At 35.8% G+C, this 123,345-nt stretch overlaps 6 protein-coding genes, 2 long non-coding RNA genes, 1 other non-coding gene and 1 pseudogene across 13 annotated transcripts; 4 read left to right on the forward strand and 6 right to left on the reverse strand.

Moving 5' to 3' along the window:
- Positions 1-3,735: 3,735 nt before the first annotated feature.
- On the forward strand, positions 3,736-6,307 carry LOC146954901 (uncharacterized). Its single transcript, XR_015007197.1, has 2 exons — positions 3,736-4,346; positions 6,110-6,307. It is a non-coding gene; the product is annotated as an uncharacterized LOC146954901 (long non-coding RNA).
- Positions 6,308-11,883: 5,576 nt separating this feature from the next.
- On the reverse strand, positions 11,884-18,149 carry LOC146954902 (uncharacterized; annotated as a pseudogene).
- A 1,119-nt stretch (positions 18,150-19,268) lies between these two features.
- LOC146954903 (uncharacterized) lies at positions 19,269-23,085 on the reverse strand. The gene is made up of 9 exons (XM_085746796.1): positions 23,059-23,085; positions 21,009-21,276; positions 20,793-20,889; positions 20,566-20,687; positions 20,389-20,473; positions 20,019-20,306; positions 19,852-19,927; positions 19,526-19,669; positions 19,269-19,448 (listed from the first exon to the last, which is right to left on the reverse strand). The coding sequence occupies exons 1-9, from the start codon at positions 23,083-23,085 to the stop codon at positions 19,269-19,271; spliced, it is 1,287 nt and encodes a 428-aa protein (XP_085602922.1).
- A 2,877-nt stretch (positions 23,086-25,962) lies between these two features.
- Positions 25,963-26,069, reverse strand: LOC146954904 (small nucleolar RNA R71). Its single transcript, XR_015025260.1, has one exon. It is a non-coding gene; the product is annotated as a small nucleolar RNA R71 (small nucleolar RNA).
- Positions 26,070-36,677: 10,608 nt separating this feature from the next.
- LOC146954905 (uncharacterized) lies at positions 36,678-38,379 on the forward strand. The gene is made up of 2 exons (XM_085746802.1): positions 36,678-38,270; positions 38,359-38,379. The coding sequence occupies exons 1-2, from the start codon at positions 36,678-36,680 to the stop codon at positions 38,377-38,379; spliced, it is 1,614 nt and encodes a 537-aa protein (XP_085602928.1).
- An 8,928-nt stretch (positions 38,380-47,307) lies between these two features.
- LOC146954906 (uncharacterized) lies at positions 47,308-48,539 on the reverse strand. The gene is made up of 3 exons (XR_015007274.1): positions 48,308-48,539; positions 47,879-47,956; positions 47,308-47,595 (listed from the first exon to the last, which is right to left on the reverse strand). It is a non-coding gene; the product is annotated as an uncharacterized LOC146954906 (long non-coding RNA).
- A 5,198-nt stretch (positions 48,540-53,737) lies between these two features.
- Positions 53,738-54,673, reverse strand: LOC146954907 (uncharacterized). Its single transcript, XM_085746811.1, has 4 exons — positions 54,650-54,673; positions 54,319-54,507; positions 54,093-54,230; positions 53,738-53,994 (listed from the first exon to the last, which is right to left on the reverse strand). The coding sequence occupies exons 1-4, from the start codon at positions 54,671-54,673 to the stop codon at positions 53,767-53,769; spliced, it is 579 nt and encodes a 192-aa protein (XP_085602937.1). The 3' UTR covers positions 53,738-53,766.
- Positions 54,674-55,683: 1,010 nt separating this feature from the next.
- LOC146954908 (uncharacterized) lies at positions 55,684-56,401 on the reverse strand. Its single transcript, XM_085746819.1, has 3 exons — positions 56,252-56,401; positions 55,892-56,159; positions 55,684-55,787 (listed from the first exon to the last, which is right to left on the reverse strand). Exons 1-3 carry the CDS (start codon positions 56,399-56,401, stop codon positions 55,684-55,686), a joined length of 522 nt encoding a protein of 173 aa, XP_085602945.1.
- Positions 56,402-58,639: 2,238 nt separating this feature from the next.
- LOC146954909 (structural maintenance of chromosomes protein 3-like) lies at positions 58,640-79,200 on the forward strand. Of its 5 annotated transcripts, none has more exons than XM_085719030.1 (30): positions 58,640-58,947; positions 59,121-59,157; positions 59,542-59,617; positions 60,680-60,718; positions 60,851-60,918; positions 61,029-61,100; positions 63,019-63,098; positions 63,232-63,310; positions 63,414-63,531; positions 63,630-63,805; positions 65,140-65,385; positions 65,480-65,601; positions 65,851-65,995; positions 67,595-67,767; positions 67,881-67,980; positions 68,372-68,508; positions 68,723-68,924; positions 70,834-70,921; positions 71,006-71,155; positions 71,945-72,096; positions 72,217-72,408; positions 72,488-72,671; positions 72,767-72,837; positions 72,908-73,059; positions 73,747-73,915; positions 74,335-74,481; positions 75,865-75,960; positions 76,314-76,488; positions 77,116-77,307; positions 78,663-79,200. In XM_085719030.1, exons 1-29 carry the CDS (start codon positions 58,898-58,900, stop codon positions 77,304-77,306), a joined length of 3,687 nt encoding a protein of 1,228 aa, XP_085575156.1. In that variant the 5' UTR covers positions 58,640-58,897; the 3' UTR covers position 77,307; positions 78,663-79,200. The 5 variants fall into 5 exon arrangements, with proteins under 5 accessions (XP_085575156.1, XP_085575181.1, XP_085575179.1 ...); XM_085719055.1 differs by having other exon boundaries at positions 58,640-58,940; XM_085719053.1 differs by having other exon boundaries at positions 58,640-58,694.
- Positions 79,201-81,446: 2,246 nt separating this feature from the next.
- On the forward strand, positions 81,447-84,040 carry LOC146954910 (monocopper oxidase-like protein SKU5). Its single transcript, XM_085746827.1, has 5 exons — positions 81,447-81,575; positions 81,746-81,855; positions 82,316-82,553; positions 82,671-82,809; positions 83,365-84,040. The coding sequence occupies exons 1-5, from the start codon at positions 81,447-81,449 to the stop codon at positions 83,742-83,744; spliced, it is 996 nt and encodes a 331-aa protein (XP_085602953.1). The 3' UTR covers positions 83,745-84,040.
- Positions 84,041-123,345: the final 39,305 nt, after the last annotated feature.

Raw genomic sequence — 123,345 nt, forward strand, 5'->3', positions numbered from 1 at the left:
TGTATGGATAATTAAGGTTGCATATAGTATGATTATGAAAAATTGAGTTGTATTTATGTTGTACAAACACATTTGTTGTATAATAAATTATTCATTCGAAGTTTTAATTGTTGTATATTTTAATGTATCCAGTACTAATATTAACGCACGTGTCAGCCTTTCTAGATACGTCTGGTATGGGTGTTACAATTGGTATCAGAGCAGGTCGATTCAGACCGTGCCTTGGGTCATTAAATTACAACTGAGGAAGTGGGACCATTGGGTTCCAGGTAAATGTTCTAGTTGTTGTTGTTAGTTGAGCCTGATCAACTCAATTTAGCATTCAACGATTAGAATAGATGCATGAGAGCTGAATAGGACCCAGGAGGAACGAAGTATGTGATGAAGTAGTTTGATCGTGCCAAAAGGTGGCCGGTGAACTAATCAAGTAGAAGTGTGAATCCTCCGGGAATGTAAGACATGTTAAGAAGGAACGTTCCAACAATATTGGGTAAGATGTTATTGATACTTCGTGTACCCATAAGTGAAGAAGTTGGATATATATCTAAGCATGACCGAAGATTTCGGTAAGAGTGGTTGTTGGAACGGGTTTATGATATTTTGGAATGTCAGTATAAGGTTACAAGATAGTTGGAAGTCGACGTATGTTGACGGAGTCATCAGGCTCTCAGGAAGGGTATTATATGGATGAAGTTAAGGACATGTATGTTTGGAAGTTGCGTAAGTGGCAGCGCAATGAGGTAAGTTATTCGTAGTGGAGAAAGATTTATGTTGTTAGAAGTAAGGCATTGATTTCCGATGTGCCAAGAATTGTATCAGAAAAAGGTTGATGTTGCCATGCAAATGTTATAGAATATTTCACGGTGATAGGAATGAATGATGTGCATTGTATGCTTGAGAAAAAGAATTTCATGTAAAGAATGTTTTCTGAAAAATAGAGTTGGAGAAGCTCACAAATAGCAAGCCTGGGACGAGATTTTCTGTTTTCTATCAATACGTTCCAATGGTTTGCAATGATTATTGGGGAGGTGTCTTCACAAAAAAATCTTTTATATGACGAAAATAATTTATGACATCAAGTAACGAATGCATATCATATCCTAAGTTTTTCAAGGAAAAGACATGGGCAACCATCAACGAAATCGATACGATTTAAGGTAGCTTTGGAGGTTAATGTGTCGAGTCAAGAACAAGCCAAGACCAAGAGTATAGATGTTCCGGCATTTAAAAGGAAAGTCACAAATGTATATGCATGAGGTATGAAGTAAGAAGTTAAAGCAGTGCAAAGTTATGAGAAATCAAAAGTTTCTCGGATTTTGAGGAATTGTGATGTATTTTTCGAGTCTATGTTTTGCTTAATAGACTTGCTAAGGCTCGATATGATGTCGAATCATAAAGTTTAAATAAATTTTAGAAAGATTTACGTGTATGGGTGATGGAAGTTGACATTTTGAAAATTCATGAGATTTTCTAGGAACCGGTTTGCTACGAAACTCGTAGAGCGAGCTAGACTCATTCAAAATCTAGATTTGATGACGCGTATGTGTTATCAACTCGTTCTATGATTTTAGAGTAACAACCGGGGCCTAAACTCAATATTTATGTATAATGTAGAAAATTATCAACGTCAATGACCCGTGCGCTAGTTTACGAAGTTTTCTTTAAATGAAAAATCAACGAGCAAGCAATGGTATTATTAAGCAAAAGGTAGTATGAGAGAATGCGAAGGTACAAGGTTAGATGTTTAAGAAAGGATATGTTCAAGTACAAGACGAGGTTGTCAGAGGAATTTGAGTTACTCGGAAACAAGTTCAAGTATGCTATGTTTAACCTTTCAGGTAAATCCAACTAGTAAGAACGTAAGGTTTACCCCCGAGTCAAGTATTATGAGCATAAGACAAATTATCGTGAGTTTGAATTTACAAGACAAGTGTAAGGTTGTGATGTTGGTTACAACATGGAAGATCTTGAGAACAGTTCAAGAAGTTAGTATTCAAGTGGTAATTAGGAATATGAAGTCTCAATTGCTCTAACGGATTAGAGTAATTATTTAAGCCAACCGGTGGGAATCAAAGTAGCGTCATGGGAGCTAATTGTTAAACACGAAACACGTGAGTTTTAGTGTGTATGAAGCTTCGTGAAGAATTTTCGGTTGGTAAGGCAAGTTTATCAGAAGCATCATAAGACAAGTGAAGAGTTCTTGATGTGATAAGTAAGTATGGATGTTTATATAAATAGCATTGGCTAAGGTAAAAGTTTTAAGTATGTGTCATCATTTAAGTAAGATGAAAATGATAAGAATTGCCCTATGTAAATTGGTCAGGATGCACAAAAGATGATAATGTGGAGAATCAAGTTTAGTGTTCCGAAGAAGAGGAATAAGTTTATGTTAAGAGGTCCAAGGATTTCCTATGGATATGTAAGCGATATGGCAAGTATGGATATCGGTTGAACAAGGGAAGAATTTATCTTCGAAGTTACGCATGTTATCATAAGAGAGAAGCAACTTTTGAGTGATGTGTAAAGAGATTCATACTCATGTTTGCAATACTTGTTGAGTGAAAACGATACTTGTTAGGACCTGTCAAGTCATGATTTTATAACTTCTAAAGCTAATATTGGTATTATGGAACTTGGGAACGATGTCTTTATTTAAACTCATAGAATTATATATTTTTGAAACTGATGAGATACGTCGTAAGTGAACTCACTTAAGACGTACAAAACTTCAGAACCAACTTGTCGTGGACAAGTTTTGGGCGAGTTGTTAAATCTTTTTCCAAAAATATCGAAACTCGTCCAGTGGTTCCTTTATACAATCAGTTTTGGAAATGATAAAATCTTTTTAGTCATGTATAAATTCGTTCCAAGAACCTGAATACCAAAGTTTAAGAAAATTTCTTTAAGCAAGATGCTAGAACACGTATCGTTATCATTTAACAAGTAGTGGCAATTCAAATTATGCACACATTATGGAAACGACAATGTTCGTATGAAGCCAATATCATGTAGGATACACAGAAGTGTATTAAGAGTATACGATGTATGTGCAAGTGGATGTGCTGGTAAGTTTCAAGAGTATGTGAACCATGATGTTAATTAATAGATTGTCAGATGAAGTGGTGAGTTGATTTCACTTTTTCATGTCAAGCTATATAAGTTACCCCCTTAGTACGGGTGATAAGATACAATAAGATTGCAATGAGATCGAAGATTTCCTAAGACTCAGAAAGGGATAAGTGATTCGGGAAATTGTCTTTTGAGTAATGTACGTAAGAGGAATAAGTCGCAAAGTGCGGTAAGGAAGATTATGAATGTATGAAAAGATATTTTAATGTTGCAAGTAAGCACTGCAGGGCAAACCTGGTTTCCGGTAGGATTCTAGTTAAAAAGGCAAATCCTGAGTGTTCATGCTTATGATGAGATACCGTTATGAATGGTTTATGTTAAGCGGGTAAGTTATGAGTTCGAGGCAATAAGTCTTTGTATAACAAGGAAAGTTCCAAGTCATGATGTGTTAAGTTAACTCTAAATTTTGAGAGATATTAAGGCCAAGAAGGTTATGTTCAGTTGCATGTGGGTTAAGAGACAAGATGAGGACAGGTTACGACGAACCCTTGAATATGTATGAATATGGTTTAGACCATAGATGGAAATTTTGTCATGATGATTGGTAGTCAATATCTAAATTTCGAGGACGAAATTTTTAAGGGGGGTGGAATGTAACATCCCGCTCTTTACCTAATGGAATTTTGATCTGACAAACGTATCAGAGGACTGATGTTCATGGAAAGTAAGTATAATGGAAATATGTATTATGTTATGTTGGCTTAAACCAAGTTAAGTATCAGTGTCGGAATTAACACGCTTGGAGCGAGGGCAATTTAGTAATTGCACGTTTAAGAGATATTTATTTGATTTTGGCTCAAAATATCTCACTTTCCACTCTTCTTTCTCTCTCTAGGTTTTGGCAAGAAATTCTTCTCCTCCTTCTCTCCTCTTTCACGCCTTCCTCTTTTCTCCTTGCCATCCAAGAATTTGATTCCATCATTATTCATACTTGAGCAAGGCTTCTTCAAGATCATAGTGAAGTATGGAAGCTTGGGTTGGATGGTTACCACTACTCTTTCTTTTCACCAAGAGAGCCTCAAGAGGTTAGGGTTTTGGTTGTGTTGGAAGTATAAGCATGAATTATGCCTGGTGTGGTTCTTCATGATCAAGAAACTAGGAGAAAGATGGAAGAAGTGGGATTGATGAGCTAAAGCCATGGATTTGTGTTGAACCAAGAGCTAGAGTTTTGGATTGTTTGAGCTTGGGACTTGATGATGTTACAAGAATCTTGTTAGGTGAGTTCCATAGATAGATTACTTGCCTTTGGGTTTGTTTAATCTTGTGAAGAAATAATGATTTATGTTAGTTTAGTTTTTATGAAACTTTAGTACCCTAAACCAATCCTAGTTGATTATATGTTAAAATTGCCATGAGTTATGTTTAAATAAGTCTATACAAGTTGTTGGATGTATTTGGTGCATTACAGGGTCAAGTTAGACGAGTTTTGGGTCGAAAATGGCGAAAACCCGTAGCCGGAAACATCGAAAACGCAAAATTCGCAGCGCTGCGCCTGTACAAGGGCGCTAGGCGCCCACACACAGGGAGCTAGCGCTAGGCGCCCTACTCCTGGCGCCAGGCGCCCCAGACAGGACAACGTTCGCGTTGTTCTGCGTTCGGGTGCTTGGGGGCAGTCGTGTGGGGGTCCGTAGCGATCGTTTCGAAGTGTTCTTTCACTGTTTTCACTTATCTTTCTACTGGAACAAGTTTGGCTTTATCAAAACATAGAATTTATAAACGGCTTGAAACTTGGGTTTATGGCATTTGCGGTCTTTAGTAATTATTGAAACTTTGCACACATCGTCAATTGATCCTTGCATCATTAATCGTGGCAATCTTAGCATGTATTACAAGGATGGCTCAAGAAAGTTTAAGCATGATGGGGTAGTGATGAATTAAGTAAGGGAATAACTAGAGCCTCGACATAGTAGTCGAGAACTAGTATGTTTAGCAAGAATCCTAGATTGCCAAGACGCGAATGATAATCTCTTCGCACATGAGCAAGAATAAGTTAGCAAGTATGTTAAGCCATGGATTGATTAGTTGATCTCTCCACCATGAATAAGTATGTACAGGTATGAACATTTACCGCTAATCGGATCGATTAAGGTTCCAAGGTAAACATGTATGCATGATTAGGTTTAACCTATACGAACGACAAGACTATGACTAATAAGTGTAGGTGACATGTCTCTTGATATCCACGTCAGGGGGATACAAGGGGTTCTCATTATGAGAACGATTTAAGCCGTAAGGGACCCGCATGTCACTGAGTAACAAGACGTAGGTGCTCGTGTCTCTTGTTATCCACGCCAGGGGGATACGGGAGGTTCTCGACCTAAGGGGAACGGTTTAAGCCGCAAGGGACCCACACGACACCGAGGGAGTCCGATGTACGTACATCGGTCATGTATGGGATTGATCTCGGGGTTACTCCACCCGGGACTATCCGTAAAATGAATCCAGATTATAATTGTTTGTTCAACGCTAACATAATTGAATGAACTTAGATATGTTTATGATTATGATTATGATTATGATTATGATTATGTTCACGAATGACAGCATGTATGATTAAGATTAGTATAAGAGCATGTGATGCTATAAGGCAAGTTCAAGTTAAGTATAGAACAAGTAAAGAACATGATACCGATGACGATCTTAGGTTTCCCTTAATCGTCCGGTTTAGAATCGTGCCATGATTATGATATGTTTAGGCCTTGATACGTAGATCGTATTCTTGGCAATGCGGTTCTAGGTTCCCCTTCGACCGCCATGACACGTATAGGATGAGAAGCCTATAACAAGTGAGATATGATTATGACGGCTCTAGTATGCACTACCGTCTAAGTATGCAAGTCCCCACACACGTATAATCAACCGTCAGGTTGTAATGTAGACACGTGGTGACCGTAGGTTTCCCCTTGAGGTTGCCTATAGCCTAGGATTTAGGGGAACTCACTGAGACATTATGTCTCATCCCAATCCTTATTTGTTTTAGATAAACAGGTTGGATTAGCAAGCTAGTAGCCGGATGGATATTGCGACAAGTGTTCGTTTGTTCCGCTGCAGGATGTATGGATAATCAAGGTTGCATATAGTATGATTATGAAAAATTGAGTTGTATTTATGTTGTACAAACACATTTGTTGTATAATAAATTATTCATTCGAAGTTTTAATTGTTGTATATTTTAATGTATCCAGTACTAATATTAACGCACGTGCCAGACTTTCTAGATACGTCTGGTATGGGTGTTACACATACCATAGGCTAATAATTATGCATTTAATAGTAACAGAGCTAGAACCAGGTTCAACTTGATTGATACCAATAAAAGAGGACGCCATCGTTCCAAACGAAAATAATTAGAGGAGCCTAAACCTTGGGTTATATATCTTGAAAACATAAATATAATAAAATAACACATATAATCAAACAACACATCGCAAAAATATTAAACAGTTTAAACCTGCAAAACTGTTGTCCAATCAAATCCAATCCAATCTCTGTAATGATAGCTAATTTCACCCTACAATCCACCCTTTAAAACATAGGGGACACGATTTCCAATTTTTCACTTCATCGTAACATAAATAAAAATAAAAATATAGTACCAATACGTTGTTTAACAATATTATATATAGTGCTAATACATTGATCAATAATGAATATCTACTAAAAAAAATCAATTCTAAGTTTTCACAAATAATCAAATATAAATAACAAGATTAATTTGTTTTTCAGTATAAAACAATTAAAAACTATTAAGCTCCGCCTTTCAACGTAAATAGGCAAGGATAGACATTGTATATTTTGCCAAGTTAAAACAAACCCACCTATAACACACAAAAGAAAAACTTATGCTTTCCTTCTACTCTAAATAGTTATATTAAATTTTTTAAAATGTCTACGAAGTTACAACGGTAAAAATATCCTTAAAAACTACCTTCATTAACAAATATATTAAATTTAACACACGTTAGTATATATTCCTACAACAAGGACCAAATCAAGTATTACCAATTAGAACTAATGCAAGACACAATGGCCTTTTTTGATAAAAAAAAAAATACTTCTTTGCAAAATTCCACTTTATAATTTCTAAACAAAATCAATGATACATAAGCTAACAATAGTTTAATTTGAAAGCTAATCTAAACAACCAACAAACACTTGAGCATCCATGAAACATGATACATTACAACCCTCAAGCAAAATAAGCAAATAACATCAACAAAATACTGTAAATAACCCATATTCAAATCATATTCAAACCAACCTTTGATTGGTCAAAGACCTAAATTACATCAAAATATATTCAAAATTATGTCCTGGATTTTCTGCCAAATATTCCACGGCTATGAATATTCCTGTCAAAAACAAAATAATAAAAAAGAATATATCAATTTTTTATAATCAATGACAAACAATATAGCCAATAAATTAATAAAGATACATGAAAAAACAAATAAACAAAACCTTGGACCCATCATGTTTCCTTTAAAATGCGAACGGCCAAGTAGTCTGGTGGATAATTAACCAAAAAGAGAAGTTTGTCACCAGGCATTAAATCAACTTGGTCAACGTACTCTTTCCAACCTTCATATAAAGTTATCCTAAATTTATTATTAGCTTTTCTTCGGAGAGGACATGAATAATGTTTTTCACAGTCACTATCGTACAGAAGGACACACTCCCTTTCATACAAAAAGGAACTCTTGGCAACATTCACAGGGACGTTCTACGTGAAAAATATCAAAATTATAAGAAAAAACAAAAAGCAAAAACCAGAGAAAAATCTAAACTATAAATACCAAAACTTTAATCACCAAATCATTTTTCCCAATTATAACAGAACTGGTGACAATCTTTGTCCAACTTGTTGCCCTCAGGTACGCATCAGAGCTAATTATTTGGATAACCTTTTCAGATTCCGATAGATCATCCACAGAAAGAGATCCATCAAGACCAATTAGAACATGTTGAAAATCATTCAAAAGTTCAACATGGTAAGTCCTGCATAAACCAAAAAAAATTCAATAAACTCTATAAATAACAAAATAAGTCAGAAAACCAGGAAAAATAAAAGGCTACCTTCCAGCCATAGACGCCATGGAAAACATAAACAATCACCGCGAGGCAAATTCTCCTTGAAGAAAGAAAACCTCGCATATACACTTTAGGTCTATAAGCACAAAAAATGGAAGAGGTATTTATATTTAAATATCCCTCCCAATAAGTAACCCAGCATGCCACGTGAAAGAGAAAATGGCAAACGAAACAACTGCCAATCAAAAAAAATTATAATAAACATTAACAATTAAAAATATGTAAAAATTCACTAAAAAAAATAAAATTTCAACCTTTAAATTTTTCAATCTTATACCTTTTTGAGGGAATCTTTCACATTATACCCGCATGCGCACACAAATCGTATTTTTCACATCTTGAAAAAGAATTTTTGGGAAGTTTTCACCAAATTAAACATACCAAAAAACTAAAGATGAAATTCACACATGAAAAGTCAAAGTTTTAAAAAGAGAGCAAAGGACTATTTCTTCAAAACTTTTATTTTTTTGGTACAACATTTCTTCAAAGCATTATCATAGAAACAAACAATCTTTTAAAAATAATTATTATAAATCACTTAAATACAACAGATTTTATAATCCATATTTACTGCAAATATAAATCCACTTTCCAATTCCTGAACAAACAAATCCATACATTAACGTCCAAAATCATTTAATTTGAATTCCATGACAAGAAAATACCAAACACTAATGTCAGATATGAATTAACTAAGAATTACATTTCCTCAAAAAAAATTATTAAGCATTATATCAAAACTACAAAGCCAAACTCTATTACCAAAATGTAACACCCAAAATTAAGCTAGAATGGATAAAATTCTATGATAATATATGACATTAAATTTTTAAAATATATCAATATATTGATACTATAAGAAAATATATTAATATCGCGACATTAATACAAATTCATTCACCAATACCATAAATTTTTTTTTTGAGAGACATAAAATATATTAAATACCTTCACACCTATACTAATCAAAAGAAATCCCTTTCGAACAAATTTATTCCAAAAATCAAACCTTTTGAAGAAAAAAAATCATTCCAGAAAAATTTCATACTAGTTTAAATAAGTTAAATGTTAATTTGCACAACAGCTCGTAAGCAAACGACCTGAACATCAAAATTCTCAACATGAGGTACAATATTCTTAAGAACTTAATCCAAAGATCCTAAACACAACACGAAATAATAACTATTATAATTCATAAGCTAACTTAAAATACAACATCAACAAGGACAAGATGATTATACAAATCAAACAGAACAAAATATTCAAAAGGATCATAACAAGTCTTTGATCAAAGCACAACTATATACAAAACATCAAACGATCCTCCGATAATAAACATACTTCAATCACACAGGGTGTTGCCGGAGAATTTTAACCTCCACGAATTCAACCGCATACATGCATTTCAATATGAGCCTATCATTGACCTTCAACTCGTTGTCACGAACAAATTTACGCCAGCCTTTATAGATATACTTATCCTCAACACCTCTGGTACCAGTTTTAATGGGGCAAACATATGTATTGTCTTGACCAACATCATAGAGGATAATCACACGTTGATCCGGATGCATCACCTCCCTCACATACCTTTTAGGAAGATGCTGGAGATAAAAAAAACTTAAATTTAAGGGCAACAATCAAAGAGTACATCAAAACAAAACCAAAAGAACCTCAGTCAAAGCGATATCATTCATGTATCAAAACATGATACTTTCAACTATTACTTACCCGAAAATTTCTGGCCATAGCAACGCTCTCTGTGACCTTAATTTCCCAATGATAAAGAACAACTTGCTCATCCTCAGTATCTTCGTCAATCCAATGAACGCTGTTCTGCGCAACCCTTCCATGTCGTCGAAACCTTTACGACACATTTAGACAAAGGAGAAAAATACAAACATTTCCTATCTGATTATTGAATATTCTTAATGAAAGTAGACGATAGAAAACTAAACATTACCATACCAAAACAGAATAAGCCAGATAAAAACAGAATACCTTCTCGAAGAAAATGCCATGGCTGAAAGATACTTACAGATCGAAATCCGATACAGACGAAAGCAAGTTATATAAAAATTATATTAAAGGAAAAAGCTACAATCTATATAACACAAGAAATCTAAAACAAAGTCAAGGGTCAAATAATAAAATACCACAAAAATAACACAAACTATATAAATATAAATATGTATATATATATATATATATATATACATACATATATATATATATATACATATATATCAATAGCAGCACTAACATAGCCTGGCCACCACAACAATATTTTGTTCCTTTTTTTTCATGGAATATCCATAATTTCATAAAACCTAGAATAAAAAACCTAGTCCATAAACTTCTCTCCATTGATAACGTGTACAGCTGTAAATATAGTCTAAATAGATATAAGACAGATCTTTTTTTTTTATAAATAAAACTCAGTGAATAATTTTTAAATAATCAGATAAATTTTCAAATATAAAAATAAAATACATTAAAAACAAAAAAACAAAAAAAAAAACTCAACCAAACGATTTTACATGATACCCTCCTATTTTAATCAACAAGTGAAGAAAAATAAAAATAAAAATACATAAATAATGATTGACGGACATCAAATCAAACCTAATCGAATCTATCTAATAATAACACATCTACAATGTCACCACCAATTGTCTATATTTTCAAGAGGATATCTAATCTAATCTAGCTACAATACTCAAAATATATCTACCTATAAAAACAGAGTCCACATGCCTTGTCAATGTGCGAAATGAAAGTACAAGATAGGAAATGACTTGAGCCTGCACAATGCCATAGATTATCGATACACCCATAGAAAAATGATAGACATGACCCTCATAGAAAACTGAAAAGAATCTTCTTTTCCTATGTCCCTCAAACAGAAAAATGATAGACATGACCCTAGTTGAAATTTTACAATTCAATTGAAACAGTTTTAAATCTACTCCGGCGAAACAACAAAATTTTTTAATTACTTTTTTAAATGTTTAACGTTAGCCCTGCAATCTTTAACAATTACTTGTATATTCCACAGAGGCATATCTACTTGAAGGTATCAAATCGTTGATATTAATAGTCTTTTAATCGAAAACAAATATAACTTTCTTAGTCGAACACTAATCCTCATTATCCTGTACATTCCTTTTTTTTATCCAAATTAAAAAAATATAAAAAAACAAATTAAATAATTCAAACAAAGTACATTAAAATATAAAAAATACACGAAACAATTTTTTTTTATGATGTTAACACAATCCTTTATCAAAATAAAGAAAAAAGCAAATCATCCCTTGCTCCACACAGCAATGAACAATAAAAATACAAATTAAATCAAAAATTAACCCTTCTTCCCCAAACAAGAGGCCAATTAACAGGTACACGGGTGATAAAAAAATATTACTCCAATGAGATAATTGAGCGAAATTCCTTTCAAAGATTCGGTACCCCTTGCAAATCGCAGAACAGTAAATATATTAATTTTTTTCAGAAGGAAATATACATATTGATTTATTAAGCAACTTTAAACCAATACACAAATCAAGCCACACAATGGACCATAGACACACACATGATCAGCGGTAATTCAGCACAAGAATAATTCTAAATAAAACTTCAACAAGAACTTCTCAAAATAAAAAGTCAAATCTTCTGGAACACTTCAGGATATACAACATTTTGTGTAATCGATGACTCATTGCCATCATCACTACAGTTAATCAAAACCTTCAGTCCAGCTCTAGTCTTAACACGAGATAAAGCAACATACAATTGACCATGAGAAAAAACTGATTTAGGTAAACAGAGCCCAACATTCGATAATGTTTGACCCTGACTCTTGTTTATGGTCATGGCAAAATACAAGGTAAGTGGAAATTGACGCCTCCGAAACGTTCTTGAATTAATTGATTCAGATGGAATCAAATTCATTCTATGTATAATAGCCTTTTCCCCAGCATTAGGACCAGTAGCCACATGAGCAACAATGATATTTTTCCCGAGATGATCAACAATCAATCTAGTTTCATTACACAATCCAATTGAAATATCAACATTTCGCATCAGCGTCACTGGAACTCCTTTTTTAAAATTAAGCACGTGATTTGGCATTCCAGAACATTTAATATCATTTAGAAATTCAACTGTTACCCACCTCTGATCAATCTCAACGTCTTCATCAGACGGACAAACAGAATCACAACTAAGATATTGTTTTCCTTCACCTGGTATCAAAGACAATACATAATCATTTACCTCTTCAACAATTTCCAGAGTTGGAGCAAGAATAGCTTTATCCTCAAAATATATTCTATTGCCAATCTCTTCTAGTTAATTTGGATAAACAACATCGACAATATCACCAATATGATTTGATGAGGTTTGAATAGCAATATCATCTGGAATAGAAACTTCAGAATAACCATCATCAGAACTACCAACCAGTCCATCACCAATCTTTAATATCCATTCAGCAAACTGCCTCACTGATTCAATATCGGTTGAATCACCACAACACTTAAGCCTCATGTTTTGAGTTAATTTCAACACTCTACAATTTTGCCACAACTTAGATGAATTAAACGTAGCATTAACAATATTACCTCTGTTGCCTCTAGGAACAACAGGTAGAATTTGACGAAAATCACCTCAAAATACAATGGTCTTACCACCAAAAGGTAATCCAACATATTCTACACCGTGTGGATCAACATCGTCAGGTCTCATTATATCCTGCAGAGTCCTATCAAATGCTTCAAAGGCGAATCTATGCATCATCGGTGCCTCATCCCATATTATAAGTCTAGCATGATGCAATAACTGTGCCTTATAACTTCCTCGGTTGATCAAACAACAGGACTCTTCGGACAATCAACAGACTGACCAACATCACTATCAACAGACTGAACAATTGAATTGTAAGCATGAAGCTGTTCTTCATTAAGATTCTTATAGTGTTCCTCATACAGCGACAACATCTTTTGTTTATCATAGGACAACTCATTTAGGATTAGAATATTTTCAAACAAATCACCAGCATAATCAGGAATCTTTGGCATGCAATCAAAATCACTCAATCTTTTCCCATTGGGACGCACCAATTTATCAATCTCCACCAACGTCAACACCTTTAAATTTTCAACAGTCATCGTAAAATCTAAAATTTAAATACATGCAAAATAAGTCGGATACAAATTAAATGTCCAGTAAAATAAAAATCATGGACAATACCTGACCTAACACATTAAAAAAAAAATCAAGCAAAGGTAACACTAATAATATGAGATAACAACAAAATATAAACATAACAAGTATATAAGATACCCACAACATGGTACAAAATATAAACATAACAAGCAAGATAAGATACCCACAACATGGTTAACAAAGGAAGAACGGAAAAAACAAACCTGGATTGTGCAAATCACAACGTCTTTGATAAAGAATACCATCTGATAAAGTCTCCCAAGTTTCCTCCCAAACCCTCAAGGGATCACTCATTGAGTTCCATAAAAGAAAACTAACAAATGCTCGACGTAATGCAAAACCAGAACCCAACAAAGCAATCTCATTTATTCCATCTATAAATTCTCGATCATCTCCCACTAAACCCAATGCAGCACAAGCCTCACGAAAAGTAAAATACTGATGACCACCAACCTTTTTTAAATCAGAATAACTAGTGCAACCAACCTGAACATTAAGCAACAATCTCATGTAAAACAACTCTTTGCAACTCGGAGGGATAAAACTCAAACGTCCAACAGAATTTCCCCTTTGACGTAACTTCCATTCTCGAAGACTTGAATCATAAACAAAGGTAGAGGGAAAATTGACATAGGTTAAGGAACGACCTTGTTCATATTTCTTATTAGCCTCCATCCAAGCAAGGAACATTTTGTTCTTATTTTTCACCCTACCATAAACACCATTTAAGTTTTCCCCATCATTAAAAACAACTGATTGTTGACTAGAAAGATGAAAAGTCAATCCTTGAACAGGAGGATACCTTCGATGAATATCAAAACCAAATATCCTCTAAATTGATTCCGACGGAGATAAATAACGACAGTCATAGTACTGCTGTATCTCATCAACACACTCTAAGTCTCTATTCCTAAACTTCGCAGTGACCCTATCAACACCTTTATTGATATATTTGAACAAGTATTTAATGCAATCTGATTTATTGCAATACTCTATGTTAATATGAGCCTGATACTTCATTATCAGCAAAGGATTATATGGCACAACACTTCGATTATCCAACACTATGTTTTTTTTTTCAAAACAGTAGCACCAGTGTCTCTTCTTCTATAAACAGGATAACCACGATCATCAAAAGAAGTAGAAGAGGTAAATTTTTTTGGGTAATACTTTGAACAACAACGATTTACCATACACGGACAGCTTTTCATTCTATCACCACACGGACCATGTATCATAAAATTAGTAACAACTGAGTATAACTTTGGAAAAGAATCCTTATCTGGCAATTCAGCACAAATAACTGAATCTATTTTTCAGGAGAATTCATCTTATCTCTAGGATGTAACCACAACAAAATATGAGCATGTGGTAGACCACGCTTTTGAAACTCAATAGTGTACATACCTATCAAAATACAAATAAAAAGTAAGTAGCACATCAAAGTTATGGAGTATATCCAACACCGCATAAATAACAACAATATGACACTAAAAAGAATTATTAGGACACTAAATTCTTCTAAATTAATCAACTTACTTGCAACAGTTTTTCCAAAGAATTCTCCTTTCTTAAAATCATCCATCATTTCATCAAGCTTCAGTTGAAAAACCCTGCAACTTATATCAGGTCTATAATTTGCAGTATTTCCAGACCTTGCCAAATGATTTTGAATCTCTAACCATTTCGGATTGCATGTTACTGTTAAAAACAAATCAGGGTATCCACATTTTTTACAAACAGCCATGGCATCTTGACAGTTATTAAACATGTACCTCTTCCCACCAGTAAAAGAAGAATGTAGAACAATGCGTGAACCGATCGAGGAACCATCAGCCTCACCATCACCAACAGCCTCTTCAATTGAATTTAGAAAATAAGCACGTATCGACCCTTGATTATGACGAACATATGAAAGCCTCTGATTTTCAACCATAGAGTAGACATCTACAATAAATTGATGAAAAAGCCTCCTCCCTTTAAACAGTAACGAATCCTCAACCACTCTCTCCATCAACCTTAAGGCTGCAAACTCTCGAAGCGACACATACAAACGTTTCTTCGTTGTTTCACTTGTTGTCAATCTATTAAGTGGTATCTTTTCTTGATATTGATCCTCACCTTCAGGAAAAAACAAGGGGTATTGCAAAGGAATAAATTTAGCATGAGTTTCATGAATCCTTCGCAAAACACCATTTTTGTGAACAATAATGTCTCTGCCATCTTCAGAAGTATCAAAGTCTCCAACAATTAAAGTTGTCACCTCATCAACCGATGGAGTGTTGTAAATTCGAGGATCAAAATCTCTATTCCTAAACAAACGAAGCCTAACGGGAATATTTTGATTTGTTTGAATAAAATCCCTGGCCATTCTAAAACTCTTAACAAGTTCATTACTCTCATCAAGCATCTTCATTAAATCACCAACCAAAGACGAATCCAAAGAATCTGATGAAGTACCAGAACTGAAAAATAAATAAATACACATTAATATTTCGCAATTTTCAATTATAATTATCTAAAATTAAAAGAAAAGAGGGAAACAATCTCCTTAATAATCAACATTCACCAACTTAAGCAACACAAAACAAGGCAAAAATTTCAAAACATTAGTTACCTAAAATGAGATAGACGATTAGAAACCTCGTTTTCAGTATCATAAATGTATAACTGTGCAAACTTGGGCGTCGAACCTTCGGCTGACAATAAACTTCCAATACGATGATAATTCTGTCTAGATAAGACAAAATTTGGAGGACCACGACCACCATGTCCTTGAGATTGAATTACACCTCCAATAGAGGTGAACGAAAACATGTTATTGTAAGATCTTAAGTTATAAAGAAAATGGTGTCCCCTAGAATCAATGCCTCTGAACAAATCCGAGAGTGACTCTGGAGATTCCTTATAAAAGGTATACTAGCGTTACCTTTCATACAACACAAAGAACGGTTCTTCAACTAAAGCTTTATTGGACCTTTCTCCAAACCAAACCAATGCTTGACATTTCGAACAAACAACATTCATCTCTCCAATGTCAAGCACATCTAGAAATAAAAAATGAACTCTTTAGAAATGACACATACATCAAATAACAATAATAAAAACAATTAGTTTGGAATGTACACCTACCACAAACCTCTGCAGCATAGAATACTGCAAACAACGAGTGATCGACAATGACATTTGAACAACCTCCAAGCAAACTCGTTGTTCCACCTAAGAACATATACAAGAAAAGTACATAATGCATACCTCCAATTTAAAACTCTTGTAGATTACCAATCTAGTCTATAATATGCTTCTAACAGTAAAATACCTGAACTATCAACTCCATCAATTTGTTCATCTGAAACAACACGACAACAATAAAACACTTATCGATCAATAGTAAGAAGAACAATCTATAGTAAGAACAACAATAAAAACAGTTAAAGTGCAATCAAAAAGGAACATGACAATAACCATTTAGTCTTTGGTAAAATGGAGAAACAACACTTAATCATTAGATATAAATTTCAAGGTAATTATCATGATTTTTAAAGCAAATGAAACGATAGATAAAAAAAACATTAGGGAAGAAATAAGACTAAAACATCTCTGATAGAAGTTGTACACCTGCGCTTGACATTTAGTTTTTCTCTTCGTTCACCTCTACAAATTTTTTTGTACAAAGACCTGGCATCAGCATAAGCCATGCAAACCAAGGTAAACCAAAGATCGTCGAGGAAGAGAACGTGACTGAACATACTATATACATCATCCTGCAGGCACAACACTAAAAAATATTGAATCCCAAGTCTAGTCACTTCTAACTCTTTAACAGGGCCCCCTGATCTAGTTTTACATGAAAAGTACCTATAATTTTACAATTTCAAAGCAAACGTTTTCTTTTAAAATATTAACAAACACATAGTATTAAATTATTATAAAAAATCCAACCGATCATGAATTTCGATGAAGGTTAAATACGGTAAATATGAAAACCCACCAAAAAATATAAAATATATATTTTCTACATGACTTAAATACCCCTGAATATATGCGTTTTTAATATATCAAACAAACAATCACAGTTGTTTACCTAGACTATCTTTCCTTCCTTGAATCTTCTGCTGTCATCCAAACAACGTCTCATGTCCTCCATTTTCTCCTTCCTCTCACACAAACTCGATCTTTAAACAAACAGAGTTAAAGTACAAACGAAACAACACTATAAATAAAGGACACAAGCAAGAGGTGAATGAGAAACAACAACCATTTACACTACATCCAAAGATTTTAAAAGAACAAATGGAAATCAGCAGAAACATCTTCAGCAAGGAGGCAAAGGGAGGATTTATCACATGTCACATCCAGACCAAGGTTAGAAGTATTATGTAGCAAATTATTTAAACTAATCAATATTGAGTCACAAAACATAATCATATTTACAGTTGCTAGACACCTAAACCGCTTTCTTTGTGCAGAAATATGGAGAAGTTTCGAAACAATTTCTACATGATTTTGCTAACGAAGTACAAGATAAATGGACACTACTGGCGCCAAATGGTGAAATCCATGAAGTTAACCTACATAAGGACATCAATCCACTTAGATTGACAAATGGCTGGACAACTATCAGAGACATCCACGCTTTGCAAGGAAACCAAAAAATTGTATTTCATTACCTTGGTGATAAGCACTTTAAGATCTTTTTCCATGGCGAACTATCAAATGAAATCAACTCCCCACTTGGCACACACACTGCCCCAGATTCCAACCAGGAGAGACTTCTTTTGAGACAACACTGACAGAATATAGTTTAAAAAAATCACAACTGGTAGAACATAACTTTCTTACAATCTCTTTATTTTTTAGAGAACTTATCTATAAATTTATCTGTGAATTTTCACAAAACATCTATGATATTGTGCAGACCTTGAACAAAGAATTTGGGGATTTTATTAGAACTGAAGAATACAAGAATATTTCATTAATTGGCCCCAATGGAAACAATTGGAAGTGTATAATAAACAAGAGCGATCGAAAGTCCACAAGAACAAAATTTGGTGCGTCGTGGAGGAATTTCTGCAGAGACAACAACTTTGTCAGCGGCCAAAAGTTAAAATTTGTGTTCATTAACTATTGCAAAAATAGTCAAGCAAATGTATCCGTCGTTGAAGGGTGAAAACCTGAACCAATGCCTTCCGAAATACTATCAAAACCTTTCGAAGTTTATTTTCTGTATTTTATGCCTATGTACAAGATTAAAATATCATTAAAATATTGTTTTCCGTTCATTTGGTTTTTTGGCATTTAGTCCATCCCTGTGGTTATTTTGCTACGCTGGCTCTGTCTGCAGCTGGTCTTTTTGTTTTGTTTGCTAGTTCGTTTGTTCCTTTGTAGCAACTTTGCATTTCTGGTGCGTGATATTTTATATATATTCCGATTCAAAAAAAAAACCATGTCTATCGAAAGAACCTTTTTTTTTTTTGAGAGCATCAAAGGAACTTGCTAAACAAAAGAGTGTCTGCGATTGAACGAAAGTTTTAAAAAGACATGATAAACTTCACATATACCTCTAGTTAAAAGAGACAATATCCTTTTTCAAACAAACTATAGCAGAATATTTGTCACCGATATTGGTCAAAATTACATCTCAATTAAATTAAAGATACAAACAAGTTAGACCAACAACTCTAGATATTTTTAATTTTTACACAATTTAAAATGAGAAGTTAAAAGCAATACAAAAAAATCAACACGATGAAGCAAAATTGATCAAAGATCCATGAATTTGATATATTTTACATAGAACTCAACACGATCATCAAAGAACTTCATGGGAAAGATAATTTCCTCTTAGCACCCTTCACAAAATCCTTCACCAAATCCGAAGAAACATCATAGAGTTCAGTACTGATAAAGTTGGTGTCAAATTGATTAACCCTTGCATGTTCCAATGAAGTTTTCGAACTCTCACATTCTGACCGAGGAGAAAAATACGGGCGAAACATGCACTGCAAAGATTAACAATACACACTAAACACCAAGCAAAAATACCAAATCACCACATACTTATACAAACGAACATTACCTTGACTGGAGTATAATTGTAGCCTTGCAAAATGAAATTTTCCATGAACTTGTCAGAACCACCTAATATACGACCCTTGAATGAAACACACGAATTTCTTCCAAAGGTAGAAGAAACATGCACACAAAAAACAAACTTCCGTCCCTACAAATTTTCTAGGTCAAAACGTTGCATAACTGATTTAAACCTCTGCAATAGATGAAAATCAACAAACAATGTTACAAGAACACCAAAAAATTGTTAAAGACAACCAATATATTAGAAGCGTAGAACCAACAACCAAAAAATCAATATAAGAAACCCTCAACATAAATGTTACAATTCACAGCAAGAATAACATCCTCAAACAAATTAAAATTAGCAAAAGTCAATCCATCATTGACAACAATTTCAGCCCTCAACCTAAAACAAACACAGCCATATTGTCAAACAATAAAAAAAAGAAAAACAAATATCGCCATCAAAATTCAAAGACTGAAAATACAGTATTTACCTTGGAACAACATGGAAAATGCTCCGAGAACAAAGACAACACCAATATAACCCATTCTTCAAAGACATAATCCGATTACATTGACAAATAGGATACCACCACACCTCTTTCTCAAAAACCTCATGTACTACAGCGATTACAGCAAAAGGACCATCGTTGGGTAAAACACTCAAATCAATCAAAGCCTTCCTAGGATAATACTTTGCACAAGCATCATTTTTATAACCATCACATGCCATACTGGGTGAAAATATGGAATTGTTTATATCTTTGATGTCAAACGATAATCTACAATAAAAATGACATAGAAATAAATGATAAATTAATTTTTCAAAAATGTACAAAATACAATAACCAATTTAATAATCACCTCTGTCTAAGTTGAACAAACTCTGCAATATCAGCATTAATCAATATTCTAGTAACTTGATTAACACCTTGGACCATTGCAATGCCTAAAAAATCAGCACAAAGGCAACATGTCAGACAAACAACTACCACAAACTGTAGTTTTTAAATCTTATATCAGAAAATAAATTCAGTATACCAGGAGCCTTGGACATCTTAACAAACTGCAGCACTACAATGGGGAGTCCCTCACAAGAAGAACGCATCAAAGATTCAAACTCTTCAGCATGATCTCCAACAAGTAAACATTGAACTTTGTCACTAAGTCAACCAAACAAAAAATCAAGTTACATTACAATTTTTTAAATACCTAAAATGAACTTTGCCCATTTAACCAGACAACATTAAACAAAGCCAAGTATGTACCTCTCATCAGACAACTCAAACAGATACATTTTCCTTGGACATCCATCCACCATATAATCTCTTTCCATGGACAAAGCAGTTATGATGCCAGAAACATCTAGATATCAATTTTAAACACAAGCATTCACCCATAATCAGCGTAATCAAACAAATTCTACATAAAAAGATCAAAAAAATAAAAGAAATAACCCATTACCAATGCAAATCAAAACCCACCAACCAAAAAGGGATAGTCACGATCAAGCTGCGCAACAACACCAGAACTGACCAAACGTAAACCATACTTAGGAATAGAAAAACCATCGGCAATCGTAACGTTGGTCCTCGGATGAAACAGCAACTTAAAGGGATGATGAGTACACAAAACCATTCCATTGTTAGGAACAACGGAGAAGTAGCCAATCCTATACGTCTCACCTTCCAAAAGCTTATCCTTAAACAAATATAATAAACCATTCCCTATAATTCCCTGTATCTGATCCCCCTTCACGAAAAAAAACAAAAACAAACATAATCAAAATTCAGTAAACAACTAAGAAGACAAGTACATAAATAATTAAATAAAGATATGATAATGAAATTAACTTACATATTCATCAACAAATATGATCTCAATTGAATTATTGATTGGAGAATTTTTTTGAACCACGAACAGACCAAATCCTTACAACCCTAACTTTAATATCCCAATTAGTTCGACCAGATTTGATACTAACTATGGAATCATATAAATTCACCATTGAAAGATACCACACCAAAGAAATAAATGAGCAGTTATCGTTTGCTGAGCAAATTGGCGATACCTATAAACCAATTTATAAACCAATTTAAATTACCACACTCTATTAGATATCTAGCTTTGTTAGCAAAACCCATAAAATAATAATAAAACAAAATAAACAAATAAAACAACAGCAGATAAAATGAACATCATTCAATCTAGTCTAGCTAAATGTAGATCACTTTAATCTAGTCTACCTTCACACATAACCAAGACTGAACATCCAGTATACATTACTCAATATATGTTTTAATATTGCATCGAAAATGTTCAAATCAAAGGACAGCCAATGTAGATCAAAACGGCGTCCATCCACTTGATGAGTAGATGCATATCACTTGGTCCAAAATAGCCTAATCCGAAATTAAAAATACTAAATAGATGTACTTAGTTAGTTAATAGCAATGATTCAATTTTAAGCGGGCCACTCCCTATTAAAATTATTCTCCAATAATAAGATATCCAAAAAGCCACAATAACAAATGTAACTAAAAATTACAACGATTAGTTAACACGTTTGGTCAATATCCACTTCAAAACAAAGATTGATGACTCGATAACCTTTTTGTTAAATTATATTTACACCTTGGACATATTGCATAGAAAATAACCCTATGTACTTCAAAAAATTTAAAATAATTTGCAATAGATTCAAACATATTTAAGATAAAAATTTATAATAATTTGTGTTAGATTAAAACATACTCAATTAATTTATTATAAAGTTTTACTAATTTGTTAAGAAAAATGTTAAATGCAACAAATACCATATTCACGAAAATAAAACAAAAACGAACCACCGCATGGTATGAGAGAAACCTTGCAGCCGCGAAGCTGCATGAAAATCATATCTCGCGATATGTGCAAAAAAAAAACATTCCCAAACCAATTTTTATTTTTTGACCAAATTCATTACATGTTATTTAATTTTTTAATTCGAAGTTCCATTAAAGACAACTATACTTACACCGCAACATGATGAAAAATAAAACAATTCTTTAAATCAAAGTTAACCAATAGGCATAAACAAAATACGTACACAAGAAACCAAAAACCAAACCCCGAAATCAATTAAATAAAAAAATGACATCAACAACACGTTTTGACATTCAACCAAAATGACAATCAAGATACCTACACTTTCAAAGATACTATGCCACTGTTTTAAAAAATTCAGGGATAAGCAACGGAAATCCTTAAATTAATTCCACCAAAATAACAAAAGGCTGACATATAATTCAACAAACAAAGAAATATGAAACATATACATAGATATTATTTATATCAAAGCACTGCTACACAACAAGACATTCATATATCAAAGATTACACACGTTTTTAACATAGCAGAGTCAAAAACTATTCAACCAATCAAGAGAAACGAAATAAAAACATAGAATTTATTCATATCAAAGTGCTGCTATTATACAGCAATAATATTATACACATGTATAACATCTTACAATTCTTTAAAACTGCCACTTACATGCCAATGGAAAAGGAACCAACCCATATTTGTAATTCCTATTCCAAAGCCATATTAATTCAAAAGACATGTGCCGCGATAAATCAATGAGAAGAACAAGCAAGCATGTTACACAAGTTAAGTACATAATAATAGATAAATTACATAAAGCTTATATATCATATGAAATGAAGAAGCTTATTTTTCTTTCCAAGTGGACGTCCAGCATCCTCATCCAAGAAACACAACTTTCTTTTTGCATTCTTGACACCATAGCAAGTTTCCTCAAAACCAACAAGACCAAGAAATGACTCTTTGGAATGATCCTCCACCACTTCAACACCAACGTCATCTTTTAGATGTCCTTCCACCTCACCAGCACCCTTACACAACAAAGAGAATTTGCCCTTCTCAAACTTAGAGTCATGGAGCGTCTTTGAAACTTTACCAGACAAAGACAACCATTCTTTTGGATGATCTCCCATCTCATCAGCATCAATGCCATATTTGATAACTCTCGGTCCAACTGCACCCAAACCAGTTTCTTTTGGGGAAAGAGACTGGAAAAAAAATATTAAATCACAAAAGGATAAAACCTATCTAAACGCAGCTTCATTCACAAATTTAAAAATGCAAAATAAATACCTTGATCAAAGTAAATGGATAAAACCTCTCAAAGAAATAATCAACAACATGAGATTCAATCTCCATTGCCAAGACTCTAAAGCAATTTTTCTCAACCTCACCAAGCACAGCATCCCTTTCAACCTTAAACAACATAGCATCACCGACTCGTATCTTCACGTCATTAGGATACAAAGAAGAACTTTCCTCCTAAAACATAAAAATTATATTTAAATTTTACCATCTCAGACAACCCATTTAACTTGATAAAAATTAAACAATCGAGCGTAAACAAAATTTACCATCTTAAACAAAACATCGCAAGACTCAGCAGCTACAGTTTTGACCAAATCATCATACAAAACAAAGACAGCACAACCGGTATCATCTTCTACATCAAGCTTAATGATGACACCTTGTCATTACGTAATTTTATATGTATTTTCATCACAAAAAGGAGTTCACAGAAGACTTATGCAGCAAAAAGAGCAGAAAAACTGAAGGAAACGCAAAGAAATAAAACGTGTCACGATTTGGTACAAACGTGACACGATTTGGGAAGCACAAGAAGCCTTGTTTCGACATTAGGAAAACGTGTCACGATTGGTAAAACGTGACACGATTTGGTGAAACCCTAATTCAGTTTCTTGCTCCAGAAGGTAAAAACGTGTCACGATTCACTTAAAACGTGACACGATTTGGGCGATATTCTGTGCCTATTTATGCTGAAGTCTATTCCAAAAACAGGGGTTACGAATTCTAGAGAGCCAAGTGCGATTTTACAACTACAAGGAGGACCAGGAGGACGATTTCTTCATCTTCCAACCACTTTGTGTATGTTTTATTACCTCTAATGATTATGTTATTTGTAAACATTATTATGAGTAGCTAAATCCATTAGAGGTTAGGTCTGAGATGATTCGTTGTAACCCTAATTGAGATATTATGTTGTGAAACTCTATTTATTGTGAATGATATTCTAGTCTTTATTCAATTCAATTGTTCTTAATGCTTTTTATATCCTGATCAAATATAAATATGATTTTGTGAGAATGAATGACTACTGACCATAGCTTTCTACTTAGACCTATTGAATTGTTCTAATAAACATGGTTAGTCTAGGAATGGATAATCGTTTATTAGTGATGTTAGGTTAACGTGCTTTAAACCTTCAAAGATTATTAGACCACCTAAGGGATTAGGGGCTGTAGTTTAAGGAGAGGGTCCTAACTCAAGGGATTGATTAGGACTATTTTGTTAACTATCGTGGGATTAGAAGATCATTCATACGAATAGGTGCAACATAACAATTAGGGGAACATAGATGATTCGAAAGACCTAAACTCATCTCTCTCTTATTCTTGAAAACCAATTTATTTTTAGCAATTATTTTTTATGCAATCAAACCAATCTACTGCCTAGTGGCAAATCAAAATAACCTTTATACATCCTAAAATACAACGTAGTTGAATTATTGAGATTAAAAACAGTCCTCGTGGGAACGATATTTTTACTACTTCGATAGTATTTGGTGCACTTGCCAAACGTCTATCAAGTTTTTGGCGCCGTTGCCGGGGACTGTTGAATTATTTCAACAAGGCAATTACGTTATAGTTTAGGGTTTTTGCAATTTAATTTTCTGTTTTTAATTTTTATTTTTCTGTTTTCATATTCACTTGATTACTTTGCGTTGTGCAGTGCTACTAAGGTATTTTGCTGTTTATGCGAGGTAAACAGAGCTCTGACGACCTAGAGTACGATCCGGAGATTGAAAGAACTGCTAGAGCACTTCGGAAAGCTGTCCGATCGCAAAGGTTAGCTCAATCCGTTCCACCGGGTGTTCGAGAACAAGTACCGGAGCAACTCTCAAGTGAATCTGAAACAATCTCTTCTCCTAAATCTGCAACTATGGAAGGAGAAGGAGTTGTACCACCAAGACCTAAGCTTGGAGACTACGGGTTAGCCACTCATCGCGGTCAACTGACCCACACTTTTCAACCAGCTAACCCCGTAGCGTTCGACATCAAGACAACTGTCCTCAATGGTTTGAGGGACAAGCAATTCGATGGGACTGAAGCTATGAGTCCTCATGAACACTTGAGCCGTTTTGCTGAAACCTGTGAGTTTTGTGTGCAACCAGCCACCGTGACTGAAGCACAAAAGAAGCTAAGGCTATTTCCTTTCACCTTGACGGGAAGAGCAAAAGATTGGTTGCTAACAATTCCAAACGGGACTGTCCAAACATGGGAAGAGTTAGAGCTGAAGTTCTTGGAGAAATACTTCCCTATGTCTAAGTATTGGGACAAGAAGATGGAGATCTCTAACTTCAAGCAAGGAGAAGGTGAATCATTGTATGATGCTTGGGAGCGATTCAACTTACTTCTTAAGAGATGCCCTAATCACGAGTTCACCGAGAAGCAATACCTCCAAATCTTCACTGAGGGGGTAACACCAAACACTAGAATGTTCTTAGATGCTTCCGCGGGAGGTAGTCTCAAGAGCAAAACTGATCATGAAGTCCAAGCTTTGATAGAAAACATGGCTGGAAATGAGTATCGTGCTGAAGCTAAGAAGAAGGAAAGAGGAGTGTTTGGTGTGAGTGAACAAACTGCTATCCTTGCTAACCAAGCAGCTATGAACAAACAAATTGAAGCTCTAACTAAGGAGTTTCAAGGGTTCACTTTGGCTCATAAACAACAACAAGTAGCTGCAATCAAGTGCGACTTATGTGGTGAAGAACATCCCAACGGTGAATGCGTTCCGGAAGGATCAAGTGAAGAAGCTAACTTCATGGGAGGTTATCAAAGGCAGAATCAATACTACAATTCAGGCATTAATAAGCATCCAAATCTAAGCTACTCAAATAACAATGCTTTAAATTCTCAAATGCTTACTCCTCCTCAACAACAACAAAGGAAGCCATCAGCTCTTGAAGAAACTATGATGAATTTCATGAAGATGACTCAAGGCAACTTTGAAGAGATGAAGAAGAGTCAAGAAGCTGAAAGAAAGAACAATGAAGCTTCTAGGAAGATGCTTGAAACTCAACTGGGGCAATTAGCTAAGCAATTGGCTGAACAAAGTAAAGGAGGATTCTCAGGTAACACTAAAGATAACCCTAAGAATGAGTCTTGTAATGCTATTGAATTAAGGAGCAAAAAGGTTTTGACTCCTTTAGTTCCAAAAGCTCCAAAGAAGGTTGATGAAGTAGTTGAGGTGGAGGAGAACGATGTAGTTGAAGAAAATGATGAGGATGTAGTTGAAAATGAAAAGAAGAAAAAAATAGAGGGAGATAAAAGTGAGAAATTGATAGATGAAGACTCAATCTTGAGGAAGTCAAAGAGTCAAATCTTGAAAGATGGAGACAAGCCACAAATTATTCCATCATATGTGAAGCTTCCTTACCCTCATCTAGAGAAGAAGAAAAAGAAGGAGGAAGGACAATTCAAGAAGTTCATGCAACTTGTCTCACAACTTCAAGTAAATATCCCTTTCAGTGAGGCTCTTGATCAAATGCCGTTGTATGCTAAGTTCATGAAAGACTTGTTAACCAAAAGAAGGAAGCCTAAGGATGATGAGAACATAGCACTTTCTGAGAATTGTAGTGCTATTCTTCAAAAGAAGCTGCCACCTAAGCTGAAGGATCCTGGTGCTTTTACTATCCCTTGTTCAATTGGACCGGTAGACATTGGAAGAGCTTTATGTGACTTGGGAGCAAGTATAAATCTGATGCCTCTTTCAATGATGAAGAAGCTTAAGTGTGGGGAACCAAAACCAACAAGAATGACCATTACTTTAGCTGATCGGTCAATCTCTTATCCTTTCGGTATACTTGAAGATGTGCTAGTCAAAGTTAATGATCTTGTGTTTCCAGCAGACTTTGTGATCTTAGACATGGCTGAAGATGAAGATATGCCACTCATTTTAGGAAGACCTTTCCTTGCAACTGGTCGTGCTTTGATTGATGTTGAACGTGGAGAGCTAATGTTGAGATTCCATAAGGAGCAGGTAGTCTTCAATATCTTTGAGGCAATGAAACACCAAGATGAGAATCCCAAGTGTTACCGGATTGATGTTGTGGAAGAAACTGTCGAAGATAAAACACTTGAATCTCAATCTATTCAATCTACGGAGGTGGAAAGTGTGGAATCTATAGATAGACAAGAAGTGATTGAAGATCTTGGAAAGATAGAGGGTGTTAAGCAACTGGAAGTAAGCAAAGAACAGATGCACCAACAATCATCAGGAGACATCCGTGACAACAAGTATGGGGGATTGACAACTGGTAAAAATGAAATAAAGACTACTACCACTGGTCCAGGTGGTAAATTGGCTTATAGAAGGATTCCCTATGGGATGCGTAATGGGCCGGCTGCTTTTCGATGGTGTATGCATTCAACTCTCTCTGATACTCTGGAAAGAATTAGGAGGTACTGTGACGAAGGGATGGCAAGAAACAAGCCTGTTGATGAAGCTATAGACATCAAGAAGTCTGGTGCACAAGGAACTTTCAAGGGTAAGGAACAAAAGCTGAAACGGTACCGTGAAGGAGGACTCCAAAACAATGAAGAGGGAGCCACATCAACTAATCCTTAGGGGTCGTCATGAGTCAAGCTAGTGACGGTAAAGAAGCGCTTGGTGGGAGGCAACCCACATTTAGATTTCAGGTAGTATTTCTTATTTCCTTTTTATTGCTTTCAAATATTCAAAAATACAAAAAGATTTTTTGCTGAAACGAACAGAGGAAGAAAATTTGTTGTTTTCCAATACTGTGCAAATCGTGACACGTTTTGGGCCAAACGTGACACGATTTGCCCCCTCTGAAGCTCCTCACAGAAATTTTTCTAAGTAAAAAAAGGGTGCCTTTCGACATTTCCAGAAAACGTGTCACGATGCTGAAATCGTGACACGAATTTTGGCACCTAAAAATTTTTCTAAGTCTCAAATTGGTGCAATTCGACAATTGGAAATCGTGACACGTTGGCCAAAACGTGACACGATTTCTGGGCAAGAAAATTTTCAAAAATGACAAATCGTGACACGTTTAGCCCAAACGTGACACGATTATAGCAGTTTCAAAAATTTAACCGTTACAAAACAAAATCGTGACACGTTTTTGGCAAAACGTGGCACGATTTTCCCAGCCTATAAATATATCCAACACGATTTTCATTCCATTCACTTCCAAAAGTAGCCAAACTCTGCCAAAATTTTCCCAGAACCCTAACCTACGATTTTCTAACCCTTTTCTACCAAAAATCTTCATCTTTTCATCTTCTAATCACCAAACCATTACCATACACCTTCATCATCACCAACAAACAACCAAACCAATTATCTCCATCTTAACCCTAACCCTAATATCCAGTTTTGTTTCTTCTCTAAATCCTAACCCTAACCATGGTTGAGACCCGCAACAAAGGCAAGTCCCAAGCCACATCCCAACCAGCCAAAAAGGCCAAAATAGCCCCCAAACGAAAACAACCTGTCAAACCTAGCCCTAACACCGCACCCCCACCGTCCATCAACCACCGGTTTTATAATACTGCTGCCCGTGACCGTTTCAAGGACATCCGAGGCTATAGGGTGATCCCGGAGAGAGGTTTTGATTTCACCAAACTCATCTCCAACCCTGAGTTCCATCAAGTGATCACTGAGAGAGGGTGGGAGTCCCTTGTTAGTATGATTTTCGAGCAGGCCAACAAAACCATTGGGATAGAATTCTATTCTAATGCTAGGTATATGGGGAGGAAGTATGTGTCCTATGTGAGGGGGAAGGAGATAGACTATAGCCCGGAAAGGATTAATCAGTTGCTGGAGATTGTGCCACCGGAGATTTGTGATGTGAAGAGGAGGATGGAGGAGTGCAAGAATTGGGATGATGAAAGGTGGGAGGAGTTGCTAATGCAGATTTGTGTTGAAGGTGCTAAGTGGCATGGAGGGTCACATATGCTGTTGAGGGCTGACTTCAAGCCCCATGCAAAGGCGTGGGCATCTTTTGTGGTGCAAACTATTGAGGGCACTTCTTGTACTTCAGAGATTCCACTGCCCCGCTTGTTGACGCTGTCTGCTATTCTTGATGGTACACCCATCAATGTTGGTGAGTTAATTGCCGACAATATCTATATGTTTGCTTCAGGTACCAAGAAGGCACTCCCTCATTTGAGCCTTATCAATTGGCTTTGTGAGGAGGAGGAGTGCGATTTGTTTGCTAATGATTTGAGTGCAGCAATGATGAAGCCCATCACCGACACTTACATGGATGGCTTTGTCAAGGATTATCATGACCGCATGCAGACTATCATGGGTGCCGAGGCAGCAGCAGCAGGACAGCCACAGCCGCCACCACCACAACAGCCACCGCCACCACCTCAGAGTCAGACTTTTGCTGGAGAGGGGAGCAGCCAGCAGGGTGCCTATGCACCTATTCATCCTATGATGCTGGACTACATGTTCGGCCATGCCAACTGGATGAATGAGGTGTCAGATCAGGAGTATTGGAACCGTCCGAGGTTTGGTCAGGAGTTCACTGAGGCGGTCTGCCTCAACAGGAGGAAGATGACTGGGTCTTTCGAGCGCTTTGATGGGTCCGAGGAGGCTATGGACCACTACTTTGATGTCACCAGAGGTCGAGCTCAGGATAGAGAGCAGGAGATCCGAGCTGACTTTGCTGCTGGTGGAGCTCAGTCTAGGCAGCACTTTGGGGAGGATACCTATGCAGAGGAGGACCCCAACACTTGGATTCCGGAGGACCAGATGCAGGATTGAGTGGGCTACTGATGGCCCACCTATTTTTATTTTTCTGTTTTTTTGTTTCAGCACTTTGGTTATGTAACTTTAATTTTATGTTCAAACAATTTTTATTGCTTTTAATTAAGTTTAACTCGGTTTTATTCCCCCCGTTTATGTAATTATTCCTGCACTTGTTTATTATTGATGAATTTGTTTGTTTAGTTGACTTTTTACAGTTTGATAACAAATAGTTGTTCAAGTGGTATTCCAAAAGTTCAAAAGGAGGAGTGACTTGGTTTTCAAAGGCGAAGTGTACGGCGTTGCTAGGTAGTCACATACTCCCAGAAATCTCAGCCATAAGGTTCATTGCCATATTTTGTTTTTCAATTTACTTATATTTAGCTTAGTTTTCCATGCAACTACATTTCTAGAACTTGCATTGTTTCTCTATTATTGATTGGTCTTTGTTAATTACACACTGAGGCAAAAGTGCTTGGTCCTGTGAGCCTTTTGAAGCCTACCCTGACTATAATTGTTAAACTTTATCCTTTTCTTAGCCCCTTTGAGCCGGTAGGATTAGAACTTTTTGTTCGGTGACAAACTACATTACAAACTTAGAGACTTTTAGGACTTGTCCCTTATTGTTTTTCTGAGTTAGGCATTGTAGAATGTTGCTTAAAATTAAGTTTGGGGTTGCTATTGGAATTTGCAACCAATTAAGTTTGGGGTGGGGGTACTAGAGAATAAGAGAACAAAAAGAAAAAGAATTGTCATGCAAAAGGCAAAAATACATTCAAAAAAATTGATGTATGAAAAAAAAAAAAAAAAGATGAAATGAATGATGAAAAAGGGACCAAACTTTGAAACATGTGAGTAACTTCAAACTCGATTGTCCCTAAAAGTTATAAATATTCTCTAGTACCTTTGCATTGATTGTTATTCCACAAGGTGAATGATCGTAGGATTGAATTTGTTCTTTAACTTCCGTAGGAATGCCTAACTCTAATTTTGTGTAGCCTACTTATCCAAATATGTCCCACCTTTCACCTAAGCCCCGTTATAACCCTAAAGACCTCAAAAGTGTGTAATGATATTGACTTTGATTGATGTTTAGAAACTTTTCAAGCGTATGGTAATATGTAGATCTGCATGTCGACTGGTAGAACCCTATTTCAAATATTTGCGTGGAGTTGTGAAGTGGTGGATGCATACAAGTCAAACTAGCTCATCATTAGCTAGTAAGGTGTTGAACTTTTGGGTACTACTGCTTGAATAGGTAATTGTTATTTCACTGTCGATTGTCAGCTTTGCAAGTAAATTCCTTGAGGACAAGGAATGGTTTAAGTTTGGGGTTGTGATGACACCTTGTCATTACGTAATTTTATATGTATTTTCATCACAAAAAGGAGTTCACAGAAGACTTATGCAGCAAAAAGAGCAGAAAAACTGAAGGAAACGCAAAGAAATAAAACGTGTCACGATTTGGTACAAACGTGACACGATTTGGGAAGCACAAGAAGCCTTGTTTCGACATTAGGAAAACGTGTCACGATTGGTAAAACGTGACACGATTTGGTGAAACCCTAATTCAGTTTCTTGCTCCAGAAGGTAAAAACGTGTCACGATTCACTTAAAACGTGACACGATTTGGGCGATATTCTGTGCCTATTTATGCTGAAGTCTATTCCAAAAACAGGGGTTACGAATTCTAGAGAGCCAAGTGCGATTTTACAACTACAAGGAGGACCAGGAGGACGATTTCTTCATCTTCCAACCACTTTGTGTATGTTTTATTACCTCTAATGATTATGTTATTTGTAAACATTATTATGAGTAGCTAAATCCATTAGAGGTTAGGTCTGAGATGATTCGTTGTAACCCTAATTGAGATATTATGTTGTGAAACTCTATTTATTGTGAATGATATTCTAGTCTTTATTCAATTCAATTGTTCTTAATGCTTTTTATATCCTGATCAAATATAAATATGATTTTGTGAGAATGAATGACTACTGACCATAGCTTTCTACTTAGACCTATTGAATTGTTCTAATAAACATGGTTAGTCTAGGAATGGATAATCGTTTATTAGTGATGTTAGGTTAACGTGCTTTAAACCTTCAAAGATTATTAGACCACCTAAGGGATTAGGGGCTGTAGTTTAAGGAGAGGGTCCTAACTCAAGGGATTGATTAGGACTATTTTGTTAACTATCGTGGGATTAGAAGATCATTCATACGAATAGGTGCAACATAACAATTAGGGGAACATAGATGATTCGAAAGACCTAAACTCATCTCTCTCTTATTCTTGAAAACCAATTTATTTTTAGCAATTATTTTTTATGCAATCAAACCAATCTACTGCCTAGTGGCAAATCAAAATAACCTTTATACATCCTAAAATACAACGTAGTTGAATTATTGAGATTAAAAACAGTCCTCGTGGGAACGATATTTTTACTACTTCGATAGTATTTGGTGCACTTGCCAAACGTCTATCACTTAATACGAAACCTAGTAACATGAAATAGAATCAAACAAAAAAATAAAAAACGCCAAAGAAATAAAAATTCAATCAATAATTATTATACATAGCACCAAGGGTTTGAAACTTCTACACGTACCACTTTAAAATTCGCATAACAGTGAAAGTGACAGAAAATGGTATAAATGCATGCAAATATGACCAAAACTAAAGAGACAACTTGACAATAAATATAATACCTAGGATGTAAATCAGAACCAGAATCAGAATACCACATGTCTATTCCCTCAGCTATGCCTTTATAAGAAACTGGAACAATTAATGATCCAGTGCTGACCATTTCAAAGAGTTCTTTTAAATTCTTAACCACACATTCACCAATAAAAGAGTCAAAATCAACAACACTTGGTACCAACGATGAAAAGCCGGAAGATCCTACCATATCTACGAAAATATAGCAAGTAAAACAATAAATTAATAGACACAAAACAGTAACTAAGTATTTATGATAACATATAAAATAAAATGCAACCCTTTGGATTTTACATGCAAACCACTACCTTACTCAATAGCCAGAATAAACAAAAGAAATAAACAATAAACAAAAACACAACACACAAGTATATACAATATATATAAACAAACACAATACACTAAACACCAATGTCCCAATTATTTTAAATTATAACTTAAACAAATGTTAAACGTAAAAAAAAAATCCAACAAATAAGATTATAAAATTCAAAACCAATATTTTGGAGGGAACTTTCAAATTTGACCTAAAAATTTCTACAACACATTGATTAATTAATAACTTTAATAAAAATCAACACAACAAAAGAAAAAAATACATAGTATATTATCACAAATAAATTTACAAAATCCACAAACTCCAGAGAATCCACAACATGCAATGATTACGAAAAATAATATAAAAAACAAACAAACAATCACATCACAAAACACCAAACCCAAAAAATAAATAATACTATAACATTGACATACAACCACCTGTTTATTAAAACTTGGGTTTCCAATATAAAATTAACATAAAATATCATCATTGCAAACAAATAAATACCATTTTAAATAATCTAAAAAACAAAAACACATTACAAATGAAATTTGTTGCAGAAACAAAATGGAAAAATTCAAAAATTAATTAAAAAAACAAAATAACCACAAAATAACCAATAGAACTGCTACCTGCGAATACAAATCAAAACATAAAAACAATAAATTAAAAATAGTTATCCTGTGAATATCCAAAAGATTTGACAACCAAATCCACAAACAAATCAATCAACAAATGTGAAACATCTATCAGCCAACCACTACGAAATAATAAACGCCGGCTATAGCACATCAAAGCATCAGATGATATAAAAAATGGAAAATAAAATATCAACTATAAAACACACAAGGTGCAACCACAAAACAAAACACAATGATATATATATATATATTATAAAATATCAAAAGGACGATACAATGAAAAAATAAATAAATTTTTTGAAATTTACAGAAATCCATGACCTAAAAAAAAAATTCTAATGATATTTAAATAAATAAGAAATGATATTTGCACAACGAATTTATGACAACTTTTTGATAAATTGTTCTCTCATATTCACACTATCATTTTATTCTCTCTACATATTTCTCTCCAATAATTTTATGTAATACCCCATTCATTTATGTTGCGAGTAATATCAGTTAACGAAAGAAAGTGCGCGTCTGAATTTAGGGGCGTAATTGGAATTTGAACTTGAGGGGTATTTAAGGACAAAAGGTCCCAAAATATTCATTTTCTTTTGAACTTCCTCTCTCTAGGTTTCCAACAAATATTTCTCTCTCCCTTCTCTTTAAAATTTCGGCCCAATCTCCCCTCAATAATCATCCACTCTTTGTGTTAATTCCTGGAGGCAAGCATCATGGAAAGGGATAGGAGGTTCTTGATGGAAAACACTTAAAGATTATAGAAGCAAGCTCTCTCTTTTGATTCTTGTCTACCTAGGGTTTGGTTTAAGCTAGAAACACTTGAATCATATTTCTTTTGGGCAAGGTGAGTTCTTAGTTAGAAAAACCTTCCTTTGGTTTGAGTTTTCTTGGTGTGTAAGCTTTGATTGTGCTAGATGTGTTTATGAACTTCAAAGCTAATTCTTGATGATTATTTGTTAAGGTTGCCATGAAATATGTTGTTTATTGCTTTAGTATGTTGCTGGATGTTTTGGTGCATTGCAGGAAGCATTAGGATGCGTTTTGGGTCAAAAATTGCAATTTTGGTACCACAGGCCCGAAGAACTACGCTATTAGCGAAATCCTACGCTAATAGCGTAGCTCCCCAGAAAAGCCACGCCCCAGGGGCGCTAATAGCGCAGCCCTCTGGAGTGGCCAACTTAATTTTGGCCTTTTGGCCCTTCCTCGGGTCGGTGGTGCGTTCCGAAGTATTTCTTTCATCGTTTTACAATCTTATAACCCCAAAACGACATCTAGGCAATGCATCTAACACGTAACGATTCTCGAATTAAAAGTCATGGCAATCATAACATAATCATTAGGGATTTCTCGTGAGCAAATCACTTGAATGTGAAAGGGACAGTAATAGTTTATCAAGGGAAGAAACATAGAGACTCGACATAGTTTGTCGAGAATAGAATAGCATCATTTAGACGATGAATGATAGATTGTGATACGATTAGATATCTTTTCACTAAGAATGTTTAATAACATAACTGTGCCGTGTCTCTTGTGATCACACTAGGTTGGTTTCAAGAGGTTTCCATTAGGTGAAACGGGAATAGCCGTAAGGGACCCACACGTCACTAGGGAGTTCCGGTGGTTACCTTAGATAGGTTTCCATCGAGCAGATAGGGTTTGCGCTCGGGTTTACTCCACCCCGGGGCTTTCCATAAAATGAATCCAGATATTGCTATTGTTCCACGCTAACTCTTATATCATTTATTGTTGACTATGAGATGACGTCAGATACGTTAAGCTTCAGATTAGAATAGTTAAAGATAGTTTTGTCGATGACGATTCTAGGTTGTCCCCTAATCGTACGACTTAGTAATGTGACATATGTAAAGACCTCGATGCTTAGAGAGTAACTTGGTAAAGCGGTCTTAGATTTACCCCTTAACCGCGATGTCATATTTAGAGATATTGAGACTATAACAAGTAAGTTGAACCTACGACGGGTCTAGCATGCACTACCGTCTAGGAAAGCAACCCACACACACGTATAATCAACCGTCAGGTTGTAAAGTAGACACGTGGTAACCATAGATTTTCCCCGAGGTTATCACTAGCTAGGGTTAGATAGAACTCACTGAGGCATTATGTCTCATCCCTCTCCTTATTTGTTCAGGTTCTCAGGTTTCCCGCAGTAGAGGTAAAGAAAAGGTGCAGGAATAGCATGCTTGCAAGGACTTTATCTTGGTGTGAAGTAGTTGATGCATATGTATAATTATTAGCACATGTTGTATTGTGGATGTATAATTAGATTTGTACGACAAACTTCTATGAAGAATGATGTATTATAAGACTTTGGTTGTTGAAGTTGTGTTTTGATGACAAGTTATATTGTAAAAAATTAATGTATCCAATATCAGTTTTAACGCACTTTTGATCATTCTAGACACTATCAAAGTGGGCGTTACAAATTGGTATCAGAGCAGGTCGTTCCAGATCGTGCCTTGGGTCATTAATATTACAATCCAAGGAGTTGTTCTTTCGAGTTTAGGATATTGTCCTCATTGTTATATTTGGTTGAAATTGATCACTTTGACTTAAATATGGCAGTTAGAGCGGGAATGTCCGGAGCGCGAAGAGGACGAGGACGAGGCCGGCCAAGGGGTAATCAGAATGATGAGGAGAATGAGAATCCTAGTGCTCAGATGTGGGCACAGTTGATGCAGCAGAATCAGCAGATGATGCAAATGATGCAACAACAGATCCAGCAGAACGCTCAATCCCATCAGCAGTGGGCTGCAGCTATGCAACAAGGTCCAGGAGTGCATCAACAACATCCTCCACCTCCAGTTGTGGGGAACCTAGCTTTCCGAGAGTACAATCGGAACCATCCTCCAGAGTTCGATGGTAGTGGTGAACCACCAGAGGCTAAGAGGTGGATTAAGCACATGGAAAAGATTTTCCTTATGGCCAACTGTACCGAGGAAGATAAGGTGATCTTTGCAACTAATCAATTCCGGGGTGCAGCCCAGGATTGGTGGGAAACTGCTCGGCGTAGGATGGAGGCTAATGGGCTAGAGTTGAATTGGGAGAATTTTAAGCAAGTTATGAAGGAGAAGTACCTTCCTATGACATTCAAGGTCAGAAAAGAGCAAGAATTTCTTCACTTGAAACAGGGTAATATGTCCGTGACAGATTTTACCAAGAAGTTCGAGGAGTTATCTCATTACTCAACTCACAATGAGTATGCTGGTAATGAAATGTGGAAGGTTAATCATTATAAGCATGCTTTGAGGGGCGAGTTGTATGCGGTGGTCAGTCAACAGAGGTTGACAAACTTTGATGAGATGGTACATAATAGCTTGGAAGCTGAAAGAGGTTTTGACAGAGCTGCTAAAGAAGGTACCACTGCTTTCGATAGAAGAAGAGGTAGTTTTGTTGATAAACATCATGAGAAGTTGAAGCCAAAGGGGTCTCCTCAGAGGGGTAAACAGTCGGGTTCTTTCAGATCCTATCCAACTTGTAAGAAATGTGGAAAAGCTCATACGGGGGAATGTAAGCTGGGTGACAACTCTTGTTACGCTTGTGGCCAGACGGGACATTACATGGCAAATTGTCCAAATAGAGGAGACAAAGGCAAGGGAGCAAGCACTACAATGACTAGAGGAAGGGTGTACTCACTAGATGGGAAGAAGGCTCGGGAGAATGAAGACTTGATCGGCGGTATGTGTTTTCTTGGTCAGAATCCCATTAGAGTTTTGTTTGATTGTGGTGCCTCACGTTCCTTTATTTCTTTTCAATGTGTGGAAACTCTTCAATTGTCCGTTTCATTACTAAAGCCCCCTATGATGGTGACTACGGCCACCGATGGAGGAGTCGTAGCTAATTATGTATGTGAGAATTGTCCTATCACTGTGTCTAGCAAGACTTATTATATAGATTTAGTATGTCTTCCGATGAAACAACTTGATGTGATTTTGGGAATGGATTGGCTGTCAGCAAATCATGTATATATAGGGTGCGCAGAAAAGAGTATCTATATGCCAACTAGTGATACAGTGGAAGGAGTAGCCTTGTCAGAATTGATTAAGCACACATATCAGATGGCTCGGTTTATCTGTGCTCAAGATAAGAGATTCTATGTGATGCTCACTGTGACTCCAGAAACAGATTTAAGTCCTAGCGACATTCCAATTGTCAGTGAGTATTTGGATGTTTTTCCGGCAGATATCACAAGTTTACCTCCCGAAAGAGAAATTGAGTTTTCAATTGATTTGATTCCAGGAGCAGAGCCAGTATCAGTAGCGCCTTATAGAATGTCCCCCCTAGAACTCAAAGAATTGAAAACCCAGTTAGAGGAGCTTATTCAGAAGCATTTCATCAGGCCTAGTGTGTCTCCTTGGGGTGCACCTGTATTGTTAGTCAAGAAGAAGGATGGCAGCATGAGGTTGTGTATTGATTATCGCCAGCTGAATAAGGTGACCATAAAGAATAAGTATCCTTTACCAAGGATTGATGACTTGTTAGATCAACTCAAGGGAGCGTCAGTGTTCTCGAAAATTGATCTCAGATCGGGATACCATCAGATTCGTATCAAGTCTTCAGATGTGTCCAAGACGGCTTTCAGAACACGATACGGGCACTATGAATTTTTGGTCATGCCATTCGGTGTAACTAATGCTCCAGCAGTTTTCATGGACTATATGAATCGGATTTTTCAGCCATATCTAGATCAGTTTGTCATTATTTTCATTGATGACATTTTGGTTTATTCCAAGAACCCGCAGGAACATGCTCAACATTTGAGAACAGTATTAGACATTCTTCGGGAGAAGAAATTGTATGCAAAGTTCAGTAAATGTGAGTTTTGGCTAACGGAAGTCAGATTTCTGGGTCATGTTATTTCTCAGGGAGGTGTAGCAGTGGATCAGTCGAAGGTAGAGGCCATTCAGAATTGGACTAGACCAAAGAATGTGTCAGAAGTTCGAAGCTTTTTGGGACTAGCTGGTTATTATCGCCGTTTCATTATGAAGTTTTCCCAGATTGCTTTACCATTAACACGACTCACAAGGAAAGATGTACCTTTTGAGTGGGATGAAGAATGTGAGAAGAGTTTCAAGACTCTGAAGAAGAAGTTAACACAAGCACCAGTCTTGACTCTACCAGACCCGGAGAAGAGATATGTGGTGTTTTGTGATGCATCGTCTAAAGGACTTGGAGGAGTACTCATGCAAGAAAATAATGTGATAGCTTATGCATCTAGGCAGCTCAAGATTCATGAAGAAAACTATCCCACCCATGATCTAGAATTGGCAGCCATAGTGTTTGTTTTGAAGAGTTGGAGACATCATTTGTATGGAGCACAATTTGAGTTGTTTAGTGATCACAAGAGCTTGAAGTACTTGTTTGATCAGAGGGATCTGAATATGAGGCAGAGGCGTTGGATGGAATACCTAAAGGACTTCGATTTCGAATTGAAATATCACCCAGGAAAAGCCAATGTTGTAGCGGATGCATTGAGTCGTAAAGCCTTGATCCAAGCCGAAGTAAAAATGCATGTTTGTAAGTTGCACGAGGAAATTCGAGACCTTAACCTTGAAGCCACAGAGGATGTTGATGGTATTTGGTTACACAGATTAGAAATCACTTGTGACTTGCGGTCAAGAATTGTGCAAGCACAGGAGACAGATGGTGAATTACGAAGGAGAATTAGTCATCCAGAATATTCTATAGCTTCGGATGGGGCAATTTTATTCGAAGGAAGAATTTGTGTACCGAATGACGCAGAACTCAAAAGGATGATTTTAGAAGAAGCACACAAGAGTAGTTTCTCGATTCATCCTGGTGCTACCAAGATGTATCGCGATCTAAGGAGAGATTACGAAGGAGAATTGTGCAAGCACAGGAGACAGATGGTGAATTACGAAGGAGAATTAGTCATCCAGAATATTCTATAGCTTCGGATGGGGCAATTTTATTCGAAGGAAGAATTTGTGTACCGAATGACGCAGAACTCAAAAGGATGATTTTAGAAGAAGCACACAAGAGTAGTTTCTCGATTCATCCTGGTGCTACCAAGATGTATCGCGATCTAAGGAGAGATTACTGGTGGCCTGGAATGAAATCAGATATTGCTGACTTTGTAGCTAGATGCTTGGTGTGCCAACAAGTTAAGATTGAACATCAAAGACCAGCGGGGTTGCTACAACCGCTAGAGATTCCTCAGTGGAAATGGGAGCAGATATCTATGGATTTTGTGGGAGGCTTACCTCGTACTCAGAAGGGACATGATTCCATTTGGGTAATCGTGGATAGATTAACCAAGTCGGCTCATTTCTTACCGGTTAAGTCTACCTACAAAACCTCTCAGTATGCAGAATTGTTCATTTCAGAAATAGTTAAGTTACACGGTGTTCCAGTGAGTATCGTGTCGGATAGAGATCCCATTTTCACCTCACACTTCTGGAAGGCTTTCCAAAGGGCTTTGGGGACTCGCTTGAAGCTGAGTACGTCTCATCATCCACAGACTGATGGACAAACAGAGAGAACCATCCAGACCTTAGAAGATATGTTACGCGCTTGCATATTGGAAGATGGTGGAAGTTGGAATCATCACTTACCTTTGATAGAGTTTTCCTACAACAATAGCTACCACTCTAGTATTGGGATGGCACCTTATGAAGCTTTGTATGGTAGGAAGTGTAGAACTCCTTTATGTTGGGCTGAGGTAGGAGATAAGAGTATTCTTGGACCAGAAATCATTCAAGAGACAACCTTGAAGATTAAATCGATACAGGAAAAGATGAGGATAGCTCAAAGTCGTCAAAAGAGTTATGCGGACAATCGACGAAGGCCTTTAGAGTTCAATGAAGGTGATCATGTATTCCTGAAAGTTACTCCCAAATTAGGTTTGAGGGGTACTTTCAAGATTAAGAAATTGTGTCCTAGGTATGTAGGACCGTTTTTGATACTCAGGCGTATCGGACCGGTGGCTTATCAATTAGCTTTACCTCCAGCTATGTCAGGTATACATGATGTGTTTCACGTGTCCCAACTGAAGAAGTATGTACCGGATCCTTTCCAACCAGTTGAATTGGATTCTATAGAATTGAAATCAGATTTGACATTTCAGCCGGAACCAGACATGATAGTGGACCGTGATGTCAAATCTCTCAGAAGCAAGGAAATTCCTATAGTGAAGGTAGTATGGAAAGGTTCACCGGATGGTGAAGCTACGTGGGAACTAGAATCAGAAATGTTGAAGCAGTATCCGCACTTGTTTTCAGGTAAATTCTAAATTTCGAGGACGAAATTTTTTAAGGGGGGTAGAGTGTAATACCCCATTCATTTATGTTGCGAGTAATATCAGTTAACGAAAGAAAGTGCGCGTCTGAATTTAGGGGCGTAATTGGAATTTGAACTTGAGGGGTATTTAAGGACAAAAGGTCCCAAAATATTCATTTTCTTTTGAACTTTCTCTCTCTAGGTTTCCAACAAATATTTCTCTCTCCCTTCTCTTTAAAATTTCGGCCCAATCTCCCCTCAATAATCATCCACTCTTTGTGTTAATTCCTGGAGGCAAGCATCATGGAAAGGGATAGGAGGTTCTTGATGGAAAACACTTAAAGATTATAGAAGCAAGCTCTCTCTTTTGATTCTTGTCTACCTAGGGTTTGGTTTAAGCTAGAAACACTTGAATCATATTTCTTTTGGGCAAGGTGAGTTCTTAGTTAGAAAAACCTTCCTTTGGTTTGAGTTTTCTTGGTGTGTAAGCTTTGATTGTGCTAGATGTGTTTATGAACTTCAAAGCTAATTCTTGATGATTATTTGTTAAGGTTGCCATGAAATATGTTGTTTATTGCTTTAGTATGTTGCTGGATGTTTTGGTGCATTGCAGGAAGCATTAGGATGCGTTTTGGGTCAAAAATTACAATTTTGGTACCACAGGCCCGAAGAACTACGCTATTAGCGAAATCCTACGCTAATAGCGTAGCTCCCCAGAAAAGCCACGCCCCAGGGGCGCTAATAGCGCAGCCCTCTGGAGTGGCCAACTTAATTTTGGCCTTTTGGCCCTTCCTCGGGTCGGTGGTGCGTTCCGAAGTATTTCTTTCATCGTTTTACAATCTTATAACCCCAAAACGACATCTAGGCAATGCATCTAACACGTAACGATTCTCGAATTAAAAGTCATGGCAATCATAACATAATCATTAGGGATTTCTCGTGAGCAAATCACTTGAATGTGAAAGGGACAGTAATAGTTTATCAAGGGAAGAAACATAGAGACTCGACATAGTTTGTCGAGAATAGAATAGCATCATTTAGACGATGAATGATAGATTGTGATACGATTAGATATCTTTTCACTAAGAATGTTTAATAACATAACTGTGCCGTGTCTCTTGTGATCACACTAGGTTGGTTTCAAGAGGTTTCCATTAGGTGAAACGGGAATAGCCGTAAGGGACCCACACGTCACTAGGGAGTTCCGGTGGTTACCTTAGATAGGTTTCCATCGAGCAGATAGGGTTTGCGCTCGGGTTTACTCCACCCCGGGGCTTTCCATAAAATGAATCCAGATATTGCTATTGTTCCACGCTAACTCTTATATCATTTATTGTTGACTATGAGATGACGTCAGATACGTTAAGCTTCAGATTAGAATAGTTAAAGATAGTTTTGTCGATGACGATTCTAGGTTGTCCCCTAATCGTACGACTTAGTAATGTGACATATGTAAAGACCTCGATGCTTAGAGAGTAACTTGGTAAAGCGGTCTTAGATTTACCCCTTAACCGCGATGTCATATTTAGAGATATTGAGACTATAACAAGTAAGTTGAACCTACGACGGGTCTAGCATGCACTACCGTCTAGGAAAGCAACCCACACACACGTATAATCAACCGTCAGGTTGTAAAGTAGACACGTGGTAACCATAGATTTTCCCCGAGGTTATCACTAGCTAGGGTTAGATAGAACTCACTGAGGCATTATGTCTCATCCCTCTCCTTATTTGTTCAGGTTCTCAGGTTTCCCGCAGTAGAGGTAAAGAAAAGGTGCAGGAATAGCATGCTTGCAAGGACTTTATCTTGGTGTGAAGTAGTTGATGCATATGTATAATTATTAGCACATGTTGTATTGTGGATGTATAATTAGATTTGTACGACAAACTTCTATGAAGAATGATGTATTATAAGACTTTGGTTGTTGAAGTTGTGTTTTGATGACAAGTTATATTGTAAAAAATTAATGTATCCAATATCAGTTTTAACGCACTTTTGATCATTCTAGACACTATCAAAGTGGGCGTTACATTTTAACCAATGAAAAGATAGAAAAAAGAAATTGTCATCAAAAATTGTCTCAAATGGCTGTTCAAATACCACTACTCTAAATAAATTTCATCTAATTCTTAAATTCTAATGATATTTTTCAATAAAAAACAACAAATTTACAACATTTGACAAGAATAAATTTTAGATGTAAATGTCCACACAATTCCAAAAACTAAAGCATTTTTAAAAAAAAAAAAAAAAACACAACGAAAATATAAAAAACCAAGACCACAAAAGAAAACCATACTCTAGCGCATCAAAGTGGATTCAAAGTTTCCTTTAAAAAAATTCATTCAATATTTAAGTAATAAACTTGATATTGCAATTAGTAAAAAAAAAAAAAAACTTGATATTGCAATCTGCAGAGACAAAAATCAAACTTGACATGTGTGATTAAGCATAAGGTGCTTATCCACTGGAGGAGCCAAGCAAGTGCTACCACAACCATTTCTAGTTCCAAAATGATTGTCCTCACCCTTCCTTACCAATACTCTACCTGCATCCTTCTCACAATAAAAACCTATGTAGACCATATAAGAGTCAATTTTATATGTATTTAAAAACAAACAATAACAAAATAATACACAATAATTATAATCTAAGATAAAAATACTATTTTAAAAATAACCTACCTATTAAAAATAAACTTTAACAAGATAGAAGATAAAGTAAAAAACAAATTCTTAGTATACTCCATACACGTCAAAAAAAAAACAGAAATACCTTCCAGAAAAATTACCACACTCATGAAATAACATTTGAAATCCATCCACCACACTGCCTATCTCTCTCAATGAATATATAAACTCTACAATAATTTCATACGATAGAAGGATCATGATGAAGATAGAAAACATAGAAGATAGCTGACCAATGGAAATGAATAAATCGTTATCCATCATTCAAACCTCCAAGAAGAAAGTGATATTTCAACTCTTAATACAAATAAGAACTTTCAACTATAGTGACCAGAATCCAAACACATATTCTGCCCCAACAATTACACTGTACACCCAATCCCACACATTCTTAAAAAACATAATTTCAGATGACATAAACTGTACAGAAAAAGGCATGATGGCTGACATTGGAAATGACAACACACAAAAAAACATCACTCAAATAGCCATCACATGATGACGATCCCGCTGTCCTCACAACTATCTTTGATTTCCTCCTTCTCAATATTCAAAGATATTAACCTTTACAAAAATATCAATAATTAAATTATTAATAATTCACAAAAATCACGGGTCCAAGGAGGGATTTTTTTTTTGGAAATAACATAAAATTAAATAAAGATGCACAAATTAAACAAATACACAAATTAAAACAATTACATCACACAACATATACATAAATATAAAATATAAAATATTTCATATGTATTTCACGGTCCTACAACCCAGGTTCATAAACAAATTATACAACATAATTACATCACAACCTAACCAGTCCAATAGCCAACAAAGTAAACAAAATCAGCTCCCAAGAAAACCATCCACAACACAAGTTTCGAGTACACACCCAAAAAACTACCATCATTTGTAACGCCCTCCTTTTTATTTAATTATTTTAATTAGTTTTAGAATATATTTATATATTTATATGATGTATATGATGGATATATGATTTGTTGAGATTAGATGTCTTTTTATAATTTAGTTAATATATTTTGTTGAGTGATATTTTGTTATGTTATATGTTGGTATTTACTAGCATAATATATTTGTTAATTGTTATAGATATATATTTGTTATTTGGTGTATTATTATATATTTAGTAGATAAATATTATTTATTAGAATATGAGGATTATTAGTGTGAGTGGATTTGGGGGTTAGAATAGAAAGAAGAATAAGTTGTTGGGCCTAAATAGATTTGGGAAGAATATTTTAGTATTATAAATAGAGAAGCTTAGGTTGGAAAGAGTTTACCTTAAACCGCTTTTTGAAAAAGAGGAGAACAAGAAAGAAGAGAAGAGAAGAGAAGAGAAGAGAAAAGTCAAGAGAAGAGGAGAATACTTTAGGAAAGAAGAACGCTGCTGCTGATTCAGGAATTAATCTAAGGTGAGGGTGAGACTTAGGGTGAGACTATCTTACATTAATATTAAGTTGTTAAATCATTAGATTACATCTAACAAGTTGGGGAGAGTTTGTGAGAATTTGAGAATTAGGGTTTTGAGAGAGATTTGATGATTAGATGATGAAAACTTGCTGAATTGATGTAGAAATTGTGTACAAACCTTAGATAATCCATAGGATGATTATTGGAAGTAGTTTTGAGGTTAGCACCATGAGATTAGGTGAAACTTGAAGAAAATCTGCATTCTGCCCGAATTTTGATATTAAAACTGGTATTGATCGGTGCAGAATTGGTCTTAGGTGTAAACACGAAAGTTGTAGGTATGGATGTTAGCTTTCTAATGCCGTTGGTCTCACGTCAAAATGATTTATAGAACTTGAGTTATGGTCAAATTACTGCACGTAGGTCACAGTGAATTTTTATGGACTTTCAGCACAACTTTTCCAAATTTAAAATGAAAACTGGTATTGATCGGTACAGAATTGGTCTTAGGAGTAAACATGATAGTTTTAGATAATTTTGTTAGCTTTCTAGTGGCTTTGGTTTGACGTGAAAATGATGTTTGGTCTTTGAGTTATGATGAAAATACTACAGGGAGGTCTTAGCGAAATTGTACGGTGACAACATTCTCTGTTTCATGTTTTTGCGTTTTGTTCATATGTTTCTGTTTTGAATTGATCCTTGTTGTAAACATGAAAGTTGTTGATATTTGTGATGTCTTTCCAGTAGCTTTGGTTTGACATGAAAATATGTTGTGGATAATTTATTATGTTTTTACAAAGATACATAGTGAATTATTGTTGATGTTTAAATACGATGTTATATGAAGTTGTTTATGATTGATGAATATAATGTTTTAAGATGTTGTTTATTATCATTTGATATTGTTATATTATGATATGACATGAATTATTTATGTGATCCATATATTGTCAAGATGCTAAGATGTTAAGATGTTAAGACGTTAAGATGATAAGAGTTGTTAAGTCGTCGAGTCGTTATGAAGTCATCAAGTTGTTAAGATGTTATGTTGTCAAGATGTTAGGATGTCATAGATGTTCATGAAGTTGTCTAAGTTGTACGAAAGTTATGTCGTTGCATTAGAGTTGTGTCGTTGCATAGTCAGAGATGGGGGCTTAATGCCCGACAGGTCCTTTAAGACCTTAGAGATGGGGGCTCAATGCCCGACAGGTCCTTTATGACCTTAGAGATGGGGGCTCAATGCCCGACAGGTCCTTTATAACCTTAGAGAAGAGGGCTTAATGCCCTAGTGGTACCACATGCATAATGAAGATGTCTAAGATGATTTAAGAAGTAGAAGTTGCATAGTCGAGTCGAAGTTGTTAAGATGTTGAGATGTCAAGTTGTCAAGTTGTTAAGATATCAAGTTGATAAGTTATTAATGAAGTGCTATGATGAATGAAGACAAATGATTTATGATAAGATGTTACGTGAGTTATAACTAGACCCCCTCCCCGTGCTGACGCACGGGCATTTATAGTGTGGATTAAAATATAGTAGAATATAACACACAATATATGTACATGTTAATAAATAGTTCATGTATGGCAGCCATTATCCAACATGATATCGGAACATAAAATAGATTAGTTATGTACATTTTTTCCAAGTACTAACATCAAGATTGCTACAATTTTTTTCTTCATTTATAAAAAAAATAGTAGTCTTAATCGTGTTTAAAAGAAATTCATTGTTAAAAAAGATGCTACAAATTAATTTTTTTGGAACAGCCAAAATTCAAATACAATGTACAAAGAGTACACTGCTTGTCAAAACAGAACAGTCACAGCATAGCATAAAAACTAAGTAACATATAACTTATAAACCAGGAAAAAAACTATCTCATAGTCACATTTACATACTTAGCCCCCCAAAACAGTTGAAAATGATAAAAGTTGTTTGAAAAATTGATCAATTAATAACAAATCCATATAGAGAAATCATTTGAGAAGCTAATGAATCTTACATCTGCAACCCACACAATGCATGAACTTATTAAGCACAAACCATGGTCCAACAATTTTCTCCTTGCGTTCATTTGATTTGATCATATAACATCCTTGCTTTTACAAAGGAAATCTACAAAGATGCCAAAAAATGTAGTTAAGTATCCGTGTATCACATATACAACATTTGACTTTAGATTAAATCAAAAGGCAATTCAATGAATAGTACTTATGCCATCAAGCCACTTGTAGAATGACATAATTAGTTGACAACAATATCATTTCTTCTCGTTTATAGTTGAAAGACAAATAAACAGATTGGAAAGAAAAAAAATTAAGGAGATCATTCAATACAATCCAAATAAAAGATAATTGGTGAAAGAAGATGTAGCAAATGCTAGCAAGTATACACGTACAGGAAAGTAGAGCATCAGATCACGTATTCACGGCAAGTGGATTTCAGGCTCTACTTCAGCTCCTTTAAGTTGATGTCACTGAACAAAAAAATAGCATAAAATAAACACCAGTTCCATACAATATATATATACACAACAAATGGACAAAATTTACAATCAAAAACCTCTCAATTCCCTGCAAATTGCTAAGCTTAGATGCATATAAACAATGTTGATAAAAACACAACACATATTTAAAAAAAGGAACTTCAACCAATGGTACATAATATCTTATTTGAAAGTAACTTACAATCAACAACCATGGTTCAATGAAATGGATAAAATCAAATATTTGGAGGCAATGAGTCATCGAAATGAACAAAAAAAATGAAGGCACAACTCTCTGCAACACAAAAGATGAAGGGACATTGAGATTTTGGAAATGAAAACCTGTAGAAAATGTTGGTCATGGTTTGCTATAAAACTGCTGCTGTTATTTTATACTCTTCTATTTTCGAAGTCTCATCTCCTCGAAGTAAAATATTGTATTCTCAAAATTCATTTTCCTTCGTTCTCTCAGATACTTACCCTCACTAAATATTTCGTTGTTCTTATTCCCTGGTAGAAGACACACAAATAGTCTTGCTAAATTATAAGTGCCTCAAGTTGCTCTAGTGATTCCCCGACCTGCATGTTCAAGTAATGTGTACATTTATCATTTAATTTATTAATGCTTATATTCTTAGATTTCATATGCAAAACATACAACCATGACTTTGACCGTGGAATGACACAAAATGATGTTGTAAAAAAATTAAGATAAGTAGTGTTAATATTGTTGGATGACAGAAAACAAATCCAGTGAAAGTAACATAAAATTATTCTATCAGCATGACACACATCAAAACCAAATCATGTAAGGCTCATGTGAGACAATATTCATCCACTAACCAACAGCAAGCTTACATATGAAAGATGAATAGAAGAGTGCAAAGCAGATGATATTCTTAATTGGAAATTCAAAAAATAACGATAGAGATGTACATGATTTCCAATCAAAGGTGCAAATCAACAAATAATATTAATCAACAACTAATGAATGAAAATTACATTTCTCAGGAACAATGCAGCAAAGCAACTATTAGAATTACAATCAATTTTTTGTAATATATGATATGTCAATCAAATTCAGCTGATTTTTTAAAATAACCAACATCCAAAAACCTTTGAAAACTAATTGTCATATGCTCATATTTAAATTCTAAACAATCAAATTTTCATGATATATTGATTTTTTCCAAAACTCAAAATGCTTTCACCAATTAAAATATTGATTCATACCATTTTATCTGCGCACGACAGCAATCTTCATACCATTTTTGGGATCCCAACCTCTTCATACTAAGACCATTTTTGGGATGAAGCCAAACACCTTTTCTAATGAAATGGTTGGATTCGATAGATCAAGGTGGAAGTGAGGATATGAGTTTTGAGGGTTTTTGTTGAGAAAAAAGATGAAGTTTAATTTTCGTCAGATTGTGTTTGTTAGAGATTGAAAGGCCTTTGAGAAAGAGAGTGAGATTGAAGGGTTTATAGGAAATTGAACAAAAATTAAATTCTCCCTTGAGCCCTTCGAAATTGTACTCTACGTGTATTCCCAATAAATTTCTATCTCTTCCTTTGAAATTTAATTTCTACTATCTGATTTCAAATTTGATTATATTGTATTTGAATCTGCAGCTATGTGTTGTGACTTGTGCGTGCAATAATGAGGTGAATCCAATGAAATGAACCAAGATAATACAAAAGGTTTGGCGCCCAAATTAACGGTTGAGATTAGCATAGATTGAAATCAAAGGCCACCATACATTGGAGCCAAAATCATTAGGAATTAGGGTTGGCACAAATTGTTAGCAATGTTATTCATATTAGAAATAAGTATGATTATGTTGATATATGAAGTTGATTACGAATTTGATTATGAAGTTGTTTTCGGTAATGTTATGTTTTGATAATAATACTTATGTGAAATTACATGATGATGCTTATGATTATATTTGATATTAGGTGTTGATGCTTATAAATAATGTTTGATGAAATGTGGTGACGTTTGTGATTAATATTGATGTTATGTGATGATTGTTGGAGACTATTATTTGATGTTATAGGATGATGTTAAGATTAGTAATTGATAATATATGAAGATGTTTATGATTATTATTAAGATAGTTTTACAACCAATATAAGAAGATTAATGACACTAGTTAAGGAAGTTTAAGTTGTTAGATATGATTAATGAATTATAAGATGTTTAAGTTGTTGAATGTACTTTATATGATTTATATGCTTAATATTATTGTTTGAGAAATCTCACCCCTCTGCTTGGAAATGTTGCTCTTCGTATGGGTAACTTGCAGGTAACCAGGATTACTTGCGGTCGTGAGTGGACTCCTCTCAAGTGTGTCTTAGGTGCTCTGATACGTAACGAGATGAGATTATGTCTTCTATTTCTATTCCTTACGTATTACTTATGGATTTTTATGAATAAATGTTGAACAAGAATTGAGATTTTTATGATGAGGTCTGCGTGCCAAAGACTTTTTATGTTGAATGAACTAATTTCGCTGCGAAGTTTTGAATTACTTATGTTAAATGATTTTGAAGAATAAATTACTATTTATTCAGTTTATGAATTTTTAAGAAGTGTAGCATTCCGTTAAAGTTGAATTACTCTGATTTTTAATTATGAAATTTTTACGTTGGGAAAACGGGGTGTTACAATTGGTATCAGAGCAGGTCGGTCCGTCTGGCCAAGTAGATGAGTCGTTGTGTCGTGTCGTCATGTTTTCTAGTTAGTAGTTATGTTTTTTATGTGATCATGTTTAACTGACTAACTTGATGTGGTTTTTGTGTTTTGTTTGAAGAAGTAATGACTAAATTTATTTTCTATTGTGCTTGAATTTCGAGGACGAAATTCTTTTAAGTTGGGGAGAGTTGTAACGCCCTCCTTTTTATTTAATTATTTTAATTAGTTTTAGAATATATTTATATATTTATATGATGTATAAGACGGATATATGATTTGTTGAGATTAGATGTCTTTTTATAATTTAGTTAATATATTTTGTTGAGTGATATTTTGTTATGTTATATGTTGGTATTTACTAGCATAATATATTTGTTAATTGTTATAGATATATATTTGTTATTTGGTGTATTATTATATATTTAGTAGAGAAATATTATTTATTAGAATATGAGGATTATTAGTGTGAGTGGATTTGGGGGTTAGAATAGAAAGAAGAATAAGTTGTTGGGCCTAAATAGATTTGGGAAGAATATTTTAGTATTATAAATAGATAAGCTTAGGTTGGAAAGAGTTTACCTTAAACCGCTTTTTGGAAAAGAGGAGAACAAGAAAGAAGAGAAGAGAAGAGAAAAGTCAAGAGAAGAGGAGAATACCTTAGGAAAGAAGAACGTTGATGTTGATTCTGGAATTAATCTAAGGTGAGGGTGAGACTATCTTGCATTAATATTAAGTTGTTAAATCATTAGATTGCATCTAACAAGTTGGGGAGAGTTTGTGAGAATTTGAGAATTAGGGTTTTGAGAGAGATTTGATGATTAGATGATGAAAACTTGCTGAATTGATGTAGAAATTGTGTACAAACTTTAGATAATCCATAGGATGATTATTGGAAGTAGTTTTGAGGTTAGCACCATGAGATTAGGTGAAACTTGAAGAAAATCTGTATTCTGCCCGAATTTTGATATTAAAACTGGTATTGATCGGTGCGGAATTGGTCTTAGGTGTAAACACAAAAGTTGTAGGTATGGATGTTAGCTTTCTAATGTCGTTGGTCTCACGTCAAAACGATTTATAGAACTTGAGTTATGGTCAAATTACTGCACGTAGGTCACAGTGAATTTTTATGGACTTTCAGCACAACTTTTCCGAATTTAAAATGAAAACTGGTATTGATCGGTACAGAATTGGTCTTAGGAGTAAACATGATAGTTTTAGATAATTTTGTTAGCTTTCTAGTGGCTTTGGTTTGACGTGAAAATGATGTTTGGTCTTTGAGTTATGATGAAAATACTACAGGGAGGTCTTAGCGAAATTGTACGGTGACAACATTCTCTGTTTCATGTTTTTGCGTTTTGTTCATATGTTTCTGTTTTGAATTGATCCTTGCTGTAAACATGAAAGTTGTTGATATTTGTGATGTCTTTCCAGTAGCTTTGGTTTGACATGAAAATATGTTGTGGATAATTTATTATGTTTTTACAAAGATACATAGTGAATTATTGTTGATGTTTAAATACGATGTTATATGAAGTTGTTTATGATTAATGAATATAATGTTTTAAGATGTTGTTTATTATCATTTGATATTGTTATATTATGATATGACATGAATTATTTATGTGATCCATATATTGTCAAGATGTTAAGATGTTAAGACGTTAAGATGATAAGAGTTGTTAAGTCGTCGAGTCGTTATGAAGTCATCAAGTTGTTAAGATGTTATGTTGTCAAGATGTTAGGATGTCATAGATGTTCATGAAGTTGTCTAAGTTGTACGAAAGTTATGTCGTTGCATTAGAGTTGTGTCGTTGCATAGTCAGAGATGGGGGCTTAATGCCCGACAGATCCTTTATGACCTTAGAGATGGGGGCTCAAAGCCCGACAGGTCCTTTATGACCTTAGAGAAGAGGGCTTAATGCCCTGGTGGTACCACATGAATAATGAAGATGTCTAAGATGATTTAAGATGATTTAAGAAGTAGAAGTTGCATAGTCGAGTTGAAGTTGTTAAGATGTTGAGATGTCAAGATGTCAAGTTGTTAAGATATCAAGTTGATAAGTTATTAATGAAGTGCTATGATGAATGAAGACGAATGATTTATGATAAGATGATACGTGAGTTATAATTATGTTGATATATGAAGTTGATTACGAATTTGATTATGAAGTTGTTTTCGGTAATGCTATGTTTTGATAATAATACTTATGTGAAATTACATGATGATGTTTATGATTATATTTGATATTAGGTGTTGATGCTTATAAATAATGTTTGATGAAATGTGGTGACGTTTGTGATTAATATTGATGTTATGTGATGATTGTTGGAGACTATTATTTGATGTTATATGATGATGTTAAGATTAGTAATTGATAATATATGAAGATGTTTACGATTAGTATTAAGATAGTTTTACGACCAATATAAGAAGATTAATGACACTAGTTAAGGAAGTTTAAGTTGTTAGATATGATTAATGAATTATAAGATGTTTAAGTTGTTGAATGTACTTTATATGATTTATATGCTTAATATTATTGTTTGAGAAATCTCACCCCTCTGCTTGGAAATGTTGCTCTTCGTATGGGTAACTTGCAGGTAACCATGATTACTTGCGGTCGTGAGTGGACTCCTCACAAGTGTGTCTTAGGTGCTCTGATACGTAACGGGATGAGATTATGTCTTCTATTTCTATCCCTTACGTATTACTTATTGATTTTTATGAATAAATATTGAACAAGACTTGAGATTTTTATGATGAGGCCTGCGTGACAAAGACTTTTTATGTTGAATGAACTAATTCCGCTGCGAAGTTTTGAATTACTTATGTTAAATGATTTTGAAGAATAAATTGCTATTTATTCAGTTTATGAATTTTTAAGAAGTGAGCATTCCGTTAAAGTTGAATTACTCTGATTTTTAATTATGAAATTTTTACGTTAGGAAAACGGGGTGTTACATCATTGCTTACTTAACACGTGGAATGGAAACCAAAAGACCAAACCGCGAAAGCCAAACAACAAACACCAAATTTATTCCTATAGCATAATAATAATAATAATAATAATAATAATAATGCATCATAACTTGAAGCTGGTAATTAATCCTTTTCAGTCTTCACAGCCTTAAAAGGCATCTTTACATCCAGATCCTCAAGACCTTCAAACTCTTCCAAGAGTTTCCTCTTCAAACCAATAGAACCTTCATCCGCAATCTTTACAGTGGAACCTTCAGCAGCATTCCTTACAATTTTTTCAACACAATGCACCACAGAAACGACAGGCTCAACGGCACAAGGACGCAGACTAACAGCAGAATCATCACCATTCTGAAATGTGACAAATACAACATCAGTAAATTACAAATAGAATAAATCAAACAAATAACAACCCAACAAAAGGATAAACAATAACTTGATTTACATACCACAGGGATATCTGGTTCAGCAACCAAGGGTGGAGTAACAATAGCATCAGCAACAAAATCTTCAGCATTAGACTCAAAAACAGAATCAGTTCGTTCACCACACAGAGAGGACGATTCACCAGAGTTATAGAAAATAGACTGTAAAACAATGTAAATTGTCTAAGAAAAATTACATATATCAAATAGAAAAAAAATGTCAAACATAAAAAATAATATAATACTAAACCTTGCAAGGGGTGTGATTATCTCCATTCTCAACAAATGACTGAATGATATCCAAATCATCACAAACTCGCTTCACTTTAAGGCTCTGATCCAAAGAAAACAGAGAGGAGAGATTCTTTTCAACCTTAAAGAGCAACTTTTTACCAACCAACGCATCCAGTTCAGCAGGATAACCAGATCCACTAGCAGCCTACAAAATACATACATAATAAAATACAATCACAACAAGGGTAGAAACATACAACCAATCAACTATTAAAATTTCCAAAATAAATACCGCAACAATATAAATAAAATTCAATTTCAACACAACAATGGAGAAAATAAAATACTGCCAACAAATACCTTAGAATCATCAATAATCTGGACACAAGTTTTGCCTATAAGATAATGCACATCATAGTCAAACAAGATAAACACACACTCTTCAAACTCATCCTTCACCTTAACCTTGACCTTAAACCTAGAATTTGAACAAAACCAAACAACACAATAACTATAAACAGGAAAACAATAAATATTTCAACAAAAGATGAGCACAAATGTGTAACATCTTTTAAATGAAATACCTTGGCAAAACCTGATAAACATGTTTATCACAATTACTGCAATAGTATGCACCAGAGTCAGGTGTAACTTTACGATGACACTTGCAAGCAAGATACGAAAATTCACCTCCATCATCCAAACCCACAATACTTGCACAGACAACAAAGACGCCCTCCTCAAGAGAATTTTTAACCCCAGCTACTGTCTTCTTAGGAAACATACGAAGAAAGTCATCCTCCTTTGATATTCTAGCCCTTGGCTGTATAACAGCAATAGGACACGCTGACTCAACTCCATGAACAACGAGTCTACACTCATGAGAAGGAAACACCCAACAATAAGACTTGCAAAAAACTAAATATATATTTACCAGGCATAATAAAATAAACCAATACTAACCCTTTCTTGAATTCAACAGCCTCAGCAATATCAGGATTAACAAACAACTTTGTAGTGTTCATTACGTTCTGAAGCGAGGAATTCTCTAATAAAATATAAAATCATTAAAGACAAATCAAAAAACATCTCTGAATGATATTTGAAAATAAAAACTCTAAACGCTAAAAAATAAACAAATCTAAATATAATTCAAAGAGCAAAAGAAAAACCTCTGAAAATCTTAATCTTGACAAACTGAAGCAAAATAACAGGCATTCCTTCTCCAGATTTTTCCATCTGTTTCTTCAAGATGTCAACATACTCTCCAAACAAGGCACAGTCAACTTTACCATTGTGGGTTAAAAACGAACAACAAAAGCAAAAGTCAAAACCTAGAAAAATACAAAGGTTTAAAAAAAACAAATTCCTTCTAATAACTTCAATACCTGTCATCTATAATCTCAACGATAACCATCTTAACAACTTTGCCATCCCTTATATACTCCCTCTCAGCGGATACCCCACTCAAAAGACCTATGACATCTGAAACATAAATCATATTAAATTATAAAATCTTACTCTCCTGTTAAGACTAAAAACAAACTAATATAAATAAAACTATAACTTAGATCAAAGACAAAACTTACCCACTAGATGAACAACCTCTTCCTTGACAGATTTGATCTCAGAGCACTTAGTAAATGAAAGACCATTTTGAGATATAACAGAACTGACTACCCTTTGAACTTTTGTCCTCATAACAAAATTTAGCTTGAATTCATGTACAGCAGTCCGGTAAGAACCGCCATTGGCAGAAACTTCAAAATTAGTCATTTTGTAAACCTCACCCTCCACTATCTTGTCCTGAAACATATAAAGCAACTGTTTCTTCATTGAAGCATGAATCTTCACTCCCTGCCGTTGAAAAAATAATAAAATAATAAAAAAAATCAACCACACTACAAAACTCAAAATAAATGTATAAATACTATAAAACAGAAACACACCTTCTCATCCACCAAAACCATCTCAAGAGAAATAGCTTGTTCAGGATTCCTAAAAGAAGGAACCTTCCACAACCTCAAAACTCGAACCCTAAGCCTCCAAGCCTCTCTTCCACTTTTGACATCAGCAACGGAATCAAATACGGGATCCATAACAAACAAACCGAGATTTTCTGTAAAAGCAAGAGTTTGGAAATATTGAACAAATAAAGCAATCGGTGAAAGTGTGGTACAAGACAACCAAACGATATGTACTTATAATGGATCTAATAAAACAAGAAATAATAATAGAAAAGATGCCAAACGTCTCGAAAACTTAGCCAAGATATTTCGTCATTACCAAAATCCTGCAATAAGTCCAATCAACTGCACAACAAGCAACCCAAATTAGGAAATTAAGATCACCTGGCCGAAATAGGTCAAATACGGTATTAACAATTATTAATAGGTGTACTTAGCTAGTTATTAGCAATAAGTGTTTCTTAAGCGGGCCACCGCCTATAAAAATTATTTTCCATTATAAAGAAAACGAGAACTCCCACATAATGACAACTAAGCCAGACAGTTCTCTCAAAATATCACCATTTTAAGATGTTTTTTGATGTGTTGAGAATCAATTCAAATTTAGCCAATAAGTAACCAAACATATCTAGTCAATTAAGGATAATTGGTTTGGATTAAAACTTAAAAAACCTATGAATGATCTTACATTTGTGTTAAACTTAAATGACAATCCTCGTGAGCTTAATTTAGTTGGTTGGACAATGCATAAAATATGCAAGGTCCAGGGTTCAAACCCTGACCACTACCAAAAAAAACTTAAATGACAAAAAAAAGATATTTGACCTAGAACTATTTTAGTGGAGTGAAAAAAACAGGTGTCAAAAGATTGAGATAATATTACAACGAAAAATCTCTTTTATATAAATGACAAAAAAAAGATATTTGACCTAGAACTATTTTAGTGGAGTGAAAAAAACAGGTGTCAAAAGATTGAGATAATATTACAACGAAAAATCTCTTTTATATAATTGTATCAAACAAAACTATATAATAATTTTTTTTTTTAAAAAAGTATTTTTTTCTAACCTCTAAAAAAATTTAACTTTTTTTGAAGGATTTTTTTTTTTACCTTTGAAAAATATTTCTTTATGATAAAGATAAGCAATAAAAAGAAAGATCCAGGGTTCAAACCCCGACCACCATAAAAAAAATAAACGATAAAAAATATTTTTTTTTAGCAAAGGAAATATAGGGTCCGTTTGTTACGGATTAAAATAAAAGTGATTTTGACATAAAATAATTTAGAGATTTATACTTTAGAGATTTTATGAAAAATTAGAATCTATTTTGTGCTTGTTTATCGTAAGAGATTTTTTGTTTTAAAATTAGTTCAATCTTTTAAACCATATTTTCTCTCTCTCCTCTAAAAAAAAATCTATTTTTTTAGAAGCTGCTCATAACAGCTTTTCATTTGAAGCTGTTTTTAGATTATTTTAGATTCTCATTTTTTTTAAAAAGCTATAACAAACGGATGGAAAACTCCTAAAAGTGATTATTTTTTTTAAAAAAAGTGCTTTTTTTTGTTAAAAAAACTATAACAAACAGACTCATAGATTCTTAACTTTTAAAATACCATATAGTTTTTTTTTTAAATTATTTTTTTATGAAGGAATTTTTTGAAATTATTTATTACTAAAATACCATATAATTTATTTTAAATTATTTATTACTAGCGAAAAGTCGGGCACTCCGTGCCCGTCTTTCCGCTCTTTTTATTGCGTTAACATTTGAAAATTATGAACGGAATTTTTTTTATGAAATTTTGGTTTTGATTAAAATTAAAAATATAAATGTTTTTTGTTTTTTTTAATGACACGAACAACAATCTTTGTTATAAAAAAAGTTGTTTAAGGGCATAATTAAGATAATGAAAAAGTAAGTGTAAATATACTCATCTAGTTTGTTATATTTTTAAATGATAAAGGAAATAAAAAACAAATATACATATATTCATATCATGTTTGTTACATTTGTTATAATATTTAAATTTATTCTTCTTTATTTGTTATATTTTTTTGGTGGTGGCCAGAATTTGAACCCCAGACTTTGCATGTACTATGCATTATCCATACCAACTGAGCTAAGCTCACAAGAACTTATTCATTTTTTATATGTATTGATAACGATAATTAAGAGTAGAAATAAAAAATCCAACCCAAAATGCTGAAAGAGGAGGGTAGTTTTCTGTATAAATTAACTTATTTTATTCTAATTCTAAATTCTAAATTCTAATACGTAACAAATACACTAATTTGGTGCGAAAAAATTGGGATAAACTCAATTGGGTCTGAGTCAATACAAATTCAAATACCTTCAAACATTCAACTTGGCTACTCTATTCTACTCAACTCTCTCTCTCTCTCTCTCTCTCTCTCTCTCTCTGGTAGGTTTTCTCTCGGTTCTAGTCGCTTTCAATTCTTCTTTCATGCTTTCGAAACCGCTCTGCACTGTTTTTGTTTTTTCTTTTCTTCTTTTGATTTTCAGTGAAAATCACTCACTTCGAAACCCTAAACCCTAAATCAATCTCCGAGATGATTTTTACTTCAATTTCTTGTTCCGCTACTTGATTTCGATGCTAACATGTGAATGAACACTTCGTTCTACAGTTTCGATCATCATTTTTCATCGCGTAATGTGTAATTTGATTTTACAAACAAAATTACTATTTCTGTGTCGTTTATGAGTTCACTATTACTTTGTTGGTTCTCTGATTTTTTTTGTGAATTCTGATTTTATACTGTGAATTTCTGAATTCTGAATTTTAACATATGATCATGCTTATGGAAGTTTATTGATTTGATTTTTGTAGGTTTGGTTACCATAGTTTCAACATGTTCATTAAGCAGGTAATTTTGTTTTGAAATTCTTTGATACATTTATTTGATTTTTGTCGCTATTATTAGCAAAGATTACCTTTCTAGGTATTCAATGTCAAATTATCATCATATAGAAAATTACATAGGAATGGAAGGCAAGCAGGCAACAAGCTGCGACGTTAACCCTTCATAGGTTCATTGAATAATTGATGTATCTGGTTTATAATATAGACTAGATACATCAGTTATTCAACAAACCCGGCCAAATAATATTTGCTTATAATAGTGATAGAAGGAAGTAACATTTGGTTAAATGATTCTTCTGTATTTTAATTTTTTTTTCTTCAATGTCCTTTATATTCTTGCTTTTTGGAGTTTGTTCCTTGCTTAAATGGACTTGTATCTTTTTTTAAGGTTGTCATTGAAGGTTTCAAGAGTTATCGAGAGCAAATTGCCACAGAGGATTTCAGTCCTAGAGTTAACTGTGTTGGTAATAATTTTATTCAAAAGCTTTTAGATGATTTTGTGTTGATTCAGCATAATCCTTTGAAATGCATGATGTAGGTATTTCATTTGTGGCATGTCATAATGGCAGCTCAATAAAGTTTGAATTTGATAAAATGTGAAATGAATTTAGTCAAGTTTCATTTGTGTGCATTATAGCTTGTAGAAATCTAATAGTGTTTTTTTTTTCTTTCAATAATTACGAATGATATTTGCCGGCATAGTTTGTATTTTGGTTTTTAAATAGTTGCAAATAGACATACATACAGTATTACTCTTTGTAAAATGGAAACTTTTCCTATGGTATGATCCTATTCCACAATTCTTTTTCTTTTTAAGGATGAAAGACAATTTTCATGAAAAGGAACAGATGCCCAAATGTTGATAGTATGGTAGTCTCAAGAGTAACAAGATGGAGAGAAACAGGAATACTCATTACAAAATCATAGATGAATATGCCTAAAACAACCAGCTATCTTAGCACTAACCATAACACTGAGTAACCGCAAAATCTGCTGATTTCCATTAAGCGTTGCCATATTTCTGCAAAGGCTTTGGAAAGCTGCACTATGTAGATATAGTATGAGGGCAATGTAGGAACCATTACTAGTATTTGTTGAGGCATGACCATGGTTTTATTAGAAAGTGCTTTATTAAGATTGTAATTCTGGAATAAGTCATGTTTTTGATTCTATTGAATGTTATTATCCCAAATCCAATCGAAAGACTCCATTTTGGAACATATCTTTGAATCCATTTCCTAACTTAAGGAATTCTGTTTGGAAGATTAGTGAGAGTACACTGAAAAAAGATTTACTAGCTTAACGATTTCTGTGAGGGGGGCTAGCGAAAAAGAGTCCTTTTTGGAAAGTACATACTTTGTTCACTACATTCTCTTCATTTTCATTACTTCTTTATACTCTGATAATTCTTCCTTTTGTTTATTAATGTGAAGTTGTCTCAAAATGTCAGTTTGTATCTTTCCTGTTTCGGTCAAATTCATGTGTTCACTAACATCAATAGTATCTGTTTGCTCATTTTTTTGCAGTTGGTGCTAATGGATCTGGTAAAACAAACTTTTTCCATGGTAAGAAAATCGCCATTTCCTGTGCCACTGTACTTATAACTTGACCAGATTTTACTCTTTGTGAAGTAGCTGAAACTGGATTGCTCATCTTGAATTTGACACTTGTTTTCCCTCCTTTTGTTTTGTATCTAGCCATTCGTTTTGTGTTAAGTGATCTCTTTCAAAACCTACGCAGTGAGGATAGGCATGCACTACTCCATGTATGACACAATTCATACTTCCTTTTATATTTTTACTTCTGTTTCCTACCCAGGCAGAGCTAATCAATTCTAGAATTTGACAAAGCTTAAATGTATTTTTCTCTCTACAGGAAGGGGCTGGACACTCGGTTTTATCTGCATTTGTGGAGATTGTGTTTGATAATTCAGACAATCGTATCCCGGTAATATTTTGAAAATAATAGTTTCATTTATATTAGTAGACAAGAGGACAATTTTCCAATTTTTTTTAAGTTCCTTTGGTTTAATTACATTATAAAACGACCACTTATGCATGTTTTGTTTTCTGCTTGGAAAAGAATAGAAATGCTATTTTCTTGTCTTGTTGGGTAATAGACCAATACTCTAATTTTCTGGAAATGATAAAATTGTATTAACATAAACTCTGGGGAAGAGTCCTCTGCAATGGTTGGAGCTTCCCTTCGATAGACAACTTAAAAAAGTCATGAGTCTGTGGAAGCATTGTTAGAGGAATTGGACCAAAATCAACCCATACTAACCTTACTTACTAAATTTTTGGATGGCCTTTCATAGAACACCTCAAATACACCTCTAAAGTTCTATTAGTTACTTCCGATTGCCTATTTGTTTGGGGATGATATGTTGAGCTATATTTCAACTTGGTCCCTGCCTTTTTAAACAACTCTTTCCAAAATAGCCTCATAAACTCATAATCTTTGTCTGAAATGATGGGACTAGGGAATCCTTGCAGCCTTGCTACTTCCTCAATGAAAGCTTGAGCTAACCATAGAAGTATATGGATGACTCCGTGCAATGAAATGAACAACCTTGGATTGGACAGCCTGTTACCCACTACCAAAATAGAATCGTCGCCCCTTGATTTGGGCAGCACGGAGTTGGTTGCAGCAGCTCTACTGGTTTAAGGGCCTGATACGTTTTGTTGGCAAATTGCACACTTTTCCACCAACTCTTCTATGTTTTTTCTCATTCCCTTTCAGTGGAACACATTAGCCGCCCTTTAAAATATCCTCAAAGCCCCTTAGTGTCCTCCCCAAGATGAGGAATGAAACTCCTATGATCAAAGGAATGCATGCTGATTTTTCTGGAAACACTTCTATCATTGTTCCCTCCTTCACGCCTCACTGTTCCTCCCTACTTGGGTTCCCAGGCCTATTCTCCTTTCTTTCTGATTTGGTACACATACTTGACTGGTCTATCGTTGTGCGTAAATTGAATCCTGTTGCAGCAGGGAAAATGACTTTATCTAGAAATATTTTATAGACTATATTTGCAAAGATTCTGATTAGTCACCTTTTTTTTCCTGGCTATCATTACTATATTAATCTCTACCTTTTTAAATGGTGGTTGATTGGATATTTATCCGTTCTTATGCACCGATTTCTACACTTTGGGTTTTGTCAATCTATCAACATAAAGGATCTATAGGCTAAAAAAGAATCTGATAGAAAAGAGATTATGGATTTAGTTAACTGACAACTTGTGATGACTGGATGCATATTATTTCCATATTCCTCTTAATTATACATGCCATTTTTAACTCATCATTTTTCTATATTGAAGTAATTTATTCTTATTCCATGCATGGATGTGCTTGGCATTGTTCTCTGGGGTTTTGATTGTACTCTTCCTTAAGTTGAGAAGTAATTTAATTAATGATATGGTTCTCTGGGTTGGTGAGATTTTTTATTTGAAAAACATTCTGATACAATTTCATTTGCTCAGAACTTACTTTATAATAAATATCCTTTTATCCAAGTTGTCTGAAAAATCTATCGATTGGTGCTTGGCGATGCATTTTTTACATTGCGCCCAAACAGCTTGCATTTTACTTTATTATTCAAGTGCTTTATCTTTGACAACCACTTATTGCGATATTTGCACATGTACTTTATCTTGGGCATCTATTTTTGGAGGTAGTCTTGATTGGGCACATGCTTTTGGACATATTATTTAAACACACACACATCAAAATGTATTTTACTTAATTCTTTAAAAATTAAATATTATTCAATTATTTTCTCATTATTGTATGTGTGCTTAAAATTGATGTGTTGGGTATGTGTCTAAGTAAGTATTTTTCCTATTTGTGTCGGAGGATAGGTTGACAAAGAGGAAGTGCACTTACGCAGGACGATTGGTTTGAAAAAGGATGAATACTTTCTAGATGGAAAACACATCACGTGAGTGTAATAGATTATAGAGCACATACTGTACATTCATTTTTATATAAAATTGACATTTTATCTTATGCCCTTTGGTTATTTGAGTAGTTATTTACCTATATCCTAAAGAAAGATGATAAATACTTTGCAGGAAAACTGAAGTGATGAATTTATTAGAAAGTGCTGGGTTCTCTCGCTCAAATCCATATTATGTTGTGCAACAAGGAAAGGTATTGGTGCATGCTGATGGTGCTATTGTATGGTCTTTTAAATTGTTATGTTGATAAACGTTGAAGCAATTACTAAACTTGCTGTTTTCTTGCTCTTGCATAGATAGCATCCCTAACCTTGATGAAAGACTCTGAGCGATTGGATTTACTGAAGGAAATAGGTGGTACTAGAGTTTATGAGGAGAGGCGCCGTGAAAGTTTGAAAATAATGCAGGATACAGGCAAGTCTTTCAAATTTTTTTTTTTTTTTTTTATTATTAATTTTTATGTTTATTTTCATGTTATAGATGTTTTTATCATGTATTTTACTGTGAGACAGGTAACAAAAGAAAACAAATTATCCAAGTTGTACAGTATTTAGACGAGAGGTTGAAGGAACTAGACGAGGAGAAAGAGGAACTTAGAAAATATCAGCACCTTGACAAGCAGAGAAAATCCTTGGAATATGCCATATTTAGCAAAGAAGTTCAAGATGCTCAACAAAAGCTTGCAGAGGTTTTATATGTTAAAATGTTTCCGCATTTATAATTATTTGAATGATATTTTTTACTGTGTTTTATTTTTGAACTTCTTTCTTGATGATTGGATTGTCTATTAAATCCATTTAGGTGATGATATGTTGTTTTTGTTAATTCTTGCTGTATGGTTCAAAATCAATGCTGAGATCAGATGGCAGATGTTATAATATAAATCCTTATGAAGACCTTGTTTTTGTTTTCAATTAATATTTTGTTTGGGTGTAGCTAAATAGACAGTGGTAGATACGTAAGTACTTGAGAATTGAGATACCTCCAGCCGAATTACAGTTCTCAATTGTTAGTATTAAAGAGATTGGACCAACAAATGGGAAGGTTTTAATGATAACGATTCTGGAGTAAACCAGAAATATAATACATCAACACAGTTTACTACCTGCCATAATAGTAACCGCCACCCATACATACAGGGATAAAATGCACATAACTGTCCTCCCATTCTATCTGTCTAATAAAAATAACTGTCCTAGCTGCATGATAAAATAACTGCCGTACATACACATTACTGTCACCAGCAACTCCATTTTCTTTGGACATAAACTTTCCAAGGCCTTGTGCCATAGACTGGTCTGTCATCAATTTGCCCGAAAGGTGGAGGAAAGTAATGACCTTTGGTAAAAGTAAAAGCCAAACAATGTTATTGATTAGGGATGGTGGACAATGGCTGAAGGCTAAAATTCCGATATTTGTTTCTGCTATAAAGTGCCATGGTGCTGCTGTCCGTCACAAATTGGCCATCAGGGTTGTTAAGAATTCCGGCATTTATAACACTTGAGTTCGATCGTGTAGCGAGTAAAATGCACTTGACATTATACTAATATTAATAGCAAATTAATGATCTTCCAACTTAGTTGACATCTCTAAATTTGTGATGTTTTGGAGAGACCAGACTATTTGGTTTCGCAGAGCAGGTTTTAGGGTAAGTCTTCCACCTCATTCATACCCAAATCTTCTGCTCTTTAGTCTTCTGGCAGTTGGCTACTATGTCACTCCTCCCTTTCTCTATTGTAATTGTCTCTCATCTCTATTTCATCCTCGCCAATTCCCGATCAGCCTAACATCCTTGACTCCTTTTATCCCTCTACTTGTGAACTAGGGTGAAATGCTCTCAGATATTCAATGCAATTATTTGCAGCTTTATAATTGTACACTCTAACTTTTTGTCGGCCTTCATAGATCAATAAAAATTAGGATGCCAAATTTATAGTTATAGTCTTCTAGACTTTTTTAATTCTGTTTTTACTATATTGAATTTCTGATGCCTGAAGGTAGATTCTTGACTCCTTGTTTTAGATAGAACAAGCTCGGAACAAGGTCTCTGAAATATCCGCAAAGAAGTATAATGAGGTTCTTGATGCACAAGAGAAATCCAAAGATTTGGAGAATAATTTGAAAGATATAACTAAGGAACATCAAAACCTTATCAAAGAAAAAGAAGTTCTTGAAAAGAAACGAACAACAGCATTAAAGAAGCGCACAGAGCTTGAGCTTGATGTCAAAGACTTACAAGGGAAGATCTCTGGAAATAGGCGTGCCAAGGTATAATTCTAATGATGATATCATGTTATGAGTTCTAGTTCTTTTGAATGGCGTATTTCTGTTCATGATTTATCTTTGACCTACATGGTTTTAGGAAGAGGCTGCAGAACAGTTGGCGATACTTGAGAATAAAATACAAGGCTCGATGGATGAACTGAACAACATTAGTCCTTTATATGATAATCTAGTTCAGAAAGAAAAAGACATTACCAAGGGGTATGTTGTGGTTGTACTTGTCTACTGATATGTTTCAATAAAGTATAATGTATTTACCCCTCGTAGTGCATGCATTATATATATATATATATATATATATATATATATATATATATCAGTGTTTCTCATTTAACAATAAAATTTGGAGTAGTTGGTATACTTAGAGAAATATGATTTATCTTTCACATATCTGTACAGTACAGTTTTTTTTATTTGAATCTTATTTCTTAAAAAAATATTTATTGTTAGAATAATGGAACGCGAGAAGAAACTCAGTATACTTTATCAAAAGCAAGGACGCGCAACACAGTTTTCAAGTAAAGCTGCTCGTGATAAGTGGCTTCAAAAGGAGATTGATGATCTTGAACGTGTGCTTTCATCAAACATAACACAGGCAAGGGTTCATTTAATGGCACAAGTATTCTGAATTATGGACAAAATACTGTTTTTTCCTTGACACATGGAATTATCAGTTTTTCATTAGGCTGTTGATTCGTTTTTTTTTTTTATCAGTTTTTCATTAGGCTGTTGATTCGTTTTCTATTAAATTTTAGCTCAATAAACAGAAATGACATTTTTGAGCTCCATTGCATATACATTTTTCTGCATGATTAATATTATTAGAGTAATAACGAAAGAAGTATAAGGTCAGAGGATATGATATCCCCCTGGAAGGAACTTCAACTTGCAATTACTATTATTAACAATATCATATAAGCCTATCAGTCACTCTAAATTCAATCGAGGAACCCGCATAATATTGTTGTTGTCTGAAAGTCTGATCACCACCAAAATATGACAGTTTTTCCTAGAGGCATACAAACTTACACTTTTATTCTAGACATATTCTACTTTATTGTTGGAAATTCCGCCTTAATTGCGGTCTGCCCCTAGTCGCCTAAATTGCGACCTTTGGTTAGCCTTCACTGCAGCCTCCAACACCTTCATTGTGTTGGCTTTGAGGGGGTGGATTTAGTCCCACATCAGATAGATAGTACTCTTGAGAAGAGTTTATAAAGAGGAGGCACTCCTCATCTTACAAGCCGGTTTTGTAAGGATGAGTTAGGCCCCAAATTTCAACATGGTATCAGAGCCTATCCTAGATCTATCATTGGATTTCCCGCATCGTCCACGCATCAGGCCCATTGGGCCGGGCTGAAGCGTGAGGGGGTGTGTTGGGAATTCCGCCTTTATTGCGGTCCGCCCCTAGTCGCCTTAATTGTGGCCTTTGGTTTGCTTTGATTGCAGCCTCCAACACCTTCACTGTGTTGGCTTTAAGGGGGTGGATTTAGTCCCACATCAGATAGATAAGACTCTCGAGAAGAGTTTATAAAGAGGAGGCACTCCTTACCTTACAAGCCGGTTTTGTAAGGATGAGTTAGGCCCCAAATTTCAACATTTATTGTCCACTTCATCATTGTGCTTCATTGCAATATTGATGTGTTTCCTGATACTGAGGGTCAGTTTGGTCTTGCTGTTGTTTATTAGAAGCAGCCTGTAGAAGCAAGTTATATGCCCTTGGGAATATATGTTTCAATGAAATCCTGTTTAATTTTTCAAGAATTTTTTATGTTTATTTTGTTTTAGAAACAAAAAGCAGAAGCCAGCCGCTGACTTTTGTTTTTGAAGTGTACTTTGCCTCTGATTGTGAAAAGCTGCGCTCATAAACTACTGCCCATTTCTTATAAGAGGCTTTTCAACACTCGGCCACCAGACACTTAAAATTTGTTTCTTGCTCTTATAATGATTATAATGATTTTGCATATTAGTAAATGTAATCTCTAACTCTGCTAAATGGAAGTTTTTATGTAGACTTAATAAGAATTGGGTTATATATACATAGACTTTTCATTTTTTCCTCACTTCCTAAATCCCGTGTTAGGTTCATAAATCTTATTGGCTGTTGAGCCATGTGATACTTGTGGTATTAAGATTGATATATTAAATTTTGTTGACTGAGTATTTTACGGGTAGTGGAACTTTTGTGCCACAGGAGAAAAAGCTGATGGAAGAAATTCAACGGCTTAATGATGAAATGCGTGGTTGTGATGAGAATATTCAGAGTCGTAAAGCAAATATTACTACTTTGGAATCTCTAATTGCTATGTCACGTGAAAGGTTTAGTGATTATAAAGTAGAAAGAGACAGCCTTCAGGATAAGAAAAAGTTCGTATATCTTGTCTTTTCTGTGATGCATACACATGTTTTTGATTTAATAGTCAATGAAATACTTCTTATGGTTTGATATTGTTTCATTATTGTTATCATCATCATCATAGATCCTTATGGAGCAAAGAGAATGAACTTACTGCTGAAATTGATAAATTGAGAGCAGAAGTTGAGAAGGCTGAAAAGAGTCTTGATCATGCGATTCCTGGTGTGAGTAGCATATCTTAAAAGCTTCTTTTAATGTGCTATTTTTCAATGCATAAAGGAAAAAGAAAGATCTTGAGATTGATGGCAGTGAAGGACATCATCACTCTCTGATTTTGAATAAGATGTATTAGGGTGTTTTTTGAGTGACGGAATTAGTTCTCTGTAATTATATAATGGTATTTGTGACTCAGTGTTTTGTTTATCTAATATTGAGAAATGTAGACTACTTAGCATTTGATAAGAGTGCCCACTATTATTATCTGTCCAGTTTGGGGATGATCTGTCATGATGATGTTGGCATTATTACACACCACCTTGTTTGATACTCTGTACTATGATGATGTTGGCATTATTACACACCACCTTGTTTGATACTCTGTACTATAATGTGCAGGATGTTAGAAGAGGGTTGAATTCAGTTCGGAAGATCTGCAAAACTCAGAACATTTCTGGAGTTCACGGTCCAATTATTGAGTTGCTGAACTGTGATGAAAAGTTTTTCACCGCAGTTGAAGTTACAGCAGGAAACAGGTATCCCTTCTTTGAATAAGTAGGCTTCACCACATGTTACATTCATAGGGTGTATTTTTGTTTTGGAAATGGGGATGGGGTAGATTCAGTACATCCATTGCATGTAATTTACTTTTTTCATCTCTAGTATCTGTTCTTGGCCTGATCTCTTTATTGGTATTATAATTTTGCATATTTGGCTTGATTTCTTAATTTAACAAATTTGTTTCAACAGCTTATTTCATGTGGTTGTTGAAAATGATGACAAGTCAACTGAGATAATTAAACACCTTAATCAACAAAAAGGTGGGCGTGTTACATTTATTCCACTTAACAGAGTAAATGCTCCTCGCGTCACTTATCCACAGAGTTCCGATGTCATACCTCTTTTAAAGAAATTGAATTTTAAACATGACTACACTCCAGCATTCAGTCAGGTTAGCTTCTACTCAACTTTTGTATTTTATTTACATATGGGTATATGGCAAGTTATCTTCAGGTGATATGTAGTGATAAACGTAATTCTTAAATGGTTTATCTGGTTCCATTATAACTCCTAGAATTTGGGTTTGGCCCAACTCAGCCATGCAAAACTGGCTTGTAAGTTGAGAACTACCCACGACTTATAGGCCTTAATCATATTCTCATCCAATGCGAGACTCTTTAACACACAGACCTCATGCCCAAGAAATCTAGAGTGTGACCTGAGTGGTCTGATAGCAGGTGCAGGGGTGGCTGTACTCATACAAATTTGGGGGCACATACCCCACTATGTTGTAAAAAAATATATACTATTATTTCTTCACACAAAAATACTATATAAAAAACATATTGTATCTCTTGTGATTTTTATTTGTAGAGTTAAATGTGATGCTACCAATGACAAATACAACAGTTAAGAGTTTTTTTTACTATAAATATCATAAAATTTGATATGAAATTATTTGGTAGAGGAGGTCGGTTTTGTGTTTAGGTGATATGAGGCTGTGATGTTTTAGGCCTATCAGGTTGCTTGCGCCATGCAATTTAGATAGCAGGTTATGTTAAGAAACATCGTTAGTTTTTTTGTTTTATTATAGAGTGCAGGATGAGATGGAGATTTTGACTATTGTACATTTTTATTGGCTTCTATGCACACCTTCTATATTGTTGTGCGCTTAATAAATTTTCTCCTATAAAAAAACAAAATAAAATTTGGGAAATTGTTTAATGATTGTTTGTTTATTTTATAAAGAAATACTTTTTATAATATTGAAAATGAACACATATTCGATGCTTTTAGAATAAAATAACCTTAAAGAACAATTATGAGTATTGCCCTCACTGGTTAATTATTTTGGATCCGTCATTGATCAGACGACCCATCGAATCTTGGATAGACTGATACCATCTTAGAATTTGGGATGAGCCTAACTCAACCCTACAAAACCGTTTTTAAGGTGAGGAGAGGACTACCTCGAACTTAGAAACATATTGTCAGGCCATATTGCATCCAATGTGGGACTCTTAACAATAACATAATAAAATTGATGCAAGTTGAGCAGCATGTTGAGTTAGGACAATGTGACATAAATGGATCATTGTTTTATTTAGGGGTTATTATGATTAATTAAAGGGTAGTTTTGTATGTTTCATTTAATTATTTTTAAACACAAATATCAAAACCCCTTCTCTTTCCCGTAAACTGCTGGTTTGTACATCTTAGGTTTTTATATTGGGCCTAACTCTTCCTTATAAAACCAGTTGTAATGTAAGATGTGCCTCTCTTTACTAACTCTTTTAAGGTCTTATCTCTTTTCAATGCGGGACTTTCGAGTTTTGTTCAATATACCTCCTCCTCATGCTTAGCACTATTAGCTTGATGCGTGGATAATTCTATCTTAGGTTTATATATTTGACCTTACTCTTCCTTACAAAACCGACTTGTTAGGTGAGGGGTGCCTCTCTTTATAAGTCCTCTCTATGCTTTATCTCTTTTCAATGTCGGATTTGGGTTTTCCCTAACAGTCCAAAAGTGGGTACAATGGAAGAGAAAATAACATTCTTATTACGGATGACACATATTTAAAAACAAATAATTCTTGGCATATAGAAATAGAACAGATTCAGAAAGCATATTTTGAGGGACTAACTACAAACATACTTAAGCCATTATTAATGTAGAGCGTTTCAGTTTGAGTCATATCACTCTATACCTAAAGTAGTCTTCAGGTTTTTCAAGGGAATGCTCTTCCAAGAGGAGCACTTCAAACCTAAATTTTACTTGGTCTACATCAGCGATGTCATCCTCTTCGTTATAAAGTTGCATTGGATGTTCCATGACATCAGTTATAATATTTCTATTAGGTATTTGCTAGAACAGTTATCTGCAAGAATCTGGATGTGGCTTCAAAGGTAGCTCGTACCAATGGTTTGGACTGCATAACACTGGAAGGTTTGCTTAGCTCTTTGCGTGTGTCTGCATATTGTAGATGGTCTATTGTTTTGTCCTGACAATTTGTTGTCTGTCTCTATACAGGTGATCAAGTAAGCAAAAAAGGTAGTATGACCGGAGGATTTTATGATCACAGACGATCAAGACTGAAGTTTATGAATACCATTAAGCAGAATGCTGACAGTATCCACATTAAGGAGGAGGAATTGGAGAAAGTTAAATTTGAGATACAAGATATCCTTTAATATTAGTAAATAAACACTTTGTACATTCTCCATTTTTTTGGTAAGAACTCATTATTTATAAACGACATATAATGAAACTAAGCAAACAAAGTAAATCTGGAGGACCTTGATTACCATAAAATGTTTGAAAGAAATAGCTCTAAGAATGAGAAGAAAAACCATTTGGCAATGTGTGCCCAGCAGTCATATTTACTTTCTGCCTTTGATTTTTTCTGGTTATGTTATAATACGTGTTTTGGCAGTATAGAGGGAGATGATATGTTTTTCTATAATTTTCTGTGATTAACTGCAACTCTTACAAACAGTGATTTCGTTATGGTTTGACCATTATTTTCTTCTGGTATCTTGGACATATAGAGGGAGATGCTGTTTTGAATCAAATTTTTTTATGATTAAGATGCACTTTCTTGATAGAATTGCTTTATTAGAAATGTGGCAAGCTGAGTCGAAGGAAATACAAGGTTCTTGATAGAATCGCTTTTTGTTATGTTGTTACTGCACTTTGTTCGTTACTGAAATTCTGCGTTTCTTTTTGACTCTAGTATAGGGTTTGCTACTCTGTTTCATTCATTGATGATGATTGATTTTCCTTTTAGATTATTCATTGTTTTGTCTTGTGCTAATTTTTTGGGTAAGAGCCGCTTGATTTGTTTATGACGTGGTAACATTAAGTACCACATATCCATTAGTTTTGTGATTCATTCTGTGATGCCTATTTTATTCCTTGCCAAAAAAACCATTTTCCCCTATGGTTTTGTTTTCACTGAACTGGTCTCACAGATAGATCAAAAGATTAATGATCTTGTTACCGAGCAGCAGAAGGTTGATGCTCAATGCGCTCATAGTAAATCAGAGATAGAAGAGCTTAAGCGGGACATTGCTAATTCTAATAAACAGAAGCCATTATTTTCTAAAGCACTTGCCAAGAAGGTGTCTTTGAATTTCTCAGATTCTACTCAATTACCACTCACGAGCTTCCTTTCTATTGATAGTTGCTTGTGAGATTGTTCACTGCTGATTGCTTTTCATCTTTTCTGAAATAACTTGTAGGAGAAATCACTTGAAGATGTTCAGAATCAGATTGAACAGCTTAAGGGTAGCATTGCTACGAAAAAAGCTGAGATGGGCACAGAGCTCATTGATCATTTAACACCAGAGGAAAAAAAGCTTTTGTCTGATTTGAACCCTGAAATCAAAGACCTTAAAGAGAAGCTTGTTGCTTGCAAGACTGATCGCATTGAGGTTATTGAGCGAATTATATTGATGTTCATAATATGTATAGGGCTATCTATTGTCTCCATTTTAACTTCAAATTTTGCAGATTGAAGCACGGAAAGCAGAGCTGGAAACTAATCTAACCACTAATCTTAGGAGAAGAAAACAAGAGCTGGAGGCTGTGATATCATCTGATGATGATGAGTCTATGGTTGCTGATGCCAATTCCAAGAGGGAGGAACTTAATGATGCAAAAGTGTTGGTTGATGATACATTAGATCAGCTTAAAAGTGAGAACGTCAGCCAATGTTGTCTTATATCTATATCTTGAAGTTCAAATTGTCACTCATTGTCACTCCTTGTTTGACCAAAATTTCTTCTTCAGGAGTTTCTGATAGTATAAATAATCGAAACAAGCAAATTGCAAAGATCAAAGATGAAATTAATAAATTGAAGGTATTATTCTTTTAAATTGTTTAATGGTTACGTGTTGTTGGTCCTTAATGATGAAGTTATTTGGCTGCAGTCTATGGAGGAGGAGTATAATAGAAGACATCAGGAAGAAGCTAAAGAATTAGAGCAATTGCTGGGTAAAAAAAGTGAATTTTCTGCCAAAGAAGAAAAGTATACCAAGAAAATAAAGGAACTTGGCCCATTGACATCAGATGCTTTTGAGTCGTAAGTTTTGCCTAGCAGCTTACTTTTACTTAATTTTTTTTTAGAGGGATACGATAAAAGATGAATTATATGATGCTTTTGAGTCGTAAGTTTTGCCTAGCAGCTTACTTTTACTTAATTTTTTTTTAGAGGGATACGATAAAAGATGAATTATATTCTGAAAAGAAATGAAATGACAGTTAAATTATAGAGAGAGCACTAAAGCTCATCGTTTTCTTCACGGATGTTATCACTTTATGTAAACTTCCCAGTAGCAACAATTCATTCTCACGTCAAAGTTGACAGCGTCTGCTTCCTAAGAAAGCCTTGTGCCTTGCAAATACTCCAAACTTCTCTGCAAAGTCACATTTTCCTGAAAATCATATTCCTTTCTACTCAAGCGTCATTTAAATATGGCATGGCTAATCCTTGCACTTATGTAGACAGAAGTTTTATTTAAGAAAAAGGCCAAGAGCATTCTCTACTTGTTATCCATCTATTGGTTGTGTTTTATATTTTTCAATGAATATTTTTGGTCTAGATTTTTTGTGATAAACTTGATTGTGTTGCCTTGATATTTTAAATGTTTCATCAAGAGATATAGTTGTTGTGGTTTATGGTTTCTACGTTATAATTTACCTTTTTCTCTGCAGTGTGGTTTTTGCTAATTTTATTTGACTCTTTTCCTTTTTTCATTGGACATGACAGGTTCAAACGGAGGAGTATTAAAGATTTGCAAAAAATGCTGCACAGGTGCAATGATGAATTGCAACAGTTTAGTCATGTCAACAAGAAAGCACTCGATCAGTACATAAATTTTACAGAACAGAGAGAAGAACTTCAGAAAAGACAAGCTGAACTTGATGCAGGAGATGAGGTATACTGTCATTCCAGTATAGGAAGTTCTTCATAATTGTTTCCAAAGATACAAAAAAGTTGTCGATGGCCAATTTTGCCTGACAAGTATTGCTGGTTCTGCACTTTATCATCTAAAGGTTTTCGAACAAATGATTTTTCATGGCTGTGAATGCTGTTGCAGTTTATGTGTCTATGAAGTCAGTCTTGTTGAATATTCACCTGCATGTTGAATGACCTATATTTGTGATATTCTTTTTATTGAGTTTCAATTTTTTGATATATCATGCCCTGTAATGTAGTTTTAATGTGATTTTTGGTTTTAAGTTTGGGTTTGAGTGTAGGACTGATTCAATTCCAACTTTTGCACTTGTGATTGTATTGTATACAACATTGCTAATTATTTTTTTTTTTGACTTTTTTGCCATTAAATAATTGCAGAAAATCAGAGAGCTAATATCAAGTCTAGATCAACGGAAGGATGAATCAATAGAGCGCACTTTCAAAGGTGTTGCTAGGCATTTTCGAGAAGTATTCTCTGAACTTGTACAGGGGGGCCATGGTCATCTGGTTATGATGAAGAAGAAGGTTTGTTGCTAGTAATTAATGTCTTAGCTTCTCCCATCAATTTTTGTGATTGCATTGGATAGAGAAAGCTTTATAGTTTGTTTGTTATATGTGTTGTGTGTTTGTATAATTGTTGAAAATAATATAGCAATAGAGAATTATTATTTCAGTAGAAGAGCACTCCTTTTATAGGAGAAATACTTCAATGTCAACTTCTCAAATTTAGGAGTGATATATTCAACAATAAAAATAAATTTCCATCATGCCCACTTTCCATCACATTATTAGATGCTCAAATGTCAGCCTTGCTAAATTCTAAGTTAAATGCCATCTTTTAGTTGATTTTAAGGCAAAATGGACGAGCATAAAATTCCGGAGTCAATTTTTCATTTATAAAGTGACGATCAACTTCAATATGCTTTGTCATGCTGGATGAGATTCTGGGCTATGCTTATTGCGGTTTTGTCACATTACAACTTCAACAGGAGTTCTACCATCATCTTTTGTTCCTTTATGACTATATAAATTCATAGGCCCTTACAAATTCCATGGGCCATTGTTCTAAACCCGGCTTTCGTGCTACTTCTGGCAACCGATCTTTGTTTCTTGCTTCTCCAACTTACCAAGTTTCCCTACACGAAGGTACAATAACATAAAGAAGACTTCCTATCTTTTACAGAACCCTTCCAGTCTATATTAGTAAAAATAGCCACATTCTTATCATTGGTTTTTTCGAAGAATAAACCCCTCTCAATTCTATAGACAGCCTCAAGATGATCTTCACAAGGAGAGTGCATAAACTGACTGACAACACAGACGGGTAAGGCAATATCAGGACGGGTATGGGCCAAGTATACCAATTTTCCAACCAACTTGTAGTATCTCCCAATATCAACATTTCTTTTTTCATTAAGTTTTGCATTTGGGATCCATAGGAGTATTGGCTAGCCTTCATTTCAACCACTCATTCTGGTTTCCTGCAAGAGGTCAAGAGTGTCATTTCAATGAGAAACTAATATTCCTTTCTATATCTAGTCTCTTCCATGCCAGGAAAGAGAACCTTTTATTGGGAGGAATACAACTCCTCAAATTAATGAGTGATATAATCATAAAATGAAAACTGATATCAATAATTTAGACCAAGAATATTCTAGTATTCTTCGAGATTTGTTTTTCTTCACATTGTTAAATTTGTATGCTTGTTTTTCTTCACATCGTTAAATTTGTATGCTTTCATGTCAAAACTGTTTTCTTGCTCCTGTTTGCAGGTGGCGTTTGATTATTGAGTTATTTCTATGTATTTACACAATTTGTGAGAGTAATCTCCAAGAGATAAATTGATGTTTTACCTTTGTTACTGTAACTCATGCAAATGATATTTCTATATTTTATTTCCTCTCTTAGGATGGTGATCACGATGATGATGATCAAGACGAGGATGGTCCTCGGGAACCAAATCCAGAGGGGAGAGTAGAAAAGTACATTGGAGTGAAAGTGAAGGCAAGTGTATTTGATATTACATCTTCATTTTTATTTATGTAATGCATGTACCACTTTTTGAATGTTTAAAGTCAGAAAACGGCATGGCGTGTAGAATATTAATGTTCATGTCTTGAGATATATTTAGTTCTTTTGTTTTCTGGTTGGCATTTAGAGATGAATTACATTCAATTGGCAGCACAGTAAAAAAAAAAAGCAAAATTTGATATCATTAAACAAAGACGTGGCCTGTTTTCTGACCCTTAACTGATTGTAAAACCCACACTTGTATGTTCTGTCTACCACATTTTGGTTGGGGATGTGGGTTTCTTCAGTGGCTCTTCATTAATCCTAGACATGTTTATACCTTGCAGGTTTCTTTTACTGGACAAGGGGAAACACAGTCCATGAAACAGCTATCGGGAGGTCAAAAAACTGTTGTTGCCCTTACACTTATCTTTGCCATACAGAGATGTGATCCGGCACCCTTTTATCTATTTGACGAGATTGATGCAGCATTGGATCCTCAGTACAGAACTGCTGTTGGAAGTATCCATTTTATCATTGTGGGTGCTATTTGTCATGCCCAATGTCTGTTCTTGTATTATTCCATCAGCATTTACTGCATGCTGCATCTGCCACTTCATATAATGTTGCATTGCATATTAGAGGTGAAGGTTTCAGTTGCACTTAGAGGATCTTCGACCATTGGAATATATAAGCCTCAAGTATGTGGTTCCTTATCATTGAACATGCAACCCATACTCGGTTTGTGTTGTTTTCCTCAGCTATTGCTAACTAAATTCCTCATAGCATGAGTTATTTTGTTGCATTTAGTACTTCTGTTAGGAACACATGCACATTAAAAGAGACAACTGTGCAAGAGAAAAATATATAATTTCAAGTAAGTTTCAAGAAGCAAGCTCTTCTTGTCTCAGTAAAGCTACACAAGGCTTGAATGGAGAAATACTTACAGAAATGGTATGTGACATGATATATGGTAGGGTATTAAGTGTCATTTGGTCCATGTCAGTGGTAAAAACATTTGTTATTGTTTATTTATTAATGTTAGGTGGACTTGTGATATTAGAAATTTGTTCATGGTTGTGATACTCTGAGTAACATCTAGATTTCCTTTTATACTCTCGTTCCTTTGGGGATCCTTGACTTTCATAGACATGATACGGCGCCTGGCAGACATAGCAAACACTCAATTTATCACGACAACATTCCGTCCAGAGCTAGTGAAAGTTGCCGACAAGATATATGGAGTGACTCACAAAAACAGGGTCAGCCGTGTTAATGTTATATCCGAAAATGATGCTCTAGAGTTCATTAATCAGGATCAGACACAAAATGCTGAATAAGGTAAACACTATAACTTCACTATTTCTCTTTCCGATGTTTATGACTGTGATGAATGCTAGTCACTCTTATTTGGGACCAGACAAAGTGGAAGAAACTCATATTCTTGTGGTAGACAAACCGAACTCTTAATTTTTTTTGGAAGAAACTCATATGACTGTGTTAGTATTACGCCATTGATGAATGTTAGGGAAAAATGATAATCCCTAGGCTGGTGTGACAGCTATCTAAAGCTTGCAAAACAAGCTAATACTAGTATCTCTAAACTACTAACAAGGCTTTACAAACTAAATTGTTTATTTTTTATTTTTGGGGTAACAAACTGAATTGGTCTGAACTTGTTATTTCCTTTTTTAAAATTTATCATACCATTTTAGTCAAATACATATTTATGTTCAACGTCTTTTTTTAGGGTCTACCCATAGTCCTTGGTAAATGACCTGCAATAGCGGGTAATTACACTTCCACTCCAGTATAAATTTGGTACAATTCACCTTCATGTTATTTTGCCATCTGTTTCAAGTCTAACAGGAAGAACAACTTCCGCACAGAGAATGTCACAACGACATAATGCTTCGATCTCTTAGTTAAAAACTTGAACCGCTTTAAGAAATCCAGATTATAAGAAAAATGGTTTGCTCTGAAATGCTTGATCCATCGTGACAGCTTATTCGAAATGACAGATTCACAACGTTTTCTCTGCATAACATCCCAGGTCCATGGAGCCATTAATTTTGTTCAAGTTAACGAACTTGACTTCGGGTTTTGTATGAAAGTGATTATCATGGAGATGTTATGCGGAGAGCGTGAAAGCATTAACAGTTGCAATCATGGTAGCGGCGTTTGCCCTTTTTCTCAAAAAACGGATTGAAGCTTGTCTTTTGTGTTTAAGACCTTATTCAAATGCTAGAGTTGCAATGGAATCTCAGTTCGGCTTAAAGGGAATAAGGTTTATGAACCAGAAACCCTTTTGGATGGCTATGATAAATTGTTGAATTTGAACTTAAGCTTTTGTTGAAAGATGAAATTAAAGTTGTGGAATCGTGGATTGAGCTTGGTGTGATTTAGATGATTCACTTGTTTTGATTGCAAAAGCTCACTCGCATTAAAGATTCATATGGAGGCCATCCATGTAAATTGAGAAGGAAGTGTGTTTACCTACTATTGCAAGTCATTTAGCAAGGACCATGGGTGGACCCTAAATAAAAGGGTCCATATTAGGGACTCCCCTGTTTATGAATTGTTATTATTTATCATAAAGAAAAGTTAATATTTAAGGTTTATTTGGTTTATATTAATATTTCTTGCCTTCCTTTTAATAATATCATTTTTTCTCATTATCTCTTATGTATTATTAGGTGTACTATTTGCATGGTCCGACCTATATCAGCTCTCAGAACCCTTCAATGTCGACAATTTCGTTGTCAAACTCTCCAACCTGCTCTTTTGTTAACTGCTGCTACCATAACATAGGCCTTAGTAATTCAAAAGTTTGATAACCCTTCATTAATTTTTGTAAATCCTTTTTATTCATCTTAATATCTTCTGCTTACCATGATAACCGTAGATCCACGGAGAATATCTGGGTCTGTATATTTTATTTGAAAAAACTTAACGTTTGAAAAAAAAAATTTGTTCCATGTTTGATTTGATGTGTCTAGGGCGAAAAAAAATGACAGGATAAAAGAAAATATTAAGACTCAATTTTTTAACACCTTTAATTGATTAAATTCTATATGGCCTTGTAAGTTTTGTTCAAGTGGAGTGCTGATAACAGATTTTTTAACACCTTTAATTAATTGAAATTTAGAACAGTCCTACCAAATCATGTGGTCCTATATAAATGTGGCAGTGAATTTTACAAAATAATTTTTTTTTTTAAAAAATAAATAAAAAGAATGTGTTGAAAAATGTGTTAATAGTGGGATGGGAACAATAGAAAAATGTTTTAATAGTGGGATGTGAACGTTATTTTTTATTCGATTAGAGTGCGTTGATAACAATGTTAGTACTGGACACAAGTCAGTTGTAATAAGTGCATTTGAATGAATTTTTTAAACTTTTGATTAACTGAATGCACAAAATTTAAGGTAATGATTCCATTTTGGGTTGTTTAACATGTGCTTTAAGAGCGCAAATTAGCATGAACCCTGTGTTTTTGTCTCTTATGGGCCCATTTGATGGTCATGATAGGATAGAGACAATATATGATATAAAGCTGGATAGAGATAAGATATGATAAGGACATGATAAACATTAATCGTATCATGTGTTTGATGCGCACATGATAACAAACATGATATCATTATAATTAAATGAAAAAATTGCTCTCATAATTAATTAAATTTTATAAAAATGGAATGTCATTAATTATAATATATAATTTCTAACCCAACCTATACTCAGGATAGAAATTACAAAGGAAAGTCATGATAGGATGGGAAAATGGTTTATTTTATCCTATCTATTTGATGCATCAAACATAAGATTTAAGTAGGATATGATTAATGTATCATATTCTGTCTCCCTATCCTGACCATCAAACGTAACCTATAAGTTATAAATATTTCAAATTATATGTTTTCGTTTAGTTTCTTTACAATTTTTGTTCGTTTTTTAGTCCTTTAAAGTTTTTCTTCTGCACTTTTGTTTAGTTTTTAAGTAAAACATAAAAATCAAACAAGGCCATATTTGTTATTACAATTTTAATATTAAAATATACGTTGACATCAATCATTAAATATATTCCCTAAGAAAAATCAATCATTAAATATATCCTTAGAAAAATCATTAATTATACAAGATTGCATGATTTTTTTTTTTTTTGAGAAATGTTGTGTTTTACGAAAACTATAAACACGAGATCCCGTGAACTTAGCTCGCTTGGTAAGAACAATAAAAAAAATGAAACTACAAACATGAGCGCTTCCTTTTTAGGCTATTTCATCCGCACTACTCCTTGTATCGTGTAAACTAGCAGGTGGATATTCGTTGACTTTTCATAAAAAAAGCATAGTGCTTCAGCTTTCTTGTGTTTCATGTGTTACAAAATTCGTATAAAATAGAGGTCCTCTTTTTTTTTTTGGTCACATGAGAGAAATCAATATTGTTCATATACTATAACGAAATAAGATTAAAATAAACCCTTTTAAAAGTGTCAAATCTTTTTTAATGAGATTTAACTATTTTTTAATTAATGATTTAAATTTTTACCGTAGTGATGCTCTTCCTATTTTAATGAGATTCAACAATATTTTAATTAATAATTCAAATAATAAAGTAAAATGGATAAAATTGTAAACATAATAAAATGAAGGATTAGAAAGGACAAACTTGGAAGTGAAAAAGCCACCCAAAATCATGTACCCATTTGTATAAAGATATATATTATTTATTATATATTCATTTGGTTACTTTTAATATAATCATTTTTAAATGATGAATTGATTGCGAAAATTTTGGTAATTATTTGATTGAATTATTATTTTGATCAATTTTATGTATCTATAAGATTTTTTTTTTATGATTTTTTTTATAAGCCAATAGCAAAATGACATCAAAAAGAATAGTGTCCAACTAAGTTGGAACACTACTCTAATATATTTTCGGTTGCTCATATATATTTTTTTTTTTTATGATTACATATACTAATTTTATTCTTTCTAGACATTTACCATTGACTTCTATTTCAACCTAGAAAACTAATTTATAAGAGTGATTTCGGGTCAGGAATTGACCCTATATCTTTCCTTTTTAGTGGATAAAGGAGAAGAAACTTGGGTTTCTATGGTGGCTCGCGAGTGAGAGCTTACTATAATGAGTCTTCTTTTTCTAAAAAAATTATAATATAATAATATTCCGATTTTTTCTACTCAATAATAAAAACTTTCCTAAAAAAACAAAGTGCTAATAGTAGTGTAGTGGTCGTTTCTTGGAGGTTACTCTTCTTTCTTCCTCCCGTATCATAACCTTCCTTATTAAAGACAATACATGATTCGCTTCTGATTCCATCCAAATTTTCAGGAATATCAATCTGGATTCTATACTCTATAAATATACACTTACAACAAAAACCAATGCTGCAAACATTACACATTACACACTCAGTCTCACATACAATATTTTTATTCACATTTTCAACAATGGGTCTCTTCATATTCTGTCTCTCTTTTTTCTTGTTTTCAACCCTATGTTTTTCTGATGATCCAACTGTTTACGAGGAACTTCATGTTACTTATACATTTCGTTCACCTCTTGGTGTTCTTCAAAAGGTTCCTTCTTCTCAAACATAAAACGTGTTTTTAATTGTTTTATTCTGTTTTTGTTTTAATAATTCACTCTATCGGTAGTAATAGTATAGTGATTTTTTCAACAATTTTTTTATATAACTTTTGATTTGTTGCTTCTACGATCAATTTTATAACGATCTGATTTATTGCAGGTTATAGCTATCAACAACGAATTCCCAGGGCCGGTTATTAACGTTACTGCCAATAACCATGTATCATTGAATGTTTTCAATGATCTGGATGAAGATCTTTTTCTCACATGGTTTGTTTTCAATACTTTATTTTACCACTAAACATATGGCGTTGAGCATAGGTGGGAGGGACGGCCGGCGCCCCGGACACCAATTTTTTAGGGCATCAAAATTATTATTTTTACTTGGTAGTTAGTACCTATTAGAATCAATTATGTTTATTGTATATTCATTAGACATTTATTAGAATCAATTATGTTTATTGTATATTCATTAGGCATTATTAGTTTCTAATAGTACCATATAAATATATTTCTTTTTTAACTCGCTTTGATCAATTTTACTAAAAAAATATATTTTCTGAATGAATGAATTTTTTTCAACAAAGAATACAATAAGAAAGACATTCGAATAATTAAAAGGAATACAATTTTATCGAATATGTCTATTTTTAATGTTCAAACAACATAACTGTTTTTCATATACTTTGTGGCAATCTAATAAATTTGAGGAAACAAATGATTGTGACAGGCATGGTGTTCAAATGAGGCCTTGTCTGATTCCTTCAAAATCGAACTGGACATACGAGTTTCAAGTCCAGGATCAAATAGGGAGTTTCTTTTACTTCCTTTCTACTAATTTCCAAAGAGCTTCTGGTGGGTTTGGTCCCTTTGTTATCAACAATAGGGAGGTGATACCAATTCCCTTCGCACAGCCGGATGGTGAAATTTTCTTTATGATTGGCGATTGGTATATTCAGAACCACACGGTTAGTAATCGTGGTTCGTTAATCTTTCTTTTGTAAATATTGGCGATAACAATGGAGATTTTGTAAGTTTTTTTAGGTTTTTTTTTTCATTACTATTGTGCATGTCTGTTTATATAGGCTATAAGAGCAACACTTGATGCTGGAGAAGACCTTGGAATACCAGACGGTGTTCTTATCAATGGGAAGGGACCATACAATTACAATAGTACTCTTGTACCTACGGGGATTCCTTTTGAAACAATTATTGTTGATCCAGGTATTGTCATCGCCATCACCTTTTATTGCTCACTTTGCGATTAGTTATCTTCATCATTGCCCTTTTCATGCCATATACTTATATGAAGCACATACACGATCACAAGATACAGCACTGACACGTGTTGGATACTAGACAGTAACCTTCATTCTGAAGGGTCCGTGCTAGTAGATATTGCGAGTTTTGGTGCCTTTCATTTTTTTTCCTACTAGTTTCATAAGTATATTGGTTTTGGCTAGTTCTTTCCTCTGCAGAGTAATTTGATTTCTGTTAAAACATGAAATATATTATTTTGCTTTCTCTTTTGAATCCTTTTTCTAATATCTTGTATTTTCTCAAATGGTATTGATGATTTTGGAGTCTGTTATTAATGGTATTGTATAACATTCAGATTGGTAATAAAGTTGCTGGCTGCATTTGTTTCTTATTACTACATTTCATTTTCGAGTTACTTTACCTTTAAATGTGACATAGATTTTCATCTCATATTTTACTGCATTTTGTTAGAATTTGAAGAACTTGAATTCTGACCGAAACTACAAATATATTTCGCAGGCAAGACCTACCGAATTCGTGTGCATAATGTGGGAATTTCAACTACATTAAACTTCAGAATTCAAAATCATAACCTATTGATGGTAGAAACAGAAGGGTATTACACAATTCAGAGAAATTTCACCAACGTTGATATTCATGCTGGTCAATCTATCTCGTTTCTTCTCTCCACTGACCAGAACGCGAGTACAGATTACTATATCGTTGCAAGTGCAAGGTTTGTGAATGAATCGTTGTGGCAGAAGGTTAAAGGTGTTGCAGTTTTACACTATACAAATTCCAAGGGTGCAGTAACAGGTCCTTTGCCTCCATCACCAGATGATGTTTATAACGACGACACATCGATGAACCAAGCAAGAAGTGTCAAGTTTGTTTCTTAGAATATGTTATTTTAGAGGATTATTTCATATCATATGGTTTACAGTCAGGGACGGAGTGGGGGCGAAAAATATAACACATAATAGATAATATAAATAATAACTAGCTTTGACTATTAATAATTGTAGAAAACTTAGTTTAATATAAAACTGCATACCATATATCCTACAAAAGAAAATACACACAAAAATATTTAGTCATGAAAATTATATTGTCATTCGATTCTTTATTTGATAAAACTCTTTCGTCATTTCGCTATATCATTTTTAATATAAATGGTCAGAATTTCAGCAAGCAATTCATATTTCATGTACTATTGTCATACCCCAATTTTTGACCTAAGGATCCTCCATTCATACATCGACACGTGTCCTTTGGCTCTAATCAGTCCTTGACTTTTCAGCGAAAAATTCGACAGAGAGGTATTTTAAAATACCTCATATTTTGTTTCCGAGTCGGGCCCTCTTCTCTCAATTTTTATTATTACTTTTAGTTTTTTATCTTTTAGTTAATTAATTTTAAACTCATTTTAAATGTTTATTTTTTTTTATTCTTTACGTCATTTTTGTTTTTTATTTTTTGGTCTTTCTTTATTATTATTATTATTATTATTATTATTATTATTATTATTATTATTATTATTATTATTATTATTATTATTATTATTATTATTATTATTATTATTATTATTAATTTATTTATTTTAAGTCCAAAATTTGTCCAAAAATATCCAAGTCCAGCACCAAGCAGCTGTCATGTTCCCTAAAGCAATTTCTGTCGCCCCCTTGTTCAGACATGATGTCTCAATCAAGTCTATAAATACGAGCACACCTGCAACCAACAAAGGAGGAATTTTCCAGCAAAAAGGAGGAAATATTCGATCCAACACAAAGAATTTTTTCCAGCAAAATACACACAAACAAACAGCCAGTTTCACAGCTTTTTCAATCAAACGATACAAATCAGCCGCAACACATAAACTCACAAAATTTCACAAAGAAAATTCCAACAATTTTCACAAACCAATTCACCAAAACCTCAAACATCAGAGACTAATTTCACACGCATAAACCACAACATCAACAAAACAAAAACAAACCGTTACAACCCAATATCAAAACCGAATCCAGAACCACCGTACAACACAGCCGATTCAACACATAACCGGATCCAAAAAACATCCAAAAGGTAGTTCTTTTTTAAAACTTTTCTAGATCTAGGCCGATTGGCTTTTGTTTTGACATTTTGAAGGGAAGAAACGAGTCCAGAAGGAGGAGTAGAAGAGAAAGCCAAAAAAAAAAATTTAAAAAAAAAGGACGTTTTGGGCTCCGACGCGGCGGCGCTGCCGCGATGGCTCGCCGGCCGCCACGTCGGAGCCACCACCGGTGGTCACTCCCTCTGCCGGAGAAGAAGAAGTCAGGGGAGAGAGAGATGAGAGCTTCTCTCTCTAGTTTCCCCTTTAGAGAGAGAAATGAAAGAAAAAATGATAAAAAAACCGCCCCCACCTATATATATAATGCTAGACCGAACCGGTTCAGTCTTTGAACCGGTCTGAACCGGTTCCCCTCCAGGCCCATGCGCCCCTTTTCACTTTAAGGCCCAGCTTGCTTTTTTTCATTACTGCACCCCCCTGTTTACTTATTGCACCCCTCCCTGCATTGCATTTTATTATATTCGTGCATTTCAATTCCGTTTAACCTCTTTTATTTTTCTCATGCATTTTTAATTCGTTTGACCTCTTTTATTTTCTTTGTCATGCATTTTTAAATTCGTTTAATTTCTTTCATGCATTTTTTTTAATTTCCTTTGCATTTTTATTATTTTTGCATCACATTCTTACGTCTAGTATTATCATATGCATATTTAAATTTTGTCATTGAATACACACATCAATCCAGAGTGCTCTGGTCCTAAATCAATTGTTAATATTATATTATTCTCCAGAACAACCTGGTCCTTGTTTAATTAAGTTAGTCCAGAGTGCTCTGGTCCTAATTAACTGTTAATATTATATTTTTGTTTAATTTAATTATTCTCCAGAATGATCTGGTCCTTGTTAATTAAATTAATCCAGAGTGCTCTGGTCCTCAATTAACTGTTAATATTATATTATCCTCCAGAACAATCTGGTCCTTGGTAATTAAATTAATCCAGAGTGCTCTGGTCCTAAATCAACTGTTAATATTATATTTCTGCTTATATAATCATTCTCCAGAGTACTCTGGTCCGTGTTAAGATAACCTCATATTTCAGCTTAACATTATTTTTTCTCATTCTGCTTATATAATTTTCATATCAATATTCAAAAACATTCAAATATATCAAAATCACTAAAATATTTTTATAAACAAACCTTGATCATAAATCAAGCGATCGTCTTTTCATTTTATTTTCTTAATCAAATCATCAAACAATTTAATTCTACTTTGAGTCATCTTTCTTTCAATATAAAAAAATACAAACAAATTCCAATTTGCCATTTGGCTTTTCATTTTGAAACCTTTTTCAAAAACTATTAAAAAACACAAAAACAAATCAAACGTCAATTTTTATCCCGAACTACGAGGTTTTGATCCCTCACGGGTACGTAGGCAAAGGACATGCGTCCTTCCAAATCAATAAAAATGTAGATAAACTAGGTCTCTATTTTCTTTTATCATTGCGAATTCCATTTTTTAAGCAAGCAAGTTTATAGCACAAAACTTAAATAAAATCAAGAGGTTCTCGTAGAGTACTACGAATATTTAGGGTGCTTAACACCTTCCCTAAATATAACCAACCCCCGAACCCTTAAATCCCTAGAAATGTGGTATTTGAACCTTTTTCCACTTTCTTTTGAAAAGAATTAAATGTTCAGTCGTGAAATAAAAAAAGTGGGTCGAACGCCAATAAAATGGCATTTCGACCGTCCGAAAAATGGCGCGACAGAAATGGCGACTTCACTGGGGATTAAAAGTAAGAGGGTTGAGCCTAACTTGGCATTATTTAAAATTTGTGCGATAAACTTGCTAAATTTTTTATGGAAATTACGTGGATATTTGTTCTCTTTTCTTCTTTATCATTTCTTAAACGTGAGTGGTGAGAAAGTAAGTCCTATACCCGGACTTGAGCGAAATATAAGATAGGATGGGGTAAAATCATAGTGACATACCAAGAGCATTCTTGGACCATGTTTACAAGTGATAACCCTACTCAGTGGAGGCCTCACGGAAGGTAGTAGTCTTGTTAACATGAGCATTCGTGTTGACGTTATTACTTTCAATGTGAGTGTCCATCGAAGCCGTGGACCTTAGTAACCCTTAACCCATCTTGGCCTTTTTAGGACGTAGTGCGGTGGCTGAACCAAGAGCATTCTTGACTTTAGTTGACACGCGATACTACACTCAAACTAGACTTCCTTATGGATGATATTGGACTAGGAGCATTCCTATACACCGATATATTCATAAGGGTAGTTGTAATTTGGGAACTTGGTAGAACCCTTGTTACAAGTGCAAATTAAACCATAGTCCTTACCAAATGGCGTTGTTATCCTTGGCTCCAACATATGGACTTAAACCTCACCACGTTTTCGCCGTTTGTGTAGCATAATCATGCATACATGCATACATAAAAACTTTTCTCATCAAAACATCGAATGATTTGGATAAATTTTTGTAAACATCAGAGATATTCCACCTTGTAAAGATGAACACCAAGAAATACAAACTTTAAAAATCTTAACTAAGCTTTTGGCTTTTGTTAAGAACTTCTTCCTTGGTTTCATTCTTACCTTTTGAAAATAGAACCAATTGCAATATCTTTACAAATTTTCAAATGAAATTATGTTCATCTACGATATTTATAATTCACCTTGACAAATCCTTCGATAACAAAAAAAAATTGTACATTTTTTGCAAAAGCATATCGTACATCATGTGCATTCATAGTTTCTAGTCCGTGTCTCATGTTTTGTCTCTATCTACAAACCGTCAATCCATCAGTAAAGTAGTCCGATGTCTTTATCCAAGTTCGGCTCGCATATGCAAACACTCGTACAAACACAAAAGATGGATCAACTTCAGCAAGAGGTCCATATGCTTCGGGTGGTACATGGAATGTTTAGTTGCAATTGGGTCTTGGCTAATGTTTATTTCTACTACTCATTTGTTCAAAATAATATGTTTGTTTGTTGCTTTATGTTTTTTCAAAAAAAAAAAATCTCTTTTCGTCCCGCCCAAGACGAAAGCGAGCTTGTGTAGAGCTTTTGCTTCATGTATTTTCCATCATTATTAAAAAGTCGCTTCGATCCCGACTTTGCTTTTATTTTGTGCTTTTTCATTTACTACATTTCATTTTCGAGTTACTTTACCTTTAAATGTGACATAGATTTTCATCTCATATTTTACTGCATTTTGTTAGAATTTGAAGAACTTGAATTCTGACCGAAACTACAAATATATTTCGCAGGCAAGACCTACCGAATTCGTGTGCATAATGTGGGAATTTCAACTACATTAAACTTCAGAATTCAAAATCATAACCTATTGATGGTAGAAACAGAAGGGTATTACACAATTCAGAGAAATTTCACCAACGTTGATATTCATGCTGGTCAATCTATCTCGTTTCTTCTCTCCACTGACCAGAACGCGAGTACAGATTACTATATCGTTGCAAGTGCAAGGTTTGTGAATGAATCGTTGTGGCAGAAGGTTAAAGGTGTTGCAGTTTTACACTATACAAATTCCAAGGGTGCAGTAACAGGTCCTTTGCCTCCATCACCAGATGATGTTTATAACGACGACACATCGATGAACCAAGCAAGAAGTGTCAAGTTTGTTTCTTAGAATATGTTATTTTAGAGGATTATTTCATATCATATGGTTTACAGTCAGGGACGGAGTGGGGGCGAAAAATATAACACATAATAGATAATATAAATAATAACTAGCTTTGACTATTAATAATTGCAGAAAACTTAGTTTAATATAAAACTGCATACCATATATCCTACAAAAGAAAATACACACAAAAATATTTAGTCATGAAAATTATATTGTCATTCGATTCTTTATTTGATAAAACTCTTTCGTCATTTCGCTATATCATTTTTAATATAAATGGTCAGAATTTCAGCAAGCAATTCATATTTCATGTACTATTGTCATACCCCAATTTTTGACCTAAGGATCCTCCATTCATACATCGACACGTGTCCTTTGGCTCTAATCAGTCCTTGACTTTTCAGCGAAAAATTCGACAGAGAGGTATTTTAAAATACCTCATATTTTGGTTCCGAGTCGGGCCCTCTTCTCTCAATTTTTATTATTACTTTTAGTTTTTTATCTTTTAGTTAATTAATTTTAAACTCATTTTAAATGTTTATTTTTTTTTATTCTTTACGTCATTTTTGTTTTTTATTTTTTGGTCTTTCTTATTATTATTATTATTATTATTATTATTATTATTATTATTATTATTATTATTATTATTATTATTATTATTATTATTATTATTATTATTATTATTATTATTATTATTATTATTTATTTATTTATTTATTTTAAGTCCAAAATTTGTCCAAAAATATCCAAGTCCAGCACCAAGCAGCTGTCATGTTCCCTAAAGCAATTTCTGTCGCCCCCTTGTTCAGACATGATGTCTCAATCAAGTCTATAAATACGAGCACACCTGCAACCAACAAAGGAGGAATTTTCCAGCAAAAAGGAGGAAATATTCGATCCAACACAAAGAATTTTTTCCAGCAAAATACACACAAACAAACAGCCAGTTTCACAGCTTTTTCAATCAAACGATACAAATCAGCCGCAACACATAAACTCACAAAATTTCACAAAGAAAATTCCAACAATTTTCACAAACCAATTCACCAAAACCTCAAACATCAGAGACTAATTTCACACGCATAAACCACAACATCAACAAAACAAAAACAAACCGTTACAACCCAATATCAAAACCGAATCCAGAACCACTGTACAACACAGCCGATTCAACACATAACCGGATCCAAAAAACATCCAAAAGGTAGTTCTTTTTTAAAACTTTTCTAGATCTAGGCCGATTGGCTTTTGTTTTGACATTTTGAAGGGAAGAAACGAGTCCAGAAGGAGGAGTAGAAGAGAAAGCCAAAAAAAAAATTAAAAAAAAGGACGTTTTGGGCTCCGACGCGGCGGCGCTGCCGCGATGGCTCGCCGGCCGCCACGTCGGAGCCACCACCGGTGGTCACTCCCTCTGCCGGAGAAGAAGAAGTCAGGGGAGAGAGAGATGAGAGCTTCTCTCTCTAGTTTCCCCTTTAGAGAGAGAAATGAAAGAAAAAATGATAAAAAAACCGCCCCCACCTATATATATAATGCTAGACCGAACCGGTTCAGTCTTTGAACCGGTCTGAACCGGTTCCCCTCCAGGCCCATGCGCCCCTTTTCACTTTAAGGCCCAGCTTGCTTTTTTTCATTACTGCACCCCCCTGTTTACTTATTGCACCCCTCCCTGCATTGCATTTTATTATATTCGTGCATTTCAATTCCGTTTAACCTCTTTTATTTTTCTCATGCATTTTTAATTCGTTTGACCTCTTTTATTTTCTTTGTCATGCATTTTTAAATTCGTTTAATTTCTTTCATGCATTTTTTTTAATTTCCTTTGCATTTTTATTATTTTTGCATCACATTCTTACGTCTAGTATTATCATATGCATATTTAAATTTTGTCATTGAATACACACATCAATCCAGAGTGCTCTGGTCCTAAATCAATTGTTAATATTATATTATTCTCCAGAACAACCTGGTCCTTGTTTAATTAAGTTAGTCCAGAGTGCTCTGGTCCTAATTAACTGTTAATATTATATTTTTGTTTAATTTAATTATTCTCCAGAATGATCTGGTCCTTGTTAATTAAATTAATCCAGAGTGCTCTGGTCCTCAATTAACTGTTAATATTATATTATCCTCCAGAACAATCTGGTCCTTGGTAATTAAATTAATCCAGAGTGCTCTGGTCCTAAATCAACTGTTAATATTATATTTCTGCTTATATAATCATTCTCCAGAGTACTCTGGTCCGTGTTAAGATAACCTCATATTTCAGCTTAACATTATTTTTTCTCATTCTGCTTATATAATTTTCATATCAATATTCAAAAACATTCAAATATATCAAAATCACTAAAATATTTTTATAAACAAACCTTGATCATAAATCAAGCGATCGTCTTTTCATTTTATTTTCTTAATCAAATCATCAAACAATTTAATTCTACTTTGAGTCATCTTTCTTTCAATATAAAAAAATACAAACAAATTCCAATTTGCCATTTGGCTTTTCATTTTGAAACCTTTTTCAAAAACTATTAAAAAACACAAAAACAAATCAAACGTCAATTTTTATCCCGAACTACGAGGTTTTGATCCCTCACGGGTACGTAGGCAAAGGACATGCGTCCTTCCAAATCAATAAAAATGTAGATAAACTAGGTCTCTATTTTCTTTTATCATTGCGAATTCCATTTTTTAAGCAAGCAAGTTTATAGCACAAAACTTAAATAAAATCAAGAGGTTCTCGTAGAGTACTACGAATATTTAGGGTGCTTAACACCTTCCCTAAATATAACCAACCCCCGAACCCTTAAATCCCTAGAAATGTGGTATTTGAACCTTTTTCCATTTTCTTTTGAAAAGAATTAAATGTTCAGTCGTGAAATAAAAAAAGTGGGTCGAACGCCAATAAAATGGCATTTCGACCGTCCGAAAAATGGCGCGACAGAAATGGCGACTTCACTGGGGATTAAAAGTAAGAGGGTTGAGCCTAACTTGGCATTATTTAAAATTTGTGCGATAAACTTGCTAAATTTTTTATGGAAATTACGTGGATATTTGTTCTCTTTTCTTCTTTATCATTTCTTAAACGTGAGTGGTGAGAAAGTAAGTCCTATACCCGGACTTGAGCGAAATATAAGATAGGATGGGGTAAAATCATAGTGACATACCAAGAGCATTCTTGGACCATGTTTACAAGTGATAACCCTACTCAGTGGAGGCCTCACGGAAGGTAGTAGTCTTGTTAACATGAGCATTCGTGTTGACGTTATTACTTTCAATGTGAGTGTCCATCGAAGCCGTGGACCTTAGTAACCCTTAACCCATCTTGGCCTTTTTAGGACGTAGTGCGGTGGCTGAACCAAGAGCATTCTTGACTTTAGTTGACACGCGATACTACACTCAAACTAGACTTCCTTATGGATGATATTGGACTAGGAGCATTCCTATACACCGATATATTCATAAGGGTAGTTGTAATTTGGGAACTTGGTAGAACCCTTGTTACAAGTGCAAATTAAACCATAGTCCTTACCAAATGGCGTTGTTATCCTTGGCTCCAACATATGGACTTAAACCTCACCACGTTTTCGCCGTTTGTGTAGCATAATCATGCATACATGCATACATAAAAACTTTTCTCATCAAAACATCGAATGATTTGGATAAATTTTTGTAAACATCAGAGATATTCCACCTTGTAAAGATGAACACCAAGAAATACAAACTTTAAAAATCTTAACTAAGCTTTTGGCTTTTGTTAAGAACTTCTTCCTTGGTTTCATTCTTACCTTTTGAAAATAGAACCAATTGCAATATCTTTACAAATTTTCAAATGAAATTATGTTCATCTACGATATTTATAATTCACCTTGACAAATCCTTCGATAACAAAAAAAAATTGTACATTTTTTGCAAAAGCATATCGTACATCATGTGCATTCATAGTTTCTAGTCCGTGTCTCATGTTTTGTCTCTATCTACAAACCGTCAATCCATCAGTAAAGTAGTCCGATGTCTTTATCCAAGTTCGGCTCGCATATGCAAACACTCGTACAAACACAAAAGATGGATCAACTTCAGCAAGAGGTCCATATGCTTCGGGTGGTACATGGAATGTTTAGTTGCAATTGGGTCTTGGCTAATGTTTATTTCTACTACTCATTTGTTCAAAATAATATGTTTGTTTGTTGCTTTATGTTTTTTCAAAAAAAAAAAATCTCTTTTCGTCCCGCCCAAGACGAAAGCGAGCTTGTGTAGAGCTTTTGCTTCATGTATTTTCCATCATTATTAAAAAGTCGCTTCGATCCCGACTTTGCTTTTATTTTGTGCTTTTTCATTTACTACATTTCATTTTCGAGTTACTTTACCTTTAAATGTGACATAGATTTTCATCTCATATTTTACTGCATTTTGTTAGAATTTGAAGAACTTGAATTCTGACCGAAACTACAAATATATTTCGCAGGCAAGACCTACCGAATTCGTGTGCATAATGTGGGAATTTCAACTACATTAAACTTCAGAATTCAAAATCATAACCTATTGATGGTAGAAACAGAAGGGTATTACACAATTCAGAGAAATTTCACCAACGTTGATATTCATGCTGGTCAATCTATCTCGTTTCTTCTCTCCACTGACCAGAACGCGAGTACAGATTACTATATCGTTGCAAGTGCAAGGTTTGTGAATGAATCGTTGTGGCAGAAGGTTAAAGGTGTTGCAGTTTTACACTATACAAATTCCAAGGGTGCAGTAACAGGTCCTTTGCCTCCATCACCAGATGATGTTTATAACGACGACACATCGATGAACCAAGCAAGAAGTGTCAAGTTTGTTTCTTAGAATATGTTATTTTAGAGGATTATTTCATATCATATGGTTTACAGTCAGGGACGGAGTGGGGGCGAAAAATATAACACATAATAGATAATATAAATAATAACTAGCTTTGACTATTAATAATTGTAGAAAACTTAGTTTAATATAAAACTGCATACCATATATCCTACAAAAGAAAATACACACAAAAATATTTAGTCATGAAAATTATATTGTCATTCGATTCTTTATTTGATAAAACTCTTTCGTCATTTCGCTATATCATTTTTAATATAAATGGTCAGAATTTCAGCAAGCAATTCATATTTCATGTACTATTGTCATACCCCAATTTTTGACCTAAGGATCCTCCATTCATACATCGACACGTGTCCTTTGGCTCTAATCAGTCCTTGACTTTTCAGCGAAAAATTCGACAGAGAGGTATTTTAAAATACCTCATATTTTGGTTCCGAGTCGGGCCCTCTTCTCTCAATTTTTATTATTACTTTTAGTTTTTTATCTTTTAGTTAATTAATTTTAAACTCATTTTAAATGTTTATTTTTTTTTATTCTTTACGTCATTTTTGTTTTTTATTTTTTGGTCTTTCTTATTATTATTATTATTATTATTATTATTATTATTATTATTATTATTATTATTATTATTATTATTATTATTATTATTATTATTATTATTATTATTATTATTATTTATTTATTTATTTATTTTAAGTCCAAAATTTGTCCAAAAATATCCAAGTCCAGCACCAAGCAGCTGTCATGTTCCCTAAAGCAATTTCTGTCGCCCCCTTGTTCAGACATGATGTCTCAATCAAGTCTATAAATACGAGCACACCTGCAACCAACAAAGGAGGAATTTTCCAGCAAAAAGGAGGAAATATTCGATCCAACACAAAGAATTTTTTCCAGCAAAATACACACAAACAAACAGCCAGTTTCACAGCTTTTTCAATCAAACGATACAAATCAGCCGCAACACATAAACTCACAAAATTTCACAAAGAAAATTCCAACAATTTTCACAAACCAATTCACCAAAACCTCAAACATCAGAGACTAATTTCACACGCATAAACCACAACATCAACAAAACAAAAACAAACCGTTACAACCCAATATCAAAACCGAATCCAGAACCACTGTACAACACAGCCGATTCAACACATAACCGGATCCAAAAAACATCCAAAAGGTAGTTCTTTTTTAAAACTTTTCTAGATCTAGGCCGATTGGCTTTTGTTTTGACATTTTGAAGGGAAGAAACGAGTCCAGAAGGAGGAGTAGAAGAGAAAGCCAAAAAAAAAAATTAAAAAAAAGGACGTTTTGGGCTCCGACGCGGCGGCGCTGCCGCGATGGCTCGCCGGCCGCCACGTCGGAGCCACCACCGGTGGTCACTCCCTCTGCCGGAGAAGAAGAAGTCAGGGGAGAGAGAGATGAGAGCTTCTCTCTCTAGTTTCCCCTTTAGAGAGAGAAATGAAAGAAAAAATGATAAAAAAACCGCCCCCACCTATATATATAATGCTAGACCGAACCGGTTCAGTCTTTGAACCGGTCTGAACCGGTTCCCCTCCAGGCCCATGCGCCCCTTTTCACTTTAAGGCCCAGCTTGCTTTTTTTCATTACTGCACCCCCCTGTTTACTTATTGCACCCCTCCCTGCATTGCATTTTATTATATTCGTGCATTTCAATTCCGTTTAACCTCTTTTATTTTTCTCATGCATTTTTAATTCGTTTGACCTCTTTTATTTTCTTTGTCATGCATTTTTAAATTCGTTTAATTTCTTTCATGCATTTTTTTTAATTTCCTTTGCATTTTTATTATTTTTGCATCACATTCTTACGTCTAGTATTATCATATGCATATTTAAATTTTGTCATTGAATACACACATCAATCCAGAGTGCTCTGGTCCTAAATCAATTGTTAATATTATATTATTCTCCAGAACAACCTGGTCCTTGTTTAATTAAGTTAGTCCAGAGTGCTCTGGTCCTAATTAACTGTTAATATTATATTTTTGTTTAATTTAATTATTCTCCAGAATGATCTGGTCCTTGTTAATTAAATTAATCCAGAGTGCTCTGGTCCTCAATTAACTGTTAATATTATATTATCCTCCAGAACAATCTGGTCCTTGGTAATTAAATTAATCCAGAGTGCTCTGGTCCTAAATCAACTGTTAATATTATATTTCTGCTTATATAATCATTCTCCAGAGTACTCTGGTCCGTGTTAAGATAACCTCATATTTCAGCTTAACATTATTTTTTCTCATTCTGCTTATATAATTTTCATATCAATATTCAAAAACATTCAAATATATCAAAATCACTAAAATATTTTTATAAACAAACCTTGATCATAAATCAAGCGATCGTCTTTTCATTTTATTTTCTTAATCAAATCATCAAACAATTTAATTCTACTTTGAGTCATCTTTCTTTCAATATAAAAAAATACAAACAAATTCCAATTTGCCATTTGGCTTTTCATTTTGAAACCTTTTTCAAAAACTATTAAAAAACACAAAAACAAATCAAACGTCAATTTTTATCCCGAACTACGAGGTTTTGATCCCTCACGGGTACGTAGGCAAAGGACATGCGTCCTTCCAAATCAATAAAAATGTAGATAAACTAGGTCTCTATTTTCTTTTATCATTGCGAATTCCATTTTTTAAGCAAGCAAGTTTATAGCACAAAACTTAAATAAAATCAAGAGGTTCTCGTAGAGTACTACGAATATTTAGGGTGCTTAACACCTTCCCTAAATATAACCAACCCCCGAACCCTTAAATCCCTAGAAATGTGGTATTTGAACCTTTTTCCATTTTCTTTTGAAAAGAATTAAATGTTCAGTCGTGAAATAAAAAAAGTGGGTCGAACGCCAATAAAATGGCATTTCGACCGTCCGAAAAATGGCGCGACAGAAATGGCGACTTCACTGGGGATTAAAAGTAAGAGGGTTGAGCCTAACTTGGCATTATTTAAAATTTGTGCGATAAACTTGCTAAATTTTTTATGGAAATTACGTGGATATTTGTTCTCTTTTCTTCTTTATCATTTCTTAAACGTGAGTGGTGAGAAAGTAAGTCCTATACCCGGACTTGAGCGAAATATAAGATAGGATGGGGTAAAATCATAGTGACATACCAAGAGCATTCTTGGACCATGTTTACAAGTGATAACCCTACTCAGTGGAGGCCTCACGGAAGGTAGTAGTCTTGTTAACATGAGCATTCGTGTTGACGTTATTACTTTCAATGTGAGTGTCCATCGAAGCCGTGGACCTTAGTAACCCTTAACCCATCTTGGCCTTTTTAGGACGTAGTGCGGTGGCTGAACCAAGAGCATTCTTGACTTTAGTTGACACGCGATACTACACTCAAACTAGACTTCCTTATGGATGATATTGGACTAGGAGCATTCCTATACACCGATATATTCATAAGGGTAGTTGTAATTTGGGAACTTGGTAGAACCCTTGTTACAAGTGCAAATTAAACCATAGTCCTTACCAAATGGCGTTGTTATCCTTGGCTCCAACATATGGACTTAAACCTCACCACGTTTTCGCCGTTTGTGTAGCATAATCATGCATACATGCATACATAAAAACTTTTCTCATCAAAACATCGAATGATTTGGATAAATTTTTGTAAACATCAGAGATATTCCACCTTGTAAAGATGAACACCAAGAAATACAAACTTTAAAAATCTTAACTAAGCTTTTGGCTTTTGTTAAGAACTTCTTCCTTGGTTTCATTCTTACCTTTTGAAAATAGAACCAATTGCAATATCTTTACAAATTTTCAAATGAAATTATGTTCATCTACGATATTTATAATTCACCTTGACAAATCCTTCGATAACAAAAAAAAATTGTACATTTTTTGCAAAAGCATATCGTACATCATGTGCATTCATAGTTTCTAGTCCGTGTCTCATGTTTTGTCTCTATCTACAAACCGTCAATCCATCAGTAAAGTAGTCCGATGTCTTTATCCAAGTTCGGCTCGCATATGCAAACACTCGTACAAACACAAAAGATGGATCAACTTCAGCAAGAGGTCCATATGCTTCGGGTGGTACATGGAATGTTTAGTTGCAATTGGGTCTTGGCTAATGTTTATTTCTACTACTCATTTGTTCAAAATAATATGTTTGTTTGTTGCTTTATGTTTTTTCAAAAAAAAAAAATCTCTTTTCGTCCCGCCCAAGACGAAAGCGAGCTTGTGTAGAGCTTTTGCTTCATGTATTTTCCATCATTATTAAAAAGTCGCTTCGATCCCGACTTTGCTTTTATTTTGTGCTTTTTCATTTACTACATTTCATTTTCGAGTTACTTTACCTTTAAATGTGACATAGATTTTCATCTCATATTTTACTGCATTTTGTTAGAATTTGAAGAACTTGAATTCTGACCGAAACTACAAATATATTTCGCAGGCAAGACCTACCGAATTCGTGTGCATAATGTGGGAATTTCAACTACATTATGTTATACCCTAATTTTGGACCTAAAAATACCAATTCAATTCCTCTTTTCTTGCATCTTAAGTCATTTGATATGTCTCTGATCAATTGCATCTTTCTCTGCATTTTATTTCAATGTTATTTGCAAAATTTACATGGAAGGGCATTTTAGTCATTTCCTATGTCAAAATCTCTCTCAATCTTTCAAAATTTTGTTTGAGTCCTTTCAGGTAGTTTGAATAAGTCTCTGTTTCATTCTATGTCAAAATCCATTTCAAAAATTGCATTTGAAGTCATTTCGAGTCAGTTTTGCCCCTAGGGGCATTTCAGTCATTTCAAGTGTCAAAACTCTGTTTAAACCCTCAAAATTGTCTCTGAGTCTGTTAATTTTGCTTGAATAAGTCTTTGCTTCAACTCCTTGTTAAAAATCCATTTTAAAAGTTCGTATCTGAGTCATTTACAGCTGTTTTAGCCCTAGGGGCATTTTGGTCATTTCACACGAAATTTTGGCAGAGAGAGGTTACTTTAAAGTACCTCATTTAGGCCATTGGTTCGTTTTAGTCCGTTTTGTCAAATTTTAGACGTTTCACTTTACGTTTAGTCAAATTATCATTTTTTATTTTCAATTTTTATGTTTAGTTTTTTCTAAGTCCAAAGTGTCCAAAATTGCATTCAAGTCCCTTTTAGTTTTCTTTTTAGGCCTTAATTTCGCATTTTTGCATAATGGTCCTTTTTACTTCAATTTTCTTCTTTAAGTCTTTTTTTTAAATTGCAATTAAGTCCTCTTTTCCATTTTGCAGTTTTGTCCCTTTAGCTTTTTAATTTGCAGAATGGTCCTCCAACCTTCAAAAATTGCAAAAAGGCCCAAAATTCAGAATTTGTCCCAAAGAACGAATTAGTTACAAGTCCAGAACAGGTGGCAAGCTTTCATTGGCCACCAAGGCCACATGGCTCCCTATAAAAGGAGCATTCACTGCAATGTGTCAGGATCACCATTCACAATTTGCCAACACATCAAACACGCAGAAACAGAATTGCTTTTTCTCTCTCTATTCTGTTACGATCAAAACCTCCAAAAACTCAAGAACACCGAAGAACACAAACCCTAATTTCTATCAATGGCGATGAATTTGAAGCAGTTCTCAGAGATTCATTGAAGAATCTTCATCATCGAACTCTTTCTTCTGCAATTCGAAGCTCAAGTTCATCACCTAGGTGACAAACCTGAACGATCACAGAAAGCGAGGCATCAAGAGTGAGAAGAAGAGAAGATCGAAGTGAATTCTGAACCAGTGAAGCAGAGAGAGAAAGAATAACTGATTTATTTTCAGTTCAAGACTTACCAGAAGCTTCGCAGGATCTAATTGTTCGAATCTCCAAACAAAATCAGGTAAACACATAAATCCTTCTCGTTCTTGCTTCAAATCATCATCGAAGGATTAAAAGTGAAGTTAAACGGTGAATCGAAGTGAAAACTTCGAGAAGATTCGAAAAAGTGAAAACGAAACCCTAATTTCAAAAATCATGAAGGTTCACCGTTTGTTCTTCGATTTAAAGCATAAATTCATCATCAGCATGTAAAATAAGCCAGAATAGGGTTCAGTTTCAAAGAAATCAGAAGAAATTTTCGAAACCCTAAGTTGTTGATTCAAGTGTAGATCTGTTCGAATCCATGCATAATTTTGAAAAATCAGTATCAGAATCATAGAGAGGGAGCCAAGACGAACACAACGGTGTAAAGTTTTTCAGAAAAGGTGCTCAGGTGCGGCGGCGCCACCGGCAAGCCACCGCACCTCCTCCGTTGTGTCCGTCGGAGAAGACGACGGAGAGGAAGAGAGAAGTGAGAGCTTCTCTCACTAGAACAACATAGAGAGAGAGAGAGATAGTTGCAGAATGAATTGGACCGGTCTTCCAGCCTTTATAAAGGCTGTTGAACCGGACCGGTTCAATTCTGGTTCGCTCTAGGTTCCCTCTCCACCATCAGATCTAGGTTTAGTTGGACTTGGATCAATCCAACGCTTCTGGTGCGTTTGGATGATCCAGGATCCGTATCCTCTTGGGCCTGGGTTTGGACTCCTGCGCAGACTGTTTCCTTTCCATGTTCCTTGCTATTTTGAACGTTGTTCTTGCTTTTCACACCTCCTTTGACTCAAAAAATCTTTTCATAGAAGCATCTAAAATCCTCGTGTATTTTCAAAGTGTTTTCTTGATATTTTGTGAAGTGTTTTACATCTTAAAATTGATAAAAGAGATGTATACTTGTTACTTGTGTTTTTTTGTTTATTTTTCTTGTGATTTGTTTGCTATAATTCCGTACAATATCTTGTTAAATTGATATGGATGTTGGTGTGAAAATTTGTGAATACGTTAGCTCCTGAATGATCTTTTCTTTGCTGATTAGAGAATGCAATTTGATTGATTTCTTGGGGTGCAAGTTATGTGTATGTCTTAATATGTGAATAAATGGTGAAATAGGCTTATGATGATTCATGATCTTTAAGAGCTTGATATGGCTTTGTAGTTCTCATGTTGTGGCTGAAATAAACCTTTTGAAAAAGCTTGTCACAACATGAGAATTATGGGACATAGCCTTGCCTTGGCATTGTGATGAATATTAGGCACATTTTACCACTTTCTCTTGATTAGGTTTTATTCCCTTGCTTGATAATATTGCACTTGTTCTTAATACTTCTCTTGTTTACATTTTCTACCACTCCTTGCTTTATATTACTAACCATTTGTTCATTATTTCATACATCATTTCATCTTCCATCTCACATTTTCATTCTTTTATTTTCTTACATTTTCAAATTCATGCAAAGTTTAGAATGTAAACACTTAGGAGTTTTGTAATATTTTTCCTTTATGCACTTTTAATTTTCTTGGCAAAGAGGCCATAGAATGTATCTAGGGTATGATGTAAAGGACAATGGACTCTAATAATGTACACCGACACAAGCACCGACACATGCACACACATCACTATAATATAGCTAGAATATGCATGTTTAGATGTATGTTTAGGATTGTATGTTTAGATGAATGCCTAGGACTTATACTTAGAAAAAACCAATTTTCCAAACAAATGTGAACAACGTCACTCAAGCATTTTTCATAATAAACCTTGGGGTCAAAACCCCATTGAATTTTCCTTTTATTTTCTTAATCAAATTTCAACAAATTTTAATCATACTTTGACTTGTTTTTGCAAATGACTAATTCAACCTCACAATTTCCCAATCTCATGCCCTTGAGGCCTCTTTTCCTCATTCTTAAAAATTCCAATTTTCAAACTTAAAATCAACCAACAAAAACAAAAACATTTTTTAAGAGAGAACTACGGTGGATTTGATCCCTTAAACGGGTACGTAGGCAAGGAACAAAATTCCTTCAATTCAACTAAAATAAAAATCCAAAAACATTCTTCTCCCTCCAATTCTTCATTTAGTAACTTTTAGGTGTAAATAACATTTTCAAATAGCATTTAAAAATAAAGCGCGCGCGTAGAAATTAAAGACGGTTCCTATAGGTTACTATAGTCGTTATGGGTGCCTAACACCTTCCCGTAGCGAAAACAACTCCCGGACCTCGATTCTCAAGGGTTTTGCTTACGTTTTCCCTTCCCAAGAAAAAATAAGATATCACCGGTTTAAAAGGTTCAAATGTGATCAATGTTTGACACCCGAAAACCAAGATAAAACAGCTGGCGACTTCACTGGGGAGATTCGAGAGTTACGCCTAGTCTTTATTTCCACGCTTGCGCTTGTATTTTTACTTGCTTCTTTTACTTGCTTTCCTATGTGAATAAATGTTTAATTTCTTGCAAACGTGTGGGGTGAGAATGTCAAAAGTCCTGCACCCGGGCTGAGTGAACTTAGGATTTAGGAGGGATATAATCGACAATTCATTCCGGGGGTTGCCTCGTGTTTTGGATTATGCGATCAATCCCACATAGCTGAGGCATTTTGGGGGTGATGTTGTCGGCGCGTGTTGTCGCGTTTAGGCACTTTACTTCTAATTGTTCTATGACGCTATGAACCGTAGATAACCAAACCCATCCATGGCCATTTTTCTAGGATGTAGTGCGGAGGCTAAACCGAGTGTTGTCTCGAGTTTTAGTCGTCACGCAATACTACACTCAAGTTAGACCTTCCACGGATAATCATGGAGCGAGTGTTGTCTCGTGGCACCATGATATACGTCGGAGAGGTTGCAACTTGGGAACCTTTTTAGAACCCGGTTACTATTATCCTAAAGCCCTAGTTTCACCGGACGCCGTGTCCACCCATGACTCCTCGACTTTGAACTTCAAACCCACCATGTTTTCTCCGAACTTGAACATAATCATGCATTCATGCATACATGCATACATGCATAAACTTTTTCCATGCATTATTATCGAAGGGCTTAGACAAGTTGAATTTGTAAACATTGTAGGAATGAAGAGGACTAATTCCTACAAGTTCAAGGAAGTGGATTTGGCTAGTTTGAGAGATTTGGCACTCAAGATTGAGGATCCGACTGGTTTCCGACGTCGTTACGGGACTTTACTTACTATTCTTCATACTAATGTGGACGAGAAGCTTGTGCACACTCTAGTGCAATTCTATGATCGGGACTATCGGTGCTTTACTTTTCCAGACTTTCAGTTGGTGCCTACTCTAGAGGCTTATTCTTCCTTGATGGGTCTGTCTATTGCTAAGGGGGTACCTTTCTCAGGACTTGAGCCTCCTCTTACTCCATTGGTTATTGCTAAGGATCTCTATCTCAAGACCACCGATGTCTCCAAGAATCTTGTCACTAAGGCACGTATCCGAGGGTTCACTTCAGAGTATCTTCTTGGGAAAGCCAACCTCGATACTACTTGTCAGGACACTCTTGAGGCTATTCTTGCACTTCTTATCTATGGGCTTATTCTCTTTCCGAATCTTGATGGCTTCGTGGACATGAATGCTATTATGATCTTCCACTCCAAGAATCCGGTTCCTACTTTGCTAGCTGACACATACCATGCTATTCATGATCGATCCGGCAAGGGTCGTGGATACATTCTTTGTTGTGTGCCTCTCCTCTATAGGTGGTTTATTTCGCACCTTCCGGAGTCTTTCCACGCCAATCCGGAGAATTGGTCTATTTCACAGAGGATTATGGCCCTCACTCCTAATGAAGTGGTTTGGCTCACTCCAGCTTCTAGAGTTAAGGAAATTATCTTTGGTGGTGGTAAGTTTCTTAATGTACCTCTTCTTGGTACCCGGGGTGGAATCAACTATAACCCGGAGCTTGCTTTGCGACAATTTGGTTTTCCGATGAAAGATAAGCCCATCAATCTTGCTACAGCTCCTTACTTCTTTCACTACTCCAATGCTCCCACCGGCATAAGAGAGGATTTCATGGAAGCTTGGACTAAGCTTCGGAAGAAAGAGGTAAAGCATATGGGTGTAAGGTCCGGTATTGCTCATGAGGCCTATACACAGTGGGTGATAAACCAAGCTGAGGAGATTGGTATGCCTTACCCTTCTATGAGATATGTGTCTGCAACTTTTCCTACCATGCCTTTGCCTCTACTCCCACCTACCCAAGAGATGTATCAGGAGCATCTAGCTATGGAGAGTTGGGAGAAGCATCAGTGGAGAGCTAGATACTATGAGGCTGAGAACTTGATCATGACTTTGGATGGAAAGGATGAGCAGAAGACTCATGAGGTCTTGACACTGAAGAAAGAGTTAGCTAAGGCTAAGAGAGAGATTGAAGAGAAAGATAGGATGCTTATGAGGGACTCCAAGAGGGCTAGGGGTGCCCATGACTTCTATGCACGATACTGCAGCTATGAGTCTGAGTCTGAGGATGATGCTTCCACTTCCTATGCTTGAGGACCTCCATTTCCTGTTGTTATTTCCATTTTGTGTTGATTTACATTTCAAAGTCTATCCCTTGGCTTAGCATTTCAAAGGGAATCGTCTTGTAAAAACTATATGTTGGTTATTTGTTTCCCGTTCATGTTAATCGTTGTTTAGTAATGTTTACAAGTTTCTAATTTGTCTAAAAACCCTTCGATAACATAAAAAGAGTCTTTTTTGCATATGCATTTACACATTTCATGCATCATATGCATCCATTGGTCACAAAAAACTTCTCTCGTGCTCATTGCCTCCTGGTTTTGTCCGCCGTAGTCTGAAAAGTGGCTCGTGTTCGCAAAGTCTACCAACCAGATAGAATTCATCAGACAAGATTTCACAAGAGAAGGATGATGGCTAACTTTGAAGAAGAAAATGCTCAGCTCCGTGCCGAATTGGCTGCTATGAAAGAAGACTTGGCTAAGGCTCATGACGCTATGTCCGCTATGATGGCTTCACAAGAACAGCCAGCCACTTCTATTCCAGTTACTACTGAGGTGGTTCCCTCTATCCCACTATCTACTGTGGCTACTGATGCTCGTTTTGTTATGCCCAATGGCCGTCCTTATGGCCTCTCAGCTTACTACTCTCCTAATACTGCTGCTGGTGTTTCTGGCGTTGCTGGTCAAGGACAGATTCCTGTGTCCACTGCTATGCCTCAGGTGACTACTGTTGTTACCGACCCTATTGTACACACTGTGCAACAGGTGATTGATGTTGATACTCCGCGTGGACAAGATCCCGCAATCGAAGCTATGAAGAGACAGTTAAGGGAGTTGGCTGGAGAACTCCGTGAGGTCAAGGCTAGCCGAGGAAACAATGGTGCTCCTGCTAAAGCTCGTGACCTATGCTTGGTATCCCGATTTGAGGTTCCTAAGAAATTCAAAGAGCCAGAATTTGACAAGTACAATGGGACTTCTTGCCCACATAACCATGTTATCCGGTATGTCCGAAAGATGGCTAACTACGCCGACAATGATGCACTGATGATCCACTGCTTTCAGAGTAGCTTGACAGATGATGCAGCAGATTGGTACACTAGTCTGAGCAAAGATAACATCCATACCTTTGAGGAACTCGCTGCTGCTTTCGAAGGTCAATATGAGTTCAACACCCGTCTGAGGCCAAACAGGGACTCTCTCAAAGCCCTATCTCAGAAATCAGATGAGACCTTCCGTGAATACGCTCAAAGATGGAGAGGGGCAGCTGCCCGTGTTTCTCCTCGACTCAATGAGGAAGAGTTAACACAGACATTCCTGAAGACTCTAAAGAAGGAATATAAGGAGAGAATGATAGTCTCTGCTCCGAACAACTTCTCTGATATGGTGACAATGGGAACTCGCCTAGAAGAGGCTGTCCGAGATGGTATTATTGTCCTTGAGAAAGGTGAATCTTCAAACAGTGCGCCAAAGAAGTATGGTAATGGTCACCACAAGAGGAAAGAATCTGACGTAGGAATGGTGTCTGGTAACCCATCTGCAGCTGCTACACAATTACCTCTGCCTTATCACTACATGCAATACTCTCAACACCCTTTCTTCCCACCATTTTATCAGCAATATCCTCTACCACCGGGTCAACCACCAATGCCCGTCAATGCCATCCCTCAGCAAGTGCAACAACAGCCTCCTGCTCAACAGCAACGACAGCAACAACAGGGTCCCCGCCCCAAACCTTTTTTTTCCACCAATACCAATGCGGTATAGTGAACTGCTCCCAACTCTACTTGCTAAGGGACACTGCGTCACCAGACCAGGCAAGCCTCCGCCTAATCCATTGCCTCCCAGGTTCCGTCAGGACCTAACATGTGAATTCCATCAGGGTGCTCAAGGCCATGATGTCGAAGGTTGCTTTGCTCTGAAATATATTGTGAAAGATCTGATAGAAAAAAGACGTTTGACTTTTGAGAACAGTGTTCCTCATGTCCTTGACAATCCGCTTCCGAACCATGCTGCTGTTAATATGATCGTGGCCTTTGAAGGGGTTCCCATCCCTCAAGAGGATCCCATTTTGGATGTCCGCAATGTCGTTACTCCCTTGGTGCCATTACATGTCAAGTTATGCCAGGCTTCTCTGTTCAAACATGATCATGATTCTTGTTCAGAATGTCTTCGGAATCCTATGGGCTGTTGTGTTGTGCAAAATGATATCCAGAGCCTGATGGATGACAAGTACTTGATTGCCAGTGACGTATGTGTGATTGTGCCAGTGTTCCATGACTCTCCTGTTGAAAGTACCTCTCAGACGAGAAATGTTGAACCTTTGGTGATCAGGTTACCTGGTCCGGTATCTTATACCTCTACCAAAGCAATTCCTTACAAATACAATGCAACTATGATTGAGAACGGAGTGGAGGTGCCTCTGATATCCCCAGCTACAGTTGACAATGTTGCCGGTGAAGTTACAACTCTGAGAAGTGGAAAAGTCCGTCCACCCTTGTTTCAAAAGAAGGTGGTGACACCCATTGCCACAATAACTCCACCAGTTGCTCCTCCTGTTGACAAGAACACCGGTCCAGCAGGCCAATCTATTGAGGAATCCAATCTGGACGAAATCCTGAGGCTTATCAAGAAAAGTGACTATAAGATTGTTGACCAGCTGCTACAGACCCCATCAAAGATATCCATCTTGTCTCTGCTCATGAGCTCGGAAGCTCACAGGAAGGTGTTGATGAAGATACTAGAGCAAGCTTATGTTGACCACGAAGTCTCTGTGGATCAATTTGATGGGATAGTGAGTAATATTACTGCCTGCAACAACTTGGGGTTCGGTGACGATGAGCTCCCCGAAGCAGGGAAGCACCACAACTTGGCTCTACATATCTCAGTGCACTGTGGGTCTGATATGATATCCAATGTGTTGGTAGACACTGGATCGTCTCTGAATGTAATGCCTGAATCAACACTACGACAATTGAGCCATCACGGAATTTCTCTGAGGGGTAGCAGCTATCTGGTTAAAGCTTTTGATGGATCCCGCAAGGATGTTCTCGGGGAGGTAGACTTGCCAATTACCATTGGTCCAGAGACATTCCAAATTACTTTCCAAGTCATGGATATCAATGCTTCCTACAGTTGTCTCCTCGGAAGACCGTGGATCCACGACGCTGGAGCAGTCACTTCTACATTGCATCAGAAGCTCAAGTTCATGAGGAATGGCAAGATTGTCACTGTGCATGGTGAGGAAGCATATCTAGTTAGCCAGGTATCATCGTTCTCTTGTGTTGAAGCAGGGTCCGCTGAAGGGACGTCGTTTCAAGGCTTGACTGTTGAGGGTGCAGAGCCCCGGAGGGCTGGTACTGCTATGGCTTCACTGAAAGACGCCCAGAGGGCTGTCCAAGCAGGGCAAGCTGCTGGCTGGGGCAAAGTGATTCAGATTCTGGAAAACAAGCGTAAAGAGGGCCTTGGATTCTCTCCAACATCTGCTGTTTCAAAGGGAACCTTCTACAGCGCTGGGTTCATCAATGCTATTGCTGAAGATGCTGCTGAAAGAGGTCACGTGCCTACATTTGTTACACCAGGAGGCACTGTGAGAAATTGGGAAGCCATTGATGTTCCCTTAGTCATGCATGCTTCCATGTAATGTGTTTTGTTGCTCATGTTTTTGTTTTCAAAATAACAATCCTTTCGCTCTGCCCAAGGCGAAAGTGATATCATTGTAAGGGCGTGTTTGTTTCGGCATTGCCGTTATCAATAAAAGTTGTCGTCTTTCTCACGACTCTTTGTTTTTTACTTTTTAGTGCCTTTTCCTTGGAAATAATGGTAATGCCAGAAAAAACCAAAACATCTGTTTTTTTTTCTTATTAATTTCAAAAATCTGCATGAAAAACTTTTTCTAAAATCATCCCGATCATATTATGCAGATTGAACCATAATAAACCCGTTGAACACAGTGACCCTATGGTTCCTCCAAATTTTGAATTCCCTGTATATGAAGCTGAAGATGAGGATGATGATGAAGAGATACCGTATGAGATCACTCGACTGCTTGAGCAAGAAAGAAGAGCCATTCAGCCTCACCAGGAAGAAATTGAGCTTATCAACCTGGGTACTGAAGAGAACAAGCGAAAGATCAAGATTGGTGCAGCACTTGAGCCAGAAGTGAAAAAGAAGATCACTCAGCTTCTCCATGATTATCCAGATGTCTTTGCATGGTCTTATGAAGATATGCCGGGTCTGGATCCCCAGATTGTGGAACATCGGATACCGACAAGACCTGAATGTCCTCCTGTCAAACAGAAATTGAGAAGGTCTCGTCCAGACATGGCTCTTAAGATCAAGGCTGAAGTACAGAAGCAAATTGATGCGGCTTTCCTCATGACAGCTGAATATCCCGAGTGGATTGCCAACATCGTACCAGTACCAAAGAAAGATGGGAAAGTTCGAATGTGTGTTGATTACAGAGATTTGAATAAAGCTAGTCCAAAAGATAATTTCCCATTGCCTCATATTGATGTACTTGTTGACAGTACTGCTCAATCCAAAGTCTTCTCCTTTATGGATGGTTTCTCTGGTTATAATCAGATACGAATGTCTCCTGAAGATAGAGAAAAGACGTCCTTCATCACTCCGTGGGGAACGTTCTGCTATAAAGTGATGCCGTTCGGCTTGATAAATGCTGGTGCTACCTATCAAAGGGGTATGACCACTCTGTTCCATGATATGATTCACAAAGAGATTGAAGTATATGTTGATGACATGATTGTGAAATCAAGTGATGAAGAGCAGCATGTTGTGTATCTGAAAAAGATGTTTGAAAGATTGAGAAAGTACAAGCTGCGATTGAATCCTAACAAGTGTACATTCGGTGTAAGATCTGGGAAATTGCTAGGCTTCATTGTCAGCCAGAGAGGCATTGAAGTTGATCCCGACAAAGTCCGAGCCATCAGAGAGATGCCGGCCCCTCAAACTGAAAAGCAAGTCAGAGGTTTCCTCGGACGTCTGAATTACATTTCAAGATTCATATCTCACATAACTACTACCTGTGGACCAATTTTCAAATTGCTCAGAAAGAATCAGCCTGTTGTATGGAATGATGAATGTCAGGAAGCTTTTGATAGCATCAAAGAATACCTGTTGGAACCACCTATCCTTGTCCCTCCAATGGAAGGAAGGCCTTTGATTATGTATCTGTCAGTGTTAGATGATTCTGTGGGTTGTGTTCTCGGTCAACAAGATGAGACTGGTAAGAAAGAGCATGCTATCTACTATCTGAGCAAGAAGTTCACCGACTGTGAGACTCGGTATACAATGCTTGAAAAGACTTGTTGTGCTTTAGCCTGGGCTGCCAAACGCCTGCGTCATTATATGGTGAATCATACAACATGGTTGATATCCCGAATGGATCCAATCAAGTACATCTTTGAAAAACCTGCTGTTACTGGAAAGATTGCACGTTGGCAGATGTTGTTGTCTGAATATGATATTGTGTACAAAGCTCAGAAAGCAATCAAGGGAAGCATCCTTGCTGAGCATCTTGCTTGTCAACCTCTTGATGATTACCAGCCAATTAAATTCGATTTCCCCGATGAAGAGATCATGTATCTGAAAGCAAAAGACTGTGAAGAACCATTGATTAATGAAGGGCCGGATCCCAATAGCAAATGGGGATTGGTGTTTGATGGTGCTGTTAATGCTTATGGTAAAGGAATTGGAGCCATCATTGTAACTCCACAGGGGCACCACATTCCTTTCACTGCTCGAATAACCTTTGAATGCACAAACAACATAGCTGAATATGAAGCATGCATCTTGGGCATTGAAGAAGCCCTCGATCTGAGAATTAAGCACCTTGACATCTATGGAGATTCTGCACTTGTCATTAATCAGATAAAGGGTGAATGGGAGACTCATCATGAGAAGCTGATCCCATACCGTGACTATGCAAGACGCCTGTTGACATACTTTACAAAGGTTGAGCTGCACCATATCCCTCGGGATGAAAATCAAATGGCTGATGCTCTTGCTACTCTGTCTTCCATGTTTCGTGTCAATCACTGGAATGATGTGCCCGTAATCCAAGTGCAGCGTCTTGATAGGCCCGCTCATGTGTTTACCATTGAAAATATGCCAGGTCAAGCTGACAAAGATGGGAATGACAAAAAGCCTTGGTATTACAACATCAAACAATTCTTGCAGAATCGTGAATATCCACCTGGTGCTTCCAACAGAGATAAAAAGACCTTGAGACGATGGGCTAGCAGGTTCCTTCTGGACGGAGAAATCTTATACAAGAGGAACTATGACATGGTCTTGTTGAGATGTGTTGACAAACAAGAAGCTGAGAAGTTAATGCATGATGTACATGATGGTACTTTCGGGACCCATGCTTCGGGTCACACCATGTCGAGGAAATTGTTAAGAGCCGGCTATTACTGGATAACTATGGAGCGTGATTGCCACAAACATGCTAAGAGATGCCACAAATGTCAAATTTATGCTGACAAGATTCATGTGCCTCCACACGCTCTCAATGTTATCTCTTCCCCATGGCCTTTCTCTATGTGGGGCATTGACATGATCGGAAGAATTGAACCGAAGGCTTCCAATGGACATCGTTTCATTCTAGTGGCAATTGATTATTTCACCAAGTGGGTTGAAGCTGCCTCCTATGCCAATGTGACCAAGCAAGTGGTCGTCAAGTTTATTAAGAATAACATCATCTGTCGATATGGTGTTCCCAATAAGATCATCACTGACAATGGTTCCAATCTGAACAATAGTATGATGCAAGCTTTATGTGAAGAATTCAAAATCGAACATCACAACTCTTCTCCTTATAGACCTCAGATGAATGGTGCAGTTGAGGCCGCTAACAAGAACATCAAGAAGATTGTTCAGAAGATGGTCACTACTTACAAAGACTGGCATGAAATGCTACCTTTTGCCTTGCATGGTTACCGTACTACAGTGCGCAGTTCAACCGGGGCAACTCCCTTCTCTTTGGTATATGGTATGGAAGCAGTTCTCCCTCTGGAAGTGGAGATTCCATCTCTTCGAGTAATCATGGAAGCAAAATTAACTGAGGCTGAATGGTGTCAAAGTCGGTACGATCAATTGAACTTGATTGAAGAAAAACGTATGGATGCTATGGCTCATGGACAGTTGTATCAAGTGCGAATGAAGAATGCTTTTGACAAGAAAGTCCGACCTCGAGAATTCAAGGAAGGCGAACTTGTATTGAAAAGAAGGATAAGTCAGCAACCCGACCCAAGGGGCAAGTGGACACCTAACTATGAAGGTCCTTATGTTGTCAAGAAGGCTTTCTCTGGTGGTGCTTTGATTCTTACACACATGGATGGTGTCGAACTCCCAAATCCTGTCAATGCCGATATAGTCAAGAAATACTTTGTCTAGAAAGAAAAGAACAGCGTGGTAGGTCGAAAACCCGAAAGGGCGGCCTAGGCAAAAATGCGCTTCCCGGTGGATCGAAAACCCGAAAGGGCGATCCAGGCAAAAGTTAGGGACAAAAAAAAATGAATATGAAAGAGCTCGCTGAGATTGTACGCAACTCAGGCAAGAATGAGCGCCTCGATGAGCCGAAAACCCGAAAGGGCGGTTCATGCAAAAATGAGGTTGACAATAAAAGACAAGTAACTATATCTGGCAAATCACCATCACCCCTTGGGGCATCTACAACTGTCAATGATCGTCTTCATCAGAGGCTTCTGTGCTTGTGAATTCAAAATTTCTATGAAATGTAGCGGTCATCGTGTTCAATGTATCACCAACCAATTAAATTACCATTTTCCAGGCTTTGTAAATCCGTGAAGTCATGCCTTTGGCTGATTCTCACTCTTCTATATCAATTTGAGCCTTTCTATTGTTTGAAACTCTATTTCCTTTCTACTTTCAATGCTTTATACAAAATATTTCCTTTCCAATTGATAATGTTAATGGCTGAAACAAACATTTTTGAAAATTAAAAATCTTTTTCTGTCTATTTTTGAAAGCAAACCTGAGCAACAGGGTACATTTCAATGAAACATGCATGAATAAATGAATGTCAATGTCTATTTCAATACATGTTGCAAGCAGGTTACTCCCCAGGATGATCTGTGGTCAATGGCAAGAATGAAAAAACAGAATGAAAATGAAAAATCGAAAAAATGAAAATGAAAAGCTCGCTAAGTTGAAAACCCGAAAGGGCGGCTTAGGCAAAAATGAGCACCCCGCTGATTGACAACCTATGAAGGCAATTCAGGCAAAAATGGGGCAATGAAAAGAATCTTACTCCCCGGTGAATCGAAAACCCGAAAGGGCGGTTCAGGCAAAAATGGGGTTTGAAAATGAAAGAATATAAAAGCATTGACCACAGATGCGAACATCCAATGTTTACCCAGCACTGACACGCCTAGCAACGGCGACCTGTATCCAAGAACCCTCCAAGGGTCTCTCCTTTACAAGTTTTACTGCCCTCAGCCATGGTTTCGATACGTCTCCCAACGACGGTCTCTCCAAAGAGGTTTTCCCCCTGTGAATATGTTTCAGCACGAGCCACTACGTGCCCAATCTTCCAATGTTTTGTCTATCTCTGTGAAACTTCCTTGTCAAACTGCCAATCAATCATGCATTTCAAGCATTCATACATGCATAATCATGCATTTTATGTGCTCATACATCCAATAATCTTACTATACCATACATACATGTTGCATATCCAACTGTCAACTGTCAAATTCAATTTCAATCACAATTCCAATTCCAAACTGTCAAATTCAATTCAATTTCAACTGTCAAATTCGAAGCAATCTCAATTTCAAATTCAATTCAATGTCAAATTCGAAGCAATGTCAAATTCGAAGCAATGTCAATCTCCAATGTCAATTCCAATTTCAATTCCAATGTCAATGTCAATATCCAATGCCAATGTCAATGGCAATGTCAATGTCAATATCCAATGCCAATGTCAATGTCAATGTCAATTTTCAATTCAATTCCAATATCCAATGTCAATGTCAATGTCAATTTTCAATTCAATTCCAATATCCAATGTCAATGTCAATTTCAATTTTCAATTCAATTCCAATCCAATCTCAATGTCAATTGCAACTCTCCAATCCGATGTCTATGTCTCCGTTCAATCTCAACCTTCAATCTCTCTTTCAATGTCAATTTTCAATTCGAATCAATGTCAATTCACTCTCAATTTACTCTTGGGCAAACCAAAATGGTCATGTCTATTTTTCAAACCAAGTCAATGACGATTTACCCTCAATAGGTATCTTGTCAAAGCAGACTTCCAACATATCTTGTTACTGGTCAAGTGCCAGGTTCGATCCAAAAAGAACCACTTGTGCCTGCTTATATACCTATGCTTCCGGACAAACGACAAGTTCGATCTAAAAAGAACAGTTTGTACCCAGCTCATGCTTTGTTATCAGTCAGACGGCAAGTTCAATCTGAAGAACAGTTTGTACCCAGCTTATGCTTTGTTATCGGTCAAACGACAAGTTCAATCTAGGAAGAACAGTCTGCACCTTCCCACATGACGTGGTGATAATCCAACAAGCAAGTTCGATCCAAAGAAACAGCTTGTATCAACCCTTTTGTCTATGTCTCCAGCCAAACAGCCAGTTCAATCCAAAAGAACAGTTTGTGTCTGCCTATCTGTTTGTATCTTTAACCAAGTGTCAAGTTCGATCCAAAGAACAACTTGTATCTGCCTATATGTCTATGTTTTCGGTCAAGTGCCAAGTTCAATCCCAAGAACAGCTTGCACCTATCTCTTGTTTTGTCTTCCTTGGTCAAGTGTCAAGTTCGACCCAAAGAACAACTTGTACCCTATCTTCTACTCCCTGGTTTGTCTACCCTGTCAATGTCCACCTGAATCCCCAGTGACATGACAGGTTCCATAGACTCCAGTTGTTTGTCTTGCATTCATAATCAAAGTATTGCATAACATTCATGTTTTTGAAAATCTGAAAACGTATTTTTATGTCCAAAAGCAGCGCAAACGATTAATATTTAAGTATCTTCGTCCCGTCAACTCTAAGACTTCGTCTCTAGACTCTCCGGACGAAGAAACTTAAATAGGGGCAGCTGTTATACCCTAATTTTGGACCTAAAAATACCAATTCAATTCCTCTTTTCTTGCATCTTAAGTCATTTGATATGTCTCTGATCAATTGCATCTTTCTCTGCATTTTATTTCAATGTTATTTGCAAAATTTACATGGAAGGGCATTTTAGTCATTTCCTATGTCAAAATCTCTCTCAATCTTTCAAAATTTTGTTTGAGTCCTTTCAGGTAGTTTGAATAAGTCTCTGTTTCATTCTATGTCAAAATCCATTTCAAAAATTGCATTTGAAGTCATTTCGAGTCAGTTTTGCCCCTAGGGGCATTTCAGTCATTTCAAGTGTCAAAAATCTGTTTAAACCCTCAAAATTGTCTCTGAGTCTGTTAATTTTGCTTGAATAAGTCTTTGCTTCAACTCCTTGTTAAAAATCCATTTTAAAAGTTCGTATCTGAGTCATTTACAGCTGTTTTAGCCCTAGGGGCATTTTGGTCATTTCACACGAAATTTTGGCAGAGAGAGGTTACTTTAAAGTACCTCATTTAGGCCATTGGTTCGTTTTAGTCCGTTTTGTCAAATTTTAGACGTTTCACTTTACGTTTAGTCAAATTATCATTTTTTATTTTCAATTTTTATGTTTAGTTTTTTCTAAGTCCAAAGTGTCCAAAATTGCATTCAAGTCCCTTTTAGTTTTCTTTTTAGGCCTTAATTTCGCATTTTTGCATAATGGTCCTTTTTACTTCAATTTTCTTCTTTAAGTCTTTTTTTTAAATTGCAATTAAGTCCTCTTTTCCATTTTGCAGTTTTGTCCCTTTAGCTTTTTAATTTGCAGAATGGTCCTCCAACCTTCAAAAATTGCAAAAAGGCCCAGAATTCAGAATTTGTCCCAAAGAACGAATTAGTTACAAGTCCAGAACAGGTGGCAAGCTTTCATTGGCCACCAAGGCCACATGGCTCCCTATAAAAGGAGCATTCACTGCAATGTGTCAGGATCACCATTCACAATTTGCCAACACATCAAACACGCAGAAACAGAATTGCTTTTTCTCTCTCTATTCTGTTACGATCAAAACCTCCAAAAACTCAAGAACACCGAAGAACACAAACCCTAATTTCTATCAATGGCGATGAATTTGAAGCAGTTCTCAGAGATTCATTGAAGAATCTTCATCATCGAACTCTTTCTTCTGCAATTCGAAGCTCAAGTTCATCACCTAGGTGACAAACCTGAACGATCACAGAAAGCGAGGCATCAAGAGTGAGAAGAAGAGAAGATCGAAGTGAATTCTGAACCAGTGAAGCAGAGAGAGAAAGAATAACTGATTTATTTTCAGTTCAAGACTTACCAGAAGCTTCGCAGGATCTAATTGTTCGAATCTCCAAACAAAATCAGGTAAACACACAAATCCTTCTCGTTCTTGCTTCAAATCATCATCGAAGGATTAAAAGTGAAGTTAAACGGTGAATCGAAGTGAAAACTTCGAAAAGATTCGAAAAAGTGAAAACGAAACCCTAATTTCAAAAATCATGAAGGTTCACCGTTTGTTCTTCGATTTAAAGCATAAATTCATCATCAGCATGTAAAATAAGCCAGAATAGGGTTCAGTTTCAAAGAAATCAGAAGAAATTTTCGAAACCCTAAGTTGTTGATTCAAGTGTAGATCTGTTCGAATCCATGCATAATTTTGAAAAATCAGTATCAGAATCATAGAGAGGGAGCCAAGACGAACACAACGGTGTAAAGTTTTTCAGAAAAGGTGCTCAGGTGCGGCGGCGCCACCGGCAAGCCACCGCACCTCCTCCGTTGTGTCCGTCGGAGAAGACGACGGAGAGGAAGAGAGAAGTGAGAGCTTCTCTCACTAGAACAACATAGAGAGAGAGAGAGATAGTTGCAGAATGAATTGGACCGGTCTTCCAGCCTTTATAAAGGCTGTTGAACCGGACCGGTTCAATTCTGGTTCGCTCTAGGTTCCCTCTCCACCATCAGATCTAGGTTTAGTTGGACTTGGATCAATCCAACGCTTCTGGTGCGTTTGGATGATCCAGGATCCGTATCCTCTTGGGCCTGGGTTTGGACTCCTGCGCAGACTGTTTCCTTTCCATGTTCCTTGCTATTTTGAACGTTGTTCTTGCTTTTCACACCTCCTTTGACTCAAAAAATCTTTTCATAGAAGCATCTAAAATCCTCGTGTATTTTCAAAGTGTTTTCTTGATATTTTGTGAAGTGTTTTACATCTTAAAATTGATAAAAGAGATGTATACTTGTTACTTGTGTTTTTTTGTTTATTTTTCTTGTGATTTGTTTGCTATAATTCCGTACAATATCTTGTTAAATTGATATGGATGTTGGTGTGAAAATTTGTGAATACGTTAGCTCCTGAATGATCTTTTCTTTGCTGATTAGAGAATGCAATTTGATTGATTTCTTGGGGTGCAAGTTATGTGTATGTCTTAATATGTGAATAAATGGTGAAATAGGCTTATGATGATTCATGATCTTTAAGAGCTTGATATGGCTTTGTAGTTCTCATGTTGTGGCTGAAATAAACCTTTTGAAAAAGCTTGTCACAACATGAGAATTATGGGACATAGCCTTGCCTTGGCATTGTGATGAATATTAGGCACATTTTACCACTTTCTCTTGATTAGGTTTTATTCCCTTGCTTGATAATATTGCACTTGTTCTTAATACTTCTCTTGTTTACATTTTCTACCACTCCTTGCTTTATATTACTAACCATTTGTTCATTATTTCATACATCATTTCATCTTCCATCTCACATTTTCATTCTTTTATTTTCTTACATTTTCAAATTCATGCAAAGTTTAGAATGTAAACACTTAGGAGTTTTGTAATATTTTTCCTTTATGCACTTTTAATTTTCTTGGCAAAGAGGCCATAGAATGTATCTAGGGTATGATGTAAAGGACAATGGACTCTAATAATGTACACCGACACAAGCACCGACACATGCACACACATCACTATAATATAGCTAGAATATGCATGTTTAGATGTATGTTTAGGATTGTATGTTTAGATGAATGCCTAGGACTTATACTTAGAAAAAACCAATTTTCCAAACAAATGTGAACAACGTCACTCAAGCATTTTTCATAATAAACCTTGGGGTCAAAACCCCATTGAATTTTCCTTTTATTTTCTTAATCAAATTTCAACAAATTTTAATCATACTTTGACTTGTTTTTGCAAATGACTAATTCAACCTCACAATTTCCCAATCTCATGCCCTTGAGGCCTCTTTTCCTCATTCTTAAAAATTCCAATTTTCAAACTTAAAATCAACCAACAAAAACAAAAACATTTTTTAAGAGAGAACTACGGTGGATTTGATCCCTTAAACGGGTACGTAGGCAAGGAACAAAATTCCTTCAATTCAACTAAAATAAAAATCCAAAAACATTCTTCTCCCTCCAATTCTTCATTTAGTAACTTTTAGGTGTAAATAACATTTTCAAATAGCATTTAAAAATAAAGCGCGCGCGTAGAAATTAAAGACGGTTCCTATAGGTTACTATAGTCGTTATGGGTGCCTAACACCTTCCCGTAGCGAAAACAACTCCCGGACCTCGATTCTCAAGGGTTTTGCTTACTTTTTCCCTTCCCAAGAAAAAATAAGATATCACCGGTTTAAAAGGTTCAAATGTGATCAATGTTTGACACCCGAAAACCAAGATAAAACAGCTGGCGACTTCACTGGGGAGATTCGAGAGTTACGCCTAGTCTTTATTTCCACGCTTGCGCTTGTATTTTTACTTGCTTCTTTTACTTGCTTTCCTATGTGAATAAATGTTTAATTTCTTGCAAACGTGTGGGGTGAGAATGTCAAAAGTCCTGCACCCGGGCTGAGTGAACTTAGGATTTAGGAGGGATATAATCGACAATTCATTCCGGGGGTTGCCTCGTGTTTTGGATTATGCGATCAATCCCACATAGCTGAGGCATTTTGGGGGTGATGTTGTCGGCGCGTGTTGTCGCGTTTAGGCACTTTACTTCTAATTGTTCTATGACGCTATGAACCGTAGATAACCAAACCCATCCATGGCCATTTTTCTAGGATGTAGTGCGGAGGCTAAACCGAGTGTTGTCTCGAGTTTTAGTCGTCACGCAATACTACACTCAAGTTAGACCTTCCACGGATAATCATGGAGCGAGTGTTGTCTCGTGGCACCATGATATACGTCGGAGAGGTTGCAACTTGGGAACCTTTTTAGAACCCGGTTACTATTATCCTAAAGCCCTAGTTTCACCGGACGCCGTGTCCACCCATGACTCCTCGACTTTGAACTTCAAACCCACCATGTTTTCTCCGAACTTGAACATAATCATGCATTCATGCATACATGCATACATGCATAAACTTTTTCCATGCATTATTATCGAAGGGCTTAGACAAGTTGAATTTGTAAACATTGTAGGAATGAAGAGGACTAATTCCTACAAGTTCAAGGAAGTGGATTTGGCTAGTTTGAGAGATTTGGCACTCAAGATTGAGGATCCGACTGGTTTCCGACGTCGTTACGGGACTTTACTTACTATTCTTCATACTAATGTGGACGAGAAGCTTGTGCACACTCTAGTGCAATTCTATGATCGGGACTATCGGTGCTTTACTTTTCCAGACTTTCAGTTGGTGCCTACTCTAGAGGCTTATTCTTCCTTGATGGGTCTGTCTATTGCTAAGGGGGTACCTTTCTCAGGACTTGAGCCTCCTCTTACTCCATTGGTTATTGCTAAGGATCTCTATCTCAAGACCACCGATGTCTCCAAGAATCTTGTCACTAAGGCACGTATCCGAGGGTTCACTTCAGAGTATCTTCTTGGGAAAGCCAACCTCGATACTACTTGTCAGGACACTCTTGAGGCTATTCTTGCACTTCTTATCTATGGGCTTATTCTCTTTCCGAATCTTGATGGCTTCGTGGACATGAATGCTATTATGATCTTCCACTCCAAGAATCCGGTTCCTACTTTGCTAGCTGACACATACCATGCTATTCATGATCGATCCGGCAAGGGTCGTGGATACATTCTTTGTTGTGTGCCTCTCCTCTATAGGTGGTTTATTTCGCACCTTCCGGAGTCTTTCCACGCCAATCCGGAGAATTGGTCTATTTCACAGAGGATTATGGCCCTCACTCCTAATGAAGTGGTTTGGCTCACTCCAGCTTCTAGAGTTAAGGAAATTATCTTTGGTGGTGGTAAGTTTCTTAATGTACCTCTTCTTGGTACCCGGGGTGGAATCAACTATAACCCGGAGCTTGCTTTGCGACAATTTGGTTTTCCGATGAAAGATAAGCCCATCAATCTTGCTACAGCTCCTTACTTCTTTCACTACTCCAATGCTCCCACCGGCATAAGAGAGGATTTCATGGAAGCTTGGACTAAGCTTCGGAAGAAAGAGGTAAAGCATATGGGTGTAAGGTCCGGTATTGCTCATGAGGCCTATACACAGTGGGTGATAAACCAAGCTGAGGAGATTGGTATGCCTTACCCTTCTATGAGATATGTGTCTGCAACTTTTCCTACCATGCCTTTGCCTCTACTCCCACCTACCCAAGAGATGTATCAGGAGCATCTAGCTATGGAGAGTTGGGAGAAGCATCAGTGGAGAGCTAGATACTATGAGGCTGAGAACTTGATCATGACTTTGGATGGAAAGGATGAGCAGAAGACTCATGAGGTCTTGACACTGAAGAAAGAGTTAGCTAAGGCTAAGAGAGAGATTGAAGAGAAAGATAGGATGCTTATGAGGGACTCCAAGAGGGCTAGGGGTGCCCATGACTTCTATGCACGATACTGCAGCTATGAGTCTGAGTCTGAGGATGATGCTTCCACTTCCTATGCTTGAGGACCTCCATTTCCTGTTGTTATTTCCATTTTGTGTTGATTTACATTTCAAAGTCTATCCCTTGGCTTAGCATTTCAAAGGGAATCGTCTTGTAAAAACTATATGTTGGTTATTTGTTTCCCGTTCATGTTAATCGTTGTTTAGTAATGTTTACAAGTTTCTAATTTGTCTAAAAACCCTTCGATAACATAAAAAGAGTCTTTTTTGCATATGCATTTACACATTTCATGCATCATATGCATCCATTGGTCACAAAAAACTTCTCTCGTGCTCATTGCCTCCTGGTTTTGTCCGCCGTAGTCTGAAAAGTGGCTCGTGTTCGCAAAGTCTACCAACCAGATAGAATTCATCAGACAAGATTTCACAAGAGAAGGATGATGGCTAACTTTGAAGAAGAAAATGCTCAGCTCCGTGCCGAATTGGCTGCTATGAAAGAAGACTTGGCTAAGGCTCATGACGCTATGTCCGCTATGATGGCTTCACAAGAACAGCCAGCCACTTCTATTCCAGTTACTACTGAGGTGGTTCCCTCTATCCCACTATCTACTGTGGCTACTGATGCTCGTTTTGTTATGCCCAATGGCCGTCCTTATGGCCTCTCAGCTTACTACTCTCCTAATACTGCTGCTGGTGTTTCTGGCGTTGCTGGTCAAGGACAGATTCCTGTGTCCACTGCTATGCCTCAGGTGACTACTGTTGTTACCGACCCTATTGTACACACTGTGCAACAGGTGATTGATGTTGATACTCCGCGTGGACAAGATCCCGCAATCGAAGCTATGAAGAGACAGTTAAGGGAGTTGGCTGGAGAACTCCGTGAGGTCAAGGCTAGCCGAGGAAACAATGGTGCTCCTGCTAAAGCTCGTGACCTATGCTTGGTATCCCGATTTGAGGTTCCTAAGAAATTCAAAGAGCCAGAATTTGACAAGTACAATGGGACTTCTTGCCCACATAACCATGTTATCCGGTATGTCCGAAAGATGGCTAACTACGCCGACAATGATGCACTGATGATCCACTGCTTTCAGAGTAGCTTGACAGATGATGCAGCAGATTGGTACACTAGTCTGAGCAAAGATAACATCCATACCTTTGAGGAACTCGCTGCTGCTTTCGAAGGTCAATATGAGTTCAACACCCGTCTGAGGCCAAACAGGGACTCTCTCAAAGCCCTATCTCAGAAATCAGATGAGACCTTCCGTGAATACGCTCAAAGATGGAGAGGGGCAGCTGCCCGTGTTTCTCCTCGACTCAATGAGGAAGAGTTAACACAGACATTCCTGAAGACTCTAAAGAAGGAATATAAGGAGAGAATGATAGTCTCTGCTCCGAACAACTTCTCTGATATGGTGACAATGGGAACTCGCCTAGAAGAGGCTGTCCGAGATGGTATTATTGTCCTTGAGAAAGGTGAATCTTCAAACAGTGCGCCAAAGAAGTATGGTAATGGTCACCACAAGAGGAAAGAATCTGACGTAGGAATGGTGTCTGGTAACCCATCTGCAGCTGCTACACAATTACCTCTGCCTTATCACTACATGCAATACTCTCAACACCCTTTCTTCCCACCATTTTATCAGCAATATCCTCTACCACCGGGTCAACCACCAATGCCCGTCAATGCCATCCCTCAGCAAGTGCAACAACAGCCTCCTGCTCAACAGCAACGACAGCAACAACAGGGTCCCCGCCCCAAACCTTTTTTTCCACCAATACCAATGCGGTATAGTGAACTGCTCCCAACTCTACTTGCTAAGGGACACTGCGTCACCAGACCAGGCAAGCCTCCGCCTAATCCATTGCCTCCCAGGTTCCGTCAGGACCTAACATGTGAATTCCATCAGGGTGCTCAAGGCCATGATGTCGAAGGTTGCTTTGCTCTGAAATATATTGTGAAAGATCTGATAGAAAAAAGACGTTTGACTTTTGAGAACAGTGTTCCTCATGTCCTTGACAATCCGCTTCCGAACCATGCTGCTGTTAATATGATCGTGGCCTTTGAAGGGGTTCCCATCCCTCAAGAGGATCCCATTTTGGATGTCCGCAATGTCGTTACTCCCTTGGTGCCATTACATGTCAAGTTATGCCAGGCTTCTCTGTTCAAACATGATCATGATTCTTGTTCAGAATGTCTTCGGAATCCTATGGGCTGTTGTGTTGTGCAAAATGATATCCAGAGCCTGATGGATGACAAGTACTTGATTGCCAGTGACGTATGTGTGATTGTGCCAGTGTTCCATGACTCTCCTGTTGAAAGTACCTCTCAGACGAGAAATGTTGAACCTTTGGTGATCAGGTTACCTGGTCCGGTATCTTATACCTCTACCAAAGCAATTCCTTACAAATACAATGCAACTATGATTGAGAACGGAGTGGAGGTGCCTCTGATATCCCCAGCTACAGTTGACAATGTTGCCGGTGAAGTTACAACTCTGAGAAGTGGAAAAGTCCGTCCACCCTTGTTTCAAAAGAAGGTGGTGACACCCATTGCCACAATAACTCCACCAGTTGCTCCTCCTGTTGACAAGAACACCGGTCCAGCAGGCCAATCTATTGAGGAATCCAATCTGGACGAAATCCTGAGGCTTATCAAGAAAAGTGACTATAAGATTGTTGACCAGCTGCTACAGACCCCATCAAAGATATCCATCTTGTCTCTGCTCATGAGCTCGGAAGCTCACAGGAAGGTGTTGATGAAGATACTAGAGCAAGCTTATGTTGACCACGAAGTCTCTGTGGATCAATTTGATGGGATAGTGAGTAATATTACTGCCTGCAACAACTTGGGGTTCGGTGACGATGAGCTCCCCGAAGCAGGGAAGCACCACAACTTGGCTCTACATATCTCAGTGCACTGTGGGTCTGATATGATATCCAATGTGTTGGTAGACACTGGATCGTCTCTGAATGTAATGCCTGAATCAACACTACGACAATTGAGCCATCACGGAATTTCTCTGAGGGGTAGCAGCTATCTGGTTAAAGCTTTTGATGGATCCCGCAAGGATGTTCTCGGGGAGGTAGACTTGCCAATTACCATTGGTCCAGAGACATTCCAAATTACTTTCCAAGTCATGGATATCAATGCTTCCTACAGTTGTCTCCTCGGAAGACCGTGGATCCACGACGCTGGAGCAGTCACTTCTACATTGCATCAGAAGCTCAAGTTCATGAGGAATGGCAAGATTGTCACTGTGCATGGTGAGGAAGCATATCTAGTTAGCCAGGTATCATCGTTCTCTTGTGTTGAAGCAGGGTCCGCTGAAGGGACGTCGTTTCAAGGCTTGACTGTTGAGGGTGCAGAGCCCCGGAGGGCTGGTACTGCTATGGCTTCACTGAAAGACGCCCAGAGGGCTGTCCAAGCAGGGCAAGCTGCTGGCTGGGGCAAAGTGATTCAGATTCTGGAAAACAAGCGTAAAGAGGGCCTTGGATTCTCTCCAACATCTGCTGTTTCAAAGGGAACCTTCTACAGCGCTGGGTTCATCAATGCTATTGCTGAAGATGCTGCTGAAAGAGGTCACGTGCCTACATTTGTTACACCAGGAGGCACTGTGAGAAATTGGGAAGCCATTGATGTTCCCTTAGTCATGCATGCTTCCATGTAATGTGTTTTGTTGCTCATGTTTTTGTTTTCAAAATAACAATCCTTTCGCTCTGCCCAAGGCGAAAGTGATA

This window comes from Medicago sativa, chromosome 1 (assembly GCF_051527215.1).
Source record: "Medicago sativa cultivar Bolivia chromosome 1, Bolivia_mono, whole genome shotgun sequence".
NCBI lineage: Eukaryota > Viridiplantae > Streptophyta > Magnoliopsida > Fabales > Fabaceae > Medicago > Medicago sativa.

Coding starts and splice junctions, on each gene's coding strand:
- LOC146954908 (XM_085746819.1), bottom strand. CDS start 56,401: ATGGATCCCGTATTTGATTCCGTTGCTGATGTCAAAAGTGGAAGAGAG. Junction 56,160..56,251: donor TGGTTTTGGTGGATGAGAAG/GTGTGTTTCTGT, acceptor TTTCAACGGCAG/GGAGTGAAGATTCATGCTTC. Junction 55,788..55,891: donor AGAGGTTGTTCATCTAGTGG/GTAAGTTTTGTC, acceptor TTTATGTTTCAG/ATGTCATAGGTCTTTTGAGT.
- LOC146954905 (XM_085746802.1), top strand. CDS start 36,678: ATGGCAGTTAGAGCGGGAATGTCCGGAGCGCGAAGAGGACGAGGACGA. Junction 38,271..38,358: donor GTCCTAGCGACATTCCAATT/GTCAGTGAGTAT, acceptor ATTTGATTCCAG/GAGCAGAGCCAGTATCAGTA.
- LOC146954910 (XM_085746827.1), top strand. CDS start 81,447: ATGGGTCTCTTCATATTCTGTCTCTCTTTTTTCTTGTTTTCAACCCTA. Junction 81,576..81,745: donor CTCTTGGTGTTCTTCAAAAG/GTTCCTTCTTCT, acceptor GATTTATTGCAG/GTTATAGCTATCAACAACGA. Junction 82,554..82,670: donor GGTATATTCAGAACCACACG/GTTAGTAATCGT, acceptor CTGTTTATATAG/GCTATAAGAGCAACACTTGA.
- LOC146954907 (XM_085746811.1), bottom strand. CDS start 54,673: ATGATTCTAAGGTATTTGTTGGCA. Junction 54,231..54,318: donor ATAATCACACCCCTTGCAAG/GTTTAGTATTAT, acceptor ATTGTTTTACAG/TCTATTTTCTATAACTCTGG. Junction 53,995..54,092: donor CTGAACCAGATATCCCTGTG/GTATGTAAATCA, acceptor GTCACATTTCAG/AATGGTGATGATTCTGCTGT.
- LOC146954903 (XM_085746796.1), bottom strand. CDS start 23,085: ATGGGTTGGTTCCTTTTCCATTGGCAT. Junction 21,277..23,058: donor GGTTCCTTTTCCATTGGCAT/GTAAGTGGCAGT, acceptor TTTTTCGTGAAG/GGGGATCAGATACAGGGAAT. Junction 20,307..20,388: donor TTTGTTCAACTTAGACAGAG/GTGATTATTAAA, acceptor TTTTTATTGTAG/ATTATCGTTTGACATCAAAG.
- LOC146954909 (XM_085719030.1), top strand. CDS start 58,898: ATGAACACTTCGTTCTACAGTTTCGATCATCATTTTTCATCGCGTAAT. Junction 59,158..59,541: donor TCAACATGTTCATTAAGCAG/GTAATTTTGTTT, acceptor TCTTTTTTTAAG/GTTGTCATTGAAGGTTTCAA. Junction 72,097..72,216: donor CTAAAGCACTTGCCAAGAAG/GTGTCTTTGAAT, acceptor AATAACTTGTAG/GAGAAATCACTTGAAGATGT.